This window comes from Bufo bufo, chromosome 3 (genome assembly GCF_905171765.1).
Source record: "Bufo bufo chromosome 3, aBufBuf1.1, whole genome shotgun sequence".
Lineage (NCBI taxonomy): Eukaryota > Metazoa > Chordata > Amphibia > Anura > Bufonidae > Bufo > Bufo bufo.
This window is the reverse complement of record NC_053391.1, coordinates 305,641,994-305,786,172: the sequence shown is the minus strand read 5'-3', so window position 1 is coordinate 305,786,172 and position 144,179 is coordinate 305,641,994. Positions and strand designations below refer to the sequence as shown.

The 144,179-nt window shown below is 45.4% G+C and overlaps 1 protein-coding gene across 1 annotated transcript; it reads right to left on the bottom strand.

The window, feature by feature from the left end:
* Nucleotides 1–24,905: 24,905 nt before the first annotated feature.
* Nucleotides 24,906–87,216, bottom strand: CNKSR1 (connector enhancer of kinase suppressor of Ras 1). Its single transcript, XM_040424235.1, has 21 exons — nt 87,096–87,216; nt 86,726–86,883; nt 74,136–74,332; nt 71,381–71,465; nt 64,938–64,979; nt 63,775–63,888; nt 62,166–62,225; nt 61,317–61,385; nt 60,630–61,220; nt 55,729–55,781; nt 51,812–51,921; nt 46,030–46,136; nt 42,942–42,972; nt 42,272–42,444; nt 41,473–41,552; nt 41,319–41,390; nt 40,695–40,768; nt 37,080–37,135; nt 36,766–36,979; nt 35,192–35,370; nt 24,906–25,998 (listed from the first exon to the last, which is right to left on the bottom strand). Exons 1-21 carry the CDS (start codon nt 87,145–87,147, stop codon nt 25,786–25,788), a joined length of 2,730 nt encoding a protein of 909 aa, XP_040280169.1. The 5' UTR covers nt 87,148–87,216; the 3' UTR covers nt 24,906–25,785.
* Nucleotides 87,217–144,179: the final 56,963 nt, after the last annotated feature.

Genomic DNA, 144,179 nt, shown 5'->3' with positions numbered 1-144,179 from the left:
TCCTGATCTGTCTAGCAGTTCTGAGATGACTGCAGGCACGACCAGTGGTGACTTTCCTTCTCTGATCCTTAGAGGAAAAACTTCACTACTGAGCATGTGCAGCACAATCTCTGGCATTGAACCTTAGTATAAGGACAGGAGAGAGCACAGGAGAGGTGAGAACTGATCATCTATTACCACTAGAACACCCTGCTTATCACTGTTTATAGTATAAGGACAGGAGAGAGAACTGATTATCTATTACCACTAGAACACCCTGCTTATCACTATTTATAGTATAAGGACAGGAAAGAGCACGGGAGAGGTGAGAGATGATTATCTATTACCATTGGAACATCCTTCTCATCACTTTTTTAATTCTTTTTTTATATAAATAAGTGCTTTAGATTGATGACACATAAAATATATTTATGATTAACATTTCTAAACTTTTCAAAATGTATATGAAAGTTAATAAATTAAATGACATTAATAACAGATATCTTTTAAAGCTGAAGTAGGCAAGGTTTGCTTACTTCAAGGTTTGGCCATAGACTTCTATTATGACGGAATGCCTCTTATAGGCTTCCGTGGTGCATGACGTTATGGTCCGTGGTAACGGAATACATTACGGAATTCAGGATGATCATCTCAAATACCCTGTCCATACTGTTATTATCGTGGCCATATCTAGGAAGAACTCCAGCAGTGCCTTTTGGAAGGACCATCGGCACAATAACTGTTCATCAATCATTTCTGGTCTGATTGTATTTCTTCCAAGGTCAGTGGTTAGCATCGGTGCCTAGCAGAGCTGGGGTCCTAGGTTCGAATCCGACCATCTGCATGGAGTTTGTATGTTCTCCCTGTATTTCCTCCCACACTCCAAAGACATACTGATAGGGACTTTAGAGTGTGAGCCCCATTGGGGATAGTGAGTGATGCTAATGTATGTAAAGCACTGCGGAATATAGTAGCGCTATATAAGTGCATAAAATAAAAATTGACGTACTATTACGTCATGGTGATCAGGCGGGCACCGGAACGGTGCACGCCCGATCACTGCAGGGGCCCGGCAGTCCCTGGTAGCCAGGCCCCTGCTGTGTCTGCCGGCATCGCTGTACAAGCCGATGCCGGCAGATTAACCCCTTCTATACCGTGACATATAAGGGATTTGCGGCTGGTGATGGAGCCCATCGGATCCCTGCGCTGCTGTGGTGGGAACCCGATGGGTGAGAAGGCAGCACGATGTCATGCAGAGGCTGCCCATTGCCTTGCACGGCATTGGGACCTGCCTTCTACGGGTGCCCAGGAGATCCAGCCTCAGGCCGGGTCTCCTAGGCAACCTGTTCGTGTATTACACTAAGTAATACACTAACAGGCAATGCATTACAATACAGATGTATTGTAATGCATTGCAGAGGGGATCAGACCCCCAAATGTAAAGTCCCAGAGTGGGACAGAAATAAATAAATAAAATCGTCAAAAAATGAGTTTTTAATAAAAAAAATAACGTTTCAAGTAAAAAAAAGAAAAAAATGCCCCTTTACTCTGATTTTATATAAAAAAAATAGAAAACTTATATTAGGTATCTCCGTGTCTGTAACGACTGGCTCTATAAATATATCACATGATCCACCCCGTCCGATAAACACCGTAAAAAAAAAAAGCAATTTTCGTCACTTTACATCACAAAAAGTACAACACAGAGCGATGAAAAAGGTGTATGCCCCCCAAAATGGTACCAATAAAACAGTCACCTCATCCTGCAAAAAAAATAGCCCCTACATAAGACAATCGCCCAGAAATAAAAAAAAACTATAGCTCTCAGAACATGGAGACACTAAAACATAATTTTTTGGGTTTCAAAACTGCAATTATTGTGTTAAAGTGAAATAAATAAAAAAAAGTATACATATTGGGTATCGCCGCGTCCGTAACAACCAGCTTTATAAAAATATCACATGACTTAACCCCTCAGGTGAACACAGTAAAGAAAAAAAAACTGTGCCAAAAAAGGCAATTTTTTGATTCCTTACATCACAAAAATTGCAACACCAAGCGATCAAAAAGGCATATGCTCCCCAAAATGGTAGCAATAAAACAGTCACCTCATCCCGCAAAAAAAGAGCCCCTACATAAGACAATCGCCCAAAAAAAAATAATAATAAAGCTCTCAGAACATGGAGCCACTAAAACATCATTTTTTTTCGTTTAAAAAATGCAATTATTGTGTTAAAGTGAAATAATTTTATAGAGCAGGTTGTCACGGACGCGGCGAAAACTAATATGTATACAATTTTTTTTATTTATGTAAGTTTTACACAATGATTTCATTTTTAAAACAAAAAAAAGTTTTAGTGTCTCCATAGCCTAAGAGCCATAGTTTTTTCAGTTGTTGGGCGATTATCTTAAGTAGGGTCTCATTTTTTGCGGGATGAGATGGCTGTTTTATTGGCACTATTTTGGGGTGCATATGACTTTTTGATCGCTTGCTATTGCACTTTTTGTGACGTAAGATGACAAAAAATTGCTTTTTTTACACCGTTTTTATTTTATTTTTTTCACGGTGGTCACCTGAGGGGTTAACTCATGTGATATTTTTATAGAGCCGGTCGATACGGACGCGGCGATACCTAATATGTATACTTTTTTTTGTTTATGTAAGTTTTACACAATGATTTCATTTTTGAAACAAAAAAAATCATGTTTTAGTGTCTCCATAGTCTGAGAGCCATAGTTTTTTCAGTTTTTTGGCAATTATCTTGGGTAGGGTATGATTTTTGCGGGATGAGATGACGGTTTGATTGTTACAATTTTGGCGTACATGCGACTTTTTTGATCACTTTTATTACCTTTTTTGGGAAGTAAGGTGGGCAAAATTAAAATTTCATCATAGTTTTTTATTTTTATGGCGTTCACCGTTCGGGTAAAGTAACATGACAGTTTTATAGATAAGGTCGTTACGGACGCGGCGATACCAAACATGTGTAGGGAATTTTCTTTTTTTCATTTTTAATCAGTGATAAATGTGTTTTTTTGATTTTTACTTTTTTTTTTTACTTTTTTTTTGACCCAGACCCACTTGGTTCTTGAAGATCCAGTGGGTCTGATGTCTGTATTTTACTTACACTTTGTCTGAACAGATCTCTGCCTTTAGCACAGATCTGTTCAGCACCATGGACAGCAGGATGCCTGAGACGGCGTCCTGTTGCCATGGGAACCTTCCCCGTCTGCTCAGTAGTTGTCAGAACTTCGCAGACGGGGAAGGGTAAGGACGGGGCTCTCTCCCTCTCCATCGGGGGGCTGCAAAGGCACAGCAGCCCCCCGATGGGAGAGGGAGGGAGCTCCCTGTTACTGTTAACTTTTTCCATACAGCGGTCCGTACGGACCGCTGTATGGAAAGGGTTAAACGGCTGACATCGCATCACCGATGTCAGCCGTTTATACCAGGGTGTCAGCAATGTGCTGACACCCTGGTATACCACTGTACACCAACGATTATTCAAGGGGAGGCGGGCGGGGGATCGCGATCCCGCCTGCCGCACCGCCCGCCTCCCGCAACACCCCCCTGTACCACCCGCCACCATAAAACCATTCAGGGGGGTGGAAAAAAATGTATATGCGGCATTTTGACGTTTGATCCCCACGGTCAGGGACCGCGGGGATCAGAATCAGCCAAAAGCGCAGCAAACCGCAGGTCTGAATTGAACTGCAGTTTGCTGCGATCGCCGATACGGGGGGGGGGGGGGTCATATGACCCCCCCCCCCAGGCGTTGTGACAGGATGCCGGCTGAATGATTTCAGCCGGCATCCTGTGCGGATTAACCCCAGCAGCGCCGCAATCTGATTTTAAACTCATGACGTACCGGTACGTCATGGGTCCTTAAGGACTTGGCAAACATGCCGTACCGGTACGTCCTAAGTCCTTAAGGGGATAAAATGCTTTTTGAGGAAAATATATTACCATCCAAAGGTTATTCCATCATGAAATAAAGATTTGTTTTTTTTAATTATGTAGAATAAGGCTGTATAATTTATTTTGGTAAATAAATTCCATTAATCCATTCACAATGTCATGCTCTTCCAGAGGTTTTTTCAAGATTATTGGGCAGTTTCTCTACCTACAAGATATTATCACAGATGCTTGGTTTACTTTTGCAGTTCTCAAAACTGAATTTGACTCAGCAGAGATCACATGCCTCTTCTTCACAGCAAAAATGTTATAACATGAACAGAGTTGAGAAAAAGACCTTAATCCTAACTTCTATAAACCTATGAATACAGAATCAACCTAATCAAACTAATATGAAAAGTTGTTATTCTAAAAATCTTCATCTACTTACATATTATAAGTTATACCAGCAAGAATTAGTCTTTATGTAGAAAACTATGATTTAAATCAAGCCTTACTGACTAGTGATTTAAATCAGTTTGCTTTAAATCAAATCCACCCTGACTAAAACATAATTTTTTTGTTTCAAAAATGCTATTATTGTGTAAAACTTAAAAAAGTATACATATTAGGTAATACCACGTCCGTAACGACCTGCTCTTTAAAAATATCACATGACCTAACCCCTCAGGTGAACGCTGTAAAAAATAAAAACTGTGCCGACTTCCGGTTCTGGCGCGGAGATGCAGGACACAGAGTAAGAGAGCTCCGATAATCTCTCATCACAAAAGCGCTCCAGCTCATATTTTAACGTCGGAAAGAAGAACTAGAGGGAGGGGAGAGGTCTATCGCATACCTGGTTACCTCGGTTCATGGACCGATACCTGATAAGCAGGAGCCAAAAGATTACAAGTGGCAAAGGTGCGCACGGGGAGAATATGCTCAGCAAGATGGCGGATTCCCGCTCTACTTCGCCAGTGGCTGTCCCAGAAATAGAAGCGCTTCCCTCCACACAGCAAGGAGAAGCTCTGGGAGTGCAAGCGATCGACTATAAGACGCTGGCTATTGAAGTGGCTATACACTTGGCGCCTGATATCAAGGAGACATTATCCAACACCTTGTCACAGTCACTACATGAGCTTCATGAGGCGGTGATTCCAGTCTGGATGAACTGGAGGGGAGGGTAGCCTCGATGGAAGATATATCTGCCAAGTCTGAGAGGGATGCACAGGACTTATATAAGCAGAACATAATACTGCGAGATCGTCTGGAAGACCTTGAAAATAGGTCCAGGCGGAACAATCTGAGGCTGCTGGGACTGCCGGAAAGCATTAAACCACAGACCCTCATGGACATCTGCGAACTGGAGCTACCCTACGCTTTGAGCTTGGAAGGCAGACATAAAGTAGAGAGAGCCCACAGAATCGGTCCTAACCCATACACCCATGATCGCAGAGGCCACAAACTACGGGAAGAAATCCCTAAACCTCGTCAGATCATCATGAGGTATCTTGATTATTGTGACAAAGAAGAGATCCTAAGAGCCTTCAGATCGAGGAAGGAGCCCCTGAAGATCAGGGGGAACACAGTCTTATTATTCGCCGATTATTCAGCTGCGGTTGCACAGCAGAGAAGGGACTTCAGCCATGTGTGTACGGCTCTCTACAGACAACAGATCAGGTTCCAGTTACAATACCCAGCCCATTTGAGAGTGACCCTAAAAGATGGCACTGTGCGGTATTATCGGGACCCATTGGAATCGGAAGAACTGCTTCAACTGTTAGAGAGCAAGTAAAGAAGAGAATCTTTCATCTCTGGAAATCGTCCGGGCCCGACCAGCAACATGGAAGAGAAGATACCGGTGAGCCAAGATTGGAACAACGGCGACAGGGAGCCCATACCAAGAGACCAACGCTCACCGATCGATAGGAGAGCAAATCTCAGGAAAAGGTGATCTTCTACTCCAAGGAGACTTTGATATCCTTTGTTAGATAGGGCATCTCTTAAGATAGAAATGACTAAGTTCTGAAGTTTATTGTTACTGTTATAGTGGGGCCAGTTTAGTTCTTTGATCCTCTCTCTCTCTCTGGGGGGGTTGACACACTGGTGTTAAGAAACACTGGGGAATTTTCCTTGTTGACCTATATTGGGAATAATGTGGTGAGGAAAGTTTTGTAACTCAGAAAAAAGGGAGTTAATAAGGAAATATTGGTTGGAGAAGGGGAAGGGGTTATATACTATTGTTAACAAAGGGGTTAAGGGGGAGGGAGTGTTAATATCCATGGGTGGACCAATTATAAGTAAGTCTCAGCCTCTCTTGCCATACGAAGTTAAGGGTACACATCTCGAATCAGTTTACTGTTAGGTACATTCAACGACATAATGAAAGTAGTGTCGTGGAATATTAAGGGTTTGCGATCACCACAGAAGCGGTGGATGGTGCTTTAGCATCTCAAAAAACTAAATACAAGAAACTCACTTAGGAACAGAGGATTTTAGTTGCATGGAAAAAATGTGGGTGGCACATGTATTAGGCTCTCGGGCGATCAGGAAAAAAGCAGGAGTCCTGATTCTAATTAACAAACAGCTTAACTGCCAAGTTATAAGGTCCCAGGCAGACACACAAGGTAGATGGGTTAATGTAGTTCTTCAGGTCCAAGGGTCTCAATACAGTATATACAGCATTTATGGTCCTAACTCCAGCAACGCTCAATTCTTCAGGGATTTAGAAAAAGAGCTGCTACAAGACCAATGCCCCAACAAGATAGTAGGGGGAGATTTTAATTCAGTAATAAAGTATGTGGAGGACAGGAAACGTAATGAGCATAGGGCAGATGGGAGTACGGTAGTCTGCAAGATAAAGTCTTGGAACCAATGATGCTAGGGGTGAGGCTGATAGATCTTTGGCGCCAACTTCATCCGGACGAGAGAAGCTTCATCTTTTACTCCCATGCGATGGATTCGTAGATTATATTCTGGTGCACCAATCTCTGCAGGGGAAAGTAGAGTCAACCTGACATTGGTGATGTGGTTATTTCTGATCACGCGCTGGTGGAACTGATCCTGAGGGATTCTTATCCTCGGCGTTCGGACTACATTTGGCGATTTCCCTCACATGAGGACCTTGTGAACAAATTAATAGGATGGTGGGAAGAAGACCAGGACACTAATAAGGCTCATATAGACAATCCGGAATTGTTCAGGAACGCATCCAAAAGGGTAATAAGAACGAGGATTATGAATCACGTTTTCGGGTTGAAGAAAAAAAATACAATACAGCTAGAAAAGGCGAGTAACAAAGTCAGACAAACCTACACCACCTTCATTAATGATCCTAAGCGGGAAAATAAGAGGAAATGGACCGAGGCACGCCAGGCATTTGACAAATATATAAGGGACAGGGAATCTCTAAAATTCACTTCATTTGAAGCCACCCTGCATAAATTTGGGAACAAGGCCGGACGTCTTCTGGCTAACTTGGCTAAAGGATGGACACTACCCCAGTTAATCTCCAGTCTTAAAAATGCGAAAAATTAAGTGGTCAATGATCCAGCCGTTATTAATAGCATAGTGGGGGAATACTACAGGGCGCTTTATAAAGATGAGACTCAAATCAATCTCACTGACACCCTTCTTGAACAAGTTAGGCTACCGACACTTAGTCAGGATCAGATCGCGTACTTGAATGCAGATATTACGGTCGAAGAGCTTCAATCTGTAATCAAACATTTAGGGAATTCTAAAGCCCCAGGACCTGATGGCCTCACAGGGGAATATTATAAAGCCCTGGTGGTACAAGTCTCACCAACCCTAGTGCGTTTATTCAATGAGGTACTAAAAGAAACAGCACATCCTGAGAAGGAGAATGTTTCCTATATTAAACTGCTGCCCAAAGCAGGGAAGAATCCCCAGCTACCGGGCTCATATAGACCCATCTCCCTTATTAATGTTGACACTAAGATACTTTCTAAGCTGATGGCGGACCGTCTAGCGACATTGATGCCTGCCCTGATAGCACCCAAACAGGTGGGATTCGTCCAAGGACGTTCGGCTGTAACAAACATTAGAACAGTACTGGCAGTCCTAGATAAGGTGCACCGCGAGCCAAAAGAGGGAGAAACCCCAGCCATGCTCACGTTAGACGCCGAGAAAGCATTTGACAATGTTAGGTGGGCATGGCTGGGAGCGGTCCTTGATAAGATGGGTTTTAGTGGACCCTTTAGGATGTTCATATCCAGGTTGAATAGTAACCCTAGTGCGAGGGTGTACACACAGGGCTTCCTTTCCAAGCCTTTTTCCTCTTCAGAAAGGCACACGGCAGGGGTGCCTTCTGTTGCCCCTCCTTTTTAACCTGGCATTGGAACCCTTGGGAAGGAGTCTGAATCAATCAGACCTATTTGAAGGGATAATGGTAGGAGACAAGCAGCTGAAGACAGCATTATTCGCAGATGACATTATCCTCTTCTTAGCTAAGCCACAAAAGTCATATGGAGAAAATCTTTGAGGCGCTCAAGGTCTTCGGCTCTTACTCAGGCTACAAGGTGAACACCTCTAAATGCGAGTTGTTGACACTATCGCCGGAAAAGAGCAGGCATCTAAGATGGTTGTCCCGTTGTTCTGTTACAGGAGCTCTCTCTCATTACATATTTAGGGATAAAAATAGGGAAGAACCCTCATTCACTATACCAGTTAAATTACCCTCCGCTGATGGCCAAAATAATAGCAGACCTGACCAGATGGAGAAACTTACCTTTATCTCTGGCGGGGAGATGTCATTTAATGAAATTATGGGAATGTCTAGGCTCCTATATCCACTACAGACTATCCCATTATTGCTCTGGCATGCTGATATTAAATTGCTAGAGAGCAGGTTTACTAGCTTTCTGTGGAATGGAAAGAAACCGAGAATCTCACTAGAAAAACTAAAACTGAGGAAAGGGCACGGGGGATAAAATTTCCCAGATGTACGAGGGTTTAATGTGACGTGTCTTAGCAAGCATATTTTGGATTGGGTCAACAAAACATCATTCCACTCAAATCTGACATTAGAAAGACAGCTGGCTGCACCTTGGGACCTGGTAGCCCTAATGCATACTAGCCTACCTAAGCTCCCGACCCTTAATAAAAAGGTCACTGTTACTAAGAGATACAATACTAGCATGGAAGATACTGAGGAAACACTTTCATATATCATATCAGATTTCCAAACATTTACCATTGATACGTAACCCTGGCTTTGAGCCAGGTAGTAATGGCAAACTCTTTCAGAAATGGATACAAAAAGGGATAACGAAAATGGGGGATCTATTTAAAGAAGGAGAAAATCGCTGGGCCACGCTGCAAGAACTGGAGGAAAGATGGGGATTGAGGGGATCTAACTACCTACCGCTTCTGCAAGTTAGGAATTACTGTAGAAATCTACTGTAGAAACAAAATGAATTTGATTCTCTCCTCAGTATTAAGAATAGACCCACAATAACGTTGCTTTATCGGCTGTTAAGAGACAAATGGAAGTCTAAGGATCGCAAGAAAATATTCACTAAATGGGGACAGATATTTGAAATAGAGGAGATATCCAAACATGTATATGCAGGTCTATCGGCTTTATATAAAGCGATAACTAATGAAAAATGGCAGGAAACTCATATTAAAATATTGCATCATGCAATATATGGATTTAACTTACCACACCAGAGAGGGGAACCAGAGAGAATAATAGCATGCCCCAAATGCCGAAGACAGATCTGTTCCATGGCTTATGGAGTTGCCCCAATTTGGAGAGGTTTTGGTCAATGACGGGTCAGATCCTTCGGCAAATTAGCAGCTTTAGAGGAAACATTACTCCATCTATTGTAGTAACACATATGTTGCGATTTTCAGTAGCTGTGCAGCTCTTGCAAGAGCTAGTAGTGATATAGCTCTTCCCTACAACACGAGACGAGGCTGCAAGTTGAGGGTAAGAAGAACAACATTTTTTGGTGCCACCCTTGGCCTTATATACAAGTCTCCATGGAAGGGGCCCTCCCCCGTGGACCTGATTGAGAACTGCGTGACAACCACACAGACCAATGGAAATAAACACACAATCCAGGACAGTCCCACACAATGTCTCCCCTCTGCCTGAGAGATAATCAGGTTAGACACTGTAGGTAACCTAATTATCTCCAGACAGGAAAACCACACTGTGTATAAAGACTCCCATACAGGACGTACAATGTCTCCCCCCTGACTGGGAGATAATCAGGTTAGACACTGTAGTAATCTCCAGACAGTAAAACCACATTTTCTTTTTATACATTAAAAGTACCCCAAAATCCACAATATTCCAGAAGACAAACAGAGGGCTTCTGGTACATGGCTCCCTCTTAGTGGAACACGCTGGCAGACCCGGTTTGACCCCTTTTCAGGGCAACTTGGGGCTGTCCAGTCTCTGTTATGTAGGGTTGAGATTAGTCTGCCGGGATAATCCATCTGCGTTGCCATTCTGTTTTCCAGGCCGGTACTGGATGGTAAAGTTGTAGGGTTGGAGTGCCAGACTCCATCTCAGTAGCCGACCATTGTCCCCTGCAACATGGTTTAGGCACACAAGAGGGTTATGGTCTGTAACAAGTGTGAATTCCTGTCCATATAAATATGGAGTCAATTTCTTTAAGGCCCACACCAGGGCTAAGCACTCCTTCTCCACCGCCACGTAGCTGACCTCTCGGGAAGGAAGCTTACTACTAAGGTAGGCGACAGGGTGCTCTCCTCCATCTTCTCCCACCTGACTCAGAACTGCCCCCAGTCCGAACATTGAAGCATCGGTATGGACAATAAAGCGTTTGTTAGGGACTGGGGCAGCCAAGATGGGCGCATGAACTAATGCAGTCTTAAGGGCTTGGAACGCAGTTTCACAGTTTGGAGACCACAGGACCCGTTGGGGTACATTTTTCTTGGTCAAGTCAGTCAGGGGTTTGGCAATGGCGCTATAGTCTGGTATGAAGCTTCTGTAATACCCTGTTGTACCCAGGAAGGCCAGTACTTAGGTCTTGGTGCGAGGTGTGCGCCAGTTAGCGACAGCCTCAATCTTAGCAGGCTCAGGTCACTCTTTCCCACACCCCACCCGGTGTCCTAGGTACTGGCATTTGTCAGCCCACCGGCCCGAATCTGATCCAGCACCGTTCCTACGTGAGCTAAGTGTTCCTCCCAGGACTCACTATAGATCGCTATGTCATCCAGGTACGCACAAGCGAAATCCTGGAAGCCATCAAGGAGTCTATCAAACAAGCGCTGGAACGTGGCTGGGGCATTTTTCATCCCGAATGGCATGACCTTAAACTGGTACAGGCCAAACAGGGTGACAAAGGCCAAATTGGGGATCACCTCCTTGGCCAGGGGAATTTGCCAATAACCCTTACAGAGGTCAATGGTGGTTAGAGAGTGTCCCCTGGCTATGCGATCCAAAAGATCCTCTACTCGGGACATAGGGTAAGCATCAGTCACCGTCCTGTTATTTAACTTGCGGTAGTCCAAACAGAATCTGGTTGTACCATCTGTCTTGGGCACTAATACTACAGGAGATGCCCAGGGGCTGTCTAAGGGTTTGATTACCCCTAACCTCAGCATCTCATGAATCTCCTTCTGCATCCCCTCTCTGACTGCTTCAGGGATGCCGTAAGAGCGCTGTCGGAGTGGGGCTTGTCCAGGGTTTTCTACTCTGAGTCGTGAGAGTGGTGTACCCAGGCTCTTGGGAAAAAGTAAGGCTCTTAGCCTGTAATAGGTTGTGCAACTGTTCCCTCTCAGTGGGAGTGAGTTTGTCCCCTAACTAAACCTGGCTAAGAAAATCGGCGGGTGACCCCTTCTCTAAGAGGTCAGGTAAGGGGAGGTTGTCAGGGTCCTCGGTAGCAGGGCAACATACCGCCAATACATTCTCCGGTCTCTCTAAGTATTCTTTCAACATATTAATATGAAATGCTCTTTTTAGCCTCTCATCCTTACAACTGGCGATGACATAAGTTGTATCGCACAGCTTCTCTATCACCTTATAGGGTCCCTGCCAGGAGGCCTGCAGTTTATCATGCTTAATGGGGTTCAATACTAAGACCTTTTGTCCTACAAAGAAATTGCGTTGTCGGGCACCCCTATCATACCACACCTTCTGTTGCCCTTGGGCCGTCTGGAGGTTGTCTTTGACTGCCCGTGCCAGCTGCTTCATGTGGTCCCGAAGCTCCAGTACGTATGCGGTCCCTTCATTCTCCGTTTCCCCCTCTCAGTGCTCCCTGATGAGATCAAGGGGCCCTAGCACCTTTCTCTCATATAGAAGCTCGAAGGGGGAGAACCCAGTTGATTCCTGCGGTACCTCCCTATAGGCAAATAGGAGGTGCGGTAGGAATCGCTCCCAATTTCTGTATTCGCTGGTGAAAGTCGTGAGCATTTGGTTTAAGGTTCCATTGAAGCGCTCACGGAGGCCGTTAGTCTGGGGATGGTAGGGTAAACTAAGTAGCAATTTAATACGGCAGACCTTCCACAGCTGTTGTGTCAGTTCTGCAGTAAATTGTGTGCGCCTGTCCGAGAGGATTTCCTTGGGAAACCCGACTTGGGAGAAAATCTGCACCAGAGCGGTAGCTACAGTGTCTGCCTGTATGTTTAACAGAGCCACTGCCTCTGGATAGCGAGTAGCATAGTCCACCACAATAGGCATGTACTTCTTATCGGATGGACTAGGGTTGGCGAGGGGTCCCACAAGGTTAATGGCTATCCTGCTGAAGGGTTCTTCAATAATTGGCAGGGGTACCAAGTGAGCCTTGGGGTGATCCCCCCCCCCGGTTCACACATCGCAGGTTCGGCAGTAAGTCCATACATCTGCGTGTACCCCAGGCCAAAAGAAGGTCTGGGTTACCCGGTGTAATGTACGAGTTACTCCTAAGTGCCCGGCCAAGGGAATGTCATGCCCGATCCTAAGGATTTCCCTTCGATACTTGCTGGGGACTACTAACCGGCGCTTTTGGTAGGGGTTCTGTCCTGCCTGTTCAGTGACCCGGTATAACTTATTAGCGTCCCACATAAAAACTTTGTTGTCTAACCCCCCCAGCTCCTGTTCCCGCCTTTTCCCTATATTTCTGGAGGGAAGGATCCACTCTAGTCTCCCTCCCAAACTCCTCAGGGTGGTCCCAAGCCATCAAGGTCTGGGGATTAGTCAGTCAGGGGGTGTCTTACCTGGGTCTCCGGAGCTGGTGAACTGGTCAGTTCCGTTCTAGCTTGGGCCCTGGTCGTCACGGGGTGGGCAGCTACTGTAGAGGTGGAAACGTAGGCAGAAGTGAGGGGGCCCAAATCGTTGCCCGGAAGGACTTCTGCAGGTAAGGTATCCATTATGCCAACTTTTACTACACCGGATCCAGCTCCCCAGTCTAGGTGAACGTGGGCAGTAGGCAGGCGAAATACGGCTCCTCCAGCCACTCGAACAGCTATGGTTTGGCCCGTACGCTTATGGGCTGGAACCAAGTGCCCCTGTACCAGTGTAATGGTAATCCCAGTGTCCCATAATCCTTGGGCGACTTGTCCATCGAGTTTGACCTCTTGTCGGTGCTGCTGTCTATTATCCCCGGAATCAGCATGAATGGGATTGACCTCGTACAATACCCCCAGATATTCTTAAGGGTGAGTGTCCATGTCCACGCAGTGGACAGCTGGGGTACGGGATGCAGCAGGGGTTGACACAGGGGGTGAATTGTTCCAGGAAGATTGGGGGTGCCAAAAGGGCAATTGGCCACTAGGTGTCCTGGTTCGTGGCATCGGTGACATTTCACCTTGGAATACTCTGAACTATTCCTGGAAGGACCAGCAAAACGAGGGGGGCCGGGGCGAAACAGGGGCCCTAAACTCCGGTCGTGGAGTGGGTCTGGCTACAATGGGGACCCGGGCATCGGCTCGAGGATTAGGTCGGGATAACGCTGGGTCGTTACCTGGAATCCACATACTCATCGGCCAGGAGGGCCGCTCCTGTGAGGGTGTGGGGACGTCGGTCTCTTACCCAGTTGCTTAAGTCCAGCTGTAGATTATAGAAGAAATGCTCCAAGAGAAAGTTGTAGCACCTCCTCGGCAGATACGGCCTGGCATCCATTAATCCGATGGGTAGCGATGCAGTGCAATTTGTTAGCCCATTCCATGTGGGTGCCACATCCCTGTTTTTTGGTATCTAGGGAATTTCCGCCAGTATGCCTCAGAAGTTAGGGCATACCGTTTAAAGTAAGGTGTCTTTGACAAGGTGGTATTGTTTTACCTCATCCTCTGGGATGGCCCGGAAGGCTTCCGCTGCTCTCCCGGAGAGCTGACCGGATAGAATGGTAACCCATTTGTCTGGGGGTACCTGGTGAAGTACACACTGCCTTTCAAAGTCTGCCAAATAGCTGTCGATCTCCCTCTCTGCCTCCCGGAACTGTTTAAATGCAGAAAACGGTACCTTCCGCTTTTGTGTGATGGCCGGAGTAATGGTGACTGGGGGTGGCTCCTAAGGTCGCTGGGCAATAATTTGTTGCAGCTCGTATTCCCTCTGTTCTCGAGCTTCCGGCAAAAATTTGTTTAATGCGTTCCTCAGAAGGGTTTGGCCCATAGATCACCAACCGCTCCCTCACTATGCAAGCCATTTCGTCTCCAGATGGGGTAGGGGTCTCAGCCATGGCTGAATTCCAATCCAGCTGCTGTAACTCGGCAATCAGCGACCTCTTAGGTCGGTTGCTGGCACTCCCTCCACGGCTTTCCAGTATATCCTTGAGGGTCGTCCTTTTTAGCTGCTCATATCGGCTTTCCATTCGACCAACAGAGGGCTTCTGTTACACATATGTACCCGAAAGTGGTACCAATAAAAATGTTAACTCTGCTTGCAAAAAATTAGCCCCTGCACAAGACGATTGGCAGAAGAATAAAATAAAAATATGGCTTTCAGAAAATGGACACAAAAATATATATTTTTTTCAAAAATGCTTTATGTAAAACTGAAACAAAGAAAGTAGACATATAAAAATAGCGCATGATCTAACCTGTCAGATGAACGTTGCAAAAAATAAAAACAGTGCAATTTTTTGGTTACCTTGCCTCACAAAAAACGTAATAAAGAGCGATTAAAAATCATATGTAACCCAAAATAGTACTAATAAAACTGTCACCTTATCCCCTATTTTCCAAAATGGGGTCACTTTTGGGAGTTTCTACTGTAGGGGTGCATCGGGGAAGGGGGATGGGGGGCTTCAAATGGTACATGGTGTCTAAAAACCGGTCCAGCAAAATCTGCCTTCCAAAAACCATAAGGCAGTCCTTTCCTTCTGCGCCATGCCGTGTGCCCTTACATCAGTTTATGACCACATGTGGGGTGTTTTCGTAAACCTCAGAATCAGGGTAATAAATATTGAGTTTTGTGTTAAAGAAAAAAAATGGATTAAAATGGAAAATCTTCCAAAAAAGGGAAATTTAGAAATTTCATCTCCATTTCCTTTAATTCTTGTGGAACACCTAAAGGATTAACAAAGTTTGTAAAATCAGTTTTGAGTAACTTGAGGGGTGTAGTTTCTACAATGGGGTCATTTATGGGGGGGTTTATATTATGTAAGCCCCACAAAGTGACTTCAGACCTTAACTGGTCCTTAAAAAGTGGGTTTGGGAAATTTTCTTAAACTTTTTTAGAATTGGTTCTAAAATTCTAAGCCTTCTAACGTCCCCAAAAAATAAAATGATATTTACAAAATGATGCAAACATAAAGTAGACATATGGGGAATGTTAAGTAATACATATTTAAAGACGTATCACTTTCTGTTTTTATAGCAGAGAAATATAAATTTTGAAAATTGCTAATTTTTCAAAATGTTTGGTAAATTTGGGATTTTTTTCTTAAAAAAGGTGAAATATATTGACTCAAATTTATGACTGTCATGAAGTACAATGTGTCACGAGAACACAATCTCAGAATGGATTGGATAATTAAAAGCGTTCTAAAAGTTATTAAAGTGACATGTCATATTTGCAAAAAATGGCCTGGGCAGGAAGGTGAAAACTGGCCCGGGTAGAAGGGGTTAAAGGGGTTGTCCTGCCATTTATATTGATTGAATTAAAGAAACCTTTTATGTAACCATATTGCTGCAAATCTATTCCCAACTGGGTGTAAATGTAAACTATCACTACATAGAACAATTTATTAAAATATAGCCTTTAAAAAATAATTACGAATTAAAAAATAATCACGAATTAAAAAATAATCAATTAAAACCCCAAAACGCCAATGAAGATGACATGCAAGATCAATAAAGTGCCATTGCAATGTATAAGGCTTGAGAAATAATTAGTTGCTCCCACAAAGCGGGTGAGGATCTATTCTTAACCACTTTCCGACCGCCCATTGACTTGGTTTATCTCCGAATTGCCGTTCTGAGAAGTCCATTCAGAGATCACAGCTGCTGTCAGTGACAGCAGGGCACCGCGCAGAGAAGGACCGTTCCTGGATGCCCCCGCCTTCTAGATCACTGTATACCCAGAAAATAAAAAAATTAAGTGTTTTGAAATAAAAATAAGTTTCACATTTAAAAAAAATAACATTTCCCGACAAATCAGTTATTTAAAAAATTGAAAAAAAACAAAAACTAAAAAGACATATTTGGTATCACCGCGTCCGCAACGACCGGCTCTATAATAATATCATATAATCTACCCCATCAAGTGAACGCTGTAAAAAAATAAATAAATAAACATTGCACCAAAACTGATTTATTTGTGAGCTAACCTCCCAAAAAGCATGTTAATCAAGCAAAATGTCGTATGTACCCCAAAATAGTAGCAATAAAAGCGTCACCTCATCACACAAAAAATGAGCCCCCACACAAGACCATAGACAGAAAAATAAAAATATAAGGCTCTATTAAAATTGCAACAGAAAAACATGATTTTTTTTTCTAAAAAAGCTCTTATTGTGTAAAGTGTTAAAAAAAAAAAAAAAAGACATATTTGGTATCTCCGCGCCCGTAACAATTGGCTCTACAAAAATATCACATGATCTACCTCATCAAGTGTACGGTGTAAAAAAAACAAAAAAAAAATTTGAAAAATTACACCAAACAGCTATTTTGTGACTTCACTTCCCAAAAATGAGATAAAAAGCAACCAGAAAGCCAAATGTACCCCAAAATGGTGCCAATAAAAACTACAGCTTAAGTATTTCTTTGTATATGTATTTCGCCATAGCGATGTGCACCTGCATATAGGGTTGTGCTGATTGAATCCCCCACATTTTTTCTTTGTAGTATATATTGGAGGCGTGACGATCTCCATGCAGTCATGCACACCTGACCAGTCAATCTGTCCTGGAGGCTGGTTTTAAAGTCAGTATAAAACGGAGTCTGCTTATATGGCACCTACCAGTAGCCATTTGGCTCCAGGAGAAGTATATAGTGGGCTCAGCATGCATGTTGGTACTTGCATCCCTGGATCCGATGAAATCTGTAATGGCACCGGACGGGGTTAAAAGCAGAGTGTGCTTGGCATGCATGCTGCACCTGCATTCCCTGAACTTTGTGTTGCTGTCATGGCCCATAAACAGGTAGGAACTAGTGTTAGGGACCACTCCATGGAGACGACCTTGACGTGGCGAGTGGCTTATTACGCTTTGGCCAAAATGTACACCAATGCCTCATCCAGCATAGAGGCAGGGCAGAATGCTGGTTGCTGAGTGCTATTGCATTTGTGTCTTTTTCTTTGTATATGTATTTCGCCATAGCGATGTGCACCTGCATATAGGGTTGTGCTGATTGAATCCCCCACAAAAACTACAGCTTGTCTCACACAAAATAAGCCCTTACACATCTCATTCAACAAAAAATAAAAAAAAGTTATTGCTCTTAACCATTTTTACCCCGGGCCAGTTTTCACCTTTCTGCCCAGGCCATTTTTTGTAAATCTGACATGTCACTTTATGTGGTAATCATTTTGGAACGCTTTTACTTATCCAAGCTTTTCTTGTGACACATTGTACTTCATGACAGTCATATATTTGAGTTAATATATTTCACCTTTATTTATGAAAAAATTACAAATTTATGAAAAATTATGAAAAATTCACAATTTTCTAAATTTCTATTTCTCTGCTTTTAAAACAAAGTGATACCTCATAAAATATTTATCACTTAACATTCCCCATATGTCTACTTTATGTTGGCATCATTTTGTAAATGTCATTTTATTTCTTGGGGACGTTAGAATTTTAGAAGCAATTCTTAAAATTTAAGAAAATTTCCAAAACCCACTTTTTAAGGACCAGTTCAGGTCTGAAGTCACTTTGTGGAGCTTACATAGTGGATACCCCCCATAAATGACCCCATTGTAGAAACTACACCCCTCAAGTTACTTAAAACTGATTTTACAAACTTTGTTAATCCTTTAGGTCAGGAGTCTCAAACTTAATTTACCTGGGGGCCGCAGGAGGCAGAGTCTGGGTAAGGCTGGGCCGCATAAGGGATTTCACAAAAAAGTCCTCAAATGTCATTATTAACAGTTTTAATTATTTCTTCTGAACATAAAGTGTCCTGAACATGAATAGAACATTGAGTGAAGATCATGAACAGTTCTTCTGAACATGGCATCTTTTGCCTACTCCTTGCTGCCAGAGACTTGACAGCGCTTCTTCTCACAAATCTGAACCACATTTGGCTTTAGAGAGGAAGCAGTTGAGACCCTCAGTATGGCTTGAAGATGATCATCATTAAGTCACGACACATGTCCCCCCCCTCTTCCGCCCCGCAGCTCACCTGGCCCTGGTCCCGTCTGCAGCAGCTGGCTTTTCCTATGTGGTATCTTCGCTCTGCCTCTGGCTTGAGAACCATATTTTTCGCCCTATAAGACGCAGGTTTTTAGAGGAGAACAATAAAAAAATTTTTTTTTCCATTACACCTCAGGTCAGACCAGCAATCAGACCCCCAATGTTAATCAGACCTCAGATCAGCCCCCATGTCAGCCATCAGCCCCCCCCCCCCCCCCTTGTCAGCCATCATGCCCCCATGTCAGATTTCACCCCCTAAATGTCACATTTCTCCCCCCCCCCCCCCCGGCTCCCTCCATGTTGTCACATTTCTCCCCCCCTGGCTCCCTCCATGTTGTCACATTTCTCCCCCCCTGGCTCCCTCCATGTTGTCACATTTCTCCCCCTCTGGCTCCCTCCAGGTTGTCACATTTGTCCCCCTCCATCCTCCATCTTGTCACATTTCTCCCCCCCATCCATGTTATCATATTTCTCCCCCTCCATGCCATCCATGTTGTGTTGTCACTCACATCACACTCGCTACCCTAACATAACACAACCTGACCTGTCCTGACTCTCCTGCCGGCTACTCTTCAATTCAATCTTTTTCTGACCGCTGTGGCTGTGTCAGACTGCTCGCCTCTGACAGTCCCTCTGCTCTGGCTGCTTCCCGCCACCACGGCGCTGCTCACTCACCCTGTCACACCCCTGTGGCCTGCCCTGAGTCCATGTGTTGCCATGACAGCACTCGCAGGCTGGGCGGGCGGCGCGGCGCTGCAGCAGTACTACAGTAAGTCAGATGATTTTTATTTTTTTTCATTCATTCATTTTTGCGCAGGCCGGCAGTTGGTGCGGGCCACAAAATATTGTACTGAGGGCCGCAAATGGCCCGCGGGCCGTGAGTTTGAGACCCCTGCTTTAGGTGTTCCACAAGAATTAAAGGAAATGGAGATTACATTTTTAAAATTCACTTATTTGGCAGATTTTCCATTTTAATCCATTTTTTTTCTTTAACACATCGAGGGTTAACAGCCAAACAAAACTCAATATTTATTACCCTGATTCTGCGGTTTACAGAAACACCCCACATGTGGTCGTAAACTGATATAAAGGCACACGGCCGGGCGCAGAAGAAAAGGAGCTCCATATGGTTTTTGGAAGGCAGATTTTGCTGAACTGGTTTTAGATGCCATGTCTCATTTAAAGCCCCCCTGATGCACCCTTACAGTAGAAACTCCCAAAAAGTGACCCCATTTTGGAAACTAGGGGATAAGGTGCCAGTTTTATTAGTACTATTTTTGGGTACATATGATTTTTAATTGCTCTATATTAAGTTTTTTGTGAGGCAAGGTAACCAAAAAATTGCTTTTTTGGCACCGTTTTTATTTTTTACAACATTCATCTGACAGGGTAGATCATGTGCTATTTTTATAGAGCAGGTTGTTACGGACGCAATGATATCAAATATGTCTACTTTCTTTGTTTGTTTCAGTTTTACATAATAAAGCATTTTTGAAAAAAAAAATTCTGTTTTTGTGTCTCCATTTTCCGAAAGCCATATATATTTTTTTTTTCTGCCGATCGTCTTGTGCAGGGGCTCATTTTTTGCAGGAACAGTTGACATTTTTATTGGTACCATTTTTGGGTACATATGATTTTTTGATCATTCATTATTACACTTTGTGGGGTAAGGCGACCAAAAAATTGGTAATTTTGTCTTTTTTTTTTTTTTTTTTTTCAGCGTTCCCCTGGGGAAGCCGCATTTTGAAATCTACTGCCATGGTTCCTCCCCCACGCCTAGTGCACGCTGCCCAAGCCACTCCCCCCGCTGGCCGAGGGCGTCTGACGTCATCTCGTAGGCCACGCCCCCGCCGGCCAAGGGTGTCTGACGTCATAACTTAGGCCACGCCCCCTATCGGAAGTGCGCCGTGCCGGTTGGGAAGCGCAGGGCTGCGGCTCTTAGGAATCCTCCTGCCCACAGAGGATTCCCACCTGCCAGACGCCAAAAGCGTCGATCCCCTCCACTTACCAAGGTGGGTATCACCCGGGGAAGCCCTGAGCGGAACTTACTCCAAGAGACAGAGAAGGGGAGCCCCGCTTCACCCGGAGCCTCTGTCCCCTACTCAGCCCTCTCCAATACCGGTGGTAAAGAGGAAAGTCCAAGGCTGAGCGCAATTTCAAGGGGCCAGAGCTTCCATGTGTCCAGAGGGACAGGAAACAACAACTGAAGCAGGTTGGAGGAGGTGTCTTTTTATTTGGGGCTTCCGCTGTTGTTTCGTGTCCTTGAGAGGTGGGATCAAGCTCTTAGAGGCGTTCGGGAAAGTATATTCCACTTTTTTATGTACGGTGTAGTAAATGAAAGGACACACGGATGGATTAACCTCATTAGTTTTCAACTCAATATAACTATTCCCTGAATTACCCCAACCCCCAATAAAAGTGACACACTGATTAAACAAATCTATACGTTTATATTTAGATGCATATACACGTGTATCAATTTGTTAAATACATTTTTCTAGGCATTGGTGTCAACATATTGTAAAGTTCCTTTTTTTTTCATATGTACACCATGGAGAGCACAACACCAATGGAATTTTGTAATATTTATCATCATTATCACTTGCAGTCTAGTGTGGGTTAATTGGTGAGATGCAGCACATTTATAAAACCTCGCCTATTCGGTAAGTCGTATACTATATAACAAAGCACTTCATACCAGCTAGTTTATTATTTTGTTTTTACATAGCAGGGTACATTTCTAAGATTTTCTAAAACATTTCATTTAGCCGTTTTGGTTAAATATTTGCACATATAATGTATTCCAAAATCAGCATAATGCCTTCCATTCAATTTCTTCCACCTTAAAAGTTTTGTCCACTTTGCAGATTGCTATTTTTATTGTTGATTCTTTAATGCAAACTTTCTAAAATAGACTTCCTTAAAAACTGCCATTTTGTTGTTGTAGAGTCCATGTAATTCCTTTACATAGCTGGCTTTGGTGCTGCCTCTCGCATGGATTCAACAGCACACTGCGCCTGACTGCTGTCAGCTCAGGTTTGACCATACTCTGCTCTGTACTCTAACCCACGCCTCTTCTCGTAGTAGAAAAGTGTTAAAGGCATTATCCTGGATTTTATATAAATGGCTTATCCTCAGGATAGGTCATCAAATCTGATTGGTGGGGGTCTGACTCCCTCCACACCTGAAGATCAGCTGTTTGAAGTAACTGTGGTGCTCTGGTGAGCACCATGGCCTCATCAGAGAACTACCAAGCACAGCACAGTACATTGTATAGAGTCTGTGCATGGTATTGCAGCTCAGCTCCGAGCACAGCGGCCTCTTTCTAGGCCAGTGACGTTACATCTGTTACATGGCCTAGGCACAGCTCAGTCCCATTCTAATTAAGGGCCCTGAGCTGCAATACCATGCACAGCCCCCCTACAGTGTACGATGCTGTGCTTGGCAAGCTGTGAGGAGGCTGCAGGTCCCTTCAAACAGCTGATTGGTGGGAGTTCCACTTCCAGAACCCCTGCCAATCAAAAAATGATGACCTATCCTGAGGATAGGTCATCAACATAGAAATTTTGAACAACCCCTTTAAAGTGCACACACACACCTACAGCTGGCAGGCGAACACTTGTTTGGCCGACAGCTATTCATCCTAACTCCCCATATACATGCATAAACTGTTCTGCCGAGCATGCAGGTGTTTTCACATGCTTATCTCCTGTCAGATTAAACTAGATTCCGAAATTGTACTTGCCTGATCCTTCTTTCCCTCCAACATCACGCTAGAAAGCAAGATGAGATGGACAATCTGATACATAGTTTTTGGGAAAAGATTCAATATAACTTGTTTTCATTTAAATTCCTGCTTGTTCTGGGCTTAGGACTCAAAAAGGCGATCCTATCAGTGACTGACAGCTATCTCTGTATGCAGACATAAAGGAAAGGCAGTCAGTTTTGACCCCAAAGCCCATAATAAGCAAGAATTTAAATGAATGAAATACAGGTTATACTAAATCTTTCCTACTAAATTCTACATCAATCTGCTCAGCTCCTCCTGCACTGTAACATGCCACCATTTGCAGCTCAGATTCCATGTTCAACATGATAGGTTCCCTTTAATGCAGAGTCTGCAGAGCAAGGAGATTAAAAAGGGTGTATCAGTCTAAAGAGGGAGGAGAGTACTCAAGTACTCATGGCAGAATCTGCCGAGAAAGTAACATCAGCGTAGACTGAGATTGTAACCACACAAGAGCAACTGCAGGCAGCAACATCCTGGACAGACAGACCTCACATCCAGTGTGTATTACTGGGAGGGACCATGCCCAGCTGGAATCAGGTTGCACACTGCATATATCAAGGGTCCTGAAAGTGCATGAAGGAATTACATTTTTTACATGTCAAAGCTGTCCATATCCTTTAAACGGTCACTGATTTATGAAACAAACTTTGCATAAATCAATAGTACAGGTGAATATATGAAACTTTGACAAATGTTCTTGATCCAAATGATATACAGATGCAGCTGAGCTAAACTTGATGGTTAGCGCATTAAAGTAGAACTCCCGCAATCATTTTTATTCTCTGACCTGGTGCATGATGTAATCTGTGGTGAAGGTAATCTTCTCATCAGTGACTGTATTTGTGAGTTATTCCCTCTCTTATAATTGTAGCTGTGTCATGTGACAACTGTCTGATCTCCAACTGACACAGGACCGGAAGTCAGTTACTTCTCCATTCATTCCTATGAGACTGAGAGTGAGGCTCCCATAGGAATACATAGAGAAACTGACTTCCTGTCCACGGATAAGATGCTGTGTCAGTTGGTGAGTCTGATTTCTGGTCACATGACACAACTGAGACGCAGAAGGGAGGTTATAACTCACAAATACAGACACTGGTAAGAAATGTACATTTACTACAGATTACATCATGTACCTTTCTAGCAGGTCAGAGAATATTTTTTGCGGGAGTTCTTCTTTAAGTAAAGAGTGGCACCAAAAGATAACTAACTTTTCATGGATTACAATGCCTTTTGTCACAAGATAACACTGTGCCATGTATTATCAGTCAAGTTTAGCTTGGTTACATCTGTAGGTAAAATATACATTACAAAGTGCAGCCCACTGAGATATCAAATTTGACAAGCGAAGCATGTGTACGGTTCCTTTTTTACTGGAGGTATGCCTTAAAGCAAATGTGTCATCAAATAATGACCTGTTGTTTGAAGCACATTTTTATGTTAAAGTTTTTAAAGAATTTTTGGTGATGTTATTTTGAATTTTCCATGTCAATATCTATACTTCAGTTTTTGCACTGGCCACTAAGCCTAATAATAGGCGCCACTTCTTGGTCTATACAGATCACTTTACTGCTGTTATCTCCTTATCATTGCAGCCTCCTTATGTCACCTCTCTGTACAGACAACACAGGATCCACTATTCACAATGGTCGATATCACAGCTTATATATTCATTCCTTGTACAATGACCTCTCCACAGGGCACAGAGCATTGCTTAGAAAACTCTCCCATAGAAGTCAATGAGGTCCCCTCCTGACCATTGTGTCTATGGACCATGGGGCTGCCATAAAGAACATTTTCTTAATGCTGTGTAAATGCTGTTAAGAACAGCTCAAGCAAAATGGCCACCTCCATAATCATGTTCACGCAATAGGGTAAAGAAATCTCTAATCAGAAAATTAAAACGGATTAGTAAACAAGGATGTGTGTCGCTATCTGGTTTGAACTGGCAGAAAAAAAATTCCAGTAACACATTTCCTTTAAGTATATTAAAAGTAACATACGGTATAGCGAAAAAACAGGAAATAATGGGTTCCAACTCCATTTGAAGATTACGCTTGCACACTGTAGTTTTGGTGCAGGACTTGTAAAACAGCATCTCTTAAAGGGGTTGTCCGGGTTCAGAGCTGAACCTGGACATACCCATATTTTCACCCAGGCAGCTCCTCCGACATGAGCATCACAGCATTTCATGCTCCGATGCTATCCTTTGCCCTGCGCTGAATCGCGCAGGACAAAGGCATTTTCAGGAGATCCGGTGACGTACCAGGCTCTCCATAAAGGCTGCCAGAAGGAGGCTTCTGTACATCAGTGAGCCCAGTAAAACGGCTAGGGCAGCGCTAAAGTCGGCCCATCAGAACCAGTGACATCACCGAACACACTGCTGGGGAGAAACCTCTGCCCAGCAGTGTTTTGTTGTAAATAAAAAAGCCCTTGCCCTGCACAGGGCAAGGGAGAGCATCGGAGCATGAAATGCTCCGATTCTAAGATCAGGGGGGCTGCCTGGGTGAAATTGGGTATGTCCTCCGCGTTCAGCTCTGAACCCGGACAACCCCTTTAATAAAGCCATTATTCAGCCTTCAGATGAGTCCAGGAACTTTTAAATGTGGCATGTACATACAGTATGTTGTGTGCATGTACAAATGTTTAGGGATATTAAATTCAAATAACCAAAAAGCATGCAAAACATGAATAACTATAAATACCCATCTATAAAAACCTTTCATTCTTCTATTAACTGTGGCTAAGGAAATGTGTGAAAAAAGCGGATGTTAAAAGCAACATACATAAAAAAGGAAAATACTGGCTTTACGTGTGCCTGATATCCCATCAGATACAGCAGCTTGGTACAATTTCAAACGGATGTTAAAAATAAGTTCATTTATGACAAACGCTGTGCCAACAGAAGGTCTTCAGCATCAATAATCCTCTTGTCAAGTGAATTCCAGTTACTCCCATCCATTCTTCTTTGGAAAAGTATTGTAAAATTCAATAATAAGATCAGAGCGATGAGATTCAATGACAGTAATGGTCCCACACGTCAATTTATGAAGGGCACACAGAGTCTGGTGCACCATTGACCAGGCTGGTTTTTAGCATCTTCAAAGCAAGACCCCTGTGAGCTTAACTGGGGCAACTGATGCATTACAATATGACCTATCCAGAAAGTACTTAGGTATCAGCGGCACTGGTAGATCAAGATATATACAATAATGCAACTATAAATAGTTAACGTCTCATAGTTGCCAATCCCATTAAACTGAGAATGAACTGCCAAGCACTGTTGAAATTGAAATCGCTAGAGATACACCATCATAGTATTTGATATTCATCGCTATCATAGGTAATACTTAGTCACTTTCTTCACTCTCTCTGACACCATGATTATCATCATCTTTCCTTTCTTGATATAGGTTACCAGCAACTGCTCGCTGTGTCTGAGGACTCTTTTCAAGACTGCCATAGTGATGTTCATGCTGAGACTTCCATTTCTGAAATGCAGCAGAGGTAAGGTCTGGATTCTCCAGGACTTGGTTCAATGACTGCAGCTCTAAAAGCTTTGCCTATGGGAAACAGAATACTAATTAAATTGTTAAATTATTTATTTTAATTAATTTAAACTGTTTAAAGTGTACCTGTCATTTAGACATCTCTTCAGAGTTAGTCGCGCAACACCAGTAGCGGCCAGGATCACTGAGTAGTAGTGATCTCATAGAAATGCATGGGATTGCCGAGGCAGTCGCAAGAAATCCAACACAGCTGGCACGACAATCCCATTCATTTCTATGGGATCACCGCTACCCAGCAATCCTGGCCACCACCAGTGTCACCGTGTAGCCCTAGCCTTATCAACAGTCGTCAGTTTTCCCTAAATCTCCAGTTACCAGTTTTTCCTAAGACAGTGGATGGATACTGGCTGCTATGGTATCTCTCATACACAGTACAGAGCGAGAAAGACTCTGCTCCCCTACCGATGTGCCCACTTGGCTCTGTAGTTGGTAAGGGATTTAAATTTTTTTGGAAACCAATTCAATATTTTAACACGCTAGCGAAACTCTTGACTGGTGGCAATTTACAACACAACCACTGAGTACCCACACAGATACGTACAGGAAAGACACCTCATGGCACAATATCAAGAAATCATGTTTTCAAAAGCTGCCCGTCTCGCACCACACATCAGGACAACCAAGAGAAACCGTAAGAAAGTACATATCTGTATCACTGCACCATGGAGGAAATTATACTGCATCACTCAGCAGTGTAGTTGTGAGACCAGCACTGAGGTGAGAAAGAAAATTACTAGTGCCAATGTCTCTGTCCCCTCCAGCAGATCACTACTCCATCTACCCTCTTTTCTCTCCATAGATTTCTATGGGCAGCATTTAACCTGAATGCTGTGAATAGCCAATTCAAGACGCAGGGGGAAGAGAAGTGGAGACTTAATTGGAGATGGAAAAAAATTTAGATTTGCTTATACTATTGACTTATGCATAGTTTCCGGAATGTCTGTTTAAAGAGGACCTGTCACTTTATTTCACATGAAATGGAAATTCTGGAGCATATTTTTTACATAAATCTATGTTGTTCTGTTCCACAGTTACTGCCACTAGAAGTTTAGGAAGAAATATACAACTGGGTGTTACCAGTTGGAGGTCTGTCCCTGACACTGTCCAATCAGTGCTGCCATTGTCCAACTGCTAACAAATAGTTGAACATTTATTTAGCAGGAATAATAGAGGAACAGAACAATATAGAGTTATATGAACAGATGCTCCAGAATGGTTGAAAGTAGTTTCCAAAGCAGACATGTCCAAAGAGGTGACATGTTCTCTTTAAAGGGCTTGTCTCTCCAGAATCCCTTCTAATATGTGTCTGCTGGGTCCTGCTCCTAGGCAATGCCTGGCAAAGAAATGATTTTGCTGAAAAATCTTTAAGTGGCCAAGGCATTTGCAGTGCAGCAATTCTAGATTTTGACCTAAGTCACCAACCAAGCATTAAAGGCTACTTTCACTCTCGTTTGGTGCGGATCCGTCATGGATCTGCACAGACAGATCCGCACTGATAATACACTGCTCAAAAAAATAAAGGGAACACTTAAACAACACAATGTAACTCCAAGTCAATCACACTTCTGTGAAATCAAACTGTCCACTTAGGAAGCAACACTGAGTGACAATCAATTTCACATGCTGTTGTGCAAATGGGATAGACAACAGGTGGAAATTATAGGCAATTGGCAAGACAACCCCAATAAAGAAGCGGTTCTGCAGGTGGTTACCCCAGACCACTTCTCAGTTCCTATGCTTCCTGGCTGATGTTTTGGTCACTTTTGAATGCTGGCAGTGCTTTCACTCTAGTGGTAGCATGAGACGGAGTCTACAACCCACACAAGTGGCTCAGGTAGTGCAGCTTATCCAGGATGGCACATCAATGCAAGCTGTGGCAAGAAGGTTTGCTGTGTCTGTCAGCGTAGTGTCCAGAGCATGGAGGCGCTACCAGGAGACAGGCCAGTACATCAGGAGACGTGGAGGAGGCCGTAGGAGGGCAACAACCCAGCAGCACGACCGCTACCTCCGCCTTTGTGCAAGGAGGAACAGGAGGAGCACTGCCAGAGCCCTGCAAAATGACCTCCAGCAGGCCACAAATGTGCATGTGTCTGCTTAAACGGTCAGAAACAGACTCCATGAGGGTGATATGAGGGCCCGACGTCCACAGGTGGGGGTTGTGCTTACAGCCCATTACCGTGCAGGACGTTTGGCATTTGCCAGAGAACACCAAGATTGGCAAATTCGCCACTGGCGCCCTGTGCTCTTCACAGATGAAAGCAGGTTAACACTGAGCACATGTGACAGACGTGACAGAGTCTGGAGACGCCGTAGAGAACGTTCTGCTGCCTGCAACATCCTCCAGCATGACCGGTTTCGCATTGGGTCAGTAATGGTATGGGGTGGCATTTCTTTGGAGGGCCGCACAGCCCTCCATGTGCTCGCCAGAGGTAGCCTGACTGCCATTAGGTACCGAGATGAGATCCTCAGACCCCTTGTGAGACCATATGCTGGTGCGGTTGGCTCTGGGTTCCTCCTAATGCAAGACAATGCTAGACCTCATGTGGCTGGAGTGTGTCAGCAGTTCCTGCAAGACGAAGGCATTGATGCTATGGACTGGCCCGCCCGTTCCCCAGACCTGAATCCAATTGAGCAGATCTGGGACATCATGTCTCACTCTATCCACCAACGTCACGTTGCACCACAGACTGCCCAGGAGTTGGCAGATGCTTTAGTCCAGGTCTGGGAGGAGATCCCTCAGGAGACTGTCCGCCACCTCATCAGGAGCATGCACAGGCGTTTAGGGAGGTCATACAGGCACGTGGAGGCCACACACACTACTGAGCCTTATTTTGACTTGTTTTAAGGACATTACATCAAAGTTGGATCAGCCTGTAGTGTGTTTTTCCACTTTAATTTTGACTGTGACTCCAAATCCAGACCTCCATGGGTTAAAAAATTTGATTTCCATTTTTTTATTTTTGTGTGATTTTGTTGTCAGCACATTCAACTATGTAAAGAACAAAGTATTTCAGAAGAATATTTAATTAATTCAGATCTAGGATGTGTTATTTTTGTGTTCCCTTTATTTCTTTGAGCAGTGTACAACCGCATGCATCCGTTCAGATCGGATCAGTTTGTATCATCGTTAACATTGTCAAAAGGGATCAGTCTTGAACACCATTGAAAGTCAATGGAGGGCGGATGCATTTTCTATTGTGTCAGTGAAAACGGATCCGTCCCCATTGACTTACATTGTTCCTCTGCATCGTCAGGCGGACACCAAAGCGCTGCAGGCAGCGTTTTGGTGTCCGCCTCCAGAGCAAAATGGAGACTGATCTAGGACCAAGAGGAGGTAACCTTGATAAAAAATTACTACAGAGCGAGGCTAGGTGGATACACAGACTGGATACAATGAGTCCACAAGGACTAAATGAAGGGTTCTCCTTTACGGCCTTTATTTGATTATAAAAATAAAAATAGGAATTTGAAGTTCCATCTCTCTCTCTCTCTCTATGTAAGAGCAGGAAAAAGGGAAAGAGCATACCAACAAAAGACCTCTAATAATCCCTTAGTTTATATAATAATGCCACTAGTCAATGAAACTATAAGGCCAATTCACTTATTGCATGTAGAAATATTGGTATGAATATTGATACAAATAACTAAAAAATAGGAAAAATAAAAATATAAGATTAATTTACATGGAGAAAAGGAAGGAGGAAATCGATCCTTTCCGTATCTTGAAAAAACGCTCCCCCCCCCCCCCCTCCCTCCTGTAAAAAGTGAGGAGAAAATGAATAAGACTCTAATTTGTACAACTAAAGATATGAAAGAACTAAGCCCCTATATAGATATATGTGGTTAGCAGACAAGCCATAATATATAAAAATCTATTACATCTTGACAGTGCATCACTTAAATAAACAGAGATATATGGTGAGTAATAATGTGGCAAAATTCAAACTGCCAGGTGAGTAGGGCTACATATTTAATAGAGATACAAACTTCAAAGTGCCGACGCATGCGTAGATATCCTATCCAGATTAAAAAAGCAGAGAATACATTCTATGTCCCAAGACATGCGCACTAGAGACCTAAGAAAAAGAATCGAAAGAAAAGTGTCCACACATGCCCAATAGACATCCGGAATAATATCGGAGAGCTAAAGATAAAAATCTCTAAGTATGGGGGCATGCGCAGTAGACTGTGCCGAATAGGACTCAAATAGAAGTGTTGACGCATGCGCAGTAGATGTTGCTAAATGGGACTCGATCAGAAGTTTTGACGCATGCGCGATAGGCACACAGAGCAATAAGGGAAAATCTTCTAAGTTCTGACGCATGCGCGTTTGAAGGGGTGACGCGAATAGATGACGGAAGAGAAGCCCTCAAGGTACTTGATAGGATGATCATGCTGTCACACGAGTTCTGAATAGGGATAGGGCAGAGGATGACTAAGAGCCCACCCCTAACAGGTATAAGCATTTACTTACGAAGCACTCGTGTTGATAGTAGCTCCATCCCCTGATGAAGCCACATCCAGTGGCGAAACATGTTGGGGGAGCTCTAGCTTGATATCTTTTTAATTAGGGATGTGATGGACTCAGTGTTTAAGTAGTGAGAACTGCAGACTCACTATACTTGGACGCACCAGCGGCAGCAGCTATACTTAGAGTGGCGCTAATAAGGAATTTCTCCTAGCGATACATATGAGTCTATCTCAGAACACTCTATATGATAGCAGTGATAATTTAGGTGACTTCAGTGGGAATCATCCCAAGCGATTTAGGACGCATTTATGGGAATTATCCCAGTCTATTGCCGTTGGTAACATCACAGCACCCTTAAAGTTTTAAAAAGTTTTTTCTTTCTTTTCTTCTCTCCTGTTCTGTATTAGTTTTATTGATAGAAATAAATGTTAAGTTTTATTTGACCAGAAACAGGAGCTTTGTAGCCTCCTGGCTATTTGAATTATATACATTGTTCCTCTGCATCGTCAGGCGGACACCAAAGCGCTGCAGGCAGTGTTTTGGTGTCCGCCTCCAGAGCAAAATGGAGACTGATCGGAGGCAAACTGATGCATTCTGAGCGGATCCTTTTCCATTCAGAATGCATTAGGGCAAAACTGATCCGTTTTGTACCGCTTGTGAGAGCCCTGAAACTGATCTCACAAACGGAAACCAAAACGCCAGTGTGTGAAAGTAGCCAAAGGACCACTATACCCTGAAAAACAAGAAGTAAAAACATGCAAGATTGGTCTATACCTTTCTCCATGGTCATCTGCAAGCTGTTACAGAAAGCAGTTTTAGCAGATTTCCTGCTAAAACTTCCAGATAAATCCCCCCAGCCCCACCAACTTTGGCTTTAGATCGGATGTTATCTCTCCCTGTGAGCGAGCATGACCTCACAGTCTAAACCAGAAGTCCAGGGAAAGGGGGATTCATTTCAAATGACACCTAGAGCACCGTGAAAGAGGTGGAAACTGCAAAACTAGGAAGCTTCTCACAAAACCTCCCCCTATATGTATGCAGATCTACTATACAGTACTAGGACACTGGCACTACAGAAAGTGCTACCCAGCTTTTCTAGGTACCTGAATACCAAGTTTGCATGTTTGCAAATACAGACAGGAGGAACGTCTGCCTTTCTGGATACATCTGACATTCATCAGGGTTGGAAAGCTGGATTAAAAGTCTTGTGGAGCTGTTCACTGTCCATATAATGCTACCTTTACTATGTGCAGGTTTGTCAGCTCTCCCAGGACCCTGAAAGCCACATCTGCCTAGCTATGGCACTATTTTGGAGTAAGGACAAGTATTTTCTCTAGGTAGATTTTGTATTTAGCGGTCCCCAGTTCCACATAACTTGGTAACCAGCTTGCCTGGTAACCTGAATGCAAAATCTGTCCGTCACAGGGATTCCCACTGGCAGGTGCGTGGTTTTTGCCTCCTATTTATCTCAATCGAAGGCTGCGATGAGGATCGCGAAACAGTGGCTTAAAGCTGTGGCCGTGCCAAGAAGGGACATGTCCATTCTCGGCATTGTTTTAAGAGGCAGAAGAGGCAGAAACCACGCAGCTGCCATGTGAATGGCCCCTTACTTAGCTTTTCCAGGCTCCTGGCTAGCACATACTTCTAGGTGTTCTACAATACTGGGGATTTACCAATTCATAAATAGGCTGATCTGCTATTCTGTGGTCTGGGAAAGCTGGGTAACAATCTCTGCAGGGCGATGATAGGGGACAGATTGGTTTTTATAAAATACACACAATGCTGCCCTGATATATTGTGTGAATCTATCATATAGTACCAGGGCAACATTATCTGTTGTCCCTGGTTTTCCAGGACCCTGAACAGCAAGGTGGTATAGCTAAGCATGAGGGAATGTATCACTACATAACTAGGCAAATTAGGAATTCAGCAGTCTTGGAAAGCTGGTTAACAATCTCTGTAGAGATGTAATTGAGACTACACATGGTACATACATTCTGCATACACTATATATAGATGATGTGATCTTCATCTGGAAAAAGAGTAAAGAAGAATTGGAAAAATTCCTAGAAACAATTAATATTAATAATTTAAATCTGGTCTTTACCTCAAACATACAGGAGAGCACCGAATTCTTGGATTTATTAATCACACAATCTGGTAATAAATATATATGTGTGACATTTCGTAAACCCACAGCTAGAAATAGTTATATTGATTTTTCTAGCTGTCACCTGCCAAAATGGCTGACAAATGTTCCCTCTGGTCAGTTCCGTAGGATTAAGCGGAACTGCACAGAGGGACATACTTTTGAGATGGAAGCCATTGAGATAAAAAGACAATTTATTGAGAAGGAATATCCTGAAAACTTAGTGGAGGAGTCACTCAACCAAATTAGGAAATTAGATAGAAGAGAGTTCTTTAATAAGGAGGACAATAAAGATAAAAATGAGATGGATAATGAGGAAGATAAAACACAAAATAAAGAAGCCATGAGAGTTGTTCTTCCATTTAATGAGAATTATAGGAAGATTCAGAAAATTATTAAAACCCATTGGCACCATGTGTTGAATGACAAAATTGTGGGACACTTACTCCCGACTGTTCCGACGATTACCTTCACTAGGGCACCCAATCTAGTTATTAAGGTGGCCCCTACCGTAAAACCATGGAAACAGAATAAGTTGGAGTTTTTCAGGAACTTGGCTGAGTTTGAAGGGTTTTTATAAATGTGGAAGGTGTATGGGTTGTAGAATGAATAAAAAAACCCGCCTGATGACTAATGTCCCCTCGACTCAGAACAATTTTAATTGGGAGATAGAAGATTGTCTTACATGCGACTCCAGTGGAGTTATCTACCTTCTCCAGTGCCCCTGTAACAGACAATATATAGGACGTACCAAGAGGCCATTCAAAAAAAGAGTGGCCGAACATATTGCCAACATCAGGAAGGGGTACGATAAACATTCCCTATCTAAACATTATAAAGAGATGCATAATCAGGATCCATCGAGCCTGATGTTTACGGCACTGGAGAAGGTGGAGAAACACTGGAGAGGCAGTGATTTTATCAGACAAATGTCTAGGATAGAATCCAGACGCATTTATGAATTTGGATCTCTACAACTGAAAGGCCTTAATTCGGAGTTGGAAATTTTTGGATTTATGTAGGTTGGGTGTCTCGTGGCCGACGGCACGCCGCATGCTAGGCCGTTTATCGGCGCTGCGACGTGTCCTTGGCTCCGAGATACCCACCCTTCTTTCTCTATCAAATCCGAATAATTGTATCAAACTCTAGGATTCCTATGAAACTTTTAAGATTCCTCACATCTATGATTTATTGTTTTATATTCTTATATTGATATTTTAATCTTGAAAATTTGTTTAATAATATTTTATTATAAAAAGTCATTTTATAAGTGTTAGCAATCAGATATCAAGGCTGTATAGAATTATCCCCTGATTATGTGGGAGGATTCCCTGGCCAACTGGGAGTAGCATGAACAACAGGTGTCCAAAATTTGGGAAGCAATTAAAGGAATGGATAAAAATGGAGGCAGAGCAGGCAGACACTCGACCACTGAGGAAGGGAGAGTGAATATACCCGTAACGCGTATGGTGAAACAAGTGATGTACCTGCATTGAAAAGCCTCCGATAATACTGTATGGCCATACAGAAGAAAATCTCTACAGTAAAGGATTAACTATTCTTATCGTCGAAAGCTGCACCAAAGGAAATTGCGGAACAGAGTGGCAATTCCCGCGATCTTTGGAACTCCCGCGAAATTCAAACCAGCTTGCTTTATGGAGCGACTGAATAAGCCGGCAAATATTTAAAGCTCCATTGAAGCAATAGGGAGACAGCAGACGCTAGACGGTAAGCCAAACATCGATTTAAAGTTTTCTTCAATCCAAAGCTCATATCAAGCTTAAAAGGATATGCTATAAGAGACTTTTCATATTATCAGGATTCCTGTGGACACTTTATGAACATATTGCGCTCCCAGTGAATACACCTACAACATTTTCAGTGACATTCAGTTTCCCAAATTGGGATAGAGCGCTAGAAGATAGCGCCCCCTCTTTCCAAAATAACAGCATATACTTGAAGTTTTTTGGTGTGATATATTATTGAATTTATCGACACTATTGAGTCATATGAATATAGTATCGATCATATCTACCACAATATATGTGACTGTAATGTTGTATATTATTGCTACATTGTTCTTATAAATTTTATTACTTGTATTTTATGGGGATTTAATAAATATTTTCTGCATATGTCAATCTGGTTGCCAAGTGTATGAGTGCTCGCTCATTATTCTATTACTACATTTGCCTTTAAGAGAAGGTGGGGTGATTCCCTCTATATGAGCTTGCAGCACCATACCTTAACTACTTGCTAGTGAGCCACCACAACTTACCACTATTTTATATACTACACATAGTTTGGTCTCCAGCATACCTTTGCATGCTACCCAGTTTACCAAAGCTGCTGAAAGGCAAATCTGACAAATTTTGCAGTGAAGGAATGAATTATCAGTGAGATACTATGCGTTCACTACTGTTGGTATTACTATTGGAACTATGGCTGGCACCATGTATCTACTACAGCTAGTAGTACTGGCACTATGGCTGGCATTGTTACCACATTTATTTTGTACTACTAGTAACAAGGAAATTTCTTCCAAAAAAATGGCGACGCTCACTCACCTTCAATGTGCTTTGGAGAACACGTAAAGCATGTGCTTTATGATTTATGTCCGGATTCTTGTTGCGACGTATAAAAGATTTCCTATATTCATCCCGTGTCATTGTAGTCTTCTTACCAATGAGCGAAACACCTCCTTGTTTCAGGCAAGTCATCATTATTTCTAGATCATCACCGATTCCTGTAGGAACAGTGCAAAGTGTTGTCACATATGTCCGAAACCATGTAAAAATGTTTACCGAACTATTACAGATCTACAAGATCATAGAAATATTCTTATGTTAATAAATGTTCTAGAACCAGTACAAATCTGTACGAAAGCCATGATATGGAATACAAAGTGAAGGTGAATAGAATACAGCCAATACACAAACACAAATCTTTAGTGCTTTCTAACTTATGTGTTTCCACTTGTAAACACCATTTTGTTTTCTTTTTAATCTTAATGGGTCCAATATTCTTTGCTGATTAAATTTAAAATTATATTGTTATACCTGTATAGCCAGAGTGAAATGATAAGATTCTGGCTGCTTGCAGACACAAGATGAGGCTAAGATGAAAAGGCATCTGTCAGCAGATTTGTACCTGGCTGACCTGTTGCATGTGCTCTTGGCAGCTGAAGGCATCTGTGTTGGCTCTATGTTCATATGTGCCTGCATTACTGAGAAAAATGATGTTTTATTATATGCAAATAAGCCTCTAGGAGAAACAGGGGCGTTGCGGTTACACCTAGAGGCTCCGCTTTCTCTGCACTTTAATTAAGAGGACCAGTGCAGCAATTGCAGAGCCTCTAAGGTGTAATGGCAATGCCCCTGTTGCTCCTAGAGGCTCATTTGCATATATTAAAACACCGCCGATCAGCTGTTTGAGAAGGCACTGGCGCTCCTGTGACCACTGTGGCCTTCTCTTAGCTGAGCTATGCCTAAGCGATGCGACCGATGAACGTGTCCTCACTGGCCTAGGAAAATCTGACAGAAGGCTGTAGCACTACTGCGAGCCCCAGTGCCTTCTCAAACAACTGTTTGGCAGACCCCCACTGATCACGTACTGATGACTAAAAATCTCAGAAAACCCCTTTAAAAGGCTTTTTCTGTTATCACGTGAACTGGAGCAATGCTGCAGTATCCAGACATTGCCACAAAACAGAGTATGGAGCCGAGATGTTCCGATGCCAAAGCTTGTGAGAATAGCCAATCAAGTGGTGTGCCAGGACTCATACCCCACTGATCTGAAAAAGATGACTTATCCTAAGGAGAGGTTATGAAAGAAATCATGGAAACCCCTTTCAATCTATTTTCCATTATGTGATCAATCTTTTGTTCTAGAAAAAGGAGAAACCATTTATATTCCACAGTGGAGCCAAGGATATCTGCAAGCAGGTAAATCTTCCATCAACAGCTATATTAGTGAAATGTTCACCCATGTATGATCAACATAGGGCTTCTTCATATTAGAGCCATCAAACCCATGAACATGTAACGTTTAGAGCAGAATTTCATCTTGGCTTTAATATGTATGTACCCATCAACTGAAATAATTCTGCAATAACCAAAACAACAACAAAGTAAACAATGACCTTTACTCGATTTTGGCAACTGTCCGCCTTCTGCCCCTTCTTCACAAGTAGCTGCTGATATTGCTTCAGATGTATTTTTCACAGGTGACTGTTTCAACTGTTGGACAGTATTGGATTTTGTGACGTGTCCTCCTTCAGCTCCTTCTTCACGACCAGGTGCAGACGTTGAACCAGGCAAATAATTGGAAGGTGACGGTATCAAGGGCTTCTTAACCTAAAAGTGATTGGCAAAAGGAGAATTCACAGTCAACATGAAAAAAATAAAATAAAATACAAAAACAATTGTTGGTATACAACGAGGGGTGAAGCCATACCATATCATGAGATTTGACTTGATCATCATCTTCAGCTTCTGTCTCACTGTAACAGTCTGAGAGATTAATATTGGTCAGGTCACTACTATTACAGAAATCCTTAAAGAAATCACATTTTTAAACATTCACTAAATTCAGATTTCCTTGTTCCTCAATTTTTGCGCAGATTATGGTAAAAAAAATTACATATGAACGCACAATGTGAATACAACCTGATACCAGTTTTTGCCATTTTTACAACTATATATAAGATGCACTGCATTTGGACCATTGCATAGTAATCTGAATCAGGCCTCAGTTTTCACTTTTTTTTCTTGAGTCAACAGGGAAAAATGTCACTTATACAGACACCAGAACTTCCTGTACAATGTAATTATGGTGTTCCCTCAATTTACAATGGACTCAGGTTACAAATTTTTAATCATATACGTACTGGTCTTTCCTGGGGCATTCTACAGAAGCTTGAAACCAAATTCAACATACAATGCCACACAGAGTCCAGATCTGTGACATATGTGATTGGCTGGATCTTCGCAGCCAATCAGCATTAGCATTTACGGGTATACTAACTGTACTGCTGCAATGCATTCACTGATTGGCGGTCTAGTAAAGCCTCACTACAGTATGGTGCAGTACTATGTTCTGTTTCCCAGAGGTCAGACCCCCACCAATCAGTTAGTTATCCCCTACCCTGTGGAACAGGGATAACTTGAAAGCTTGGCACACAGGCTCATACAGGAAATTTATCATGCCCTGCATACTAAAATTCTGACTTCAAAAAGTTGCAAAAATAGGGCCTTTGCGAATTGTGGGGTTACTTGTACAAAAATTCTGCGACTTTTTACATTTTCACTCAAGCTTTAAAAAGTGGGTGTGTTATCCATGTTTCACTTCAAATTTATAACCAAGACTTTTTTAAAATGTTAGAAAAAAACAAACAAGAAAAACAAAAACACAAAAGTTTCTCCAGTAGGAGGGTGGCATAAAAAACTGGAGTACCATTTCTAAACAAATATGCAAGGTCATGCCAAAACAGCATGTAACGTTTGTTACATTTTGTACAAAGTATGAGGATTCAATCGAAACGGACTTGAAATAGTACCCCCATGATAAATGGTTTGTCCCCATAGTCTCAAGTTTAAATACGTATTGGTTCCAGGGTGAGGAACCACTTGTACTAGTTTCAGCCCTTTTTTCTCACATGGCCTGTACCGATATACAGATTAATGTCACAAAATAATGAAGAATTTGAACATCCAGCCTTTCTGGCTCCATATTTAATCCTTTCTAAGTTTATTCAAGAGAATATCGTAGAAAGGGTAATCACACTGTCACAGAGCCTGCAAACCTGGTACTAGTTCCACCTGCTCATGTGATGTGGAGAAGAAAAATCAAGACGGCATCTGATATGAATCAAAACGGGCTGCACATCTGGTCAAGTGTAGCTGAAAATTAGTTGGGGGAGAAATTAACCGCCTCACGTCCGCCCATAGGATATAAACGTCCTATGGGTGGACGTCTATTTCTGACAGCACGTTTTAAAACGTCCTGTCAGAAATAGCAGCTGCACGCTAATCGTGCAGCTGCTGATCGGGTTGCCCGCTGTCAGTGACAGCAGGGCAACCCTAAGACAAGGCAGGGACAGTGCCCAGGTGTCCCTGCCTTCACGATCGCTGCAGACACAGCGCTCACCGAGCGCTGTGTCTGCAGAGCAGGAAGCGCTGTGCGCTTCCTGTTCCGGCCCGGCGGTCATGTGACCGCTGTGACCGGAGTGTGCAGGGGCTATGTGAGGTCTCTCAGAGACCTCGATCAGCCCTGCTCTGAGGCTGTACAGCGCTGGATTGCTGCTGTACAGCCTCTATAGGGGTGCATTTGTCCTGTAACTGGGGCTACTATGTCAGCCCCAGTTACAGGAGAAATCAACAGTGTAAAAAAAAAAGAAAAAGTGAAGTAAATGTCCCCCAGAGGTCTTGTATGACCTTATGGGGGACGAAAAGTGTAAAATAAAATAAAAAAAAAATAAAGGGTTGAAAAAATAAAATAAAAAAAAGTTTCACATGTAAAAAAAAAAAAAAAATCCCAAGTAAGGAATAAAAAAAAAAATTAAAAATAGAAAAAATAAAATAAAATAGACATATTTAGTATTGCCGCGTCCGTAAAAACCAGCTCTATAAAAATATCACATGACCTAACCCCTCGGATGAACACCGTAAAAAATAAATAAAAAAAACAGTGTCAAAACAAGCAATTTTTGTCACCTTGCATCACAAAAGGTGCAACACCAAGTGATCAAAAACGCGTATGTCCCACAAAATGGTACCAATAAAACCGTCACCTCATCCCGCAAAAAATGAGCCCCTACATAAGAAAATCTCTCAAAAAATAAAAAAACTATAGCTCTCAGAACATGGACACATTAAAACATAATTTTTTGGTTTCAAAAATGCTATTATTGTGTAAAACTTTAATAAATGAGAAAAAGTATACATATTAGGTATCGCCACGTCCGTAACGATCTGCTCTATAAAAAAGGTCACTTGACTGAACCCCTCAGGTGAACGCTGTAAAAATAAATAAATAGAAACTGTGCTAAAACAACCAATTTTTTGGTCACCTTGCCCCATAAAGTGTTATAATGAATGATCAAAAAATCATATGTACCCAAAAATAGTACTAATAAAACTGGCACCTTATCCCCTAGTTTCCAAAATGGGGTCACTTCTTGGGAGTTTCTACTGTAAGGGTGCATCAGGGGGCTTCAAATGGGACATGGCATCTAAAAACCATGTGGAGTTCCTTTCCTTCTGCGCCCTGCCGTGTGCCCATACAGCAGTTTACGACCACATGTGGGGTGTTTCTGTAAACCGCAGAATCTGGGTAATAAATATTGAGTTTTGTTTGGCTGTTAACCATCGATGTGTTAAAGAAAAAAATTGATTAAAATGGAAAATCTGCCAAAAAAGTGAAATTTAAAAATTTGATCTCCATTTTCCTTTAATTCTTGTGGAACGCCTAAAGGGTTAACAAAGTTTGTAAAATCGGTTTTGAATACCTTGAGGGGTGTAGTTTCTACAATGGGGTCATTTATGGGGGTATCCACTATGTAGGCCCCACAAAGTGACTTCAGACCTGAACTGGTCCTTATAAAGTGGGTTTTGGCAATTTTCTTAAAAATTTGAAGAATTGCTTCTAAACTTCTAAGCCTTCTAACGTCCTAAAAAAATAAAATGACATTTCCAAAATGATGCCAACATAAAGTAGACATATGGGGAATGTTAAATAATAAATATTTTATGAGGTATCACTTTCTGTTTTAAAAGCAGAGAAATTGAAATTTAGAAAATTGCGAATTTTTCAAATTTTTGGGTAAATTTGGGATTTTTTCATAAATAAAGGTGAAATATTTTGACTCAAATTTATGACTATCATGAAGTACAATGTGTCCCGAGAAAACAATCTCTGAATGACTTGGATAAATAAAGGCGTTCCAAAGTTATTACCACATAAAGTGAGATATGTCAGTTTTGCAAAATTTGGCCTGGTCAGGAAGGGGGCAAAGGGCCCAGATGGGAAGTGGTTAATAAATCTGGTTTTCCACCTGAGACTCTTAGTTACCTTCCTCTCGTGAATGACTGGAATTCTGTGGAGCTGTATATCTCTGCAGTGATTTTAAGAGAAAGGTTACCCACCTGCGGGATAAGAAAAAGTCAGAGATAAATCAATGCAAAAGATTTATTGTGATGACAGAATTCATCTATCAACTGTAAAGCAGTTTACAAATTGAATTTATCCGGATATTAAATGGGGTGCTTAAAGGGGTTGTGCAGCCTGTTTATATTGATGATCTATCCTCAGGAAAATGCGATTCTAGAGAGGCTCGTCCCCATCTGCCATTGGCTGCTCCATACTTTACTTCTAGGATAGCCACCTTACATCTGGTGGTATTAGAGGCAGAGCTTGTTAAGAGGTCTTTTGCATCCCTTTCTTCCCAGAATTCCACAGGAGCATGTATGGCCTATAAGTCTCCTCATATGCTGATTAAGTGATCTCTCCCCAAGAAGAGATAGTAATCCCAAATCTTTACATTAGAGGGCGGAGACTATATGTTAAAAAAAATAAAATAGATGCCATCATTTTTTAAAAGTGAACATTGTGGGTTGAATGAAAGCAAATTAGGGCGCAGCCCTAGAAAGTACTGATAAAAGTTGAAATTTAGAAGATAAAGGTTGATGCACTCACATTTGCATGTCAGTCAAGTTGTCTGCAGCAAACACAAATGGCTTGTATGTTGGGTGGGAGAGTTGAAATTCACTAAAGGAAAGAAGAATATAACATTTTCTAAATCATCCACTTGCGATTATTCAATCATACATTTCTAATTTTGACTACTTACTACTTCTTTTTGGATTTTGCCTCCCGAGTGCTTTCCAGACTATATGAAGAAATATTTAGCAGTCCTATAGCCTTCTCATCCTGCAACACAATGAAATCTTAGAACAGAAGAGTCACTGTGGAGATTGATCACAATTAGTGCATAGAGAAAGGGGAAGAGTTGCCAAAGCAGCAAATCAGATTCCAGCTCTTATTGTTTCGAGGACGTGAATGCTGAAAAAAGACAAAATGGTCTACTTTTAACTGGGCTGTCCCATTACAAAAACTTAAGTGTATGATTGGTAGAGATCTGACCACTGAGATCCCTAATGATCATGAGAACAAGAGTCCTGTGTTGCATGCTCAGTCAGCTTCAGTGGTCCCACAGAGTTGAATGGAGCCATCGCAGCATGCAAGGCTGTCACTCCATTCAAATGGGTAGAGGGGGAGAGAAAGAGAGAGACAGATCCAAAAAAAAATAATTTTTTAAATAATAATAATAATGTTATTAATAATAATAATATTATTATTATTATTATTATTATTATTATTATTATTATTATTATTATTATTATTATACACACACACACACACATTATAAAAAAGATAGATAGAGACAAGCAGGGAGCCATGTTTCTCCGTCCTTTGCATTTTACATAAATCCGTGCACTAGTAATTTGATGCCAGTTAGCCAGCTGCTATTGTATCTGATCAGTGGACCAAACAAGGGGATAGAGACATTTATAGCTTGTAAACAGGAAGCCTAGTAGATCGATGTGTTTTACTGAACGGTGACAGTACTCCATATTTACAATGTATACCTGTGGTGAGTTGTACCAGTACAATCGATCTTTCTTAAGAACACACCAGCAACGTTTCCACTTTTGGGACATGAAGCTAACATTTTCCTTTCTCTGCCACAGCCATCCATCACAATCAGGGCTACCCAAGTCTTTGCAGGACACCCGTCTACGACTTAACTTGGTTGCAGCACCTAGGTTTCAACAGACACAAATGTAAACTACTGTACAATTCTAATGAAATCGTAAAATAAAATCAGTTAAGCACTTTGCAAGACAAGCTGACTATTACTAAACAGCGTCAGCAGGTTTTTTCGCATTTGGTGTGTCCTATCCACAGATATTAATTAGCAAGAAATATTTAGCTGTAATCGAATATTCCCAATCCCACATTTTTGGATCATTTATCAAACTGGTGTAAAGCGGAACTAGCTTAGTTGCCCATAGAAACCAAATCAGATTCCACCTTTCATTTTCTAAAGAAGCTGTCAGATTCCACCTTTCATTTTTTACAGCTTCTTTAGAAAATGAAAGGTGGAATCTGATTGGTTGCTATGGGCAACTAAACCAGTTCTTTACACCAGTTTGATAAATGACCCCCATTTATTTCTAATGATATTATTGGTCATGATACATATTTATGAATTTCAGGTATGTGGCGAGTACCAGTAATATGAACTAATAGAATTACCTTTCTGAGTTTGTGAAACTCCTCCTAAAGCCTAAAATGAATAAGAGTATAAGTATAGAAATGACATATCATTCAACAGTCAACTACAAGGAAAAATTTAAGAATTGGCAGCCCGAGCGCAGATCCCAGTCCTGTCCCACAGACAACAGGTGGATATGTAAAGCCTTTCTGTGATAGTCCTACTTACAAAATGTGAAAGTGAAGCAGTCTGTCAGAAGTAGGTCAAATCTTCCAATACACAACGCAAGTCAAAATTCAGACTTACTCTGTTATCACTATATAACAGAAAGCAGGAAAAATTCCACGGCACCTCCAAGGCGTAAAATAGTATCAAACTTTATTCACCAGACCCGCAACGTTTCGATCCGCTTCCTGGGATCTTTCTCAAGCAGTGACTATATAACAGAAAGCAATACTTGCAGATTAGGTTTGCTGCCCATATGGCCACTAGATGAATCAGAGTAGTATTTGAAATGATTGAGGGCTCATTCACATGGCCGTATGAATGGGTCTGCATCCGTTCCGCAATTTTTCGGGAACGGTGCGGACCCATTCATTTCAATGGGGCCACAAAAGATGCAGAAAGCACACTGTGTGCTGTCCACATCCGTAGCTCCTTTCCATGGCCCTGCAAAAAAGATAGAACATGTCCTATGCTTGTCCGTGGACAAGAATAGGCATTTCTATAATGGCCTGCCTGTTCCGTTCTGCAAACTGAGAAACGCACACGGGCGGCGTCTGTGTTTTGTGGATCTGCAATTTGCAGACCGCAAAACACGGCGCGGTCGTGTGAATGCACCCTTAATAGAATTTTTGGAGATAGGAAACGTTTAAGCCCCAGAAGAACTCTGGGCATATCCAGCCACAAAAATATTGTACCAGTGTGCGGCCATATTTTATGTGCTTTTAATTTGTGCTCTTTTGTGGGTATAATAAAAACCACTGCTTGGAGAAATATATTCTGCTGAGCAGCGCAACTCTGAATTTTGACTTCTTTTCTGTATTGGGATACCAATGAGCAATAAAAACACAAAACCGGAATACAGTTGTACAGCATGAATAAAACGCAAGGGTCAAAAATGAATAGCTCCTAGAAGGGAAAAACCCAGGCACTCAGCATATACAAATCTATAATACAAAAATATATATCCAAAAATATATCTATTGAAATCGATAAAACAAATAAATAGATGCATAAATTGGCAGACAAACAACCATGTGGTGGGGGAGCCACATGCTTTGATTTATACTTGTTTTTCCATCCCACCTTTTCCACTACTTGCAATGCTATAACTTGATGTCCCGACATGTTTGTGCACTCTCCATGTGGTTGTGTTTGTCTTTGCCAATTTATGCATCTATTTGTTTTATCTATTTCAATAAAGATATATTTTTGGATATATATTTTTGTATTATAGTTTTGTATACGCTGAGTGCCTGGGTTTGTCCCATCTAGGAGCTATTGTTTTCTGTATTGAAAGACTTTACGTGACTTAGGCTACTTTCACACTGGCGTTTTGGCTTTCCGTTTGTGAGATCCGTCTTGGGCTCTCACAAGCGGTACAAAACAGATCAGTTTTCCCCTAATGCATTCTGAATGGAAAAGGATCTGCTCAGAATGCATCAGTTTGCCTCCGTTCAATCACCATTCCGCTCTGGAGGCGGACACCAAAACACTGCCTGCAGCGTTTTGGTGTCCGCATGACGAAGCGAAGCCAAACGGATCCATCCTGGCACACAATGTAAGTCAATGAGGACGGATTTAATAGTGTTCAAGACTGATCCGTCATGGCTATAGAAGACATAATACAAAGGGATCCGTTCATGACGGATGCATGCGGTTGTATTATTGTAACGGAAGCGTTTTTGCAGATACTTGACTGTTCTGCCAAAAAAACGTTAGTGTGAAAGTAGCCTTAGCAGTGCTATGGTCAATCTAGGTCTGGCATGAAATAGATGTACTAACATACTATCTGAAAATCAGATTTGTGTGTGCGCATAGTCTATCTGCAGCACTCTTCTGTGTAATCATTCATAAAGACTCAGTGATTCTTAGCAAATAGTTTTAGTTCGTGCAGATTCTATACTGTTACAGATAGTGTATGTGAAGGTTCTCATTTATCCAGGTCATGGTATATCTGTAAAGAATAAATCAAGGCAACTGGACTTACTGTAGATTTCTTGAAAACGTTTCACTCGTTCTTCCAACGAGCTTTCTCAATTCTGAGTGACTGTACAAGAATTCTCTGGGAATAAATATGTAACTGAATCAACATCTGGTAATTATACCCAGCATGGGGTCAGAGGTCATTATACCCAGCTTACTTACTTACATCTAAAAGAAACAGGTCACACCTTTGAAGACAGTCAAGTACGTGTTTTGGATAAGGAGGCCGATTGGTACAAACGAGGTGTGAAGGAGGCCATCTACGTAAAAATGGAGAAGCCAAGCTTGAATAGAGACGGGGGGGGGGGGGGGGTTAGAAATCTATTGTCTGCCACATACAATGCTGTCTTGACACCTTTTTCTGGGAAGTCTTTATCACCTACTGACTCCAATTAGGATAATGGAATCAACACCTTTGACCCTATGCTGGGTATAATGACCTCTGACCCCATGCTGGGTATAATTACCAGATGTTGATTCAGTTACATATTTATTCCCAGAGAATTCTTGTACAGTTACTCAGAATTGAGAAAGCTCGTTGGAAGAACAAGTGAAATGTTTTCAAGAAATCTACAGTATGTCCAGTTGCCTTGATTTATTCTTTACAGATGTTACAGATAGTGAAGAAAAAGTCTGGCTTAGGAGGTAGGATGTATTGTAATTTGACTAGGGTGTAGGATACATTTTATTTTAAGAAGATTTATTACAAAGTTTTTTTTATCTTTGCATACACTATTGATTTATGGATAAATGAAAGGCATGCTGTATGTGAAATCACACAAGGTAATCACCTACATAAACCCTAAGCTAGATTCATGTCTTTGTAACAGAAAATGTTCGCAATAAAACAATATTGTTATAGGACAGTAGAAAGTTAGTGCTAGTTAAGACATTATACAACAGGGTTGAACGGCTTGGTACCCTTTTATCACGGTTTGGCTGACCACTGACTGGTGAAAGGTGCAGTTTCTTATCCTTTTGGCGACTTTGAGAACTTATCGATGTTGTGTCTGAATTCTTGAGCGAACCTTGGAGAAAAAAAAAAAAAAAAAGATAATTAATTGTTGTTGTATTATTGCAAAGATCTACATTTTAATTTAAAAGGTGTCCCTCTCATGTGGAAATGCGCTACATCTGCACATTAACCCATTCATTTACTCCAAGCAGGAGCTAGGGCTTTAAGAACTGGACAATATAGTTTAAAAACTATACCTCTGCCTAGATCGCAGCTTGAGCCACAACTGATATTGGTCTGGTTTTAAAGCCAACAATCTTCCTCCTGTCAATCTATGTCTGGTAAGGTATGTCCTGTCAATCTATGTCTGTTCACATGGCTTACAACAAAAATTGGAATGTCCAAAGTGCATCTGCTGTATCCATGGCAGAAATCTGAGGCTGATCCTTGGCTTTTTGCATTAAATTTAAAGAGGACCTTTCATCTGGCAAAACATTGTGAACTAAGTGTCATGATCTGTACAGCGGCACCCATGGATCTCACTGCACTTACTATTATCCCTGGGAGCAGCTCCGTTCTCCTGCTATGCCCTCCGGTATCTTCTGTCACTGGGTTGAAGTAGGCGGAGACTTAGGGGACTTGGTTATAGTAGGAGGAGCCTGCCCTTGTTCGCCTGGGAGTCTCCTTCTCCCAGGCTGTAGCGCTGGCCAATCGCAGCGCAGAGCTCACAGCCTGGGAGCTTTTTTTCTCCCAGGCTGTGAGCTCTGCGCTGCGATTGGCCAGCGCTACAGCCTAGGAGAAGGAGACGCTCAGGAGAACAAGGGCAGACTCCCGGTTGGCACTTCGGACAAGGTCCGAGGGCCCGGGCGGGATGGGGGCCCGCCGCAGAATAACATTATGTGTTAATGTTATGCCCCAGGGCTCCAGTCTTGTCGCCAAATACGACTAGAGCCGCACCAGCGCTCCGAATACAGCGGCGGGCACAGAAGCTGAACTATCATGTTCACTTCTTATCAGCAGCGCAGAGTGGAAGAGTCTCTCCCTCCCCCTGTGCTGCTGCCGCCGCGGCCAATAAGAACAGGGACAGGGGGAGGGGCTGTGGCCACTGCGCCACCAATGAAGATAACTGAGCTGTTAATACAAATGCAGGAGGCGGGTGCCGGAATCAAATAGCGGCACCCGACCTCTATGACAGGGAGCGGCACCTAAGTGGTTAACTGCCGCTGATCGCAGCTCCCTGTCATAGAGGTCGGGTGCCGCTATTTGATTCCAGCACCCGCCTCCTGTATTTGTATTAACAGCTCAGTTATCTTCATTGGTGGCGCCCCCCCCCCCCCCAACACCCCAGTATAATAAACATTGAGTGCGGGCCCCCCCCAGTATAATAAACATTGAGTGCGGCGCCCCCCCCCCCAGTTTAATAAACATTGAGTGCGGCCCCCCCCCCAGTATAATAAACATTGAGTGTGCCCCCCCCCCAGTATAATAAACATTGAGTGCGGCCCCCCCCCAGTATAATAAACATTGAGTGCGGCCCCCCCCCCCCAGTATAATAAACATTGAGTGCGGCCCCCCCCCCCAGTATAATAAACATTGAGTGCGGCACGCCCCCCCCCCCCCAGTATAATAAACATTGAGTGCGCCCCCCCAGTATAATAAACATTGAGTGTGCCCCCCCCCCCCCAGTATAATAAACATTGGTGGTGCAGTGGGAAGTGCCAATGAGGGTTAAAAAAAAAAAATAAAAATTAACTCACCTCCTCCAATTGATCGCGCAGCTTCCGGTCTCCTGTTCTTTCTTCAGGACCTGTGGTGACATCACTGAGCTCCATCACATGGTCCATTACCATGGTGATGTATCATGTGATGAGCACAGTGATGTCACCACAGGTCCTTTGACAGGCTGCTACGCGATCAATTGGAGGAGGTGAGTTAATTTTTATTTATTTTTTTAAGGCTACTTTCACACCTGCGTTAGGTGCGGATCCGTCTGGTATCTGCACAGACGGATCCGCACCTATAATGCAAATACTTAGATCCGTTCAGAACGGATCCGTTTGCATTAGCATGAACAAAAAAAAAAAAAAATTTTTTTTTTTTTTTTTTTTGTTCATGATAATGCAAACGGATCCGTTTTGACTTTACATTGAAAGTCAATGGGGGACGGATCCGTTTGAAAATTGAGCCATATAGTGTCAACTTCAAACGGATCCGTCCCCATTGACTTACATTGTAAGTCTGAAAGGATCCGTTTGCCTCCGCACGGCCAGGCGGACACCCGAACGCTGCAAGCTGCGTTCAGGTGTCCGCCTGCTGAGCGGAGGACAAACGGTGCCAGACTGATGCATTCAGAGCGGATCCACATCCACTCAGAATGCATTAGGGCTGGACGGATCCGTTCGGGGCCGCTTGTGAGAGCCTTCAAACGGAACTCACAAGCGGAGCCCCGAACGCTAGTGTGAAAGTAGCTTAACCCTCATTGGCACTGCCCACCAATGTTTATATATTTATTATACTAGGGAGGGGGGGCGCACTGCACCACCAATGTTTATTATGTTAGGGGGCGGACGCACTGCGCCACCAATGTTTATATGTTTATTATACTAGGGAGGGGGGGCGCACTGCGCCACCAATGTTTATTATGTTGGGGGGGGGGGACGCACTGCGCCACCAATGTTTATATGTTTATAATACTAGGGAGGGGGGACGCACTGCGCCACCAATGTTTATTATACTGGGGTGTTGGGGGGGCGCACTGCGCCACCAATGTTTATTATATTGACCTTCTACTACGCATTCTGCATTAAAGAATGCTATTATTTTCCCTTATAACCATGTTGTTATAAGGGAAAGTAATACAGTGAATAGACTTTCCTCCTAGCAACCATGCGTGAAAATCGCACGGTTCAACCGGAAGGATGGATCCGGTATTCCGGTATTTTGAATGCCGGATACGGCACTAATACATTCCTATGGGGAAAAATGCTGAATCCGGCATTCAGGCAAATCTTCAGTTTTTTTCGCCAGAGATAAAACCGTAGAATGCTGCGGTTTTATCTTTTGCCTGATCAGTCAAAAAGACTGACCTGAAGACATCTTTTCCGGTATAGAGCCCCTGTGACGGAACTCTATGCCGGAAATGAAAAACGCTAGTGTGAAAGTACCCTAAAATATTAAGTTTGAATCCCCCCTTTCCCAATTTTACATATAAAATATATAAACAATAAATAAACATATTACATAGCGCTGTGTCCGAAAAGTCCAAACTATTAAATTTAAAAAAAATATCTCCTATGCGGTGAGCATTCGCCATTTTTAGTCACCTTGTCACCCCAAAAAATAGGATAGGACTGTTCTATTATGGGCCGAACTTTTTATAAAATGCGAAATGCACGCAGCTTTTTTTGGTGGTTTTTTTTTTTTGCACGGTATTGAGTATCGCAATACTTTTTTATGGTGACGAAAGCGAATCAAAACTTTGGTATCGAAACAACCCTACGCCAATCTGATCGGCGTAGCGTTGTCACGATACCAAAATTTTGATTCAGTTTTGATTTGGCTCCTAAATTTTTAAGTTCAGGAGCCAATGGCTACTAGGTATTTTTTTTAGTCTGGAGCACTGTGCCCAGCACCCCGATTCCGAATGTTATGCTGGCCTGGTAATGGCAGTGCGGCCCGGTGCAGTCACTGTATTCTATTACACTGGGCCCCGCTCACTGTAATACTAATATTCATATGTGAACAACTTGAAATCCTCTGCGATCCTCTCCCTCTCTGTACTCACAAACTCAGTAGCAGGCCGGGCGGCAGCGGAACTCACTGACGTCACGCGCCTGCTCCTCCCACTTTATGAATTAAGTAGGAGGAGCAGGCGTGGGACATCAGCGAGTTGCGCTGCCGCCCGGCCTTCTACTGGGGTTGCGAGTACAGAGAGCTCAGAGGGAGAGGATCGCAGAGGATTTCAAGTTGTTCACATATGAATATTAGTATTACAGTGAGCGGGGCCCGGTGCGATAGAATACAGTGACTGCACCGGGCCGCACTGCCATTACAACACCAGATGCCGGCCCCCAGACCCTGTATTGGAGATCATTCACTCACAGGGACATTGTTATGGGGGGATCTGTGGATGACACATATATAGCATAAGGTGCTATATATGTGTCACCCACAGATCCCCCCCACAACAGTGTCACCCACAGAGCCCCCACAACAGTGCCATCCACAGAGCCCCCACAACAGTGCCATCCACAGAGCCCCCACAACAGTGCCATCCACAGAGCCCCCACAACAGTGCCATCCACAGAGCCCCCATAACACCTTTTGGTTCAAAATATTTTTTAATTTGGCTATTCCCCACCCCTCTTGTAATTGTTCCGCTACTTGTGGGCTGCGCGGGAATGAGTTCAGTCACTTCGGTGCGCAATCCCGTCCTGCAGCACGTGATCCCGCAAGACCTGCCGCTGTAGGTCACGGGTCTCACGGGATCACGCACCGCAGGATGGGATTGCGCACCGAAGTGACTAAACTCATGCCCATGTAGCGGATCAGTGGAACAAGTACAAGGTGGGTGGGGGGATGATCTGTGGGGTTGCTCAGACGGCTAGGCCCTTCACAGTAGTTATTAACCCCTTTCAGCAGTCCCCCATTCACTGAAGGGGGGACTGCTGAAAGGGATTAATAACTACTGTGAAGGGCCTCCCCCCCTTTCACAGTAGTTATGCCCAGATATGTGCCCCCTTCACAGTAGTTATGCCCACACTGCTTCTAACAGAGGCTCACTAATGGACGCTGAGATTAGATCACCCCATACGAAAGCATTGAATCAATGCTTTCCTATGGGGAAAAATCTGACCCTGGAGGTCATCATGCAGAGTGTGAATACGTCCAGCGTCAGATACCGGACCAAAGGTCTGTTTTAATCCAGGAAGCCCTCAGGTGGCTGCCAGCGACTAGAGGCTGACTTATTGCTGGAAAGTAAACATTGCAGTTTCTCTAGAACATTGCAGCTCGATTTGCAAAAGGGACACTGTACCCAGACCACATCAATGAGCTGAAGTGGTCTGGGTGCCTTTTGTCGCTTTAACTTTGAAATCTTATTAAAGATTGTGTAGGGTGTGGCTGGAGGCGGGGCATGGAGGCGGGACAAGGGTGGGGCTTGCAGCAGAACATGGGTGGGGCCTGTAAGGGGGCCCTTGATTTATTTTGCCCGGGGGCCCTGAGGGTTCTCAGTCCGCCCCTGAGCGGCACCCAGGGATAATAGTAAGTGCAGTGAGATCCCTGGGCGCCGCTGTACAGTTCAGGACACTTAGTTCACAATGTTTTGCCAGGTGAAAGGTCCTCTTTAAGGCGTGTCAACATGCCTTAATTGGACTTTTTTTTTCATAATCATCTTATCACCCCCTTGTCCATCAGAGAGCATACTTGTGGTGAACGAGTGCTGAAATTAGAGTGTCTGTCACTACTTTATACAGCCCTCAGTTAGGGCACGATAAAGTGGATGACAGGTTCTCTTTAAAATGTGATCTCTAGCTGCTGAAGCTGCTTACATACCATTTTCAAGCTATTGAAATACGCATGCCAATGGCCAAACAAGCCTGTGAAGGACATCTAGGAAATTTTCAGCTACCACAACTTCTAATTAGTGTGAATGAGCATTTTTATGTTTTTGGTGGTTCATGTAAAGTAAAAATGTGTTGCAGTAGGAGGCAACAAACAATTACGCACAATTTAAATGTTGCTTCTCACCTTCTTGGCCTTGGAATTTCTGAGGAACTGCAGCATTTGCAGGATTTAAAAGATTACTTTCAGACACTGTAGTCCTCAGTATTCCAGGAGATAAGGGGACAGATAGAAGGCTGAAATTAAACAAAAGCAAAAAGAAAATCATATAAAGAGCTCCTTTCTAGGGATCGACCGATATTGATTTTTTAAGGGCAGATACCGATAATTAGTGAACTTTCAGGCCGATAGCCGATAATTTATACAGATATTCTGGTAATTTTCAATTTTGAAAAAAAATAAAAATTACTACACAAATTTTTTTAAAATCTTTCTTTCATTTATACTTAATATTTTGGTGTTTTTTTTACTAACTTTTAGCCCCCTTAGGGACTAGAACCCTTGTCCTATTCACCTTGATAGAGCTCTATCAGGGTGAATAGGAGCTCACACTGTCCCTGCTGCTCTGTGCTTTGTGCACACAGCAGCATGGAGCTTACCATGGCAGCCAGGGCTTCAATAGCGTCCTGGCTGCCATGGTAACCGATCGGAGGCCCAGGATTACACTGCTGGGGCTCTGATCGGAGAGGGGATCCTGTGGCCACTGCCACCAATGATTAATACTGGGGGGGGGGCGCACTGCGCCACCAATGATTAATACTGGGGGGCTTGGGGGGGTGGGGCGCACTGCGCCACCAATGAAGAGAAATCTCTCATTAATTCATATACAGGAGGCGGGAGCTGGCTGCAGAATCACATAGCCTGTTCCCGACCTCTATGAGCGGTAGCTGCGATCCGCGGCACCTGAGGGGTTAACTACCGCAGATCGCAGCTATTGCTCATAGAGGTCGGGAGCCGGCTATGTGATTCTGCAGCCAGCTCCCGCCTCCTGTATATGAATTAATGAGAGATTTCTCTTCATTGGTGGCGCAGCGGCCCCTGCCCCTCCTCTTGTCCTCCTTCCTCTCACTGGCTGCAGCGGCAGCAGCACAGGGGGAGGGAGACACTGCTTCCTTCTCCCCTGTGCTGCTGAGGGAACACAGAGAGCGCTGAGAGCAGCGCGATCTGTGTTCCCAATACGTTATCGGAATATCGGCAAAATAGATGCCGATACTGATAACGGTCAAAATACTGAATATCGGCCGATAATATTGGTAAAACCGATAATCGGTCGATCCCTACTCCTTTCTACATGTAGGCATGGAACATATGAGCGAGAAAATCTGACCTGTAAGAAGCAAAGAAACACGTTCCTCCCTGTGCGATCCACCCAAGTGCCTTCAGCTCTCCCCCACCCCAGTGCCATCAGCTCCACTCCCCCAAGCTCACCCCCACCCCAGTGCCATCATCTCTCTCCCCCTTGTGTCAGTCTCTGCTCCCCTCTCCCCTAAGTCCAGGCCACACTTCAGTTAAACCATGGATGCACGGTCCGTGAAAGCCCAGCATGCCCTTCTCCTGAAACCCGGAGTGCACAGCGTCATTGGTTGCTATGATGCTGTGCACTCCGGGCGCCCAGCCTTAGTCGCGCCCCCACCCCCTCGTTGTCACCAACTTAAGTTTCCAGCAGGGACGCCGCCGAAACTCCATCGTTCCACACTGCTCTGGGCCTGACGTCACACAGCGTGTCAGGTCACGTCGTGCGTACATCAGGAGGCAGTGCAACGCGGGACTATGGACGTGCTATGCAGTGTCCGGAGGCACCCTGCTGGAAAGGTGAGTATTCTGAGCGCAATGCGGGACAGCGGGAGACCACGGAGTGAGAGTAATAGCAAGCACTTCACTCCCGCTTCGTGGTCACGTGACACAAACGAATCCTCGATGCAAAAAATTTGCATTGAGGATTTTTTTGTGTCGAATTACTCAATTTAAAATAGAGTACTCGTTGCAGCCCTAGTCTGTGTACATGAGTGAGTTTTTTTCACGCATCAGTTCTGTGCTGCGTGAAAAATGCATCATGTTCTATATTCTGTGTTTTTCATGCAGTCCTTGCCCCATAGAAGTGAATGGGGCTTCAATTAAAAACACATTGCATCCGCAAGCAAGTGCAGATGCAATGCGTTTTTCACTGATGGTTGCTAAAAGATGTTGTTTATAAACCTTCAGTTTTTTATCACGCGTGAAAAGCACATCAAAACGCATTGCACCCGCGCAGAAATAACTGAACAACTCAACGCATTCGCAGACAAAACTGACAACTTGTCACGCTCGGGGAAAAGGGGCCTAAGGGTTCATAAGGTGAAAGCTCTGTATGGAAAAGCAGTCTGCTACACTACTCCATGCAGTTTAAAAAAAAAAAAATACAAATAAAATGAACATATACCTCCTTGATGCATGCAAAAGGACACTTTATTAGCTTACATTGGGTCAATAAGACGCTGTGAATATGTTTAGTGAATAGGATGGGAGCCTTCTCTATGAATTGAAACAGCGACCTCTGTGATCTCTGCTTCCAGCCTCTGTTGCAGCTCTGGACTCTGCCTGTGCGGTTGGTATTACCTATGTGGATTCCGCTCCACAACTTCCATTTAACCTGGACACTACTTGTACTCGGCTGCTGATGTGGCAGTACGCATCACTCCCTGGGCGGGGCCGAGTCATGTCATGTGATCTTGTTAACCTACCCTGGCTCTCCTGCAGGTATTTAAGTGGCTCAGCTTTTTACCCAGACGCCTCAGAGTCAAGGTCCTAATCTTGTGCTAAAGAACTTGCTTACCACTTGTGTTCCTGGACTTTGTTTATCGCCTGATCCCTGCCTGCTTGCATCGCCTCTCCCGTTGCCGACTCGGATTGTCTGACCTTGTCTGTTAACCCATTGCTTGTTCTGACTACGTCTCTGCCTCTTCCTCCGGTTCCTGTCTTGTTGCTCCTGGTAACGACCCTGCCTGTCTGACCACGTCTGTACTGTCGGTACCTTCGCAGGTACCTCCTGGTCTGCCTGGAACAGCTGCCACTGACTGGTTTACGCTCTGGAGTAGCCCCTGGCAATTACCACACCATCTGAGGCTCTAGTGAAATCAGGGTAGTTGCTTAGTTACTCCCCTCCAGATCCGCTGATCCGTGACATGAATAATGTGAATGCAGTGTTCAAATGTTATATGAACACACTCTTGGTGTGAAAAGTATCCAGGTCCCCAACTACCCAGTTTACTGGCAACAAGGGCTTAGTAGGAACATTTGAGTCATATGTGATCACAGGGTTCATACCATCCAATATACTGCAAACTGCAGCTACAGTATAGCCTCTTTCACACAGGCGATACGGATTGTGTCAGGATCTGTACAGGAAAAAAACTGATGGTTTTGCATGAAAGTTCAGTTAGTTTTTTCTGCGATTGGGTTCAGTGTTTCACGCAGGTGCAATCAGTTTTTGATGTGTTTTTCACACATGTGAGATAATAACTGAAGAACAATCTACATCTCCTAGCAACCATCCGTGAAAAACGCATTGAATCGGGATAGCATCCAAATGCAATCAGTTTTTCATGCAAACCCCATTCACTTCTATGGAGCCAGGATTGTGTGAAAAATTCACAATACAGAACATGCTGCGATTTTTCCTGAACACGGAAATGATGTGTGAAAAATGACACTCATGTGCACAGACCCATTGAAATGAATAGGTCAGGGTTTAGTCCGGATGATATGCATTTGCTTCATACATCGCACCCTGACAGAAATCTCACTCGTGTGAAAGGGGCATAAGAAAATCCAAAAACATTTATTAAAGGATTTCACTGTTTTACTTTAGTGACAAAGATGTTGTGTGATCAGATTTTCCACACTGAAATGCTCTATTACGTGTACCAATAATAGAAGGGATCCAGGAAAAATTTATATCTGGGCTCTACAACATTTCTACAGAAAATTCTGCGGTTTTGAATTTTTTTTGCGAGTTTTCTTCTGTATGTCAATTTCTAGCTTTACTGTGCATTTATTTCCCTTACCTGATTGTGGATTTTGGGCTAGACTCTGACCCACTCCTTGGCCGGGGGATGTCCTTAAAAAAATAAAAAATAAAAAACACACACATGAAGAGAAAACTAAAATCACAGACTGTAGTAATATGTAATAGATGCAAAATGAAAGTAATTTAGTAATTTTTGTTCCTATGATGAAAGATGATGTTTGTTGATTGCTATGCTTTCCATTGTAGAGATTTATATTGTTTTGAAAAAAAAAAAAAAGTGAAAATACTGTTTAAAAAATAAATAAAAAAGACATATATTATTTCTAAAACTTTGACAGAGTAAAACCCCAGAGGTGAACCAGCCTGGCACACTACCAATTTAGGCAGCTTACAATGATATTATTGGAAGTAAAGTATCTGTGCAGTACATGAATTTGAGATGGCCTTGCATGAGAAATGGCAGGCGTACAAGTAGATATATAACCCAGGGTCTACAGTCTGAACTTCTAGGTACGTAACTGCAGCCTGCTCAATGGAGTGTGGAAACCCTCTTGTTTACATTCAGAACCTGAAATCCTGTCCTCATCATGTGCTGCTCTCACAGGTCACAGTTTATTTGGATGGAGAAAGATCCGATATATGAGCCAGTGTCCCTGTGACAACACATCCATGTTCCCAATTATGAATCAGACACACAACCAGACTTGAAATTGTGCCCTAGAAGACTCCATCTATTCTGCCCCACAAACTAGAGGGGAAACGTTCCAATGAGACCCCATGTCAGACAGAGTGCTCACAACCAGACATTTTCTTTCCACTCTTGAATCTGAAGAACAAACATAGAAAACTGCCTTCACATGAATGACATTTATAGAGATTAGAGAAATAGACTGCTAAGGGTAGCGTTAAAGTTTTCCGGGGGGAAATATTTGCATGTCAGATTAATATATCTGATTAATTTGCCAAATACGTATACTTTTAAGTTTTCATATCCACTTTTTGAAGCCAACACCAGGAGTGGATTAAAAACAGAGGCAAAGTAAAATCTGTTGTTTAGAGTACACTAAAACGTGCAATATTGAGGCAGTTTTTGAAGCCAAAACTAGAAGTGGATAAAAAATAAATAAAAAAAAAGTGCTTCCTATATAATACTCTTCCCTACACTATACATTCCTTGCTTTAGCTTCAGAAAATGCATAAGAATACTGCATCAAAGCAGGAAGCCTCTCTTTCCCTTTAGGATCCACACCTCATCTCAGCCTCCAAAACTCTCTGCAGCCTTCGCATCAAAAACTCAGATTAAGGCCTCATGGCCGTGGCCATATTGCAGCCCGCAAATGGCGGGTTGGCAATCCACGGCCACCGGCCATGTGCACCGCGCATCATGGATGTGGACCCATTCACTTGGGTTAATTGACGCGGTTCAGCGGGATTCCTGTCATTGAGGCCGGGTGCCGCCTGTGAAGATAAAGCTGGCACTCGCCGTGTACATTTGTATTTATGGGTTAATTATATTCATTGGTGGCGCAGTGCGCCCCCCCCCCCCCCCCCCTCCTCAGTATCATCATTGGTGGCACAGTACCCTCTCCCCCCCTCCTGAGTATAATCATTTGTGGCAGTGGCGGCTCCGATCGGTTACCGTTACCATGGCAGCCTGGATGCTGCTGAAGCCTTCCACGGCTGCCATGGTAAGCTCCCTGCTGCTGTGTGCACAAAGTAAAATCCTATTCACCCTAATAGATCTCTTTTAGGGCGAATAGGACAAGGGATCAAAAGATCACAGGTTCTAGCCCCTTAAGGGGGCTAATAGTTCTTAAATAAAAGTTTAAAAAAAATAAAAAAATATTAAAAGTTTAGCTCCTGCTCCTTAAGGACCCTTGCCGTACATGTACGTCACAGCTGGACGTGACTTAAGGACCAGTGACGTACATGTACGGCAGCCTGATCAGGCGGGTGTAGGAGCTGCGCCCGACCGATCAGCGGCAGTCACTGACAGTCAGGTCTCTGCTGCATACGCCGGCGTATTAACCACTTGTATGCTGCAGTCAAAGCTGACTGCGGCATACAGAGGGTTAGCGGAGGGTACGGGTGCCCTCCGCTTCCCCATCGGGTCCCCCCGATGTCAGAGAAGGCAAGCCCAATGCCTTCCATAGGCATCGGAGCTTGCCTTCTATGGAAGCCTATAAGATCCAGCCCCTTAGGCTGCCAGCATAAAAGCAGAAGTTGAAGTCCCATAGTGGGACAAAAATTAATAAAAAAATAAGACATATTGGGTATTGCCGAGTCCATAAAAACCGGCTCTATAAAAACATCACATGATCCACCCCCTCACCTGAACGCCGTAGAAAAAAATAAAATAAAAAAAAACTGCTAAAACTGCTATTTTTTGTCACCTTACATCACAAAAAGTGCAACATCAAGTGAGCAAAAAAGTACTATGCCCCCCAAAATAGTACCAATCAAACCTCATACCGCAAAAAATGAGCCCCTACCCCTAAGACAATCGCCCAAAAAAAAAAAAAAGCTATGGCACTCTATTGCCGCGTCGATAACAACCTGCTGTATAAAAATATCACATGACCTAACTCCTCAGGTGAACACCGTAAAGAGAAATATATATAAAAACGGTGTAAAAAAAAAAAGCCATTTTTTTGTAGCCTTACATCACAAAAAGTGTAATACCAAGTGATCAAAAAGTCATATGCACCCTAAAATAGTAACAATCAAACTCATCATACCAAAAAAAAAAATTGCCGCTACATAAGACTGTCATCAAAAAAAAATAAAAAAATTATGGCTATCAGATTTTTTTCAAAAATGCTTTATTATGTAAAACATATTTGATATTGTCGTGTCCGTAACAACCTGCTCTATAAAAATAGCACATTATCTAACCTTTCAGGTGAACACTAAAAAAAAAAAAAAAAAAAAACGGTGCCAAAACAGCTATTTTTTTGTTAACTTACCTCACAAGTGTAATATAGAGCAAACAAAAATCATATGTACCCTAAAATTGTACCAATTGCCACCTTATCCCATAGTTTCCAAAATGGGGTAACTTTTTTGGAGTTTCTACTCTAGGGGTGCATCAGGGGTCTTCAAATGGGACATGGCAACTTAAAATTATCCCATTGAAATCTGCTTTCCAAAAACCATATGGCGTTCCTTTCCTGTGTGGGCGGAGCCTACAGCCTGTAATCTGCAGAAGCTGCGCCCACACAGTTCTGCAGAGCGATCTACAGGGAAGAGAAGTATGCAAGCTTCAGGAATGGAACAAGGTGAGTAGTTACTGTGTTTTTTTGTTTTTAATACAGAGGGGTCATAGAGGGCCTTATTACTATGGAGGGGGCACAGGACTATTACTACTATGGAGGGGGCACAGAAGGCATTACTAATGTGAAGGGGGCACAATGGGCATTTCTACTATGGAGGGGGCACAGAGCCAGAGGGCATTACTACAATGAAAGGGCACAGTGGGCATCATTACTGTGAAGGAGGCACAGTGAGCATTATTGGGGCACAAAGGGGATTTCTACTATGAAGGGGGCACAATGGGGATTATTACTGTGAAGGGGGCACAGAGAGGGTATAACTACTATGAGGGTGCACACATCTGTATAAAACTACTGTTAAGGTTGTACAATGAGGGCAATACTACTGTGAGGGGGTACCATTTTTTTTTTTAAGTATTGGGGTGGGGGGGGGGGGGTGGGGGGTGCCAGAGAAAGGATCCGCCCCGGGTGCCAAACACCGTAGGCACGCAACTGAAACATGGAATTATTTGCTTCCCGCTCCACAGCAGCAGCACAATGTCCTCACACATCGTCCTGCTGATCTGTGTAGGAGGAGGAGCAGGGCAGGCTGGGAATCAGCATCAGCAGCGCGATGTGTCACAGTATCCTGCAGCTGCTGGTGAGGAGCACAGATCATGGGAGGAAATCTGAAGGGGGGCACATCTGGGCATAACCACTGTGAAGGGGGCACTGGGCACATATTTTAGCATATCCACCGTAAGAGGGCACATATCTTGGCATATCAACTGTGAGGGGGCACATTTTGAGATATCTACTGTGAAGGGGGCACATATCTTGGCATATCTACTGTGAGGGGGCACAGATCTTGGCATATCTACTGTGAGGGGGCACAGATCTTGGCATATCTACTGTGAGGGGGCACAGATCTTGGCATATCTACTGTGAGGGGGCACAGATCTTGGCATATCTACTGTGAGGGGGCACAGATCTTGGCATATCTACTGTGAGGGGGCACAGATCTTGGCATATCTACTGTGAGGGGGCACAGATCTTGGCATATCTACTGTGAGGGGGCACAGATCTTGGCATATCTACTGTGAGGGGGCACAGATCTTGGCATATCTACTGTGAGGGGGCACAGATCTTGGCATATCTACTGTGAGGGGGCACAGATCTTAGCATATCTACTGTGAGGGGGCACAGATCTTGGCATATCTACTGTGAGGGGGCACAGATCTTGGCATATCTACTGTGAGGGGGCACATATCTTGGCATATCTACTGTGAGGGGGCACATATCTTGGCATATTTACTGTGTGGGGGCACATATCTTGGCATATCTACTGTGTGGGGGCACATATCTTGGCATATCTACTGTGAGGGGGCACATATCTTGGCATATCTACTGTGAGGTGGCACACATCTGAGTAGACCTGAGGGACTGAAACACTGGGTAGAAAATAAAAGTAGGCACATAAGGACTGATTCACATATATCCGCTCTGTAGTATGCTCTGTGTAAGGTATTTAATCTATAATACATGCAGTTTCATTGCTGTAAGCACCGTACAAAATGCCATAAGGGGGCCCACTCAGCCCACATGAACCTGGAGCCGGTCCTGGTGTTTGGAGAAAATAGTCCTAGGATAAAATATATCAGATATATAAAGTCTTAAATTGACCAACCTTTAAATCTTGTGGATCCAGCTCTAGAGAAATTTGTGACAATGGAGTAAGAGTTTTGGCATATATGGTTGAAGACATTGTATTTTCCAGGCTTAAAGATTCAGAACTTGGATGAACAGACGCTGAATGGAAAATAATTGAGGCAGGAGGTTTGTAATGTGGAGTCCCAGAACTTGGCCAGGTATTATGGATGTGTGAGAGATACTCCTTAGACTGATGTTGATTAGCTTCAAGGAAGTTTTTACTGGAGGGAGAATTTGTTTCTAAATGTTCCCGTGATGAAGCCTCTGGTCCTAAAGATAATGGATTGCTTGTAAGTATGGTGGATGTACTGATTGCGGTCAGAGGGCTTGTGTGTGTTATTATGGAGGCACCGTGCCATTCAGTTGGAGAGGAAGGTATATCAGTCATAAGTGGCGACTCTAGAGCACTGCGTGATGATGACGATGATCTGAACATTCCATGAACTTTCTTTTGGTTTGGGGATACAGGAGATTTAGACTGGTAGATGGTAACTTTCTTTAAAACGATATCCACACAGTTTGATCTTTCCTGTAGTTTCCACACCAGGTTCTTCTGTGTCCATCCAACCTAGACACATAGTACTTTAATTTTAGCTTAGTCCTTAGATTAGACCACATTGGTATCACATCAAACATTTGGAAAGATGCAAAGGTTACTACTTACCACCACCTGGTCATTCACTTTAATGATCTCGTCTCCTGGAAAGATTTGGCCACAGCGTTGTGCTGGAGACTATGTCAAAGAGACGTCATTATTTATTGGGTTTCAGAAAAGCAAATGAAGGTAAATAGAAAAAGAGAAGAAAAGAAAAAAGTACAAAGAACGGAGCAGGAACCAAGAATCCTCCGCAAGACTAGACACCACATGTACTGCTACATATAAATAAATACTATAAATACATTTCATTAACTTATTTTCAATTATTTTAAGATCTGTCCACTCTATGGAAGTTAGTTTTTACTAAATCAAATAACTGTGGTGCCTACACTACACTCTTCAGAATGCAACGTGCCATGTCGGCCTCTCTGGTGACTGGGATCATGGGAGCTCACATAGGCTGGTGCTTTTTCCTATAATGTGCAAGCACGACCACCGCTGCTGAATTGCAGGGTGGTCGTAACCATGGAAACGAGCAGTATATGATGTGATGGAAAAATGAATCCAGCCAGCAAAGGAAGCAATATGGATAATAACAATACATTAGTAAGTGCCTTGTTTTAACTTTCTCTACATGATAAATGCTATTTGCTGAAGTGACACAACCCCTTTAAGATATTAGACACAAAAAAACATGCTGTCAAAAGTTGCTTCCAAAAATCTAGCAGGCTGCTGCACCTGCATCACATCACATGTATTAATAAGACTACATTCAGTCACTCCTCGTGATGTCCCAAATGCAACCTTGCAAGCTTTGTGCTGCAAGACCAAAGTCTCCATATAGCCTTAGCCTACATAAAAGAGGTATAAGAAGTACACTGCAGCAGAGGATACAGGAGATCTGAACATACTGACCTCAGGTGTTAACCGGCAGACAAAATGCTGTCCAGAAGCCGTGGACTTAAATTCAATACCCTAAGAAATATTAATAGTGTAAAGGGATTATTGCACCATAACAGCTTATCAACGATCCACAGAATTAGTCTGATCAGTACTGGTCGCAAGAAAAGGGTAAATGAGTCCCTGCTGTGATGGAGTGACGATTACACATGCACACTGTCACCACATTCAGCTCTATGAGACTGCGAAGAAAAGCATAGTGCTCTCATATCTCCCTAAGTCCCATAGAATGGATTGGAGTAGCAGTGGTCAAGCATGCGCATTGCTCCATTCACTCCCATTCTTGGGACCCCCACCGATCATATACTTATCACCTATCCTGTGGAATTAAAAAGGTAAAGAAAAAGGCAAGATAGTGGTATTCACTGACAAAAACTGAAAAAGCTAAACTATTCTTTAGCTAAATGTCATCAATGAGCATAAACTGTAAAGGGGTGCAAGGACATATATTGATGACCTATCCTCAGGACATGTCAACAAAATATCTGATTGTTCAGCATCTGGCTTCTAGCACCCCCATCAAATCAGCTCCAAAATAATTAGGTGAGAAGGGCCTTGGTAAGAGAGGTAACCAAGAACCCAATGGTCACACTGGCTGAGCCCCAAGTATCCAGTGTCCAGATGGGAGAAACTTACTGAAGGTCAACCATCACTGCAGCACTGCATTACAGGGCTTTATAGTAGAGCTGCCAGAAAGAAGCCTATCCTCAGTCAGGGTTGAGAAAAAGCTGAATGGAGCAAAATACAGAGATATTCTTAATGAGAACTTGCTCCAGAGTGCTCTGGACCTCCGACTGGGCCAAAGGCTTACCTTCCAAAAAGACAATGACCTTAATCACACAGCCAAGACAACACAGGAGTGGCTTAGGGACAACTCCGTGAATGTCCTTGAGTGGCCCAGCCAGAACCCTGACTTGAACCCAATCAAACATCTCTGGAGAGGCTTGAAAATGGCAGTCCGACGGTCCCCATCCAACCCTTCGCAGACAACTGTGCCCAGCTAACTTAGTGATGGGAAACGTACAAACAGCATTCCATTTAGAATTCACTACAAAGCTCATGGCCAGAAGCAAACGACACGGGCTGCAGTCCGTCAGTGGACAGAAAAAACTGAAAAGTAATAATGTTCCCTTTCTGGATGACCCACTGTGCTATGATCCATTTAGCCAGTGATTGGCTGAGCAAGCACATTGCCGAGTCAAGAGGGAGCAGGAAGTACAGAGACCTGGGAAGCATGGAAACGGTATTGGCAGTAGATGGATACTGTGAATATTACTACTTTTATGACTTTTACACCATTCGGAGCAGCTTTTACAAAATGTAAAGTGACCGGAAAACATTCTACGTTACTGTAACAATAATACTATCACTTGGTGTGAAAACAACATGCACTACTTTGCAAATATTTTTAAAATTGCGTGACCAAGGCCTATAATATTAGCAGAGAGCAGGATAAGAAAGGGGCAGATACATATAATAACTACTTACAGAGTGTAAAAGACAAAAGAAAGCAAAGTGTAATACTATGCTGGATTGAACTTGTGGTATAAATCCCTTCTCTCACCAAACTTGAAGCCTCTGGATAAATCTGCACCAGCTCGAGTGTTGCGGTCTGACTGAGGAGGCTCTCTGGGCTGCAGTTCAGAATACTCCTACATACTCCACAGACATTTTCACACTGGAAAAAAAAAAAAAAAACACCTGTACTATTAACAATAAGGAAATACAACAAAAAGCTGGTGGTGAATGGATCAACGTCACAGAAAATGACAAAATAAGTGTTACAGAAGCAGTGAGAAAAGTTAGGGTGCTGCCAAATGTCACGACGGTGGCAAAAAAAAAAAAAAAAAATGCGGTTATGGTGCAGCAAAGGAAAACACACAGCAGACAAAGTACATTAAAGGGGTTCTCCAAGAGTATAAAATATCCCTTCATGTGCCGGGCACCCCACATGGTACTTACCTCGTTCCTGGTGCAGCTCCTGGTCCCCGCACCGTCGCTTCTCCCTGCACACGGATGAAAACATCCGGTGTGTCGGGGGGGGACCTCCCTAGCATCGCCGGTGACGCTACAGAGGCTTGTCCCCCCCCCCTGCCGACACCGGATGTTTTCATCCGTGTGCAGGTTGAAGCAGCAGCGGCGGTGCGGGGACCAAAAGCGGCGCCGGGAGCAGGGACTGGGGTAAGTATATTCCATGCGGTGTGCCCGGAACATGAGGGGACATTTTATACTCGTGGAGAACCCCTTTAATGTAATTCTATTTTGTAGTTAATGTAATTCAGTTTTGATGTGCGCTTTCCCTTTGCTGGAAGAAAAACGCACCATAAATGCAGGCAATTGTTGCAAAAACTGCATGCATTTTTTTGCCACACCAAAAACGCCCTTAGCAAGAAGTCCTAAAAAAAACCTCAAGTAGCAGGTTAAGTCTGCATGGGGTGAGGCATTACAGCGGTGGAAAGTTTACACACTTGCCAGTCTAGAAAGCAGAATATAAAGGGAGATTGAGATCACTGGTAAACACTACTCTGAAATGGACAGGCACGGTTTGTGATTACAGTACATTACGCAATGGGATAGCACAGGCAAAAATAAAAGCATCACCTCACGCAGCAAACCTCTTTCTTTTATAAATACACGAGGCTACAGGGTTCAAAGGAAAGAAAAGCTACACCTTATGTCGGATATCAAGAGACATCAGGACGCATGAAGGTCGGGCTTATAACTTACAATTGCTAGAATCCTGTTTTCGATAAGTGGATCTGACCAGTCCTGAAATAAAAGTGGTAGACCTGGTTAAAAACCTGAAATCACTCAGTGTTATTTCAGCACATTTCCTGACATCTTGAGTCAAATGGACATAAACTAATGATAAACCGTCTGTGGACATCCAGTGTCACACCACTGGAATAGCTGAGATATCAGATTCTACATTATTAGGCGTTTTATAGCAAACATGGTCTCAATTTTATAAAAAAAAATATAAAAAAATGCAATTTGAGAATTTGTATATTACGTAAAATACAATGATGAGCAACATGTCCATCGTACTCTGACAGGCCTGGTGGTACAAGTGCTTAAAGGGTTTTTTCCCCAGAATCAAAGTCCACAGGACAGATGACAAGTGTCTGATCCCTGGGACATCTGACTGTTGGGACCCTCACTGATTACAACTACAGAGGTCCTGTGTCTCTCGTACATGCACACTGCCTCTTCACAGTCTAAATCTGGCAGTCCCACGAAGTGTACACGCTCATCTGCCGCTCTATCCACACGAGTCCCCTTCACAATAACAAGATGAAAGCTTAGACCTTTTTCCTGGAGGAAATATGTCTCACCTGAATGAACGGCACAGGCAATACTGGCTCTACTTATTATTCGAACAGGCTGCTTGAGCTACAAGATGATTTTTGCCGATGTGGTTTTGTGAAATTGGACACAGCTTTAAAAATAAACTGCCCCCCTCCTGACACTCAGTGGAGAGCACGCAAGCACTGGAGAACACAACACCCTTGGGAATGGGAAGTAAATCTGATAGAAGTCACTAATGATGATCCTTGCTACACAAGTTAGAACGTACAATAATGCATTCAGAACCATCATTTATATTGTTATGACTGAGCACTACCCGTGTGAATAGTTACCGCACCCAAGACACTACCTTCGTCACAAAGGGCCTACTGTCATTATTTGTACTGTGGCGAAGGATATTTTTGTTGGACTTGAGATGGAGCAATGGGTTTCTCATTTCACTGGGTAAACAGGGCTACTTTCGAAAGTGAAAATGAAAGTGTATCAGTCACGTTACATGACCTTATGCTTTCTCCTACAGGACCTTTCATCAAAACTACAGCAAGAATTAAGAAGAGGTTGCCCATAACAACCAATCAGGTTGTGAAAAACTAGAACCGGGATTTGATTGGCAACTGTGGCCAACACCTCTGCTTTGCCTTGAAAATACTCAGCCACCGCAAACGAACTTAAATCAACCCTGATTTCTTATAAAAATGCTGATGCTGCAAGAGAGTTTACTTTAAAGGGGTTCTGCACTTTCATTAAACTGATGATCTATCCTCTGGATAGATCAGCTTCTGATCGACGGGGGTCCGACACCCGGGACCCCCGCCGATCAGCTGTTTGAGAAGGCAGCGGCGCTCCAGCAGCGCCGCTGCCTTCTCACCGTTTACCGCCAGCCCACTGACGTCACGACTAGTATCAAATAGCGTGGGCGCGGCTAAGCTCCATTCAAGTGAATGGAGCTTAGCCGCGCCCACGCTATTTGATACTAGTCGTGACGTCAGTGGGCCGGCGGTAAACAGTGAGAAGGCCGCGCCGCTGCCTTCTCAAACAGCTGATTGGCGGGGGTCCCGGGTGTCGGACCCCCACCGATCAGAAGCTGATGATCTATCCAGAGGATAGATCAGTTAAATGAAAGTGCAGAATCCCTTTAAACAAAAAAAGCTCAATGCATTTTAAGTTTAAAAGAAAAAAGTTTCTACAGACATAATAAAAGTTTAATATACGTACTATACAAATTCTGCTTTGCTGAACTTCCTCTTATCTCTGGCATCTGGTACTGCTCTTTATTTAGAATGCTACCTAACCATATGACATACCTAATGACGGCGATTACCGCTGACAGACGTGACATAGCGATTAGCTGAAGCGTCACTAGACCCGTAACATATATCATGAAAACTGTACGGCTACAGAAATGTTTATTTCTTTTACACAGTCCCATAACAACGTGTAACCAATGATTGCTTGAATGCAATAACTGGTTTAAAAAGATTCTCCAACGGTTTTTAAATGATGACCTGGGATCCCCGCCAATTAGCTGTTTGAGAAGGCACTGAAACTCCAGTGAGGGCCGCGGCCTTCTCCCTACTCACCAGGCACAGCGCAGTACATTGGATAGCGGCTGCGCTTGGTATTGCACTCTGCCCCATTCCCTTGGATGGGACTGAGATGCTCCTAAGCCATGGGACCGATGAATGTGATGTCACTGGCCAAGGGTAAGCTGCGAGAGGGCAGCAGCGCTCACAGGAGTGCCGGTGCCTTCTCAAACAGCTGCTCAGCAGGGGCCCCATAGTACTCTACAATACAGGAACCATAAAAAAAAACAAAAAAAACAAACAAACAAACAAACAATCTCCCTCCCTTCCAACCACTTCTTCCATGCAAAAATAAAAAGAGCACAAAAGTGTAAAGATACCACCTAGTCCCTAGATTCCGTCTGCTTCTTCTCGAGCCAACTAGAGATATTGTCCACATGAAAACATTTGGGTAAAGCCAGAGCTGTATGTGCCTCTTATATGTTCACTAGCTCATCCAGGATAATTGATGCAAGCCTGCCATTGAAGACCAAATTGTTTAATGGACCCTACCTTATGATATATCCCCCTCTTCAGACAAATCAGGTGATTAACTCTGCTTTTCAGTTCCACAATGGATGGTACTACAGGATCCAGCGAGTAAGCAATTAATTTCCTGGTTTGGTATAAGATCTTGGCAACGGCCAGTTTAGTGTAATCCGAGGAGGGCAGGGTCTTTACACAGCCCAACACATAATGAAGTGGCATAGTAGGGACCTTAATCTGATACACAACATGTAATAGAGCCACAACTGCCTTCCTAAGATCAGCCAATAATGGACATTACCAAAATAGGTGCATGAAACCGGCCGTATCCTCTGGGTCTATGCAACACAAAGGCAGGCATTCGATATACCCTATGAAGAAGTTAGAGTTGCAATACTCTATGAGCGGGACTTAGGGATAGCCTAAGGCATATGATTGTGCATCAGCTGTCTATACAGAAAACAGGCGAGTCCACTAGTAGAGCTTACCTTGCCAAATATCTCATATACACTATTAGTATCAGGTACTATACAACGCGTTCTAGTTTGAACCTCCAAATCCAAAGCGTGTCTCAATTGCAAATATAAACAGAAAGATGCATGGGAGAGCGCAAATTCACAACAGAGATACATTCCCAGCCCTCAAATGAAACACAATCGCTTCCACCATGGTAAAGAGGTCCAGGCCCCATGACAAGTTCAAGAATACACGTACAAGAGTCCATGCCAGTTTCTGTCCCCAGCAGGGGCGTTGCTAGGGTCTCAAATGATCCGGGGCCCAAGCCCCAATAAATATAGCCCAGTTCTCTAAGTCGCCACCCCTCCCCCCGCACACCGCATTTTGCAGTACTCGCTATACAGCAGCACATACCTGTCACATCCAGTGCCTACCCAGGTGACATCTCCTCCGATGTAGATCTTCTCTGTCATCTTCTCCATTTGGTCCGTACAACTTCTTTCAGCCGCGCCTCATCTCTGCAGAGTGTGACACACAGACATCTTAGCTTCCTCACATTTCTATCATCACCCCCCCCCCCCCATCCTGGAGTCCCCACTGTGTTATCCTGCTGCTCGCTGTCCCCCCCAATAACCCCCAATTAGTACCCCCTTCTAGAATGCCCCCATTAGTAATACTGCCCCTACAGTGATAACGCTCCCCAAGAGTGCCCCCGTTAGTAGAAGAGCCCTCCAGTATTAATAATACCCTCATAGAGCCCCCAGTACAAATATGGCCCCCTATGGTTCCCCAGCAGCAATAAAGCTATCTACAGACTCCTCAGTAGTAAAAATGCGGATCTATAAGTCCCTCCTATAGAGCCCCCAGTAATAATAAGAAAGTCTATAATGTCCCCTGGATTTATTATACCCCTACAGTGCCCCCAGTATTTATACTGCCCCCTACTGTTATAATGGTCACCCTGAAGTGTCCCCAGTATTTAGAATGCCCCCTGTAGTTATTATTCCTCCCTCCACCATACAATCCCATGTAAATAACATCACACCATCTCTCCAGCCCCATCCAATATAAAGTCCCAAGTAAATAACATCACCTCCTCCCCAGCCACCTTCAAACATACAGTCCCAAGTAAACATCATCTCAACATTCAGTCCCCTGTAAATAACATTATCCCCCCCCACCAGCCACCTTCAACATACAGTCCCATGTAAATAACATCACTCCCTCCTTCAGACCCCTGTAACATTCAGTCCCATGTAAATAACATCACTCCTTCCCACAGCCACCATCAACATACAGTCCCATGTAAATAACATGACCCCTTCCCCAGCCACCTCCAACACACAGTTCCATGGAAATAATATCCCTCCCTTCAGCCCTAACATACAGTCCCAGTTAAATAACCTCAACTCCCAGCATTGCTCTGCCTCTCACTTCACTTACCTCACCACAGCTTCTTCCCCCAGGGCTTCTCCTCTTCACATGATGGTGACATCATCGCAGGTCCTTCTCAACCACTGCCTGTTTTACTGGTCACATGACCTGTGATGTCATCACAGGTCCTTCAGCTCTTCCAGTGCATTAAATTCAATTGTATTGCCGTCTTTAGGACGGCGATACAGTTGTATCTAGCAGGCAGGCAGGCCGGCCATTCCGGGCCTGGGACAAAAATAAATAAATCAGAGGCCCAGGCCCCCGGATGTTTTAACCTAGCAACGCCCCTGGTCCCCAGCCTTTAAAGTGATGTGGATGTACTTTTTAGCATTCCAGGTATATATTCGGGACAACTAAACCACCCTCATTACTTGTAATTTCTCTAACGAGAATATCTAATGATACATCTCTTTTTATTTATAAGAGATGCTGGTAAAGAAAAGAACAGACTCCTGCAAGGGTCATGTACACTGACAAAGAAAAAATTATGCACTCAGAATTTTTTTAGGGGGGAAATCGCTTGGCATGCAGTTATGTCTCAGGCAGATATGTAGATGCTTACAAGTGTGGTCTGATTAGATGCTGGGTCTTGCCATAAAAATGCTTCCCCACTGCCCTATAAAAGTCTCTCAGAGGCCACTTTTGGGCAGTGTACCCCTTGATGAGAGATTACCAACTACTAAACACCCCTCTATGACGCACTGAAAGATATTTTGCCCATTTGACAGACTTTAAAAGAGATGCATCACTGGACTGAGAAGCAGATGATATTTTCGATGAATACATCTAGGCTATTCTGATCTAGCTGTTAGGTGTTGGAAGCAATGGTCATATGAGGGCACATACACATGGCGAACAGGCTCCAGACGGCCCAGACAGACTACAAGTAGAGAGGATTGTTTGATACGCTGACAAGCATGAGCAGCTCCCACAGTTTTGTTGTCCACCATCCAGACACAGGCAGCACCTTCATTACACCCCCCGTCTCTGTCTACATCATTTCCAGGCGATTAACAGAAGGAAGTTTGCTGTCATGGCACCCGGTGTCTTGCCATTGACAACAAGTCACCATTGCCTTAATTTGCAGTGGTATCATGAACAAGAAACCTGGACTGCTACACACTGGAACCGTACGGTCTTTAGCAATAAATTCAAGTTCTGTTTGGGATCCGACAAAGGTCGCGTTTGACTCGAGTGTGGAGGTCTTGTGATAAATGCTTGAATCCTGTCCCAACTGCCTGTGCCAAAATCTGGGGAGCCATCGCATACCATAGTCGGTCACCCTTAAAAAGGGATGAGAGGAACTCTAACAGCTCAGAGACATGTACAGGACATCCTCTGGCCACGTGTTAGCATTTCTCAGAAGGACAAGGCTCATCTACTGTACACAAGTCAAGAATTTCCCAGGAATGTCGCCACCAGATTGCAACACTTCCTTGGCATGCACAAGTGCCAGAGTTATTGCCAATCAAGCATTTATGGGACCAGTTGAAATGCCAGCTTCAGCAACCTACAAGTGTGCAAGATCTACAGACTCAACTGCAGCATCTGTGAACAAATATGCCGCAGGACACCGTATGGAACCTGTATGCCTCCATGACCAACGATATCTGCTCTTGTATCCAGGTTAGAGGTAGCTCAACAGGTATTAGAACCTCATTTCAATTACAGTTTCCTCCAATCCTTTCGCTCTAATACTGTAATCACTTACACATTACATTCACACATATAAAGTTTAATTCAATTCCAACAACTCAGTCTTGGTGCCTTATTATTTTTGTTGTCAATGAGTGTGTATATGTATGAAGGACACCGCCACTGGTAGGCCTGCCACTATAAAAGCAGGTTCCATTTTTGTCTCCTTACTAGGAGCTCAAAACACTGACAAGGGCCAGACATACAGAATAGATTCACTGTACCTACCTTATGCAGCACTTCTGCTAGCTCAACACACAGTGCAATAACATCTCGGGTAGCCGAGTAATCGTTCAACCGTGTGAACAGATACCTGTTGATGGAAATTACATGCTAAAATTATACACAAAGTATAAAATATACAGCAAATGAATTGAAGCACAGTCTCAGTACAACACTGAAAATGTGAATTTTAACCCCTTCCTGACATGGCGCTTTTCCCTTTTTGCATTTCTGTTTTCTGCGTTCCTAGAGACATAACTTTTTTATTTTTCCATTCACATAGTGATATGAGGGGTTGGTTTTTTGGGGAAAAGTTGTACTTTCTATGGGCATTTAATATTGCACTTAATGTAGTGGAAAGCTGGAAAAAAATCCAAATGGGGTGGAATTGGAGAAAAATAAAAACACAATTCTACCAGTTTTATACTTTTTTTTATATTTAAAACTATGTCTGAGGGTTCATTTTTTGCTTTTTTTTTATTGAACAGAAAAGTGTGTATAATTTAATAAGTTTTTGATAATTTTTTTATTAAAATATTTTTTTTGCAAGGTGAGGCAACAAAATAAATTTTTATTTTTTTAAATTGGCCATTTTGATGTCCTTTTCCCGTTACGGCGTTCACCGTGCAGGAATGAATAAAATAAAATTTTAATATTTTAAAAGTTAAGACATTTTTGGACATGGCGATGGTACCGATCGAAGCACCACGATTTCCCGGGGATGGCTCAGATCAGATCTCTGCCTAACTCCATAAATGCCGCAATCACTATTGACCCTGGCATCTGACGGGTTAAATGACAGAGTTCGGTGTTATCACCAATCCTGGTCATTATGGCATTGTGCCTGCTGTATTATACTCCATACAATCCCTCAGCCACAATGACGTACAGGTACATTATTGTGGCTAAAGGGGTTTATAGTTATTGTTTAATTTTAGTTTTATTCTGAGGAAAGGGGGTAATTTGAATTTAGTATAAAAGTATGTAATGCTGCTAACTGCATGCCTACATTGCAATATACCTGTGATAGGCATCAGAGCCTCCAGCCTTTAAAGGGTTTCGGTCATCAGAAAAATCGTTATGTAGCTGGCTGACATTAGCGATGTGCTAATGTCAGCAGAACATAACTGTATGACTTATATCGCCCTGCCTGCCGCCATTCGCGCTAAATAATGACTTTTATAATATGCAAATGAGCCTCTAGGTGCTATTGGGGCGTACCTGCAGCACCTAGAGGCTTATTTGCATATTATAAAAGTCATTATTTAGCGCGAACGGAGGCAGGCAGGGCGATATAAGCACATCGCTAATGTCAGCCAGCTACATAACGATTTTTCTGATGACAGAAACCCTTTAACAACCAACAAAAGCTCCCAGGGCTGGAATAGCTCCCCAATGTGGCGATCGAGGGAGCCGTTCCAGCCACGGGAGCTTTTGAACACGGCAGGAGTTAAATGTCTGTGATCCACGTTATTGCCAATTGTAGACATTAGCCACAGGTGTGAAAAAGCACGCACCTGGCAATTATGACACCAGCTCCGCTTCAGAGCAGGTGCCATCTTTAAAGACCCAGTATCCACCGTACATGTACAGTGGATGTCATGATGGGATTAAACCCATCAAGTAGTAAACAACTTTTTTGCTTTAGATTTTTTTACTCCGCCACTTTTTTCTTAATTTTTCGTTTATATAGGCGTAACGGGCTACATTTTGCAGGACAAATTGTATTTTCTCATGGCACCATTTAACCTGTTAGTTTCACATCTGCAGCACAGAGATCCGGCCACCTAATCCGGCAGACAATGTCGAAAATTAGCCGGATACAAACCACAGCATGCGGCAGTTTGTGTTCAGCAGATTGTACGCATTTTTTGCCGAAATGCGGCCGGATCTCCGCCGGACCCAGTTTGCATCCAGAAATGCCAGATCTGGAGAATTCCGGAAGCTGTTCTCTGCTGGAACAGCCTGCTGGAATTCACATCGCAGATGTGAAAGCAGTCTTTTAAGTGACCATCTGTACATGTTTTCATGGTGGTCATAATGGATTTTAAACCAGGTTTACCCTGGCACAGATGTCTTGAGCAGGTGGGACAGGAGTCTGCCTACTCTACTGGAGATCCCAGCTGTTTAACCACTTAGATGCTGCAGTCAATATAGACTGACTTCTAAGTTGTTTCTAAGGGAGGGGGCTCCCTCTGTCACACATCTGCCCCCTGGGAATTTGATAGCTGCCATGTAAAGCCATTTTCACCCAGCAATTAGTGCATTAGTTTGCACTGGCAATATAATACTCTGTACAGTATAAGTAGTACAGCATATAATGGAGGCAAACGATTGAATGTCAAAGGACTTTTGTGAGACTAAAAATAAAAATGTAAGTTTTATTTAAAAAATTTCAAGTTAAGAAAAAATAAGAAAAAAAAGTCAACCATTTTCTGAAAAACTTTTTGAATAAAAAAAGAAAAACCAAAACCCCCTCCACATAATTGGTATCGCCACAAACATAACTACCTGAGGTGTACAATTATTCACAACTAAAAATAAATCAAGTAAATTTGATAGTGTTATATTTTTTTCTACTAACCGCTTTTTATCATAAGATGCGCCATCACTTTCCAATCACGTTCAGTTTCCCTGAAAAGCAGGGGCCCAGGAGTACCACTGTGCATGGAAATAATGGGGAGCTAAACCAGCAGAGCAGCCCCCTTATTCTCAGGAGCGGTGGGGATCTCCGACTACAATCAGTATACTCCGTAATTACCTGTTAAGCCAGGAGAAGAGGCCTCGTGCTGCGGAGATAATGTCTATGATGCAAGCCAGCTGTTTCTGAGTGGGAGATAAGGCCAAGGACGGTGAGGAGGCCTTCCTGAGGGTAAGGATGTGCGAACATAATATTCGGGACACTCGATACAGTTTATCAGTGAGAGACCTCAGAGTTTCACTGTGTAATTCATAGTGCTAAAATAGAAATAAAAATGTCACATGAATGCATCAGAAGGCACACATTAAAGGGGTGGTAAGAGTGAAAGTAAAAATTGATAAATGGCCAGGAAAGGGTTAAAATACAAGGTAGACCTGTTTCACAGTGGCCGCACAGCCTAAGGGCTCGTTCACACAAACGTATTTTGCGTTCCGCATACGGTCCATATACGGATTCATTTCAATGGGTCCGCAAAAGATGCGGACAGCACTTTGTGTGCTGTCCGCATCCATTGCTCCATTCCGTGGCCCCGCAAACATTATGAGGCATGTCCTATTCTTGTCCGTTTTGCGGACAAGAATAGGCATTTCTATAATGGGCCTCCTGTTCCATTCTGCAAATTGCAGAAGGCACATGGGCGGTATCAGTTTTGGAAAAAACGGCACGATCGTGTGAATGAGCCCTAAGGCAGTCCGACATGGGGTGCTGGGAATCAACCAGACAAAAACCTTTTGTCCAGCCGTTTCTCAGTATATTTGACGGCTTCTAGCCGGATCATATTATAGTTAATGGGATCCATGCCTCCATGTGTTTTCCGCACTTTTTTTGGCAAAGATCTGCGCCAAAAATCTGAAGCAGAAAATGCACCTTTGCCATGAAGTGAACAGCCATTGGTTAAAAAAAAAAAAAAAAAGGAAGATTTTTTCAGTGTTTTCAAAATCCGTCATATGAACATCCCTTTACAGATTCAAACCCCTATGGTTCCAGCAATGCCACAATGATCTTCCCCACTGCTGCAGCGATGATCATCTTGGCTTTAGCAATGAAGTGCCTGTATACCACAGAAGCCAATCACTGTCCTCAGGAGTATATACTGTAGCAGGAGACCAGTGATTGGTGACGTGACACGGTTACTTCTCCTCTGCAGCCATGTAAACCAAAACAAGTCAGAAGGACTAGAGGATGACACTGGAGCGGAAAGGGGGCTGAACTGGTAAATATAACTTGTATTATTATTTTAACCCCTTCCCTTAAAAGGGTTGGCTCACTTCAGCAAATATTGTTTATTATGTAGAGGAGGTTAATACAAGCCACTTACTAATGTATTGCGATTGTCCATATTGTCTCCTTTGCTGGCTGAATCCCTTTTACCATCACATGATACACTGTTCATTACAACCAACCTGTAATTTATCAGCGATGGCCGTGCTAGCACATTATAGGAAAAAGCATCGACCTATGTGTGCAACCATGGTCCTGGCCACTAGACAATTCGGCGCTTTTTCCTATACTGTGTAAGTAGAGTTGAGCGAACACCTGGTGTCACGGCTGTATGTGAGCAACAAGAGCATGCACAGAAAATAGAGCTACTGACCGGACCCAAACTAGGGAGGATAAAGAGTGACCCCTGTCAGACCCTCAAAGCTCTCCCTATGCTGCTAAGCCCATGCCCGGATCCAAATGGTGGAACGAGGCATGCCCGCGTACCTAAGACTGATGACCACTGTAACCCCTACAATAGTGGAAGGGGCACGGCCACCGGTGCCCTGCTCAGTATATGGAGGGAACCGTGGTCGCCTCGGATCCAGTCAGAAAACACACAGATACACTACAATGTCTGCACACTTAGCTGAAGGAGCTGCAGCCGCAGTGAAGACGGATCCAAAGACAGGCTGGCAATATCCGGAGTACTTGCTGCAGCAGAACACAGGTCCAGTGAAAGGATAGCATACAAGGGAAGATACTCAAGCAAGAGCTACAACTCAAATGAGAAATATAATCCACACACTACAAAAGGAGGAGGGGTGATTTAAAGGCAGGGAAATCAAACGCAGGAGGAACAGCTGGGAGGAAGGAAACAGAAAGTAAAGAGCTCATCACAGGGGCGGAGAAACAGGGCAGTGAGAACTCCTCCAAGCTCTAGTAGTGACATCATCACAGGGGTGGAGAAACAGAGCTGTGAGAACGTCTCAAAGCTCTGGTAGTGACACCTGGATGTTTGGGTTCGAGAAGTTCGGCCGAACTTCCCGGAACTGTTCGGGTTCGGGATCCAAACCCGACTCGAACTTCGTCCCGAACCCGAACCCCATTGAAGTCAATGGGGACCCAAACTTTTCGGCACTAAAAAGGCTGTAAAACAGCCCAGGAAAGAGCTAGAGGGCTGCAAAAGGCAGCAACATGTAGGTAAATCTCTTGCAAACAAATGTGGATAGGGAAATGAATTAAAAAAAAAAAATAAAAAAATTAACCAATATCAATTGGACAGAGGTCCCATAGCAGAGAATCGGGCTTCACGTCAGCAGAGAATCAGTCTCTTCATGCCATAGCAGAGAATCTGGCTTCATGTCAGCAGAGAATCAGGCTTCACGTCACCCACCACTGGAACAGGCCACTGTCACATATTTAGGCCCAGGCAGAGGAGAGAGGTCCCATAACAGAGATTCAGGCTTCATGTCAGCACAGAATCAGTCTTCATGTCATAGCAGAGAATCAGGCTTCACGTCACCCACCACTGGAACAGGCCACTGTCACACATTTAGGCCCAGGCACCAAGGCAGAGGAGAGAGGTCCCATAACAGAGATTCAGGCTTCATGTCAGCACAGAATCAGTCTTCATGTCATAGCAGAGAATCAGGCTTCACGTCACCCACCACTGGAACAGGCCACTGTCACATATTTAGGCCCCGTCACCCAGACAGAGGAGAGGTTCATTCAACTTTGGGTTGCCCCGCAATATAATGGTAAAATGAAAATAAAAATAGGATTGAATGAGGAAGTGCCCTGGAGTACAATAATATATTGTTAAGGGGAGGTAGTTAATGTCTAATCTGCACAAGGGATGGACAGGTCCTGTGGGATCCATGCCTGGTTCATTTTTATGAACGTCAGCTTGTCCACATTGGCTGTAGACAGGCGGCTGCGTTTGTCTGTAATGACGCCCACTGCCGTGCTGAATACACGTTCAGACAAAACGCTGGCCGCCGGGCAGGCCAGCACCTCCAAGGCATAAAAGGCTAGCTCTGGCCACGTGGACAATTTGGAGACCCAGAAGTTGAATGGGGCCGAACCATCAGTCAGTACGTGGAGGGGTGTGCACAGGTACTGTTCCACCATGTTAGTGAAATGTTGCCTCCTGCTAACACGTTCCGTATCAGGTGGTGGTGCAGTTAGCTGTGGCGTGGTGACAAAACTTTTCCACATCTCTGCCATGCTAACCCTGCCCTCAGAGGAGCTGGCCGTGACACAGCTGCGTTGGCGACCTCTTGCTCCTCCTCTGCCTTCGCCTTGGGCTTCCACTGGTTCCCCTGTGACATTTGGGAATGCTCTCAGTAGCGCGTCTACCAACGTGCGCTTGTACTCACGCATCTTCCTATCACGCTCCAGCGTAGGAAGTAAGGTGGGCACATTGTCTTTGTACCGGGGATCCAGCAGGGTGGCAACCCAGTAGTCCACACACGTTAAAATGTGGGCAACTCTGCTGTCGTTGAGCAGGCACTGCAGCATGTAGTCGCTCATGTGTGCCAGGCTGCCCAGAGGTAAGGACAAGCTGTCCTCTGTGGGAGGCGTATCGTCATCGTCCTGTGTTTCCCCCCAGCCACGCACCAGTGATGGGCCCGAGCTGCTTTGGGTGCCACCCCGCTGTGAACATGCTTCATCCTCATCCTCATCCTCCTCCTCATCCTCGTCCTCCAGTAGTGGGCCCTGTCTGGCCACATTTGTACCTGGCCTCTGGTGTTGCAAAAAACCTCCCTCTGAGTCACTTCGAAGAGACTGGCCTGAAAGTGCTAAAAATGACCCCTCTTCCTCCTGGGCCACCTCCTCTTCCATCATCGCCCTAAGTGTTTTCTCAAGGAGACATAGAAGTGGTATTGTAACGCTGATAACGGCGTCATCGCCACTGGCCATGTTGGTGGAGTACTCGAAACAGCGCAACAGGGCACACAGGTCTCGCATGGAGGCCCAGTCATTGGTGGTGAAGTGGTGCTGTTCCGCAGTGCGACTGACCCGTGCGTGCAGCAGCTGAAACTCCACTATGGCCTGCTGCTGCTCGCACAGTCTGTCCAGCATGTGCAAGGTGGAGTTCCACCTGGTGGGCACATCGCATATGAGGCGGTGAGCGGGAAGGCCGAAGTTACGCTGTAGTGCAGACAGGCGTGCAGCAGCAGGGTGTGAACGCCGGAAGCGCGAACAGACGGCCCGCACTTTATGCAGCAGCTCTGACATGTCGGGGTAGTTGCGAATGAACTTCTGCACCACCAAATTCAGCACATGCGCCAGGCAAGGGATGTGCGTCAAACCGGCTAGTCCCAGAGCTGCAACGAGATTTCGCCGATTATCGCACACCACCAGGCCGGGCTTGAGGCTCACCGGCAGCAACCACTCGTCGGTCTGTTGTTCTATACCCCGCCACAACTCCTGTGGCGGCAGCAGCAGTAGCAGAAGAGGCCGAGGCGGCAGCAGCAGAAGAGGTAGCAGGGGGAGCCTGAGTGACTTCTTTGTTTTTAAGGTGTTTACTCCACTGCAGTTCATGCTTTGCATGCAGGTGCCTGGTCATGCAGGTTGTGCTAAGGTTCAGAACGTTAATGCCTCGCTTCAGGCTCTGATGGCACAGCGTGCAAACCACTCGGGTCTTGTCGTCAGCACATTGTTTAAAGAAGTGCCATGCCAGGGAACTCCTTGAAGCTGCCTTTGGGGTGCTCGGTCCCAGATGGCGGCGGTTAGTAGCAGGCGGAGTCTCTTGGCGGCGGGTGTTCTGATTTTGCCCACTGCTCCCTCTTTTGCTACGCTGTTGGCTCGGTCTCACCACTGCCTCTTCATCCAAACTGTGAAAGTCAGTGGCACGACCTTTATTCCATGTGGGGTCTAGGACCTCATCGTCCCCTGCATCGTCTTCCACCCAGTCTTGATCCCTGACCTCCTGTTCAGTCTGCACACTGCAGAAAGACGCAGCAGTTGGCACCTGTGTTTCGTCATCATCAGAGACGTGCTGAGGTGGTATTCCCATGTCCTCATCATCAAGAAACATAAGTGGTTGTGCGTTAGTGCATTCTATCTCTTCCACCGCTGGGGAAGGGCTAGGTGGATGCCCTTGGGAAACCCTGGCAGCAGAGTCTTCAAACAGCATAAGAGACTGCTGCATAACTTGAGGCTCAGACAGTTTCCCTGATATGCATGGGGGTGATGTGACAGACCGATGGGCTTGGTTTTCATGCGCAGTCTGTGCGCTTTCTGCAGAAGACTGGGTGGGAGATAATGTGAACGTGCTGGATGCACTGTCGGCCACCCAATTGACTAATGCCTGTACCTGCTCAGGCCTTACCATCCTTAGAACGGCATTAGGCCCCACCAAATATCGCTGCAAATTCTGCTGGCTACTGGGACCTGAGGTAGTTGGTTCACTAGGATGTGTGGCTGTGGCAGAACGGCCACGTCCTCTCCCAGCACCAGAGGGTCCACTAACACCACCATGACCATGTCCGCGTCCCTTATTAGATGTTTTCCTCATTGTTCCCGTTCACCACAATTTTGAAAATGGCAAATTTGGGAATAGTTTTTCAACCCAGAACAAAAACTGTGCTTTTACGGTCACTATAAATAACTTGACCAGCTAAAACAGTACAGATTTGGTTGAATAGAAATGTGAGGCCTATTTTTTTTTGCGCTGTGTGACAGGTATACTTTTAATCACAGAATTAGACTTGTATCTGCACGGTAGCGTGTGTGTTAAGTTTTTCTGAATGACACTATCAGCACCTTGAATCTAAGATATCCTTTTTGGGATAGATTTCAAGTAGGCCTCATATAGCAGAAACTACTTATTTTGAGAATGGCAAATTTGGGAATAGTTTTTCAACCCAGAACAAAAACTGTGCTTTTACGGTCACTACAAATAACTTGACCAGCTAAAACAGTACAGATTTGGTTGAATAGAAATGTCAGGTCTATTTTTTAGGCGCTGGGTGACAGGCTCAACTTGCCCCTGATGTAGTATATGGCCAAAAAATAACCACACTATTGATGGTTAAATGCACTTGGGTGACACAGGCTCAGCCTGCACCTGATGTAGTATATGGCCAAAAATTAACCACACTGTTGATGGTTAAATGCACTTGGTGGTAGCTTGTGCTGGCGCACCACAAGCCACAAAATGGCCGCCGATCACCCCAGAAAAAAGTGATCTAAAAACGCTCTGGGCAGTCTAAAAAAAGTGAGCAATTCGATATTAGCACTTCAATGATCCACAGCTGGAGATCGATCACAGAACGAAGTCTTTTGGAGGAGTTAATCTGCCTAATGTCGCCCTAACGTCGCAGCAGCAACCTCTCCCTATGCTTGAATCAGCAGAGTGACGTGCAGCGCTACGTGACCCAAGCTTATATAGAGGCTGGGTCACATGCTGCACTGGCCAATCACAGCCATGCCAATAGTAGGCAAGGCTGTGATGGCCTCTTGGGGCAAGTAGTATGACGCTTGTTGATTGGCTGCTTTGCAGCCTTTCAAAAAGCGCCAAGAAAGCGCCGAACACCGAACCCGAACTTTTACGAAAATGTTCGGGTCCGTGTCACGGACACCCCAAAATTCGGTACGAACCCGAACTATACAGTTCGGGTTCGCTCATCCCTATGTGTAAGCACAACCACCTCGGATGGATTGCAGGGTGGTCGTAACCATGGAAACGAGCAGTGTATAATGTGATGGAAAAATGGATCCAGCCAGCAAAAGAAGCAATATGGACAATAACAATACATAAATAAGAGGCATGTATTAACCCCTTCACGACCCTCCCATTTTTCACCTTAAGGACCAGGCCATTTTTTGCAAATCTGACATGTGTCACTTTATGTGATGATAACTCTGGAACGCTTTTACTTATCCATTCTGAGACTGTTTTCTCATCACATATTGTATTTATGACAGTGGTAAATTTGAATCAAAATATTTCATTTTTATTTATAAAAATATATATATTAGGGATCGACCGATTATCGGTTTGGCCGATATTATCGGCCGATATTGAGGATTTTGAACGTTATCGGTATCGGCATCTATTTTGCCGATATACCGATAACATATAGGGAACACAGAACGCGCTGCTCTCAGCGCTCTCTGTGTTCCCTCCGCAGCACAGGGGAGAAGGAAGCAGTGTCTCCTCCCCCTGTGCTGCTGCTGCCGCTGCCGCCAATGAGAGGAGAGAACATAAGAGGAGGGAGGGGCTGTGGCCACTGCGCCACCAATAAAGATAAGTCTCTCATTCATTCATATACAGGAGGCGGGAGCTGGCTGCAGAATCACATAGCCGGCTCCCGACCTCTATGAGCGATAGCTGCGATCCGCGGTAGTTAACTCCTCAGGTGCCGCGGATCGCAGCTACCGCTCATAGAGGTCGGGAGCCGGCTATGTGATCCTGCAGCCAGCTCCCGCCTCCTGTATATGAATGATTGAGAGACTTATCTTCATTGGTGGCACAGTGCGCCCCCCCCCAAGCCCCCCAGTATTAATCATTGATGGCGCAGTGCGCCCCCCACCCCCATCCCAATCCGGGCCAATAGTAAAAACATTGGTGGCGCAGTGCGCCCCCCCCCCCCCCCCTATTACTCATTGGTGGCAGTGGCCACAGGATCCCCTCTCCCCTGCTCCTCCGATCGGAGCCCCAGCTGTGTAAGCCTGGGGCTCCGATCGGTTACCATGGCAGCCAGGACGCTATTGAAGCCCTGGCTGCCATGGTAAGCTCCATGCTGCTGTGTGCACTATGCACAGAGCAGCAGGGACAGTGTGAGCTCCTATTCACCCTGATAGAGATCTATCAGGGGGAATAGGACAAGGGTTCTAGTCCCTAAGGGGGCTAAAAGTTAGTAAAAAAAAAAATGAAAAGATTTATAAAAAAAAAAAAATACACATTAACAATAAACATATTAATTTTCAGCAGATTTGTGTAGGAATTTTTTTTTTTCTCAAAAATGAAAATTCCCAGAATATCGGTATAAATTATCGGCTATCGGCCTGAAAGTTCACAAATTATCGGTATCGGCCCTAAAAAAATCAATATCGGTCGATCCCTAATATATATATATATATATAAAATATATTTACCAAAAATTTAGAAAAATTAGCAATTTTCAAAATTTCTATTTCTCTGCTTTTTAAAACAGATAGGGATACCTCCTAAAATAGTTATTACTTCACATTTCCCATATGTCTACTTCATGTTTGTATCATTTTGTAAATTACATTTTATATTTTGGAGATGTTAGAAGGCTTAGAAGCAAATCTTAATATTTTTAAGAAAATTTACAAACCGCACTTTTTAAGGACCAGTTCAGGTCTGAAGTCACTTTGTGAGGCTTACATAATAGAAACCACCCATAAATGGCCCCACTTTAGAAACTACACCCCTCAAGGTATTCAAAACTGATTTTACAAACTTTGTTAACCCTTTAGGAGATGAAATTTCTGAATTTCACTTTTTTGGCAGATTTTCCATTTTAATCCATTTTTTTTCCAGTAATAAAGCAAGGGTTAACAGCCAAACAAAACGCAATATTTATTACCTTGATTCTGTAGTTTATAGAAAAACCCCATATGTGGTGGTAAACTGCTGTATGGGCACACGGCAAGGCCCAGAAGGAAAGGAGCGCCATATGGTTTTTAGAAGGCAGATTTCACTGGGGTAATAATTTTAAAGTTGCCATGTCCCATTTAAAGACCCCCTGATGCAACCCTAGAGTAGAAACTCCAAAAAAGTGACCCCATTTTGGAAACTATGGGATAAGATGGCAGTTTTGTTGGTACTATTTTAGGTTGCTCTATATTACACTTTTTGTGAGGCAAGGTAACAAAAAAATAGCTGTTTTGGCACTGTTTTTTACAATGTTCATCTGACAGGTTAGATCATGTTGTATTGTTATAGAGTAGGTTGTTACGACGCAAAAATACCAAAAATGACAATTTTGTTTGGTTTTGTTTCAGTTTTACATAATAAAGCATTTTTGAAAAAAATTATTTTTTAGTGTCTCCATATTCTGAAAGCCATAGTTTTTTTTTGTTTTTTGGGCAACTGTTTTATGTAGGGGCTGATTTTTTGGGGGTATGAGATGACGGTTTGATCAATTTTTATAATGAAAATCTATGGTGTCGCACTGCGACATGCTGCGACTGACGCGACAGTTGCAGAAAAATCCATTTTGGATGGGTTTTTTGCGACTGTTGTGTCACAGTCGCAGCATGTTGCAGTGCGACACCATAGACTATCCTTTTAAAACTTGTCGTGCGAATAGCCCTAGCCTTAGGGTGCATATGACTTTTTGTTCGCTTGGTATTACACATTTTGTGATGTAAGACACCATGAAACTTTTTGACACCGTTTTTTTTTTTTTTTTTTATGGTGTTAACCTGAGGGGTTAGATCATGTGATTTTTATACAGCAGGTTGTTACGGATGCGGCAATACCTAAGGCTACTTTCACACTAGCGTTCGGAGCGGATCCGTCTGATGTTTCATCAGACGGATCCGCTCCGATAATGCAGACGTTTGCATCCGTTCAGAATGGATCCGTCTGCATTATAACTTAGAAAATTTTCTAAGTCTGAAAGTAGCCTGAGCGGATCCGTTCAGACTTTACATTGAAAGTCAATGGGGAACGGATCCGCTTGAAGATTGAGCCATATGGTGTCATCTTCAAGCGGATCCGTCCCCATTGACTTCCATTATAAGTCTGGACGGATCCGCTCGCCTCCGCACGGCCAGGCGGACACCCGAACGCTGCAAGCAGCGTTCAGGTGTCCGCTCACTGAGCGGAGCAGGGGCTGAGCGCTGGCAGGCGGATGCATTCTCAGTGGATCCGCCTCCACTGAGAATGCATCAGGGCTGGACGGTTGCGTTCAGGACCGCTCGTGAGCCCCTTCAAACGGAGCTCACGAGCGGACACCTGAACGCAGGTGTGAAAGTAGCCTAATATGTATACTTTTTTTTATTTATTTAAGCTTTATACAATAAAAGCATTTTTGAAACACAAAAAAAACCAAACTTGTTTTAGTGTCTCCATATTCTGAAAGCCAGTTCTTTTAATTTTTTGCCCGATTGTTTTATGTAGGGGCTCATTTTTTGTGGGATGAGGTGACCGTTTCATTGGTACTATTTTAGGGGGGCATACAACTTTTTGGTCGCTTGGTGTTGCACTTTTTGTGATGTAAGGTGACAAAAAAATTATTGTTTTAGCACAGTTTTTATTTTATTTTTTCCTACGGCGTTCAGGTGAGGGGGTGGATCACGTGATATTTTTGTAGAGCCAGTCGTTACGGACACTGCAATACCTTTTATGCTGACAGCCTGCCTAAGGCCTCATGCACACGGTCTGCGGTCTGCAAATTGCGGATACGCAAAACACGGATGGCGTCCGTGTGCGTTCCGAAATTTGTGGAAGGGCACGGACAGCCATTAATATTACTGCCTATTCTTGTCCGCAAAACGCGGACAAGAATAGGACAGGTTATATTTTTTTCTGCGGACCACGGAGCAGCGCAATGGATGCGGACAGCACACGGAGTGCTGTCCACATCTTTTGCGGCCCCATTAAAGTGAATGGGTCCGCATCCGAGCCGCCAAAACTGCGGCTCGGATGCGGACCAAAACAACAGCCATGTGCATGAGGCCTAAGGGACTGGATCTCACAAGCTTCCCTAAATGGCAAGTTCCGATGCCTATGGAAGGAATGCACTGCAGCGCGGGGACCCGATGGGGAAGCAGAGGGCAACCGTACCCTCCACATGCCACGGTCAGCTTTGACCGCAGCATACAAGGTTTTTTCACTGATGCCGGCGTATGCTGCAGGGTCCTGACGGTCAGTGACTGCCGGGTAAGTGCCTCTGATCGGGCAGACACCGCTTCTGCCCCCGCCCGATCAGCCCACTGTACATGTGTACGGCGCTGGTCCTTAAAGGGAGTCTTTCACCTAAAATCACCATTATAGAACACTAACATCAGGACCTCCATGACATTCCCCATATTAGAATGCTACCTTCCATATTGCTGTCCATCGCCGATTCTCTCAGAAAAACACTTTTTTAATTCAATGTTACTTAGCTTCTGAAGGTGCCCAGGGGCGGCGTTCATTCAGCTGTTGCCCAGGCCCCTCGTCGCTATTCATATGAAACCCTTCATATGGAAGGTAGCATTCTAATATGGGGAATGTAATGGAGGTCCTGATGTTAGTGTTCTATAATGGTGATTTTAGATGAAAGACTCCCTTTAAGTCATGTTCACCAGCGCCGTACATGTACAGCGAGGGTCCTTAAGGGGTTAGAGGACCTGTCACCGCTCCTGACATGCCTGTTTTAATAGCTACATGCATTCCCCATATAATAACAATTCTGGAGCATCTATTCTTATGTCTCTATGTTGTGCCGTTCCTTTATTATTTCTACTAGAAGTTATGAATGAATTGCTAGCAGTCTGTAGTAAGGGTACAGAGGGGTGGTAACCAGTTGGGGGTGTGTTCATGCACAGACTGACTCTATCCAATCAGTGCTGCCATTGTCAGACTGTGCAGGTACACACCCCCAACTGGTTACCTCCCCCCTGTACCCTTACTGAAGGCTAATAGCAACTCATTCATAGCTTCTAGCAGGAATAATAAAGGAACGGCACAACATAGAGCCGTAAGAATAGAAGCTCCAGAATTGTTATTACATGGGGAACGCATGTCAGGAGTGGTGACAGGTCCTCTTTAACTTTCTGTACATGATAAATGCCATTTACTGAAGTGAGGCAACCCCTTTAAGCTACTTAAATATGAAAAAAGAGCTTAGGGGTCTTCTCTAAACATTTATCATCTGTCCACAAGATGGGTGATAAGCCTATGAGGTCTGATCCAGAAAGCTCTCCATTCATTTCTATGGGACAGAGATAGTCAAGCACACACCGCTCCATTCTCATAGGGTACCCTTGTTCTCATGATTAGGATCAGAGTCCACCCCCCCCTCAGTGGTCTAGCTTTTATCACCTATCCTATGTACGGGTGGTACATGAAAAAACCCCTTGAAATAGGACTACAGTGCTTTTACCAGCATTCCTCCAAAGAACTTTACACAGTTAATATAAAAATTGAATAAAAAAGAACAGGAATCGATTGGAGAGGCCAATCTAAGATAAGGTTGTTCTGGGCATTCTGGAAATGAGGGTCCTTTGTAAACAGATTTGGGGGAAGGGGGGCTTCAAAGAGAATAATGATGTCATTTGTAATGGCACACAACAAGGACTCCACCTACCATTTATAAAACGGGTACCCGAGGGCCTGGGTACAACTACTACATCTGTATACCCTATAGCTAAACCCCTGCTTATGACCGTAAAGAACTTCTGTAGGCCTTCTCCATCTTGTGACCAGATGTTCTCTCCAGATTTCATGGACTTCTTCAAGTTTACTACATCCTTACCAAGGCGCACAGCTGTTCCACAGCCTCCAAAAATATCTCCTGGTGTCCAATGCTCCTGACTCCTAGGGCATCAAGATGCTGAGGGGACAGGTCCAGCAGATCCTGCCCCGTGATCCTCCACCCCTGGCAGGGGTACTGCTGGACTGCAGGGTCCAGACCTGTGGACATACATACAGCTGGTCACTCAGCAGAGGAGATCACGAACATAAATTCCAGTGCCTCCCAGTCCACCGTCACTTCACTAACACCCCATTATCATCCCCACCCACTGCCCTATCTATGACGCTGCAACTCCAATGAAGTCCACACCACAGCTTACACAGTAAAGTGGCACAGGTGTATAAAGAGGGCCGCCACTGTATGTACTCACCCTCTAAGTAGCCTCTCACTGTGTCCGGAGACCATGAAGAGATAAGCTCCATACTCCCGCACTTCCTGGCGGACCACCCTGGTGACGTCACGCAGGTAAATGTCCTGCAGGGAGAGGAAGCGCCAGTGGCCACGCCCCTCCGCTCTGACTGGAGAAGGTCGGGAATGACTTTCGCTGCCAGTAGCTGCAGCCACTGCATTCCTCCGCTCCAGGCGGCACGTCACTGTGCTGGCTTTTATTATTTATTTATTTTTACATATTTTTGTCATGTTTTTACACCTCTCCTGCTCCCTCGCCACCAAATTAAAATGTTACAAGAAAATGACATGAAAAATAAATAATCGGGAAAAAATAGTTCATGGCTTACACTGTGACTGCCCCTGATATATTCAGGGCCACAGGTCCCTCTCAGGCTGCACCTAAGTCACCATAGGGTGACAATGTGAATTAACATAGCCTAATAATAAGGGTGCATTCAGTATCGCACTGGGGTGCCTAGGGCCCACCAGTAAAATTTGTTTTGGGTGCCCACTGTACGGATACATTCAAATACTCACACAGCAGCAAGATGCTACCAGTAAGGCCTCCTGCACATGACCGTTTTTTCCCCCCGTTTACTGGCCATTTTTTGTGTTCCGTATACGGAACCATTCATTTCAATGGTTCCGCAAAAAAAAACGGAATGTACTCCGTATGCATTCCGTTTCCGTTTTTCCGTTCCGTTTAAAGATAGAACATGTCCTATTATTGCCTGCAAATCACGTTCCGTGGCTCCATTCAAGTCAATGGGTCCGCAAAAAAACGGAACACATACGGAAATGCATCCGTATGTCTTCCGTCCCGTTTTTTGTGGAACCATCTATTGAAAATGTTATGCCCAGCCCAATTTTATCTATGTAATTACTGTATACTGTATATGCCATATGGAAAAACGGAACGGAAAAACGGAAGAGAAACGGAAACAAAAAACGGAACAACGGATCCGTGAAAAACGGACCGCAAAACACTGAAAAAGCCATACGGTCGTGTGCAGGAGGCCTTAGGATGAGTGAGTGAGTGCTTTCCAGTTTGGGGTACAAGGTTCGGGTTATCTAAGAATTTCAATATGGATTCTGCTACCATGGAAACCATGACAGCACTTTTAGATAACCCAAACCTTTTACGCCAAACTTGAAAACAGAAGTTCCCTCATCACTAGATACCAGAAGATTGAATGTGGGGGCCCCTGCAGCAACTTTGAGAAGGTCAAAGTTCATGGTCATGGGGAAAAGAGGATACTGGCAGCTTTCCGAGTCTATACCTAGAAGTCATCTCAGCTCTGTCTATAATAATAAACTGGGGAGTTTCTTTAACCCCTTCACTACCAAGCCACTTTTCACCTTAACCGCCTCCGGACCGCTTAACGCAGGATCGCGTTCCGGAGGCGGTCGATTCAGGCACCTTCACGCGCCAGCACGTCATCTCGCGAGACGCCAGATTACGCTCACAGCTGGCCCGCGCATGCGCATCGCGGGCCGGCAAAAGTTAGGGGACAAGTTCGTCATCAGCCTGCCAGCCAATGATCATCGCTGGCAGGCTGTAGAGATGTCGCGAACATAAAATTTTCCGTTCGCGAACGGCGAACGCGGATTTCTGCAAATGTTCGCAACCGGACGAACCGCCATAGACTTCAATAGGCAGGCGAATTTTAAAACCCACAGGGACTCTTTCTAGCCACAGTAGTGATGGAAAAGTTGTTTCAAGGGGACTAACACCTGGACTGTGGCATGCCGGAGGGGGATCCATGGCAAAACTCCCATGGAAAATTACATAGTTGACGCAGAGTTGGATTTTAATCCATAAAGGGCATAAATCACCTAACAATCCAATTTTTTTTTTAACAACGTGGTTTAAAACATCCAGTGTGTGTATACGATCAGGTATGATGTTGTATCGATCAGGTAGTGTAAGGGTTACGCCCGCTTCACAGACATTGACAGACCAAACTTCACTTTTAATGCACCGCAAACAACTGCAAACTCCCCATTTGTTCAAGGTTGGATACCAAGCTAGCCTTGTCCCGTTGATGTCATTGAAGGTTTCTTCCTCCACCCAGCCACGTACAACACCAAGGGTCCCCGAAAGGTGAATTGAATTGATTTTTCTAATGGGGAGATGGTTAAAAAAAATGCTGGCTCCCTCCCCTTTGTTTGAATCCACGCCACGGTAACTGCATCTGTGCCGTGCAATTTACTGTCACACCAATGAGTGGTATTTTCTGGAGTTCTCTCTTCTCATCAGTTTAATCCCTGTTACATCCCCAATCTGGGGTCCATTTATTAAATAGATTTTTCGAATGGGGAGATGGTTAAAAAAAACGCTGGCTCCCTCCCCTTTGTTTGAATCCACGCCACGGTCACTGCGTCTGCGCTGTGCAATTTACTGTCCCACCCGATATGAGTGGTATTTTCTGTAGTACTATTCTCATCAGTTTAATCCCTGTATGGTCCCCAATCTGGGTTCCATTTATTAAATAGATTTTTCGAACGGGGAGATGGTTAAAAAAACGCTGGCTCCCTCCCCTTTGTTTGAATCCACGCCACGGTCACTGCGTCTGCGCCGTGCAATTTACTCTCACACCCGATATGAGTGGTATTTTCTGGAGTTCTCTCTTCTCATCAGTTTAATCCTTGTTACGTCCCCAATCTGGGGTCCATTTATTAAATTGATTTTTCGAACGGGGAGATGGTTAAAAAAACGCTGGCTCCCTCCCCTTTGTTTAAATCCACGCCACGGTCACTGCGTCTGCGCCGTGCAATTTACTGTCACACCCGATATGAGTGGTATTTTCTGGAGTTCTCTCTTCTCATCAGTTTAATCCCTGTTACATCCCCAATCTGGGGTCCATTTATTAAATAGATTTTTCGAATGGGGAGATGGTTAAAAAAAACGCTGGCTCCCTCCCCTTTGTTTGAATCCACGCCACGGTCACTGCGTCTGCGCTGTGCAATTTACTGTCCCACCCGATATGAGTGGTATTTTCTGTAGTACTATTCTCATCAGTTTAATCCCTGTATGGTCCCCAATCTGGGTTCCATTTATTAAATAGATTTTTCGAACGGGGAGATGGTTAAAAAAACGCTGGCTCCCTCCCCTTTGTTTGAATCCACGCCACGGTCACTGCGTCTGCGCCGTGCAATTTACTCTCACACCCGATATGAGTGGTATTTTCTGGAGTTCTCTCTTCTCATCAGTTTAATCCTTGTTACGTCCCCAATCTGGGGTCCATTTATTAAATTGATTTTTCGAACGGGGAGATGGTTAAAAAAACGCTGGCTCCCTCCCCTTTGTTTAAATCCACGCCACGGTCACTGCGTCTGCGCCGTGCAATTTACTGTCACACCCGATATGAGTGGTATTTTCTGTAGTACTATTCTCATCAGTTTAATCCCTGTTATGTCCCATATCAGGGATTGCCTTTTGTGAAAAAAAAAATTTAGGCCGGGTACCTTCGACTGCCTTCACAGTGACAGACCAAACTCTGATACACCAAAATGAATTGATTTTAGGAACCAGGAGATGGAAAAAGCAGCTTGGTCGATCCTCTTACTCCCAAGTTGGGGCACTGCACGTGCACGGAGCAATGTGCTGTGACACCCTATATGAGTGGTGTCTTAACTAGTACTATTCCTATCAGTTAAATCCCTGTTACGTCCCCTATCCGGGGACGTGTGTCGAATTGATTAACCATTGTCGAATTAACGAACCATTACGACATCCTGCAATAATTTAGTTCTGAGCTTTGTACTTGCTTTGTATTGGAATTGATGGCGATTTTTTAAATTGTCTGCATTATTTCTAATAAACTATTAAGAGACTTTATTATGATTTTTTTATTTTATGTATTAAAAACCCACTCATACAACTAAAAAAAAAAAAAAGAAAAAGTATGTTTTTTCTATGAAAAATTATCCAGCCGATCGCTTTTGGTCTGATCATAATGAAGCAACGGCCTTATCATCTGGGGTGTGGCAACATTGCCAGCACACTCATAGAGGTGATGATCGCTTCATTGTGATACGCAAGCCCCTTCACCACAACAAGGTAACGATCACGAAGGGGAATTGACACTTGTATGTGCCTTTTTTTTAGTTTTGTTTTTGCAGCCACAGTGCAGCACCAGAGGCCAGAAAAATTAGGCATGTACACATGCCTGAAAAATAAAGTTATTGAACCCTAGTTGGTGGCGGAAAATTCACGAAAGTCATCCAGTATGCAGACATTAAATACAGCAGCGTGGGGACCATTTTGAGGCCAAGGCATGTCATCAGGGTTTTGTTAGTCAAACGTATCCCCCACTGTCAGTCCCTTCGGGATCCATGCCTCATTCATCTTAATGAAGGTGAGGAAATCAACACTTTTTTGACCGAGGCGACTTCTTTTGTCAGTGACAATGCCTCCTGCTGCACTGAAGGTCCTTTCTGACAAGACACTTGAAGTGGGGCAGGCCAGAAGTTCTATCGCAAACTGGGATAGCTCAGGCCACAGGTCAAGCCTGCACACCCAGTAGTCAAGGGGTTCATCGCTCCTCAGAGTGTCGATATCTGCAGTTAAGGCGAGGTAGTCTGCTACCAGTCGGTCGAGTCGTTCTCTAAGGCTGGATCCCGAAGGGCTGTGGCGATGTGTAGGACTGAAAAAGCTCTGCATGTCCTCCATCAACAACACATCTGTAAAGCGTCCTGTCCTTGCCGCCGTGGTCGTGGTAGGAGGAGGATTACTTTCACCTCTTCCCCTGTTAGATTCCCGTTGTGCTGTGACATCCCCCTTATAAGCTGTGTAAAGCATATTTTTTAGTTTTGTTTTGAACTGCTGCATCCTTTCGGTAATTTGGTAACAATTCCGCCACTTTCTGCTTATACCGGGGGTCTAGTAGCGTGGCCACCCAGTACAGGTCGTTCTCCTTCATCCTTTTTATACGAGGGTCCCTCAACAGACATGACAGCATGAAAGACCCCATTTGCACAAGGTTGGATGCCGAGCTACTCATTTCCCGTTCCTCGTCCTCACTGATATCATTGACGGTCTGTTCTTCATCTCAGCCACGTACAACACCACGGGTCCCAGATAGGTGACAACAACGAGCACCCTGGGATGCCTGCTGTGGTTGGTCTTCCTCCTCCTCAAAGCCACATTCCTCCTCTGACTCTTCTTCCTCATACTCCTCTTGCAGCATTGCCGCAGGTCCGGCAAGCGATGATGACAAGGCTGTTTCTGGTGGTGATGGTGACCACAACTCTTCCTCTTCCTCTTCCTCTTCACGCTCATCTACAGCCTGATCCAGCACTCTTCGCAGGGCACGCTCCAGGAAGAAAACAAATGGGATGAGGTCGCTGATGGTGCCTTCGGTGCGACTGACTAGGTTTGTCACCTCCTCAAAAGGACGCATGAGCCTACAGGCATTGCGCATGAGCGTCCAGTAACAAGGCAAAAAAATTCCCAGCTCCGCAGAGGCTGTCCTAGCACCCCGGTCATACAAATACTCGTTGACGGCTTTTTCTAGTTGGAGCAGGCGGTCGAACATTAGGAGTGTTGAATTCCAACGTGTCGGGCTGTCGTTAATCAAGCGCCTCACTGGCATGTTGTTTCGGCGCTGAATGTCTTTAAAGTGCGCCGTGGCCGTGTAGGAACACCTGAAATGGCCACACACCTTCCTGGCCTGCTTGAGGACGTCCTGTAAGCCTAAGTACTTAGACACAAAGCGTTGGACGATGAGATACGGCACATGTGACAACTTGCCCAAATTCAATGCCGCCAACAAATTGTTTCCATTGTCACACACCACTTTGCCGATCTCCAGTTGGTGCGGGGTCAGCCACTGATCTACCTGTGCGTTCAGGGCGGACAGGAGTGCTGGTCCGGTGTGGCTCTCTGCTTTCAGGCAAGTCAACCCCAAGACAGCGTGACACTGTCGTATCCGGGATGTGGAATAGCCCCTGGGAAGATGGGGGGATTCAGTTGATGTGCAGCCAGACGCCGCAGCAGAAGAGGACTCAGCCGAGGAGGTTATCGAAGAGGATGGAGTAGGAGGAGTAGAGGAGGTGGCAGTAGGCCTGCCTGCAAGTCGTGGCGGTGTCATCACCAACTCCGCTGCAGAGCCACGCATTCCATGCTTGGCAGACAGGGCCGCTGATAGGCCAGTACAGCTGGCCCAGTTGTACCGGGCCCGGCTGGCAGGGGGGCCCGGGCAGCCTCGACATAACCAATTAACCACCTCCGGACCGCTGTACGCAGATTCGCGTTCCAGAGGTGGCAGCCCTGCGCTCAGCGACGCATATACGCGTCATCTCGCGTGAGCCGGGACTTCCTGTGAACGCGCGCACACAGGCGCGCGCGCTCACAGGAACGGAAGGTAAGAGAGTTGATCTCCAGCCTGCCAGCGGCGATCGTTCGCTGGCAGGCTGGAGATGTGTTTTTTTTAACCCCTAACAGGTATATTAGACGCTGTTTTGATAACAGCGTCTAATATACCTGCTACCTGGTCCTCTGGTGGTCCCCTTTGTTTGGATCGACCACCAGAGGACACAGGTAGCTCTGTAAAGTAGCACCACTACACTACACTACACCCCCCCCCCCCGTCACTTATTAACCCCTTATTAGCCCCTGATCACCCCTGATCACCCCATATAGACTCCCTGATCACCCCCCTGTCATTGATTACCCCCCTGTCATTGATCACCCCCCTGTAAAGCTCCATTCAGATGTCCGCATGATTTTTACGGATCCACTGATAGATGGATCGGATCCGCAAAACGCATCCGGACGTCTGAATGAAGCCTTACAGGGGCGTGATCAATGACTGTGGTGATCACCCCATATAGACTCCCTGATCACCCCCCTGTCATTGATTACCCCCCTGTCATTGATCAACCCCCTGTAAAGCTCCATTCAGACGTCCGCATGATTTTTACGGATCCACTGATAGATGGATCGGATCCGCAAAACGCATCCGGACGTCTGAATGAAGCCTTACAGGGGCGTGATCAATGACTGTGGTGATCACCCCATATAGACTCCCTGATCACCCCCCTGTCATTGATTACCCCCCTGTCATTGATCACCCCCCTGTAAAGCTCCATTCAGATGTCCGCATGATTTTTACGGATCCACTGATAGATGGATCGGATCCGCAAAACGCATCCGGACGTCTGAATGAAGCCTTACAGGGCTTACAGAAGCCTACAGAGACCTGGCTTGTTGTTTTTTTTCCACCTTTATCATTTGTTTAATCTTCCTAATTTTTTCAAAATACCACTTCATTTATTCATTAATGTTTTTTTATTACATATTGATATTAAAGAGGTCTGTTCTCATCTGAAAACAGTATTTATTTTGGATAATAAAACTTATAACTGGCTGGAGAAAAATAAATATCACTTGTAGACAAATCTGCATGTTGTTTCAAGGCGGCGTCTGGGGAGGGGCCAAGGGCGGGGCCAGGGGTGTGGCTGAAGGAGGGATCAGGGGGTGGAGCTGAAGGGGGCCCCGTCATGTATGCTGTACGGGGCCCCATGATTTCTATCAGCGGCCCTGTTGGCAGCCGTCAGCAGGTTGACCCAATGCGCAGTGTAGGTGATATAACTGCCCTGGCCGTGCTTTGCAGACCAGGTATCAGTGGTCAGATGGACCCTTGCCCCAACACTGTATGCCAGAGATGCCATGACTTCCTTTTCAATCACTGAGTAGAGGTTTGGGATTGCCTTTTTTGAAAAAAAAATTTGTCCGGGTACCTTCCACTGTGGTGTCCCAATAGCGACAAATTTTTTGAAGGCCTCAGACTCCACCAGCTGGTATGGTAAAAGCTGGCGGGCTAAGAGTTCCGTCAAGCCAGCTGTCAGACACCGGGCAAGGGGGTGACTCTGTGACATTGGCTTCCTACGCTCAAACATTTCCTTTACAGACACCTGACTGTGGGCAGATGAGATGGAACTGCTGAAGGTGAGAGGCGGAGTGGCGGGTGGTTAAGAGGGGGCAAGGAGGACAGCAGTGGTTGACGTGGCTGAAGATGCTGGACCAGGAGGAGGATGGTGGCTTTGAGCTTGTGTGCTGCTTCTACTCGTAATCATGTGTTGATCCCATAGGCGTTTGTGATGTGCGATCATGTGCCTTCGCAAAGCAGTTGTACCTAAGTGGGTGTTGGATTTCCCACGACTCAGTTTCTTTTGGCACAGGTTGCAAATGGCAACGCTGTTGTCAGAGGCATACACACAAAAAAAATGCCACACTGCTGAGCTTTGCAATGACGGCATTCTGGTGGTGGCAACAGCATGCGTTGATTGGCGTTCTGTCTGGCTGACCCCGGGTGCCGATACATGCTGTCTGACTGTGCCACTAGCTCCTTGCGATGACCTCCCCCTGCTTCCAACTCGTCTCCTCCTTCTCTCTGTCTCCCCTTCTGAACTTTCCCCCTCTTCTTCTTCTCTTCGAGCGGGCACCCACGTGGCATCCACGGACACATCGTCATCATCAACCACTTCACTTGTATCTGACACCTCAGCAAAGGAAGCAGCAGTGGGTACAACATAATCATCATCATCACATTGTACATCCATGTATGTAATGCTGCCTGACTGAGACATATCCCTGTTATCTCCATCCTCTGGCAATAATGGTTGCGCATCACTAATTTCATCCAACTGATGTGTAAATAACTCCTTTGAGGGATCAAGTGAAGCGGCTGTGGTGGCTGTGGTGGTGGTGGCGACGGGCGGGAGAGTGGTAACTTGAGAGCAGGTGACCAAAGCTGAGCTGGAGGAGGATGGTGCGTCAATGTTCTTAGCGGAAGCATAAGTGGTGGGCAGTGGGCACAGTACAGTCTGTGTGGGCCTGACACACACTGGCTTGCAACTGTGATTATATCACAGAAAAAGATTAAATATAATTTTTTTTTATCTGCAAGGTATTTGTGAGTGAGTGACACCCTGTAATGGTATGAGTGGAGGCCTAGCCACTAGCCAGTGGCCACAATACAGTCTGTGTGGGCCTGACTCACACTGGCTTGCAACTGTGATTATATCACAGAAAAAGATAAAATATAATTTTTTTTAATCTGCTTGGTATTTATGAGTAAGTGACACCCTGTAACGGTATGAGTGGTGGCCTAGCCACTAGCCAGTGGCCACAATACAATCTGTGTGGGCCTGACACACACTGGCTTGCAACTGTGATTATATCACAGAAAAAGATTAAATATAATTTTTTTTTATCTGCAAGGTATTTGTGAGTGAGTGACACCCTGTAACGGTATGAGTGGAGGCCTAGCCACTAGCCAGTGGCCACAATACAGTCTGTGTGGGCCTGACACACACGGGCTTGCAAATGTGATTATATCACAGAAAAATATTAAATAGAATTTTTTTTATCTGAAAGGTATTTGAGTGAGTGACACCCTGTAACGGTATGAGTGCAGGCCTAGCCAGTGGCCACAATACAGTCTGTGTGGGCCTGACACACACTGGCTTGCAAATGTGATTATATCACAGAAAAATATTAAATATAATTTTTTTTATCTGCAAGGTATTTTCTGTCACACCCTGTATGAATGGTGTGCACACAGTACTATCTGTGACTGAGCCTGCAGCCTCTCACACACAGGCAGGCAACTGCAATATACACTCACCTAAAGAATTATTAGGAACACCATACTAATACGGTGTTGGACCCCCTTTTGCCTTCAGAACTGCCTTAATTCTACGTGGCATTGATTCAACAAGGTGCTGATAGCATTCTTTAGAAATGTTGGGCCATATTGATAGGATAGCATCTTGCAGTTGATGGAGATTTGAGGGATGCACATCCAGGGCACGAAGCTCCCGTTCCACCACATCCCAAAGATGCTCTATTGGGTTGAGATCTGGTAACTGTGGGGGCCATTTTAGTACAGTGAACTCATTATCATGTTCAAGAAACCAATTTGAAATGATTCGAGCTTTGTGACATGGTGCATTATCCTGCTGGAAGTAGCCATCAGAGGATGGGTACATGGTGGTCATGAAGGGATGGACATGGTCATAAACAATGCTCAGGTAGCCCGTGGCATTTAAACTATGCCCAATTGGCACTAAGGTGCCTAAAGTGTGCCCAGAAAACATCCCCCACACCATTACACCACCACCACCAGCCTGCACAGTGGTAACAAGGCATGATGAATACATGTTCTCATTCTGTTTACGCCAAATTCGGACTCTACCATTTGAATGTCTCAACAGAAATCGAGACTCATCAGACCAGGAAACATTTTTCCAGTCTTCAACAGTCCAATTTTGGTGAGCTCGTGCAAATTGTAGCCTCTTTTTCCTATTTGTAGTGGAGATGAGTGGTACCCGGTGGGGTCTTCTGCTGTTGTAGCCCATCCGCCTCAAGGTTGTGCGTGTTGTGGCTTCACAAATGCTTTGCTGCATACCTCGGTTGTAACGAGTGGTTATTTCAGTCAACGTTGCTCTTCTATCAGCTTGAATCAGTCGGCCCATTCTCCTCTGACCTCTAGCATCCACAAGGCATTTTCGCCCACAGGACTGCCGCATACTGGATGTTTTTCCCTTTTCACGCCATTCTGTGTAAACCCTAGAAATGGTTGTGCGTGAAAATCCCAGTAACTGAGCAGGTTGTGAAATACTCAGACCGGCCCGTCTGGCACCAACAATCATGCCACGCTCAAAATTGCTTAAATCACCTTTCTTTCCCATTCTGACATTCAGTTTGGAGTTCAGGAGATTGTCTTGACCAGGACCACCCCCCCTAAATGCATTGAAGCAACTGCCATGTGATTGGTTGACTAGATAATTGCATTAATGAGAAATAGAACAGGTGTTCCTAATAATTCTTTAGGTGAGTATATATATATATATATATATATATATATATAAAAAGCAAACTGATGTACCAGCCCTGAAAAGGGCTTTTTGGGGTGCTGTCAGGACGCTGTCCTTACAGCAGATGAGTCTATGGACACAGAACACTGCCCTAGCTAACTCTTTCCCTATTGAATCAGCAGCAGCAGCACTGTCCCTCCTCTCACTGAGAATGCAGCTTCCGAATGAATCTAAAATGGATGCTGTCCAGGAGGTGGGAGGGTCTGGGAGGGAGGGTCTGCTGCTGATTGGCTGGAATGTGTCTGCTGACTGTGAGGTACAGGGTCAAAGTTTACTAAATGATGATGTATAGGGGGCGGACCGAACATCGCATATGTTCGCCCGCTGCAACAAACGCGAACAAGCTATGTTCGCCGGGAACTATTTGCCAGCGAACTATTCGGGACATCACTATTCCACACCTGATTTTGGCTTCAAAGCCTGAATATGTAGCAGAAGCCTAAGGTTTCTTTTACATATGCGGAACAGCCTTCTGGCAGGCTTTTCTGGCATAGAATACCAGGAATCGACCGTACAAAATGTTTCTGTTCATCTGATTCTCAGCATATTTGCCAGGTTGTGGCTGGATCTTTGCCGGACCCTATTATAACTAATGGGGCCGACAGGTATTCCAGTAGCATCCGGCAATGCAGTATCTGGTATACTCCGGCAGAATATTCTCTGCCGGAACAGCCTGCCGGAATGCTGTGCCTCAAATGTGAAACTAGACTTAGGCTAGTTTCACACTAGCGGCAAGGAACTCCGGCAGGCTGTTCCGGAGGGTGAACAGCCTGTCGGATCCGTGCTACCGCTAGCTCATGTGTGCCCCTGGACTACCGCTCCAGCCCCATTGACTATAATGGGGGCGGGCCGGAGTTCCAGAGGCAGCACAGCAAACATGCCGAGAGGTTGCAGACATGCCGTAGTTTTATTTCGGCCGCCTCTTGGCATGTTTGCCGTGCTGCCGCCAGAACTCCGGCCCGCCCCATGTCGTAGTTTTATTCCGGCCACCTCTCGGCATGTTTGCCGTGCTGCCACCGGAACTCCAGCCCGCCCCATTATAGCCAATGGGGCCGGAGCGGTAGTCCGGGGGCACGCGTGCACTAGCGGCAGCACGGATCACAGAGGCTGTTCACCCGCCTGAACAGCCTGCCGGAGTTCCTTGCCGCTATTGTGAAAGTACCCTTAGGCCCATAATTGTCAGTAATCAGAGTTTTTAATTTATGCAGCATAAAAACTAGACTCACGTCTGTTACCCTTTACACATTTTTTTATTTATTTAAGCACATTTCTTTTACATATTGGTTATTGGTAGCTAATGTTTTGGAGGTCTTTTTAGTACAAAAACAAATAGGAAAAACTTAATATAGGACTGATCACATCCAAAGCATAACCAAAACCTAGAACAATGGTCAAAACATTTCAAGAACATTGCCAGCAGATGTTTTTTTTCCCAAGACCAAACAAGGAGCAGTACTAGGCACAAAAGAATGGTAGTGTGGAAACAGCAGAGATTCAGATTCAGATGAATATTATAAACTTTTAACCCATAAAAGGGGGTTTTCTCACAAAGAACACCTATCCATGGAATATGGTATGTGTCTGTTTGAAGAGGTCCAACCACTGTGACGTCCAGCAATCATAAGAACAGAGGTACCTGACTCATCATGTGGATGGAGAGGTAGTGTGCATGTGAGCGCTCCATCCATTTTTATTGGACTGTTGGAGATAGACCAGAGTGCTTCTATGGACAGTTAGGCCTCTTTCACATGGGCGTCATGTTTTTTGCCCAGATAAGATGCGGGTGCGTTGCGGGAAAATGTGCGATTTTTCCGCGCGAGTGCAAAACATTGTAATGCGTTTTGCACGCGCGTGATTAAAATCGGCATGTTTGGTACCCAAACCCGAACTTCTTCACAGAAGTTCGGGTTTGGGTTAGGTGTTCTGTAGATTGTATTATTTTCCCTTATAACATGGTTATAAGGGAAAATAATAGCATTCTTAATACAGAATGCATAGTACAATAAGGCTGGAGGGGTTAAAAAAAATAATAATAATAATTTAACTCACCTTAATCCACTTGATGGCGCAGCCCGGCTTCTCTTCTTTCTTCTTCTTTGCTGTGCACAGGAATAGGACCTTTGATGACGTCACTGTGCTAATCACATGGTCCAATCACATGGTTCATCACCATGGTGAGGGACCATGTGATTGGATCATGTGATGTGACGTCACCACAGGTCCTTAGCCGGCAGCTCAACATTACAGAAGAAGACAGAGATCCGCAACTACGCGATCAAATGGACTCGGTGAGTTAATTTTTTTTTTGTTTTAACCCTTCCATCACTATTGTACTATGCATTCTGTATTCAGAATGCTATTATTTTCCCTTATAACCATGTTATAAGGGAAAATAATACAGATCGGGTCCCTAGCCTGATCGTCACCTAGCAACCATCCGTGAAAATCGCACCGCATCCGCACTTGCTTGCGGATGCTTGCGATTTTCACGCGGACCCATTCACTTCTATGGGGCCTGCGTTGCGTGAAAAACACAGAATATAGAGCATGCTGCGATTTACACGCAACGCACAAGTGATGCGTGAAAATCACAGCTCATGTGCACAGCCCCATAGAAATGAATGGGTCAGGATTCAGTGCGGGTGCAATGAGTTCAACTCACGCATTGCACCCGCGCGGAATACTCGCCCCGTGTGAAAGGGGCCTAAGAGATAGGTCTGCTCTGGTATGACACAGTTAGATTAATGATTACATAGCATTAGAGGACAGAGATGAAGATGGACTAGAATACAGTAAGTTCAGCAGCAGAGGCTGTGAACAGTTCCAGGAGACTGTTTTACAAGCTAACCTGGATTGCAGAGTCCCCAAAAGACAGAGTGCAGATAACAAGCTGGACTTAAAACAAAGTTGGTAACAAACAGGTAAATGTTGGGCAAAAATTTATAGCACAGGGCACTGTCAGAAGGTTTGGCTGGGGTTGGTACTCAAAGAGGTTAGTTGAGGCAAAGTCAGAGAATCCTGGTCAGACAAAGAAAAGGCAAAGGAATACGAACTGGAAAATAGCCAAGAACTTACCACAGAGCTGATAACCAAGCACTGATACATTTGAGCGGTTTCCCATAAAAGAGTGACAATATCATACAATGGGTCCCAATCCTGCTGCTGAATCCGTGCTTCATGAGTAAGCAGAGCCTTGAAACACCATGGTTTTTGGATTTGAGTTTTTTTTTTAAATGTTGTTTCTATTAATTAGTTTTTTTTTTTAACAATCCTGGGAGTGTTCATCTTAAAGCGACATACTGACATGGTGCATAGTCTATGTAAACACAACTGATGGTTGTTTGCTTCATGGTAGCTACAATGAATAGGACTTGTACCATGGTCAAGACAGCCAATGTTTGCCATAGAACCTCCAACCCACTTAGTAGTTATGCCCCGTTAGTGCAGCCACAGAGTAGTTATGCCCTCTTAGTGCCCCCTTCACAGTTGAATGCCCCCTTAGTGCTACCACACAGTAGTGATGCCCCCTAGTGGCCCCATACAGTAGTTATTCCCCTATTGCCACCACACAATAGATTGCTTCTTAATGCCCCCACACACTACTTATGCCCCCTTTGTTCCTGCACAGTAGAATGTGCTCTAAGTACCCCCACATAATAGTTATGCTGTCCTTAGTGCCCCCAAACAGTACTTATGCCCGCTTACTCCCCCTCAAAGAAGTGTTCCCCTTAGTACCCAAACACAGTAGAATGCTCCCTTAGTACCCCCACACAGTAGTTAGGCCCATTTACTGCCCCCACACAGTAAAATGCTCCCTTAGTGCCCCCACACAGTAGCTATGTCCCCTTTAGTGTCCCCACACATTAATCCTGTCCCCCTTAGTGCCCACTTCACAGTAGTTATGCCCAAGTGGTGTTAATAAAATTAAAAACATTAACACTCACCTAGTCCCATTCCCCCGATGAACAGAGCACATCCTGCGTCTTGAAACTGCTTAGTCATTCCCATTGACATGTATTGAGGCACAATACAAGTCTACTGCAGCCATGAACTGCAAGATTGTTTATTTTAGGCTGTGCTTCTTCAGATTCACCACCACTCCCACTAGAAGGTTCTGGATCAGATGGAAACTGTATAAAAGTAGAGCAGTCAGAGCCCCTAAGTGTCTGCACATAGGCAACAGTGTTTAGTAGAAATGAGAGACTCTGCTAGACTGCATGAATGACCCAAAGAAGATTCTTAGACGGGTATACCCTGCCCAACGACTTAGCCACAGACCTTGGCCATCGTACCAGCCTTCTGACAGAGAGAGAGCTAGCTCATTTCTTCCTCAGCACAAAGCCAGATAAGTGCATTGCCTTTATTGTTTTGCACTTGACATACTCCAGTAAAGAAGCACACGGGTTTACTGCAAACCCTGACTCTGTGGATTTATCTCCCATTAGTTTGACCCTCTGGAGAGCAACACATGGTGACACCTGAGCGATATCTGGGGGACCCAGCATAGCATTGGGGTATCTTCAAATCCGGGCACTGAACACCCAGTAGGCCCAATGCAGTGACATCATTACCTCTACTGAGTAGGAGAGAGGAGTATATACAGTATCTTAGGGTTGTCATGATACCAAAATTTTGATTCGATTTCGATACTAGAAAAAAGTATTGCAATACTCGATACCATTCGATACCACGCAAAAAAAATAAAACACCAAAAAAGCCATGTGCATTCTGCATTTTATGGACCGTCCGACCCATAATCGGACAGTCCAATCCTATTTTTTGGGGGGACAAGGTCACTAAAAAATTACGAATTACGCAGTTTTTATAATTTTTTTTCTGTTACGGCGTTCATCACATAGAAGGTATTTTATTCAAGTGCGGCACCTGAGGGGTTAACTTCCGCGGATCGCAGTGCCCTGTCATAGAGGTCGGGTGCCGGCTATGTGATTCTTCTGCCAGCACCCGCCTCCTGTATTTGTATTAAACGTTAGTTATCTTCATTGGTGGCGCAGTGCCCACAGTCCCTCCCCTCCTCCACCCCTCTCTCCTGTCATTGGTGGCAGCGGCGGCACAGTGGGGAGGGAGAGACTCTTTCTGCACTGTGCTGCTGAGGAGAACATGGAGCGCACTTAGAGCAGCGCACGCCATGTTCTCTGATACTAGGCTACTAGTAAATGTCAAATCCCAGTATCAAATCGATACCGGTACAAAAGTATCGATTGGGTATCAATAATTTGATACCAAGTGCAACCCTACAGTATCTCACAAAAGTGAGGACACCCCTCACATTTTTGTAAATATTTTATTATATATTTTCATGGGACACCACTGAAGAAGACACTTTGATACAATGTAAAGTAGTCAGTGTACAGCTTTTATAAAAGTGTAACTTTGGTGTACCCTCAAAATAACTCAACACACAGCCTTTAATGTCTAAACCACTGGCAACAAAAGTGAGTTACACCCTTAAGTGAAAATGGCCAAATTGTGCCCAAAATGTCAATATTATGTGTGGCCACCATTATTTTCCAGCACTGTCTTAACTCTCATGGGCATGGAGTTCACTACAGCTTCACAGGTTTCCACTTGCATCTTCTCCCACTCCTCCATGAAGACATCACGAAGGTGGTGGATGTTAGAGACTTTGCGCTCCTCCACCTTCCATTTAAGGATGCCCCACAGATGCTGAATAGGGTTTAGGTCTGGAGACACACTTGGCCAGTCGACCACCTTTACCCTCAGTTTCTTTAGCAAGGCAGTGGTCATCTTGGAGGTGTGTTTGGGGTCGTTATCATGTTGGAAGACTGCCCTGCAGCCATTTCTGAAGGGAGGGGATCATGTTCTGTTTCAGTATGTCACAGTGCATTTTGGCATTCATGGTTCCCTCAACAAACTGTAGCTCCCCACAGCTGACAGCACTCATGCAGCCCCAAACCATGACACTCCCACTACCATGCTTAACTGTAGGCAAGACACACTTGTCTTTGTACTCCTCACCATCTGAACCAAATAAGTTTATCTTTGTCTCATCGACCATAGGATATGGTTCCAGTAATCCATGTCCTTAGTCTGCATGTAGAGATGAGCGAATTTCATAATTTCATATTCCGATATCACGGACCATAACGCAATTCTATGACGGAATGCATAACGGAATGCCTTTAGAGGCATTCCGTTATTCATTTCGTCATAATAGAAATTTATGGGCTGCATAACTGATCCGTCCCGTTTCCGTTATGCAACGGAGTCTTCTCTCTATCTGCATGTCTTTAGCAAACTGTTTGCAGGCTTTCTCGTGCATCATCTTTAGAAGAGGCTTCCTTTTAAAGGGGTTGTCCGGGATCAAGATTGTTTTTTAAAAAACAGTTAAATCACTGTTAATAGTGGATTGAAGGTCCCCCCAGATGTTTTTAGGTATTTTTACACTTCAGCTGGGATCCTACAGTCCCCCACTGATTGTTTACCTCTATGTTTATGTGTGCGGTAACTTTCAGCACAGCATCGCGTTGTTTCCTTCGTGCAGCCGTCCCCCAAATTCATATGCCGCCTCCTGCCGCAACTATTCCTCCCTCTTAGTCACGCCCCTAAGCACCTCCTGGCTCAGTCCCTCCATCCTTGCTAAGAATACGCCCTGCCCGGTGACGTCACTGGACCAGAGGGGCGGGGCTTGGCGCAATGTGTTGCCGCCTAGTTTCCGCCCCTCAGTGCGCTCTGCATAATAACTGAGGCTGGCGGTGACGTCACCGGGCTCCCTGCGAAGCGGAAGCAGAGGCTTCGCTCCGCAGAAAGGGACCCGGTACGTCACTGAATCTTTGAAAAATGGCACTTCTGGCAGAGAATTTAGGACAAGAAAACGGGGCATCAGAAAAGTCTTGCAAAGGTACGACAGGACTGTATGTAATATTTATGTGCTTGGTGTTCTCTTACAGCAATGTCCCCAATCCCGGACAACCCCTTTAATGCAGTGTGTGGCATATGGTCTGAGCACTGACAGGTTGACTCCCCACCCTTTAACCTCTGCAGCAATGTTGGCACAACTCATATGTCTATTTTGAAAAGACAACCTCTGGATATGATGCTGAGCACGTGCACTCAACTTCTTTGGTCGACCATGGCAAGGCCTATTCTGAATGGAATCTGTCTTGTTGTATGGTCTTGGCGACCGTGTTGCAGCTCAGTTTCAGGGTGTTGGCAATCTTCTTATGGCCTAGGCCATCTTTATGTAGACAATGAACTACAACCTAGGCCCTGGTTGAGACCCTCGGTATACAAACATAATTTATTTAACGGTCGTTAGAACCCAAAATAAATCCCTTTAGGGGTCCTAACAATTATTACACGATAAAAACTACATCTTTATTTGATACATTTTAAAACCCAAAACTAAAGAACAACAGACCATGTACATAGGGACTGGCAGAGTATTATTGTCATCAAATTTATAGCAAGCAGATGGGGACAGAGTTGATGCTTTGTTTCACTGTGTACTTATTAAACACTGTGTTTAATACTACCCTGTGTGGTGTATTTATTGCTTCTCAGGTGTCACAATTGTATATATATGTATATTTTACACCCACAGTGTATTATATGGACAGACTCACGTCTATTTATTGATACACACAGTGTCTACTGGGGGTGGAAGAGAGAACATTAAGGAGCCCCTGGTTCTAGCTTACTGATATTGCGCATCTATATATAGCGCTTAATACTGTAATAATTTCTGCACACAGACTAAGTTGCTACACATCACACAAGTAAGACCAACAACTTATTGGGCAACGTAGCTTGACTTCAGCCACATCTCCTATGTTAGTGTCCACAGCGCATGTACCGTATATCTTCTCTGCTTACATTGCTTAGGGTGAACAGCCTGTTGGATCCGTCCTGCCGCTAGTTCACGTGTGCCCCCGGACTGCCGCTCCGTCCCCATTGACTATAATGGGGGCGGGGGTGGAGTTTTGACGGCAGCGCACGGCGTGAGGCAGCTGGACTAAAAGTACTGCATGCAGTACTTTTAGTCCTGCTGCCTCTCGCCGTGCGCTGCAGTGCCACCGCCGGAACTCCGCCCCCGCCCCCATTATAGTCAATGGGGACGGAGCGGCAGTCAGGGGGCACACGTGAACTAGCGGCAGGACGGCTCCGACAGGCTGTTCACCCGCCGATACAGATGAGGACCAAATTTGAGAGACCATAGCTTCCTCCCAAAAGTACAATTGGACAATGGAATATGGTTAAAATCAAGAACTATGGGCTCTTTCCCATGTGGGAACTGTACTTTTTGTAAGTTTCTGCCCAGAAATAAAAGATTCATAAACTTAGAGAATGGATGCGAATATACCATTAGAGATTTTTTTAATTGTCGCAACACTGGCATTATCTATGTCGCACCTATCCTGCACCTGCCCCAAACTTTATGTGGGGTAAACGGTGCAGGAATTAAGAAGAAGAATCTCAGGCCACATTAGTGCCATAAATAAAAAATAAAGGATACCTCCCTATATAGACATATTTCATATGTCCATAACCATAATCTGGGAGTCACAAAATTCTGGGGTCTTGTAAAAATTAAGCTAGGCCCAAGAAATGGCAATCTGGATCAAAAACTGTTACAGAAGGAGGTGAGATGGATACATAGGCTACAGTCGAGTCCCAATGGCCTAAATGAAGGCTTCTCATATACTGCCTTTATTAAATGTACTGCCATTACAGAAATATATATCAGATTATAAAATCATAAGGTTATAGACCTATACAATAAACTGAGAGACCGTTGGATTGTCTTAATACGCCCAATTATTTAGATTTTTTGTTATGTTAATAATCCAGTGGTATACACCCGGATCCTCCACATTTACATGCAATCATAAGGCGATGGGACCTTTGTTTTCTCCAAGGACCTATTACACAGTCTATGTTAGTTAGAAACTCATAAAATTGGGTAGTGGCCATAATAACTATGAATGTATGGGCTACAGTTATCATATTACATAATATTGAAAGTAGATAAAAACTATTTATGACACTTATTCTGGTAGTTATAAATATATCCATACTAACGGAATAGAAGGTTGTCAATTTATGCTGTTTATTATAAATGATTAATAATAAATAATAAATAACAAATATAAAAGTATTGCTGTAATATTTTTGATAACTAGATGTACCAGACATCGTTATTTATAATCTGAAATAATGATTGTAACAATTATATTATGCCTTTTGACATGGCCCCGACTGCAACATCTATCTACGCTAGATCATGCTCTCATAGACTTGTGTCCATTGCCCATAAAGAGTTAACAAAGGAATGACGCGCAGCCTTACTCCTATTGGTGCATGGATCCTCCGTGGCCGCAAAGGGAGATACTAGCAGGCGACAGTGACCGAGAGAGGGGGATCGGTTGGCACCTGGTGACGTCATGTCCGGCTGCCTATTACAGTAGTCATGTCCCGCTGCCTATTACAAATGAGGAATAGACATTGGTGGAGGGATCCGGGGTGGCTGTTCCTTTGCTTCTTTCAAAATACCATGCAATTCCTCAATATATATATATTAGTAGGATTCTCTACCGACTATGATCAAATGGTAGAGAGGATATTAATGGATATAAAAAAAAAAAACTATGAAATTCTATCAGAGAATCCTACGAATATATATCTTGGTGAATTGCATGGTATTTTGAAAGAAGCAAAAGATCAATGCTTAGTATCTAAGGAAGAATATGAATTATTGTACAATAAGAATCCAACAATTGCGACATTTTATGCACTTCCATAGGTGCATAAGAATAAGACACCAATGCCTGGTCCACCAATTGTTTCCGGGAATGATTCCCTGACCCTGACCCAACCTGCAAATGTATATGTGGATAGTATACTAAGGCCTTTTGTTACATCATTAGTATTACCTTCTTATATCAAGAATACCAGTGAAGCATTGGGTAAAATTAACGATATTACACTGACGACATCCACATATTTAGCGAGTAGAGTTGAGCGAACACCTGGATGTTCGGGTTCGAGAAGTTCGTCCGAACTTCCCGGAAATGTTCGTGTTCGGGATCCGAACCCGATCCGAACTTCGTCCCGAACCCGAACCCCTTGAAGTCAATAAGAACCCAAACTTTTGGGCACTAAAAAGGCTGTAAAACAGCTCAGGAAAGAGCTAGAGGCCACTGTCACACATTTAGGCCCCGGCACCCAGACAGAGGAGAGCGGTCCCGTAACAGAGAATCTGGCCTTATGTCAGCGCAGAATCTGTCTTCATGTCATAGCAGAGAATCAAGCTTCACGTCACCCACCACTGGAACAGGCCACTGTCACACATTTAGGCCCCGGCACCCAGACAGAGGAGAGAGGTCCTGTAACAGAGAATCTGGCCTTATGTCAGCACAGAATCTGTCTTCATGTCATAGCAGAGAATCAGGCATCACGTCACCCACCACTGGAACAGGCCACTGTCACACATTTAGGCCCAGGCACCCAGGCAGAGGAGAGAGGTCCCGTAACAGAGAATCTGGCCTTATGTCAGCGCAGAATCTGTATTCATGTCATAGCAGAGAATCAGGCTTCACGTCACCCACCACTGGAACAGGCCACTGTCACACATTTAGGCCCCGGCGCCCAGACAGAGGAGAGCGGTCCCGTAACAGAGAATCTGGCCTTATGTCAGCGCAGAATCTGTCTTCATGTCATAGCAGAGAATCAGGCTTCACGTCAGCCACCACTGGAACAGGCCACTGTCACACATTTAGGCCCAGGCACCCAGGCAGAGGAGAGAGGTCCCGTAACAGAGAATCTGGCCTTATGTCAGCGCAGAATCTGTATTCATGTCATAGCAGAGAATCAGGCTTCACGTCACCCACCACTGGAACAGGCCACTGTCACACATTTAGGCCCCGGCACCCAGACAGAGGAGAGAGGTCCTGTAACAGAGAATCTGGCCTTATGTCAGCACAGAATCTGTCTTCATGTCATAGCAGAGAATCAGGCATCACGTCACCCACCACTGGAACAGGCCACTGTCACACATTTAGGCCCAGGCACCCCGGCAGAGGAGAGAGGTCCCGTAACAGAGAATCTGGCCTTATGTCAGCACAGAATCTGTCTTAATGTCATAGCAGAGAATCAGGCTTCACGTCACCCACCACTGGAACAGGCCACTGTCACACATTTAGGCCCAGGCACCCAGGCAGAGGAGAGAGGTCCCGTAACAGAGAATCTGGCCTTATGTCAGCGCAGAATCTGTATTCATGTCATAGCAGAGAATCAGGCTTCACGTCACCCACCACTGGAACAGGCCACTGTCACACATTTAGGCCCAGGCACCCAGGCAGAGGAGAGAGGTCCCGTAACAGAGAATCTGGCCTTATGTCAGCGCAGAATCTGTATTCATGTCATAGCAGAGAATCAGGCTTCACGTCACCCACCACTGGAACAGGCCACTGTCACACATTTAGGCCCAGGCACCCAGGCAGAGGAGAGAGGTCCCGTAACAGAGAATCTGGCCTTATGTCAGCGCAGAATCTGTATTCATGTCATAGCAGAGAATCAGGCTTCACGTCACCCACCACTGGAACAGGCCACTGTCACACATTTAGGCCCAGGCACCCAGGCAGAGGAGAGAGGTCCCGTAACAGAGAATCTGGCCTTATGTCAGCACAGAATCTGTCTTAATGTCATAGCAGAGAATCAGGCTTCACGTCACCCACCACTGAAACAGGCCACTGTCACACATTTAGGCCCAGGCACCCAGGCAGAGGAGAGAGGTCCCGTAACAGAGAATCTGGCCTTATGTCAGCGCAGAATCTGTATTCATGTCATAGCAGAGAATCAGGCTTCACGTCACCCACCACTGGAACAGGCCACTGTCACACATTTAGGCCCAGGCACCCAGGCAGAGGAGAGAGGTCCCGTAACAGAGAATCTGGCCTTATGTCAGCGCAGAATCTGTCTTAATGTCATAGCAGAGAATCAGGCTTCACGTCACCCACCACTGGAACAGGCCACTGTCACACATTTAGGCCCAGGCACCCAGGCAGAGGAGAGAGGTCCCGTAACAGAGAATCTGGCCTTATGTCAGCGCAGAATCTGTATTCATGTCATAGCAGAGAATCAGGCTTCACGTCACCCACCACTGGAACAGGCCACTGTCACACATTTAGGCCCAGGCACCCAGGCAGAGGAGAGAGGTCCCGTAACAGAGAATCTGGCCTTATGTCAGCGCAGAATCTGTATTCATGTCATAGCAGAGAATCAGGCTTCACGTCACCCACCACTGGAACAGGCCACTGTCACACATTTAGGCCCAGGCACCCAGGCAGAGGAGAGAGGTCCCGTAACAGAGAATCTGGCCTTATGTCAGCACAGAATCTGTCTTAATGTCATAGCAGAGAATCAGGCTTCACGTCACCCACCACTGGAACAGGCCACTGTCACACATTTAGGCCCCGGCACCCAGGCAGAGGAGAGAGGTCCCGTAACAGAGAATCTGGCCTTATGTCAGCGCAGAATCTGTATTCATGTCATAGCAGAGAATCAGGCTTCACGTCACCCACCACTGGAACAGGCCACTGTCACACATTTAGGCCCAGGCACCCAGGCAGAGGAGAGAGGTCCCGTAACAGAGAATCTGGCCTTATGTCAGCGCAGAATCTGTATTCATGTCATAGCAGAGAATCAGGCTTCACGTCACCCACCACTGGAACAGGCCACTGTCACACATTTAGGCCCCGGCACCCAGACAGAGGAGAGCGGTCCCGTAACAGAGAATCTGGCCTTATGTCAGCGCAGAATCTGTCTTCATGTCATAGCAGAGAATCAAGCTTCACGTCACCCACCACTGGAACAGGCCACTGTCACACATTTAGGCCCCGGCACCCAGACAGAGGAGAGAGGTCCTGTAACAGAGAATCTGGCCTTATGTCAGCACAGAATCTGTCTTCATGTCATAGCAGAGAATCAGGCTTCACGTCACCCACCACTGGAACAGGCCACTGTCACACATTTAGGCCCCGGCACCCAGACAGAGGAGAGGTTCATTCAACTTTGGGTTGCCCCACAATATAATGGTAAAATGAAGTTAAAAATAGTATTGAATGAGGAAGTGCCCTGGAGTAGAATAATATATTGTTAAGGGGAGGTAGTTAATATCTAATCTGCACAAGGGATGGACAGGTCCTGTGGGATCCATGCCTGGTTCATTTTTATGAACGTCAGCTTGTCCACATTGGCTGTAGACAGGCGGCTGCGTTTGTCTGTAATGACGCCCCCTGCCGTGCTGAATACACGTTCAGACAAAACGCTGGCCGCCGGGCAGGCCAGCACCTCCAAGGCATAAAAGGCTAGCTCTGGCCACGTGGACAATTTGGAGACCCAGAAGTTGAATGGGGCCGAACCATCAGTCAGTACGTGGAGGGGTGTGCACAGGTACTGTTCCACCATGTTAGTGAAATGTTGCCTCCTGCTAACACGTTCCGTATCAGGAGGTGGTGCAGTTAGCTGTGGCGTGGTGACAAAACTTTTCCACATCTCTGCCATGCTAACCCTGCCCTCAGAGGAGCTGGCCGTGACACAGCTGCGTTGGCGACCTCTTGCTCCTCCTCTGCCTTCGCCTTGGGCTTCCACTGGTTCCCCTGTGACATTTGGGAATGCTCTCAGTAGCGCGTCTACCAACGTGCGCTTGTACTCGCGCATCTTCCTATCACGCTCCAGTGTAGGAAGTAAGGTGGGCACATTGTCTTTGTACCGGGGATCCAGCAGGGTGGCAACCCAGTAGTCTGCACACGTTAAAATGTGGGCAACTCTGCTGTCGTTGCGCAGGCACTGCAGCATGTAGTCGCTCATGTGTGCCAGGCTGCCCAGAGGTAAGGACAAGCTGTCCTCTGTGGGAGGCGTATCGTCATCGTACTGTGTTTCCCCCAGCCACGCACCAGTGATGGGCCCGAGCTGCTTTGGGTGCCACCCCGCTGTGAACATGCTTCATCCTCATCCTCCTCCACCTCCTCCTCATCCTCGTCCTCCAGTAGTGGGCCCTGTCTGGCCACATTTGTACCTGGCCTCTGGTGTTGCAAAAAACCTCCCTCTGAGTCACTTTGAAGAGACTGGCCTGAAAGTGCTAAAAATGACCCCTCTTCCTTCTCTTCCTCCTGGGCCACCTCCTCTTCCATCATCGCCCTAAGTGTTTTCTCAAGGAGACATAGAAGTGGTATTGTAACGCTGATAACGGCGTCATCGCCACTGGCCATGTTGGTGGAGTACTCGAAACAGCGCAACAGGGCACACAGGTCTCGCATGGAGGCCCAGTCATTGGTGGTGAAGTGGGTCTGATCCGCAGTGCGACTGACCCGTGCGTGCTGCAGCTGAAACTCCACTATGGCCTGCTGCTGCTTGCACAGTCTGTCCAGCATATGCAAGGTGGAGTTCCACCTGGTGGGCACGTCGCATATGAGGCGGTGAGCGGGAAGGCCGAAGTTACGCTGTAGCGCAGACAGGCGAGCAGCGGCAGGGTGTGAACGCCGGAAGCGCGAACAGACGGCCCGCACTTTATGCAGCAGCTCTGACATGTCGGGGTAGTTGCGAATGAACTTCTGCACCACCAAATTCAGCACATGCGCCAGGCAAGGGATGTGCGTCAAACCGGCTAGTCCCAGAGCTGCAACGAGATTTCGCCCATTATCGCACACCACCTGGCCAGGCTTGAGGCTCACCGGCAGCAACCACTCGTCGGTCTGTTGTTCTATACCCCGCCACAACTCATGTGCGGTGTGGGGCCTGTCCCCCAAACATATGAGTTTCAGAATGGCCTGCTGACGTTTACCCCGTGCTGTGCTGAAGTTGGTGGTGAAGGTGTGTGGCTGACTGGATGAGCAGGTGGAAGAAGAGGAGGAGGAAGCTGAGTAGGAGGAGGAGGAGACAGGAGGCAAAGAATGTTGCCCTGCGATCCTTGGCGGCAGAAGGACGTGCGCCAAATAGCTCTCCGACTGGGGCCCAGGCGCCACTACATTTACCCAGTGTGCAGTTAGGGAGATATAGCGTCCCTGGCCATGCTTACTGGTCCACGTATCTGTGGTTAGGTGGACCTTGCCACAGATGGCGTTGCGCAGTGCACACTTGATTTTATCGGACACTTGTTTGTGCAGGGAAGGCACGGCTCTCTTGGAGAAGTAGTGGCGGCTGGGAACAACATACTGTGGGACAGCAAGTGACATGAGCTGTTTGAAGCTGTGTGTGTCCACCAGCCTAAATGACAACATTTCATAGGCCAGTAGTTTAGAAATGCTGGCATTCAGGGCCAGGGATCGAGGGTGGCTAGGTGAGAATTTACGCTTTCTCTCAAATGTTTGTGAGATGGAGAGCTGAACGCTGCCGTGTGACATGGTTGAGATGCTTGGTGACGCAGGTGGTGGTGTTGGTGGTACATCCCATGTTTGCTGGGCGGCAGGTGCCAACGTTCCTCCAGAGGCGGAGGAAGAGGCCGAGGCGGCGGCAGCAGCAGCAGAAGAGGCCGAGGCGGCAGCAGCAGAAGAGGTAGCAGGGGGAGCCTGAGTGACTTCCTTGTTTTTAAGGTGTTTACTCCACTGCAGTTCATGCTTTGCATGCAGGTGCCTGGTCATGCAGGTTGTGCTAAGGTTCGGAACGTTAATGCCTCGCTTCAGGCTCTGATGGCACAGCGTGCAAACCACTCGGGTCTTGTCGTCAGCACATTGTTTGAAGAAGTGCCATGCCAGGGAACTCCTTGAAGCTGCCTTTGGGGTGCTCGGTCCCAGATGGCGGCGGTCAGTAGCAGGCGGAGTCTCTTGGTGGCGGGTGTTCTGATTTTGCCCACTGCTCCCTCTTTTGCTACGCTGTTGGCTCGGTCTCACCACTGCCTCTTCCTCCGAACTGTGAAAGTCAGTGGCACGACCTTCATTCCAGGTGGGGTCTAGGACCTCATCGTCCCCTGCATCGTCTTCCACCCAGTCTTGACCCCTGACCTCCTGTTCAGTCTGCACACTGCAGAAAGACGCAGCAGTTGGCACCTGTGTTTCGTCATCATCAGAGACGTGCTGAGGTGGTATTCCCATGTCCTCATCATCAGGAAACATAAGTGGTTGTGCGTTAGTGCATTCTATCTCTTCCACCCCTGGTGAAGGGCTAGGTGGATGCCCTTGGAAAACCCTGGCAGCAGAGTCTTCAAACAGCATAAGAGACTGCTGCATAACTTGAGGCTCAGACAGTTTACCTGATATGCATGGGGGTGATGTGACAGACTGATGGGCTTGGTTTTCATGCGCCATCTGTGCGCTTTCTGCAGAAGACTGGGTGGGAGATAATGTGAACGTGCTGGATGCACTGTCGGCCACCCAATTGACTAATGCCTGTACCTGCTCAGGCCTTACCATCCTTAGAACGGCATTGGGCCCCACCAAATATCCCTGTAAATTCTGGCGGCTACTGGGACCTGAGGTAGTTGGTTCACTAGGACGTGTGGCTGTGGCAGAACGGCCACGTCCTCTCCCAGCACCAGAGGGTCCACTAACACCACCACGACCATGTCCACGTCCGCGTCCGCGTCCCTTATTAGATGTTTTCCTCATTGTTCCCGTTCACCACAATTTTGAGAATGGCAAATTTGGGAATGCTTTTTCAACCCAGAACAAAAAGTCTGCTTTGACGGTCACTACAAATAACTTGACCAGCTAAAACTGTGCAGATTTGGTTGAATAGAGATGTGAGACCTGTTTTTTTTTGCGCTGTGTGACAGTTATAGGTTTAATCACAGAATGACACTTCTATCAGCACGCTAGCGTGTGTCTTAGGTTTTTCTGAATGATACTATCAATAACTTCAATGGAAGATTTTCTTTTTGGGATAGATTTCAAGTAGGCCTGAAATACCACAAACTAGTTATTTTCAGAATGGCAAATTTGGGAATGCTTTTTCAACCCAGAACAAAAAGTCTGCTTTGGCGGTCACTACAAATATCTTGACCAGCTAAAACTGTGCAGATTTGGTTGAATAGAGATGTGAGACCTGTTTTTTTTTGCGCTGTGTGACAGTTATAGCTTTAATCACAGAATGACACTTCTATCAGCACGCTAGCGTGTGTCTTAGGTTTTTCTGAATGATACTATCAATAACTTCAATGGAAGATTTTCTTTTTGGGATAGATTTCAAGTAGGCCTGAAATACCACAAACTAGTTATTTTCAGAATGGCAAATTTGGGAATGCTTTTTCAACCCAGAACAAAAAGTCTGCTTTGACGGTCACTACAAATAACTTGACCAGCTAAAACTGTGCAGATTTGGTTGAATAGAGATGTGAAACCTGTTTTTTTTTGCGCTGTGTGACAGTTATAGGTTTAATCACAGAATGACACTTCTATCAGCACGCTAGCGTGTGTCTTAGGTTTTTCTGAATGATACTATCAATAACTTTAATGGAAGATTTTCTTTTTGGGATAGATTTCAAGTAGGCCTGAAATACCACAAACTAGTTATTTTCAGAATGGCAAATTTGGGAATGCTTTTTCAACCCAGAACAAAAAATCTGCTTTGACGGTCACTACAAATAACTTGACCAGCTAAAACTGTGCAGATTTGGTTGAATAGAAATGTCAGGTCTATTTTTTAGGCGCTGGGTGACAGGCTTAACTTGCCACTGATGTAATATATGGCCAAAAAATAACCAGACTGTTGATGGTTAAATGCACTTCGGTGACACAGGCTCAGCCTGCAGCTGATGTAGTATATGGCCAAAAAATAACCAGACTGTTGATGGTTAAATGCACTTCGGTGACACAGGCTCAGCCTGCAGCTGATGTAGTATATGGCCAAAAAATAACCAGACTGTTGATGGTTAAATGCACTTCGGTGACACAGGCTCAGCCTGCAGCTGATGTAGGATATAGCACAAAATAACCACACTATCGATGGTTAAATGCACTTGGTGATAGCTCGTGCTGGCGCACCACAAGTCACAAAATGGCCGCCGATCACCCCAGAAAAAAAGTGATCGAAAAACGCTCTGAGCAGCTTTAAAAAAGTCAATAATTGCACTTCAATGATCCACAGCTGCAGATCGATCACAGAATGAAGTCTTTTGGAGGAGTTAATCTGCCTAATCTCGCCCTAACGTCGCAGCTGCAACCTCTCCCTATGCTTTAATCAGCGGAGTGACGTGCGGCGCTACGTGACTCCAGCTTAAATAGAGGCTGGGTCACATGGTGCACTGGCCAATCACAGCCATGCCAATAGTAGGCAAGGCTGTGATGGCCTCTTGGGGCAAGTAGTATGACGCTTGTTGATTGGCTGCTTTGCAGCCTTTCAAAAAGCGCCAAGAAAGCGCCGAACACCGAACCCGAACCCGGACTTTTACGAAAATGTTCGGGTCCGTGTCACGGACACCCCAAAATTCGGTACGAACCCGAACTATACAGTTCGGGTTCGCTCATCCCTATTAGCGAGCCTTGATGTCAAAGCTTTTTACAGCAATATTGACCATGAACTGGGCGTAAAAGCAACAAAATTCTTTCTTGATACTAAGTGTGCGTCTTTTTATAAATACAATGTATTTATTTTGAATTTACTTAGATTTATTCTCATGCACAATAATTTTTTATGTAACGGTACCTTTTATCATCAGACGAAAGGTACCGCAATGGGCATGCCTTGCGTGCCGACCTTTGCTAGCCTTTTTCTTGGGTGGTGGGAAGATCAAATTGTATTTTCAGAAGACTTTTCAAAATTCACGAGTCACATTTTGTTTTGGGGCAGATTTATTGACGACGTGCTGTTAACTTGGGAGGGAGAACATAGTCTCTTCCTTGAATTTGTTGGCAAATGAACCCCTTAGGGACTTAGGACGTACCGGTACGCCACGTTTGACGAGTCCTTAAGGACTCAGGACGTACCGGTACGTCCTAAGTTTAAAAATATATTGCGGCACGGCGGGGGTTAATAGGAACAGGATGCCCGCTGAAATCATTCAGTGGGCATCCTGTCACAACGCCGGGGGGGTGTCATGTGACCCCCCCCCCGTATTGGCGATCGCCGCAAACCGCAGGTCAATTCAGACCTGCGGTCTGCGGCTTTTACCTGCGGTTGCGGCGGCGGCGGTCGGTGCCATCGGGTCCCCATGCGGCTGTGGGGGGGACCCGATGGCATGGAAGGCAGCGCAATGTCTAAGGAAGGCATCGCGCCTCCTTCCGGTGACGAGCCTGTGAGATCCAGCCCCCTGGATCTCACAGGCCGGAAGCTGTATGAGTAATACTCATTGTATTACTCATACAGCCAATGCATTCCAATACAGAAGTATTAGAATGCATTGTAAAGGATCAGACCCCCAAAAGTTCAAGTCCCAAAGTGGGACAAAAAATAAAGTGAAAAAAAAGGTTGAAAAAATAAAGTTTCCCCCCCCAAAAATTTTAAGTTTCAAGTAAAAATAAACAAAAACGTCATTTTCCCCAAATAAAGTAAAAAAAAATTGGTAAAAAATAGGGGGGGAAAAAGTATACATATTAGGTATCGCCACGTCCGTATCGACCGACTCTATAAACAGATCACATGACCTAACCCCTCAGATGAACACCGTAAAAAATAAAAACTGTGCTAAATAAAAAAAATTTGGTCACCTTACATCACAAAAAGTACAACAGCAAGCGATCAAAAAGGCGTTTGCCCACCAATATAGTACCAATCTAACCGTCACCTAATCCCGCAAAAAATTTGCCCCTACCTGAGACAATCTCCCAAAAAATTTAAAAACTATGGCTCAGAATATGGAGTTTTAAAAAAGCTGTTATTGTGTAAAACTTACATAAATAAAAAAAAAGTATACATATTTGGTATCGCCGCGTTCGTATCGACTGGCTCTATAAAAATATCACATGACCTAACCCCTCAGATGAACACCGTAAAAAATAAAAAATAAAAAATAAAAACTGTGCTAAATAAACAATTTTTTTGTCACCTTACATCACAAAAAGTGTAATAGCAAGCGATCAAAAAGTCATATGCACCCCAAAATAGTACCAATCAAACCGTCATCTCATCCCGCAAAAAATGAGACCCTACCTAAGATAATCGCCCAGAAACTGAAAAAATTATAGGTCTCAGAATATTGAGACACTAAAACATGATTTTTTTTGTTTCAAAAATGATATTATTGTGTAAAACTTACATAAATTAAAAAAAGTATGCATATTAGGTATCGCCGCGTCCGTATCGACCGGCTCTATAAAAATATCACATGATCTAACCCCTCAGATGAACACCGTAAAAAATAAAAAATAAAAACTGTTCTAAATAAACAATTTTTTGTCACCTTACATCACAAAAAGTACAACAGCAAGCGATCAAAAAGTCACACGCATCCCAAAATAGTGCCAATAAAACCGTTCTCATTCCGCAAAAATCAAACCCTACCCAAGGTAATCGCCCAAAAACTGAAAAGATTATGGCTCTCAGACTATGGAAACACTAAAACATGATTTTTTTTTTATTAAAAAAAGAAATCATTGTGTAAAACTTACATAAATAAAAAAAGTATACATATTAGGTATCGCCGCATCCGTGACAACCTGGTCTATAAAAATATCACATGATCTAACCTGTCAGATGAATGTTGTAAATAACAAAAAAAAAACGGTGCCAAAACAGCTATTTCTTGTTATCTTGCCTCACAAAAAGTGAAATATAGAGCAACCAAAAATCATATGCACCCTAAACTAGTACCAACAATACTGCCACCCTATCCCGTATTTTCTAAAATGGGCCCACTTTTTTGGAGTTTCTACTCTAGGGGTGCATCAGGGGGGCTTCAAATGGAACATGGTGTCAAAAAAAAACAGTCCAGCAAAATCTGCCTTCCAAAAACAGTATGGCATTCCATTCCTTCTGCGCCCCCTGCCGTGTGCCCGTACAGCTGTTTACCACCACATATGGGGTGTTTCTGTAAACTACAGAATCAGGGCCATAAATATTGAGTTTTGTTTGGCTGTTAACCGTTGCTTTGCTACTGGGAAAAATTGATTAAAATGGAAAATTTGCCAAATAATTGAAATTCTGAAATTTCATCTCCATTTGCCAATAACTCTTGTGAAACACCTAAATGGTTAACGACGTTTGTAAAATCTGTTTTGAATACCTTGAGGGGTGTAGTTTCTTAGATGGGGTCACTTTTATGGAATTTCTACTCTAGGGTTTTGCATCAGGGGGGCTTCAAATGGGACATGGTGTCAAAAAAACCAGTCCAGCAAAATCTGCCTTCCAAAAACCGTATGGCATTCCTTTCCTTCTGCGCCCTGCCGTGTGCCCGTACAGTAGTTTACGACCACATATGGGGTGTTTCTGTAAACTACAGAATCAGGGCCATAAATATTGAGTTTGGTTTGGCTGTTAACCCTTGCTTTGTAACTGGAAAAAAATTATGGAAAATCTGCCAAAAAAGGGAAATTTTGAAATTGTATCTCTATTTTCCATTAATTCTTGTGGAACACCTAAAGGGTTAACAAAGTTTGTAAAAATCTGTTTTGAATACCTTGAGGGGGTAGTTTATAGAATGGGGTCATTTTTGGGTGGTTTCTATTATGTAAGCCTCGCAAAGTGACTTCAGACCTGAACTGGTCCCTAAAAATTGGGTTTTTAAAAAATATTTCTGAAAAATTTCAAGATTTGCTTCTAAACTTCTAAGCCTTGTAACATCCCCAAAAAATAAAATATAATTCCCAAAATGATCCAAACATGAATTAGATTTATGCTGTTTATTATGAATGATTAATAATAAAAATACATAAAAAATATAAAAGTATTGCTGTAATATTTTTGATAACCAGATGTACCAGACCGATATTTATAATCTGATATAACGATTGTAACAATTATATTATGCCTTTTGACATGGCCCCGACTGTAACATCTATCTATGCTAGATCATGCTCTCATAGACTTGTGTCCATTGCCCATAAAGAGTTAACAAAGGAATGACGCACAGCCTTACGTCTATTGGTGCACGGATCCTCCGTGGCCGCAAAGGGAGATCGGCGCATACTAGCAGGCGGCAGTGACGGAGAGAGGGGGAGTGGCCGGAACCTGGTAACGTGTGCACCGCTCCCTCTCTGGAGTGGTCATGTCCTGCTGCCTATTACAAATAAGGAATAGACATTGGTGGAGAGATCCCGGGTGGGAGTTAAAAATTGATCTAATAGGGCGTTTGGCAGCGCGCGATCACTATTACTCCATTCTCCCTTGACGAAGTCGCTAAGGCGGCGAAACATGTCGGGAGGGGTAGTGTTCTGTGTGTGTGTTTTTAGACGCCAAATATTAGCGATTCACGCGAGGGGCTCCTTATAATTTTTACCCCATCCCCAGTGTATATAGTACCTGGGTGTGGGTGTAAGTAGAAAGGAGATATCTCTGTGTTGTTGCAAAATTACTGCAACATTGCATCTATGTAAGCAGAGAAGATATACGTGCGCTGTGGACACTGACATAGGTGATGTGGCTGAATTCAAGCTACGTTGCCCAATAAGTTGTTGGTCAGCTACTTAGTGTGTGTGCAGCAATTATTACAGTATTAAGCGCTATATATAGATGCGAAATATCAGTAAGCTAGCACCAGGGGCTCATTAATGTTCTCTCTTCCACCCCCAGTAGACACTGTGTCACCAACTTGCCTGTCCGAACTCCAGCGCTGTAGTCTGGGGCTAAGAGACCGCAGTGCCAGACGCGCTGTCAGGCCATTCCCCTTGGTGACTAAGCGCTTAGGTCACGCCCCATCTCATTGCTGCATAGGCCACGCCCCCTCTCAACAGCCACTTTGGCTAAACCCCCTGATGATGTCACACCTGAGCCACGTCCCCCGGTGATGTCAGCGCTCAAGTGATTAGCTCCCTATTTAAGGCAGCTACTGGTAATCAACCTTTGCCAGTTATAGGTTTTCCTTGCTGTGCTCTGCTGCCTGAGTGTGAATTGGACTGTTGCTTTTGGATTTGACCTCGGCTATACCTAGACCTCTCCCTCTGCTTAGCAATTATGTACTTGCTTCCTGTCCGGTATTGACCCTTGACTTGTTATTGCTGCTTCCTTCCGCTTAGTGATTGTGTTTTGTATTGTTCTCCTGGTTTGACTGTTTCTGGCACGACTTCCTCTTGGTGTTTTCTGGTCCTGTGTGTGAATAGGTTTATTCCGCGGGCACTTGGTTTGTATTTCTGCACTTACCAGTATAGGGACCAACGACCAGTTGTGGACTTGTCGCCTAGGACTTGTTCTGCAAGTAGGCAGGGTTAGTGGGCTGGGTTCAAGTTAGGGCTCACTGTGTGAGTGCGTGTCCCTGCCTACGGTCGTGACGGTATAACTGGCCTTAAAAGTTTTCTCCCCCCCGGGGGTGCGGGTGCTATGGATCCAATGCTAGCCCTAGCCAACAAGATGGAGGGTGTTGTCCAGTTAGTCCAAGACTTAGTGCAGAGGGTTTATCAGCAGGAATCTCAGTCACCTACTCTTTCTGCTCCTATGTCAGTTGAACCTAAGATTCAGCTTCCTGATAGGTTCTCCAGGAATCGTAAAAACTTTGTTACATTCCGGGAGAGTTGTAAGCTGTACTTTTGCCTTAGGCCTCACTCTTCTGGGTCGGAGGTTCATAGGGTGGGCATTATTATGTCCTTGCTACAGGGAGATCCTCAAGAGTGGGCATTTTCCCTGGCACCTAAATCCCCTGAATTATGTTCTGTTGATTGTTTCTTTTAATCATTTGGTTTGTTGTATGATGAGCCCAGGGGCGTACATAGAAATCATTGGGCCCCATAGCAAGAATCTGAATTGGGCCCCTTAACCCTGCCCACTACCTTGGCCCATCCCACCTCCTGCCCTGGCTCCTCCCCTGCCACACCCCCATTTGCCAATAAAGAAATGTATACATGACCTACTGAGGACTCCAGCATAACGCAAACCAGACGGATCCGTTATGCAGGCCCTAGACTTCTATTATGACAGAATGAATAATGGAATGCCTATAAAGCTGCCTATAAAGGCATTCAGTTATGCATTCCGTCATGGAATTGCATTATGGTCCATGGTAACGGAATCCATAATGCAATTCACTATTACCACCAAACGAAGCGTGAACAAATTTTAAAATATGAAATTTGCTCATCTCTAATTATGAACAGACTGGGGACGACTAATGCTGGCGGTTTTATTTGTGTTTTTGAGGTGACAGGTTCCCTTTAACAGCAAGCAGAGTTCATGGGGGGGCGAGGAGGGTGGCACATTCCTGAGTCCTCTATGAGCCTACAGTACCACTGGAACTGGAACGTTTTATACAGTCTCTATTAGCACTAGCGTAATTAGAAATGACTGGGCCCCACAGGAAATTTTTGAACGGGCCCCACAGGAAATTTTTGAATTGCCCCCCCTCCCAGCTGTCCGGCACCTCTGACCAGCAGAGACACTTGACTTCCCTAATACAGTCCAATTATCGTCCAATAGACAAGTCATGGAAATATAGAAAGTATACTGTACTAACCAGAAGACCTTTATTCTTACCTTTACTGTCAAAATATCATACTACAGTATACATATATTTCCATGACTTGTCCTTTGGACGATAATTAGAATTTGGACTGTATTAGGGAAGAAGTCAAGTGTCTCTGCTGGTCAGAGGTGCCAAACAGCTGGGGGGGGCCGTTCAAAAATTTCCTGTGGGGCCCACTGCCCAGTCATTTCTAGTTACGCCAGTGCTGCCTAAGAGAGACTGTTATTAGTACAGACCGGTATTAGTACAGACATTTTTTTCATTAATGATCCCGGTTGTAAAGATAGTCCTACTGTGTGGACGGGCTGGCAGTGGCACAGGTCCGGACTGGCTGTGAGATGATGGTTTTGGGTGGCACTGGCGTCTGTCGCGGCCGGCGGGCGGGCAGCACAACTCACTCTAAAGTTCTTCCATGCTGGGTGCGCGCCTGCTGCCTGCACTGGCTGGGCCAATCAGCAGCAGGATCTTAACACACTGCTAATGCTGATTGGCCCAGTATGTGAAGCAGTGCAGGCGCAGCAGACGCACGAGCCGAGGGAGCGCGGCTGGGTCCTAGGGAGCGCACAGTCAATGAGAAGTCAGACGGGGGGGGGGGGGGGTGTATTATCGGCGGCGCTGGGAGCCAATTATAAGTGTGCAGACCGCCTCTGAGCCTGCAGTGAGCGCAGTTGCAGGGGGCGGGGCCTTCCGAGCACTCCGGGCCCCCCGGTGCCGCGGGCCCCATAGCAGTGGCGTACCCTGCCTCTATTGGCGGTACGCCACTGGGTGAGCCGGATAGGGCAGCTTATGCTGAGAGTCAGCTTCTGCAAGCGACCTGTGGAGGAGTACTGTGCAGAGTTCTGCAAATGGTGTACTGCCTCTGGGTGGAACGATCCAGCCCTGAGGTCTCAGTTTAGGCTTGGTCTGTCTGACAAACTAAAAGATCTGTTAGCTAATTATCCCACCCCAGGTTCCCTTGAAGAAGCGATGTCTTTGGCTATTCGCCTAGATAGGCGTATAAGAGAACGCAAGCGTGAGAGGTCTGTCAGTGTCTATCCCTCTTTTTCTTCCTCTGTCAGTAAAACTAGGTCACCTGAAGAAACCGAGGTTCCTATGCAGGTTGGCGGTGCGGCGTCTCAGCAGCGGACAGAGCATCGCCTGAAGAACAGTCTGTGCTTCTACTGCGGCAGCCCCGCACATCAGATACGATCCGGGGAATGGTTGAAGAACCATTCCCCAAATTTTGATTGGAGTACTGGAGAATTGATTAAATGGGGCTCTCAGTGCTCTAGTCACTGTCTGTCTATTCAGCTTGCTGGCCTAGGTATGGAGGAGGGTTTATTAAAGACTATCAGGATGTTTTCTCTAAGGAGGCTTCTGAGGCCTTGCCCCCACATAGAGAATACGACTGTGCCATCGATTTACTCCCTGGAGCTAAACTTCCTAAGGGTCAGATGTTTAATCTCTCTGGGCCTGAGCGATTAGCCATGAGAGAGTACATTCAAGATAGCCTTAGGAAGGTGCATATTCGTCCATCTGTTTCTCCTGTAGGAAATGGATTCTTTTTTTGTTAGTAAGACGGTAATCTTCGCCCTTTGTATTGACTACAGGGGGCTCAACAAAATTTCCGTCCGGAATCAGTATCCTCTTCCTCTGATTCCGGGTCTGTTTAATCAGATTGTGGGAGCTCAATGGTTCTCCAAAATTGACCTTAGGGGGGCCTACAATCTGATTAGAATAAGGAGAGGTGATTAATGGAAGACTCCTGAGGGGCATTTTGAGTACCTAGTAATGCCCTTTGGACTGTGTAATGCCCCAGCCGTTTTCCAAAATCTTGTCAACGACATTTTTCGGGAGTTTCTTGGCCAGTTTGTTGTGGTGTATTTAGACGACATACTGGTGTTCTCCCCTGATTGGTCGTCTCATGTACTTCATGTGAGGAAGGTTCTTCAGCAGCTGAGGGACTATAATTTGTTCGCTAAGTTAAGTAAATGCGAGTTTGGAGTTAGAGAAATCTCTTTCCTGGGCTTCATTATTTCCCCACAAAAATTCTGCATGGAACCGATTAAGGTGTGTGCCATTGTGGAGTGGGCCAGGCCGACTTCGCTTAAGGCCCTTCAACGGTTTCTGGGCTTTGCTAATTATTATCGGAAATTTTTAAGAATTTCTCGGTCATTGCCAAACCGTTGACGCATTTGACCAGGCTGATGTTCTCCACTGGGGTCCTGAGGCTGTGTCTGCCTTTGAAACTCTTAAGACGAGTTTTACTCAGGCACCTGGTTGAGGTGGATGCCTCTGAGATAGGTGTTGGGGATGCTCTATCTCAGAGGCCGTACTCCCTGGCTAACCTTAAACCATGTGCTTTCTTTTCCCGAAAATTCTCTTCCGCTGAGAGAAACTATGATATCGGTAACCGTAAGTTGTTGGCTATCAAATGGGCTTTTGAGGAGTGGAGGCATTTGCTAGAAAGAGCTCAGCACAAAATCGTCGTGCTGACTGATCATAAAAACCTTACCTATCTGGATACTGCTAAGCACCTGAATCCCCAGCAGGCAAGGTGGGCTCTATTCTTTACACGTTTTAACTTTGTTGTGACCTATCGTCCCGGGGCTGCTAATGTAAAGGCGGATGACTTATCAGAGAGTTTTGATGAGCAGCAGAGTGTTGTTACAGAGCCTGGAAATATTCTGCCTCCTGGGGTTGTGATTGCCGCTATTATTTCTGATTTGGCCACTAAGATAGGTGGCTGTCAGGATTCAGCTCCCAATGGTCTTCCTGCTGGCAAACTGTTTGTACCTCCAAATTTACGCCTTAAAGTACTGGAGGAATTTCATTGTTCTGTGTTGGCAGGTCATCCAAGTATTGCGGGGACTAAGCATCTGGTATCTCGGGTATACTGGTGGCCTACCTGGTCACGTGATGTGGTTGCCTTCGTCTCTGCCTGTCCTTTTTAGGACCCCTAAAGGGATTTTTTGGGGGTCTAACGACCGTTATATAGATTATCTTTATGTAGTAGAGCAACAATTCTTTTTTTCAGATCCTCAGCGTTCTTTGCCACGAGGTGCCATGTTGAACTTCCAATGACTATTATGAGAGAGTGTGAGAGCGATAACACCAAATTTATCCAAATCCACTCCCCATTCACACTGGAGACCTTGTAACACTAACAAGTCATATGACACTGGGGAGGGAAAATGGCTAATTGGGCTGTCAGTATGAGGTCTGCGTCCCCACCACAGGGTGGCAGATCGCTGTCTGCACATCGCAGCACCAAGGGTCCCAGTACTGGCGTACCTTGTAGGAGACGCAGGTGCCCGCCAGCATACCGCCGCATCCGTCCTCACTGCCAGGTGTCATCTGATGCGCTATAGTGCGCGTGCATGCACCTCTCCCTTTCTTATAGGAGTAGGCAGCTGGTTCCTGATTACCGTCTCCACCCGGAGGTGGGACTATTTGTATTTAAGGCAGCTTCACTCATCATGAAGTGCCCAAGCGTGGTTGTTGTACCTCTTGACTCCCGCTGAAGCGTCCCACTGTGTCTGTTTATTGGATTTCCTGGATTCTGACCTCTGCTTCGTTTGACTACGCATCTGCCTGCCGTCTGTTTATTGGATCACCTGGATTATAGACCTCTGCACTGTCTGACTACGCATCTGCCCATCGCCTCCTGTAAGTCTGCCCGGATCCTGACCCTGCACTGCCTGACAACGAGACCGCTTATATCTGCACGCTGTATTGCTCTGAACTTTGTTTCGCCTGTATCTGTCAAGTGACTTTTGAATACTGTCTGCCAGTAAAGACCATCTGTTCCTTTACTCTGCCTTTGTTGGACTCTGTTCACACTACTCGGGTAGCTGCTTTCTGGGTAACTGGTGCAGACACCAGGGTCCTGACTCTGAGAGTTAGCAGTCAGCAATATTGGGCTAATTCCCAGTCCTCTATCAGCTGACACAGAGGATCCACATCCTCTGGTCGTAACAGTACGCTTAGGCCATGGATCCCGCTGGCTCTAAACCATGAATGTCTGAACTACTACAGGAACTTGAACAACAGCGTACCACCCAGAAACAAGAGCATGTAGCTGCTCGCCTGGACTCCCTTTCTACAGCACAGTCTGCACAGGCTCCTACTGCTGTCCCTGTTGCAGCTGCGGTGCAGCCAAGCTTTTCCGGACCACGATTATCTGCTCCGCCCCGTTACAGCGGCAACCCGAAAACCTGTCGTGGGTTTCTTAACCAGTGTACAATTCACTTTGAACTGCTTCCTCATCACTTTCAATCAGACCGAGCTAAAGTGGCGTTCATTATCTCTCATCTCGAGGGTGAGGCTCTGGCCTGGGCGAATCCAATATGGGAGAGATCTGGCCCTATCACCAGTAATGTGGCACTATTTATGGACTCTTTTAAGAGGGTGTTTGAGGAGCCAGGTCGAACTTCTTCCGCGGCCTCCTCGCTGCTGCACATCCATCATGGAAGCTGGTTGGTGGGCCAATATGGGAATCAGTTCCGCACCTTAGCGTCTGAAGTTTTGTGGAATGAGGAGGCTTTGGTGGCGGCCTTTTGGGAAGGCTTGTCTGGACGTATTAAGGACGAACTTGCAGGTCGTGATGTGCCTATCTCTCTGGCTATTAAAATCGACATATGGTTTTCAGAGCGAGCTCGGGAGGCCGGTCGGGAAAAAAGACTTCCACAACACCTGTTTAAGTCTACTATGTCTTAGCCTCCATTACGCACCTCCTTTTCGGATCCTGAACCCATGCAGGTGAATTCCACTCGGCTCTCGGATGAGGAACATCGTCTTCGCATGTCTTCTGGACTGTGCCTCTACTGTGGTGGTCCGGGTCACCATTTCCGCAACTGTACCCAGAAGTCGGGAAACTCCAATGCTTAGGGTCTTTGGGAGAGGCGGCCCTAGGCGAAAACTGTTCCACTCTCCAAATTCCTGTGACTCTGGTTCTTGGGGGCATCAAGGTCTCCATATCCGTTTCCTTGGATTCCGGGTCTGCAGGGAACTTCGTACACCAAGCTATGGTGAGTCAATACCACATTCCTGTATGCAGGGCCGCTGATAGGCCAGTACAGCTGGCCCAGTTGTACCGGGCCCGGCTGGCAGGGGGGCCCGGGCAGCCTCGACATAACCAAACCACCTCCGGACCGCTGTACGCAGATTCGCGTTCCGGAGGTGGCAGCCCTGCGCTCAGCGACGCATATACGCGTCATCTCGCGTGAGCCGGGATTTCCTGTGAACGCGCGCACACAGGCGCGCGCGCTCACAGGAACGGAAGGTAAGAGAGTTGATCTCCAGCCTGCCAGCGGCGATCGTTCGCTGGCAGGCTGGAGATGTGTTTTTTTTAACCCCTAACAGGTATATTAGACGCTGTTTTGATAACAGCGTCTAATATACCTGCTACCTGGTCCTCTGGTGGTCCCCTTTGTTTGGATCGACCACCAGAGGACACAGGTAGCTCAGTAAAGTACCACCAAGCACCACTACACTACACTACACCCCCCCCGTCACTTATTAACCCCTTATTAGCCCCTGATCACCCCTGATCACCCCATATAGACTCCCTGATCACCCCCCTGTCATTGATTACCCCCTGTCATTGATCACCCCCCTGTAAAGCTCCATTCAGATGTCCGCATGATTTTTACGGATCCACTGATAGATGGATCGGATCCGCAAAACGCATCCGGACGTCTGAATGAAGCCTTACAGGGGCGTGATCAATGACTGTGGTGATCACCCCATATAGACTCCCTGATCACCCCCCTGTCATTGATTACCCCCCTGTCATTGATCAACCCCCTGTAAAGCTCCATTCAGACGTCCGCATGATTTTTACGGATCCACTGATAGATGGATCGGATCCGCAAAACGCATCCGGACATCTGAATGAAGCCTTACAGGGGCGTGATCAATGACTGTGGTGATCACCCCATATAGACTCCCTGATCACCCCCCTGTCATTGATTACCCCCCTGTCATTGATCAACCCCCTGTAAAGCTCCATTCAGACGTCCGCATGATTTTTACGGATCCACTGATAGATGGATCGGATCCGCAAAACGCATCCGGACGTCTGAATGAAGCCTTACAGGGGCGTGATCAATGACTGTGGTGATCACCCCATATAGACTCCCTGATCACCCCCCTGTCATTGATTACCCCCCTGTCATTGATCAACCCCCTGTAAAGCTCCATTCAGACGTCCGCATGATTTTTACGGATCCACTGATAGATGGATCGGATCCGCAAAACGCATCCGGACGTCTGAATGAAGCCTTACAGGGGCGTGATCAATGACTGTGGTGATCACCCCATATAGACTCCCTGATCACCCCCCTGTCATTGATTACCCCCCTGTCATTGATCAACCCCCTGTAAAGCTCCATTCAGACGTCCGCATGATTTTTACGGATCCACTGATAGATGGATCGGATCCGCAAAACGCATCCGGACGTCTGAATGAAGCCTTACAGGGCTTACAGAAGGCGGCGTCTGGGGAGGGGCCAAGGGCGGGGCCAGGGGTGTGGCTGAAGGAGGGATCAGGGGGTGGAGCTGAAGGGGGCCCCGTCATGTATGCTGTACGGGGCCCCATGATTTCTATCAGCGGCCCTGCCTGTATGCCTGCTTAAAAATCCCCTGCTGGTGACTGCCGTCAGTGGACAAGTACTGACGGATACAGTGCGGTTCGTCACTGAGCCGTTGGAACTGCGGGTGGGGTGGTTACATGTTGAAAAGATTTCTCTATATGTTGTGCTCCCTGAACTGTCCCATTCTCTTTTGCTGGGGTTGCCCTGGCTTAGGATGCACAATCCAGTAATCGAGTTGAGCTCTGGAGAGGTTCTTCAATGGGGACAGCTGTGCCAAGGCAAGTGCCTATGTTCTATTCAACAAAGGGTTTCTATATCCCTCCCTAAAAACCTGGAGGCCTTGCCGGTAGTCTATCCTTCCTTTGCGGATGTGTTTGATAAAAAAGAGGCTGAGATATTACCACCCTATGGCCCCTATGGCTGCCCAATTGATTTACTACCTGGGACATCTCCTCCTTGGGGTCGTGTTTATCCTCTGTCTCCCGCTGAATCGCAGGCTGCAGCAGATTACATTGAGGAGAACCTTGGGAGGGGTTTCATTAGATGATCTTCTTCACCACAGGGGCAGGAATCTTTTTTGTGAAAAAGAAAGATGGGTCTCTTCGCCCCTGTAAAGAATACTGTGGTCTGAATAAGATCACCATCAAAAATAAATACCCATTACCGTTAATTTCTGAATTATTTGATAGAGTCCATGGGGCTCGGATTTTCTCTAAACTGGACTTGTGGGTGGCATATAATTTAATACAGATTTGTGAGGGTGACGAATGGAAGACAGCTTTTAATACCAGGGATGGCCACTATGAATACCTTGTGATGCCCTTCGGACTCAGTAATGCCCCTGCTGTCTTCCAGGAGTTTGTCAATGATATTTTTCGAGATCTGCTCTATTCTTGTGTTGTTGTCTATTTGGATGATATTCTTATTTTTTCCAGAGACATCAGAACTCATCGCAGGCATGTGCAGAAATCATCTGTACGCTAAATTGGAAAAGTGCGTCTTTGAAAAGTCGTCCCTGCCCTTCCTGGGGTACATCATCTCGGATCATGGTCTCATGGAAAGGTGGCAGCAGTGCTCGACTGGCCCTGTCCCTCCGGCCTGAAGGCAATACAAAGGTTCTTGGGTTTTGCCAATTACTATCATCAATTCATCCGTAATTTTTCTACCCTGACAGCTCCTATTTCCGGTCTGACCAAGAAGGGTGCCAATCCCAAACAATGGTCCCCTGAAGCAGAGTCAGCATTTTCCTCCTTCAAGCAAGCCTTTTCTTCAGCCCCAGTCCTTAGACGCCCAGAACCCAACAGACAGTTCTTCTTGGAGGTGGACGCATCCTCCATGGGAGCCGGGGCATTCTAGTCACAAAAGAATGCCTCAGGTCGTATGTCTCCTTGTGGGTTTTTTTCTAAGTTATTTTCCACTGCCGAAAAAAACAATTATATTGGGTACAGGGAACTCCTAGCAATTAAGATGGCTCTAGAGCATGGGTGTCAAACATGCGGGCTCGCAATGAATATCTTTGTGGCCCGGCAAAGATGCAGCATCGCAGACTGCTATGTATGAGCCGGGAGAGAGGAGGGGCTGGAGTCCGTAACTAGGGGCGGGGCCCGGTGCAGTCACTGTACTCTTACACCGGGCCCCGCCGCTCACCAAAGTATTTATAAACGTGAATCCTTATCCTGTTATTAAGTTGAACTAACGCTGCCCTCTCCCATGTTCCCATGTTCCCCTGTATCCCCATAGCACTTACTTAAGCTTCAATAGCAGGCAGAGCGGACGGCAGCAGTAACGTCACTCACTGACGTCGAGCGCCTGCTCCGCCCACTTTATGAATGAAGCAGGCGGAGCAGACGCGCGACGTCAGTGAGTGACGTTACTGGTGCCGTCCGCTCTGCCTGCTATGGAAGCGTGTTCGTAAGTGCTGTGGGGATACAGGGGAACATGGGAACATGGGAGAGGGCAGCGTTAGTTCAACTTAATAACAGGATAAGGATTCACGTTTATAAATACTTCGGTGAGCAGAGGGCCGGTGTATTGGGGGACACTGTTATGAGGGGGATCTGTGGATGACATATAGCAGTGTCATCCACAGATCCCCCCCATAACAGTTCCATCCACAGATCCCCCCACCTCATAACAATGCCATCCACAGATATCCCACCCCATAGCAGTACCATCCACAGATATCCCACCCCATAACAGTTCCATCCACAGATCCCCCACCTCATAACAATGCCATCCACAGATCCCCCATAACAGCACCATCCACAGATCCCCCACCCCATAACAATGCCATCCACAGATCCCCCCACCCCATAACAATGCCATCCACAGATATCCCACCCCATAGCAGTACCATCCACAGATCCCCATAACAGTGCCACCCACAGATCCCCCATAACAGTGTCATCCACAGATCCCCCATAACAGTGCCATCCACAGATCCCCATAACAGTGCCATCCACAGATCCCCCATAACAGCACCATCCACAGATCCCCCATAACAGCGCCATCCACAGATCCCCCATAACAGTGCCATCCACAGATCCCCCATAACAGTGCCATCCACAGATCCCCCATAACAGTGCCATCCACAGGTCCCCCATAACAGTGCCATCCACAGATCCCCCACATGACAGTGCGTCATCCACAGATCCCCCATAATAGTGTCATGCACAGACCACCATTAATTCAAAGCCCACCAAAAGCACAACTTTTGGTTAAAAATTTTTTTTTCTTATTTTCCTCCTCAAAAACCTAGGTGCGTCTTATAGTGAAGTTTAATATTTGTATATATATATAGGTCTCACTTGTGTTATTGGGCAACGGGATGTTGGGGGTCAGCAGTCATGAAACAACAATGTTGTTCTATGAAAATGTACGTTTTTTTTTTTTTTTTTGATGCGGCCCACATAAACTTAAATTTTGTTTTTTTGGCCCATGTTAGCCTTTGAGTTTGACATGCTTGCTCTAGAGGAATGGAGATGTCTTCTGGAAGGTTCTAGCCTACCGGTGATAATTTACACCGATCATAAAAACATTACCTATTTGCAGACAGCTCAACGACTCAATCCTCGTCAGGCTCGTTGGTCTCTCTTCTTTGCACGATTTAATTTTCAACTGCATTTTCAGTCCGCTGACAAAAATATCAGAGCGGACGCTCTCTCCAGGTCCTTTGAAACCACAGATTCAGAAGACGAACCCCAGTTCATCATTGAACCAACTAAAGTAGTCCCAGTGGCTCTAGTCAACCTGTCCAAGATCCCCCCAGGTAAGATCTTTGTTCCAGAATCAAAACGAAGGAAAGTTTTACGGTGGGGGCATGCGTCCAAGATTGCTGGCCATCCAGGTCAACGGGGGACCTTGAACCTTATCTCCAGACATTACTGGTGGCCATCCATAACCGCGGATATTGGATACTTTGTGGCTTCCTGTACCTTGTGTATAACCGATTTACCTGTCTAGAGGAGTACAATTCACCTCCCGGTTCTGGAGATCTTTATGTAAGTCTCTGAATGTCTCTTTGGACTTTTCTTCTGCTTATCGTCCACAGTCTAACGGCCAGGTGGAACGCATGAACCAAATATTGGTAATGCTTCCTGCGACATTTCACCAATGCCCATCAGGACGACTGGGTGAAGCATCTTCCCTGGGCGGAATTTGCTCATAACAATCGAGTCAACCAAGCCACAGGTAAATCTCCATTTTTTGTGGTCTACGGACGACATCCAAGTGTTCCTCCTCCCGTGCGGCCTTCTTCGGGAGTTCCTGCGGCAGATTCCTATGTGGAGAAGCTGTCTCGGGTCTGGTCTGACACTAAGGCATCGCTTCGGAGAACAGCGGACCAAATGAAAAGGTCTGTGGATAAGAGGAGCAGACCTCCTCCTCAGTTTGCCATTGGAGACAAGGTATGGCTTTCTTCTAAGAATATCCATCTCAGACTTCCCTCTTACAAACTGGCTCCTCGATTCTTGGGACCTTTTTCTGTGATCAAGAAAATTTATCCTGTTGCCTAAAAGCTCAAACTACCATCTACCTTGCGGATTCCCAACTCATTTCATGTTTCGTTACTTAACCCAGCTGTCTTTAACAGGTTTTGCAAAGGCACTTCACAGAACCCTCCTCCTGTCACTATGGATGATGTGTTTGAAGTCAAGGACATTCTAGACAGGAGGATTATCAGAGGTAAGACCTTTTATTTGGTGGAATGGAAGGGCTACAGGCCTGAAGAAAGGTCATGGGAATCAGCGGAGAATATTCATGCCCCTCTGTTGCTGAAGAAATTTCTCTCCAGGTTAGCCGTGCAGAGGAGGGGGCGTAAGAGGGGGGTACTGTCAGTATGGGGTCTGTATCCCCACCACAGGGTGGCAGATCGCTGTCTGCACATCTCAGCACCAGTACTGGTGAACCTTATAGGAGACACAGGCGCCCGCCAGCATACCGCCGCATCCGTCCTCACTACCAGGTGTCATCTGATGCGCTATAGCGCATGCACCTCTCCCTTTATTATAGGAGTAGGCAGCTGGTTCCTGATTACCGTCCCCACCCGGAGACTATTTGTATTTAAGGCAGCTTCACTCATCATGAAGTGCCCAAGCGTGGTTGTTGTACCTCTTGACTCCCACTGAAGCGTCCCACTGTGTCTGTTTATTGGATTTCCTGGATTCTGACCTCTGCTTCGTTTGACTACACATCTGCCTGCTGTCTGTTTATTGGATCACCTGGATTATAGACCTCTGCACTGTCTGACTACGCATCTGCCCAGCGCCTCCTGTAAGTCTGCCCGGATCCTGACCCTGCACTGCCTGACAACGAGACCGCTTATATCTGCACGCTGTATTGCTCGGAACTTTGTTTCGCCTGTATCTGTTAAGTGACTTTTGAATACTGTCTGCCAGTAAAGACCATCTGTTCCTTTACTCCGCCTTTGTTGGACTCTGTTCACACTACTGTAGGTAGCTGCTTTCTAGGTAACTGGTGCAGACACCAGGGTCCTGACTCTAAGTGTCAGCAGTCAGCAATATTGGGCTAATTCCCAGCAGTGATGGTCAGTTCGCAGTGTTCGCCAACGAACACATGTGGGCTGCCATCTTGACTCACCCGTCCGGCGATGCACAGGTAAGCCCTTACCTGTGCCTGTGACGGGAGCTGGTCTGAAATCAAATGCGGTCACCGGGAGCAGGCAGTTCCGAACACAGCCGCCGGGGGCCTTTAGCACTAAATTGCTAAAACTTGTTAGAGACCCAAAAGTCCTTTCAAGGAGCTATAGTTGTATCTGGCAGCAAAATATATTTTTAGCGCAACATGGAGCCAAATAGCTTGCAATTGTTTGGCCGCTGCAGACAGCGACATTATCTGTGCTACTTCTCCTGTCTAACGTGTGCACAGCCTAAAAATATCTGTGACACCCAGTGTACTTTTTCGGTAGATGATGTCCGCTGTGGACAGTTACATTACCTGCGCTACATCTCCTGTATAACGTTTGCGTATCCGAAATATCAGTGACAGTCTAATATTTTTGCTCCTGGTGGCAGCGGCATTACCTGCACTACATCTCCAGTATAACGTTAGCGCATCCGAAATATCAGTGACATTCAGTGTAATTGTTTTCGCCGCCGGTAACAGCGCATTATCTGCGCTACTTCTCCTGTGTAACGTGTGCGCAGCCTAAATATCAGTGACATTAATTCAGTGTAATTTTTTATTAGCCGCTGGTGACAGCGACATTACTTGCGCTATACCTCCTGTATAACGTTTGTGTATCCTAAATATCAGTGACATTCATTCAGTGTAATTTTTTATTAGGCGGTGGTGACAGCGACATTACTTGCGCTATACCTGCTGCTTAACAAGTGCGCATCCTAAAAATATCTGGGACATTCTATGTAGTTTATTTGCGCTACTGTACGTGTGACATACTTGCAAGCATATGTACCATTTAATATGCGTAAGGCAAGCAGTAAGGGATGGGGAAGTGGCCGTGCTGCTGATGGTGCATGCAGAGGCCGTGGCCATGGGCGCGGTGATACTGTGCCTGCTGCCAGAGCACAAGAAACACACTCATCCATTATACCTAGCTTCATGTCCCAGTTTGAAGGGAGGCGCATGACACCACTCTCGAAGTCAGACCAGTGCGACCAGATGGTCGGTTGGATTGCAAAAGATAATGCTTCCAGTCGGTTAAGCACAACCCTGTCTTCCACAAAGTCCAGTCTCAGTAGCCAAGAGTCTGGTCAACAGAATCCTCACCCTTAGGGCCCTTGCAGACGAGCGTGTCCGGATTAGGTCCGGATGCGTCCCGGTGCATTGCGGCAAACCCGCGCGAGTTGGAACGCAATTGCAATCAGTTTTGACTGCTATTGCGTTCCGATGTTCAGTTTTTATCGCGCGGGTGCAATGTGTTTTGCACGCGCGTGATAAAAAACTGACTGTGATACCCAGACCCGAATTTCTTCACAGAAGTTCAGGTTTGGGTTAGTTGTAGTGTAGATTGTATTATTTCCCCTTATAACATGGTTATAGGGGAAAATAATAGCATTCTGAATATAGAATGCATAGTAAAATAGGGCTGGAGGGGTAAAAAAATAATTAACTCACCTTAATCCACTTGTTCGCGCAGCCGGCATCTCTTCTGTCTTCATCTGTGAGCAATAGGACCTTTGATGACGTCACTACGCTCATCACATGATCCATCACCATGGTGATGGATCATGTGATGGACCATGTGATGAACGCAGTGACGTCATCAAAGGTCCTATTGCTCACAGATGAAGACAGAAGAGATGCCGGCTGCGCGAACAAGTGGATTAAGGTGAGATAATTTATTTATTTATTTATTTATTTTTTTAACCCCTCCAGCCCTATTTTACTATGCATTCTGTATTCAGAATGCTATTATTGTCTCTTATAACCATGTTATAAGGGGAAATAATAATGATCGGGTCCCCATCCCGATCGTCACCTAGCAACCGTGCGTGAAAATCGCACCGCATCCGCACTTGCTTGTGGATGCTTGTGATTTTTACGCAACCCCATTCATTTCTATGGGGCCTGCGTTACGTGAAAAACGCACAAAGAGGAGCATGCTGCGATTTTCACGCAATGCACAAGTAATGCGTGAAAATCACTGCTCGTGTGCACAGTCCCATAGAAATGAATGGGTCAGGATTCAGTGCGGGTGCAATGCGTTCACTCACGCATTGCACCCGTGCGGAATACTTGCCCGTGTGAATGGGGCCTTATACTCCTTCCACCCACCATGGAGAGTCTTGGCAAACAAGTGATCCCACACTCGGATATTCCAAGGAGCTGTTTTCATCGCCATTCCTTAATTTGGGCCTCTCGCCAAGCCCGCTTGAAGAGGAACATGAGGAGATCTTGTGCCCTGATTCCCAAACTTTGGAGCATCCATAGTCAGAAGAAGATGATGGTGGAGAACGGCAATTAGTGTTTCACGAGGTGGATGATGATGATGAGACACAGTTGCCAATAAGTAAACCGCAATTAGTGTCTCAAGAGGTTCATGGTGAGGATGAGACACAGTTGTTAATAACTGAGTTTGTTGTTAGGTCAAAAAGTCAGGAGGATGACCAGAGTGAGGAAGTGGAAGTGCGGGTAGTGGACGATGAAATCTCCGACCCAACCTTGGAAGGTGGCAAGCCAAGCGAGGACAGCAGTACAGAGGGGGAGGGATCCGCAGCACTGCAACAGGCTGAAAGAGGCAGTGGGGTGGCAAAAGAGAGAAGGCGGGCCACACCAAACAGGCCCACAACTGTTCCCCGGAGCACCCCCTGGCGTAATCTCCCTTGCCATGGGGTAGGTGTTCCACAGTCGGGCGCTTTTTTGACAAAACTGCGGATGATAAAAGAATTGTAATTTGCAACCTGTGCCGTACCAAAATGAGCAGGGGCGTGAACACTAGCAACCTCACCACTACCAGCATGATCCGCCACATGGCATCAAAGCACCCTAATAGGTGGGCCGAATGCCTGGGTCCACAACCAGTGTCTACGGGTAACACCACTGCCTCCTCTTCCCCTGTGATACGTGCTGGCCAATCTCCTGTCCAAGACGCAGGCCCGGATGCTTCCCACCATGCACTTGGACCTTCGCAAGCACCATCAGCTAGCACATCCACTTCTGTGTCTCAGCGCAGCGTACAGATGTCTATACCCCAGGCCTTTGAACGAAAGTGCAAATACCCAGCCACCCACCCACAGACCATAGTACTAAATGCGCACCTTTCCAAATTGCTGGCCCTGGAAATGTTGCCATTTAGGCTTGTGGACACAGAGGCTTTCCGCAGCCTGATGGCGGCGGCTGTCCCACGGTACTCTGTCCCCAGCCGCCAATATTTTTCACGGTGTGCAGTCCCAGCCTTACACCAGCATGTGTCCCGTAACATCACTCGTGCCCTGACCAACGCAGTTATTGGGAAGGTCCACTTAACGACTGACACATGGACAAGTGCTTTTGGCCATCGACGCTACATTTCCCTGACGGCACACTGGGTGAACGTTGTGGAGGCCAGGAGCGAGTCGTACCCTGGGATGGCACAGGTGCTACTGACGCCAAGGATTGCGGGCCCTACTTCCATCAGGGTTTCCGCCCCCACCTACGTTAGTGGCTGAAACCCCCCCTTCTCCTCCGCCTCCACTTCTGAATTATCATCTTGCAGCACCAGTCAGACATCAGTCAGTAGCTGGAAGCAGTGTAGCACTGCAGTGGGGAAGAGGCAACAGGCCGTGCTTAAACTGATCTGCTTAGGTGACAAATAGCACACCGCTGCAGAGCTGTGGCAGGGGATAAGGGACCAGACTGAGCTGTGTCTCTCGCCACTCAACCTAGAACCAGGCATGGTTGTGTCTGATAATGGCCGTAACTTGGTGGCGGCTTTGGAGCTCGGCAAGCTCACACACATACCATGGCTAGCCCACGTGTTCAACCTAGTGGTTCAGCGGTTTCTCAAAACCTACCACAATTTTCCTGAGCTACTGGTGACAGTGCGTGTGTGCCCATTTCCGCAAGTCATCGACAGCTTCCACCAGTCTGGCAACGCTGCAGCAGCGTTTGCGATTGCCAGCTCACCGACTGTTGTGAGACGTGAGCACGCGCTGGAACTCCATGTTCCACATGTTGGCCAGGATTTGTGAGCAGCAGAGGGCAGTAGTGGAATACCAGCTGCAACATAATCGTCGCCTTTCCAGTCAGCTTCCGCTTTTCACAAGCGATGAGTGGGCATTGATGTCTGACCTCTGTGAGGTTTTACGCAACTTTGAGGAATCAACACAGATGGTGAGTGGCGATAACGCTATTATCAGCGCAACCATCCCACTTCTGTGTCTACTCAAACACTCGCTGCTCACAATTAAGGCAAACGCTTTGCATGTGGAAGAGGTGGAAATGGGGGAAGACAGTACACAGGGTGATAGCCAGACCACCCTTAGTTCGTCTTCTCAGCGCAAATTTGATGATCATGAGGAGGAGCAGGAGACTGTTGCCTCCGCTACAAAGGGTAGTACCCATGGAAGTTTTAGTCCATCTGTTCAGCGTGGATAGGTAGAAGAGGAGGAAGAGGATGAGGAGATTGAGAGTCATCCTCCTGATGAGGACAGCAAAGTCTTGTCTGTTGGGACTCTTGCACACATGGCTGACTTTATGTTAGGCTGCCTTTCCCGTAACCCTGGCGTTGTACGCATTTTGGCCAAAACCGATTACTGGTTGTTCACTCTTCTCGACCCCCGCTACAAAGAGAACTTTTTTATCTCTCATTCCTGTGGTGGAGAGGACGAGCAAAATGGTGCAATACCAGAAGGTCCTTGTCGAAAAATTGCTCCAAAAATTTCCAGGAAACACACAGCAGTTCCAACAGAGGTAGGGCAACACTCTCCAAGGCCTGGGACAGTTTTATGACACTCCACCAGCACCCTCAACCTGATGCGCGGTTGGGAAACATTTTGGAAGATGGTGAAGAAGTACGTAGCAGACCGTGTCAGCATCCTCAGTGATCCCTGTGTGCCTTACAACTATTGGGAAAGCGGCTAAACATAAAGGCACTCTAAATGTTGCTTTTATGGTGTATTGAATACACTGTATTCCCATGCACCCCTTCCACCACTAAAAAGGGTATATGGTTCAATCTCCCTTTTCTCGTCCTCCTCCTCTATCATATCAACATTAGAGATGTCCCGAACTATTTGTGGGCAAACAGTTAACAGCGAACATCGCTTGTTCGTGTTCGCCGCGGCGGGCGAACATATGCGATGTTCGGTCCGCCCCCTATACGTCATCATTGAGCAAACTTTGACCCTGTACCTCACAGTCAGCAGACACATTCCAGCCAATCAGCATACCCTCCCTCCCAGACCCTCCCACCTCCTATCAAAAAGCAAGGACATCATCCATCTTAGATTCATTCTGAAGCTGCAGTGTTAGTTAGAGCAGGGAGAGTGCTGCTGCTGCTGAATTAATAGGGAAATCGTTAGCTAGGCCAGTGTTCTGTGTCCACTCCAGTCCTCAAAGACTCATCTGCTGTAAGGACAGCATCCTGACAGCACCCCAAAAAGCCCTTTTTAGGGCTGGTACATCAGTCTGCTTTTTATTTTATTTTTTATATATATATATATATTGCAGTTGCCTGCCCGTGTGTGAGAGGCCACAGGCCCACAGACTGTACTGTGTGCACACCACTCATATCGGGTGGCACAGTACCATGCAGATAAAAAAGTCATTTAATTTTTTCTCTGTAATATAATTGCAGTTGCCTGCCAGTGAGTGTCAGGCCCACAGACTGTACTGTGCCCACTGCCCACCACTCATATCGGGTGGCACAGTACCTTGCAGATAAAAAAGTAATAAAATTTTTTCTCTGTAATATAATCGCAGTTGCCTGCCAGTGTGTGTCAGGCCCACTGACTGTACTGTGCCCACTGCCAGTGCCCACCACTCATATCGGGTGGCACAGTACCTTGCAGATAAAAAAGTCATTTAGATTTTTCTCTGTAATATAATTGCAGTTGCCTGCCAGTGAGTGTCAGGCCCACTGACTGTACTGTGCCCACTGCCCACCACTCATATCGGGTGGCACAGTACCTTGCAGATAAAAAAGTCATTTAATTTTTTCTCTGTAATATAATTGCAGTTGCCTGCCAGTGAGTGTCAGGCCCACAGACTGTACTGTGCCCACTGCCCACCACTCATATCGAGTGGCACAGTACCTTGCAGATAAAAAAGTCATTTAATTTTTTCTCTGTAATATAATTGCAGTTGCCTGCCAGTGAGTGTCAGGCCCACTGACTGTACTGTGCCCACTGCCCACCACTCATATCGGGTGGCACAGTACCTTGCAGATAAAAAAGTCATTTAATTTTTTCTCTGTAATATAATTGCAGTTGCCTGCCAGTGAGTGTCAGGCCCACAGACTGTACTGTGCCCACTGCCCACCACTCATATCGGGTGGCACAGTACCTTGCAGATAAAAAAGTCATTTAATTTTTTCTCTGTAATATAATTGCAGTTGCCTGCCAGTGTGTGTCAGGCCCACTGACTGTACTGTGCCCACTGCCAGTGCCTACCACTCATATCGGGTGGCACAGTACCTTGCAGATAAAAAAGTCATTTAATTCTTTCTCTGTAATATAATTGCAGTTGCCTGCCAGTGAGTGTCAGGCCCACAGACTGTACTGTGCCCACTGCCCACCACTCATATCGGGTGGCACAGTACCTTGCACGCATAGTACCACTAATCTAAAAAAAAATGACAGGCAGAGGCAGGCCACCCCGCACGGGCCGTCGTGGTGCTGTGATTTCCTTTGGCCCTATAATAATGCCCAGTGTTCAGAGGCCACGTACCCTGAACTCGAAAAGTTCTGAGGACATAGTTGACTGGCTTACACAGGACACCCAATCTTCTACAGCTTCCGCTCGGAACCTTGACGCACCATCCTCCTCCAGCTCAGCTTCGGGCACCTCTCAAGTTACCACTCGCCCGCCCGCCGCCACCACCAACACTAACACCACAGCCGCTACACTTGATCTGTCAGAAAAGTTATTTACACATCAGTTGGAAGAAATGAGTGATGTGCAACCATTATTGCCAGAGGATGTAGATAACAGAGATATGTCTCAGTCAGGCAGCATTACACACATGGACGTACGGTGTGATGGTGATGATGATGTTGTAAATCTGCAAAAAAAGAGGGTTAGTCAGCACCTCCCAGTGCGCAGGTGCACGCCGCCATGGCAAAGACCTAGAGGAAAAAAAGGAGACAATGCGGCAGCACTCTGCAAATCAGACAAAGTACAACAATGCTTACAAAAATTATGATGCTAATACTACGCTTAAAAAGCGAGATGCTTGGTCAATGCATTTTGTACAAAACCATCTAAGCCCGTATGCCAAACGTCAAGGCGATCTCTGTTACACGGGTCCTAACACTAAATACTACCTGTTATGCGCCATAATGACCGCCATAAAATTCAGGGAGTGTTGGACCCACATGCATGCTGGATCCACTCTGCCTTTTTCCGTTTTTTGTGCCAAAATGGCCTCCATTACAAGGGATGCAGGTACCAACATGCATGCTGAGCCCACTCTATACCCTTCCTGGTGCTAAACAGCTTCCAATGAATGTAGTGAGAGCAGGCCACAGCTTTATACTGAAAATAATTAAAATCAGCCTATGTGGCACTCCAGCGAGTCGTGCACTCCTGATTAGCCTGTCTGCCCCATAGGCTGATTTTAATTATTTTCAGTATAAAGCTGTGGCCTGCTCTCACTACATTCATTGGAAGCTGTTTAGCACCAGGAAGGGTATAGAGTGGGCTCAGCATGCATGTTGGTACCTGCATCCCTTGTAATGGAGGCCATTTTGGCACAAAAAACGGAAAAAGGCAGAGTGGATCCAGCATGCATGTGGGTCCAACACTCCCTGAATTTTATGGCGGTCATTATGGCGCATAACAGGTAGTATCTAGTGTTAGGACCCGTGTAACAGAGATCGCCTTGACGTTTGGCATACGGGCTTAGATGGTTTTGTACAAAATGCATTGACCAAGCATCTCGCTTTTTAAGCGTAGTATTAGCATCATCATTTTTGTAAGCATTGTTGTACTTTGTCTGATTTGCAGAGTGCTGCCGCATTGTCTCCTTTTTTTCCTCTAGATGATGATGTTGTACCCGCTGCTGCTTCCTTTGCTGAGTTGTCAGATACAAGTGAAGCGGTTGATGATGACGATGTGTCCGTGGATGTCACGTGGGTGCCCGCTCGAAGAGAAGAAGAACAGGGAGAAAGTTCAGATGGGGAGACAGAGAGGAGGAGGAGACGAGTTGGAAGCAGGGGGAGGTCGTCGCAAGGAGCTAGTGGCACAGTCAGACAGCATGTATCGGCACCCAGGGTCAGCCAGACAGCACGCCAATCAACGCATGCTGTTGCCACCACCAGAATGCCGTCATTGCAAAGCTCAGCAGTGTGGCATTTTTTTGGTGTGTCTGCCTCTGATAACAGCGATGCCATTTGCAACCTTTGCCAAAAGAAACAGAGTTATGGGAAGTCCAACACCCACCTAGGTACAACTGCTTTGCGAAGGCACATGATCTCACATCACAAACGCCTATGGGATCAACATATGATGAGTACAAGCAGCACAGAAACTCAGAGCCACCATCCTCCTCCTGGTCCAGCATCTTCAGCCATGTCAACCACTGCTGTCCTCCTTGCCCCCTCTCAACCACCCGCCACTCCGCCTTTCACCTTCAGCAGTTCCTTCTCATCTGCCCACAGTCAGGTGTCTGTCAAGGAAATGTTTTAGCGTAAGAAGCCAATGTCACAGAGTCACCCACTTGCCCGGCGTCTGACAGCTGGCTTGTCGGATCTCTTAGCCCGCCAGCTTTTACCATACAAGCTGGTGGAGTCGGAGGCCTTCAAAAAATTTGTAGCTATTGGGACACCGCAGTGGAAGGTACCCGGACGAATTTTTTTTTCACAAAAGGCAATCCCCAACCTGTACTCTATTGTGGAAAAGGAAGTCATGGCATGTCTGGCACACAGTGTTGGGGCAAGGGTCCATCTGACCACTGATATCTGGTCTGCAAAGCACGGTCAGGGCAGGTACACCGCGCATTGGGTAAACCTGCTGACAGCTGCCAAGCATGGAATGCGTGGCTCTGCAGAGGAGTTGGTGACACCACCACGACTTGCAGGCAGGCCTGCTGCTACCTCCTCTACTCCTCCTACTCCATCCTCTTTGCTAACCTCCTCGGCTGAGTCCTCTTCTGCTGCTGCGTCTTGCTCCACATCAACTACACCCCCCCCAGCTCCCCAGGGGTTATTCCACATCCCGGATACGACAGTGTCACGCCGTCTTGGGGTTGACTTGCCTGAAAGCAGAGAGTCACACCAGACCAGCACTCCTGTCCGCCCTGAACGCACAGCTAGATCAGTGGCTGACCCCGCACCAACTGGAGATCGGCAAAGTGGTGTGTGACAACGGAAGCAATTTGTTGGCGGCATTGAATTTGGGCAAGTTGACACATATGCCGTGCATAGCACATGTACTGAATCTGATCGTACAACGCTTTGTGCATAAGTACCCAGGCTTACAGGACGTCCTCAAGCAGGCCAGGAAGGTGTGTCGCCATTTCAGGCGTTCCTACACGGCCATGACGCACTTGTCCGATATTCAGCGGCGAAACAACATGCCAGTGAGGCGCTTGATTTGCGACAGGCCAACACGTTGGAATTCAACACTCCTAATGTTCGACCGCCTGCTCCAACAAGAAAAAGTCGTCAACGAGTATTTGTACGACCGGGGTGCTAGGACAGCCTCTGCAGAGCTGGGTATTTTTTTGCCACGTTACTGGACGCTCATGCGCAATGCCTGTAGGCTCATGCGTCCTTTTGAGGAGGTGACAAACCTAGTCAATCGCACTGAAGGCACCATCAGCGACATCATCCCATTTGTTTTCTTCCTGGAGCGTGCTCTGCAAAGAGTGCTGGATCAGGCCGTAGATGAGCGTGAAGAGGAAGAGGAAGAGTTGTGGTCACCATCACCACCAGAAACAGCCTTATCATCATCGCTTGCTGGACCTGCG

Excerpts from the sequence above, each read along its gene's own strand:
- CNKSR1 (XM_040424235.1), bottom strand. The coding sequence starts at position 87,147 with ATGGAGCTTATCTCTTCATGGTCTCCGGACACAGTGAGAGGCTACTTA. Across the intron at positions 61,221-61,316 it reads AAGTGAATGACCAGGTGGTG|GTTGGATGGACACAGAAGAA; the intron begins GTAAGTAGTAAC and ends CTATGTGTCTAG. Across the intron at positions 55,782-60,629 it reads TGGATCCACAAGATTTAAAG|GACATCCCCCGGCCAAGGAG; the intron begins GTTGGTCAATTT and ends TATTTTTTTAAG.